Source organism: Lissotriton helveticus, chromosome 8 (assembly GCF_964261635.1).
Source record: "Lissotriton helveticus chromosome 8, aLisHel1.1, whole genome shotgun sequence".
Lineage (NCBI taxonomy): Eukaryota > Metazoa > Chordata > Amphibia > Caudata > Salamandridae > Lissotriton > Lissotriton helveticus.
The window spans coordinates 252,518,978-252,663,156 of NC_136069.1; the positions used below are offsets into that span (position 1 = coordinate 252,518,978).

The 144,179-nt window shown below is 44.7% G+C and overlaps 1 protein-coding gene across 1 annotated transcript; it reads left to right on the forward strand.

Moving 5' to 3' along the window:
- The first annotated feature begins 18,740 nt into the window (after positions 1-18,740).
- On the forward strand, positions 18,741-110,980 carry LOC144772576 (inhibitor of apoptosis protein-like). Its single transcript, XM_078657004.1, has 9 exons — positions 18,741-18,880; positions 45,409-47,872; positions 47,986-48,085; positions 81,455-81,533; positions 97,378-97,423; positions 97,841-98,083; positions 99,683-99,937; positions 109,798-109,839; positions 110,614-110,980. Exons 2-9 carry the CDS (start codon positions 47,002-47,004, stop codon positions 110,805-110,807), a joined length of 1,830 nt encoding a protein of 609 aa, XP_078513130.1. The 5' UTR covers positions 18,741-18,880; positions 45,409-47,001; the 3' UTR covers positions 110,808-110,980.
- The last annotated feature ends 33,199 nt before the right edge of the window (positions 110,981-144,179 follow it).

Genomic DNA, 144,179 nt, shown 5'->3' on the forward strand with positions numbered 1-144,179 from the left:
TAGTGGACAGGCTCTTTTGCATAACTGCTAAAATCTGTCTCAGCTCCCCCTTCAGTTCCTCTGAAGTTGCCTGGTCAACTCTCTTGCGACCCTACCAGACTTTACTTTCACCCAATACCCTGTCTCAATGCTCCTCTCCATCACAATCTCCTCAAAGGATGCACCCTGATCCAATATCCCCACTTTCAATCATCCTGGAACCAGTTTGTCTCCAGGAACACGTCCTCTCATAACTTCAAAAGGGGATTTGCCCAAATAGTCTTGCACAGTGGTGCAATACGCCCAAACCATATCATCAACTGCTTCCTTCACGTTAAGAATGGAAACACAAGCCATTGGAATGACGCCCTTGACCAATCTATTTGCCCTTTCCACTATGCCATTTTCTTGCGGATTATACAAGGAAGTATGTTGGTGTTTGATACCATTGCTGCACAAAAACGTCTGCATGTGCCTAGAAGTGAATTGAGTACCATTATGCGTCACAAGGACAGAAGGAACAGCTTCCTCAAAAAACAAATCCTTTAAAGCCTGAATGGTGGTACTAGTGGTAATCTCCCACATGAACCTTACACACAACCACTTAGAATAAGAATCCACACAAACCATGGCAAACCTGAGATTACTGGAAACCTCAGACATCGAACCAATGAAATCCAAACACACAGAGTGCCAAAGCAAGCCCAGGTTAGCAATGTGATCAAAGGCAGAATGGTTAGCAAGCTGGAGACGTTTCTCACTTTCTTTACAAGCACTATACCTGACAACCCAATTCACCAACTGGGCGTCCATACCCGGCCACCAAAACTGGACTTTGAGGAGCCGCTGAGTGAGACTTTGACCTAAATGTCCTGCATGTGCCATCCCCAAAAGCCTCTGCCTAAGATTTACGGGTGGCACGAACCTTTCACCCCTCATCAAAATAGGAGCACAGCAAGTTGTCAACCAACACCTTGACAAATGGACGGACAGAACTGGCAAGACAGCTCTCCCTCCTTTTGCCCAACACAACCAAATGCATGACCTTCTTAAGGGTGAAGTCCCCATCCATGGCTGGACGCCAATCTTGTTTAGAGAAAACACCTGCGCACTCTAACACAACATATTGCATAGAAGCAACTGCAACCTCATCCCCATGATCCTCCACAGCAGGACCTCGTACTACTTGCCACTGTAAAGGCAATCAAGAAGGACAATCCGCTTGAACATTCCTCTAACCCTGAATGTGCTCTAAGACATAACAAAACTCTGAAGCCTGGCAGTAAACCGCACCAACTGGCTGAACCATTACCAGAAGCACCAGGGAGAAGGATTTTGATCAGAGGCTTGTGGTCAGATCTCAAGGTAAATTGAGTTCCCCACAAATATGTGCGATAGTATTCGACCCACCCCATACAGCGGCTAAGGCTTCCTTTTTGATAACTGAACAGTTCCTTTCAGTTAAGTCGAGGGATGCAAAGGCCACCACTCTCTCACCATCCATATGCTTCTGGGAAAGAATGGTGCCCAGACTTGTAGCACTAACATCCACCGTCACCACTAATTTGATTTTAATATTGAAAGGCACCAAAATACCAGTCTCGCAGATTTCTTTCTTAATGTTTGAAAAACATTCCTCTTGCACACATGTGCATTCAAAACTCTTGCCTTTCTTTAAGGGAGACCTCAGAGACTCTGTCTTGTCAGAAAAATTGTAAACAAACTTCGAATAATATTCAACAATGACCATGAAAGACCTAAGATGGTCCTAGTCCTGAGGGAATGGAGCCAAACATATGGCTTCCAATAAGTCTTTTTTGGGACTGACAGACAAAGTGTATCCCAGATATTCAATTTGCTCTTTCAAAAAGCAACACTTCTCCTTCTCAAAGTAAGTCCCACCTCAGCAATTCTCTATAAAGCAAGTTTTAACATTGCATTGTGTTCTTGAATCGACTTTCCAAAAATTAGTATGTCGTCCTGAAAGTAGATGACGTTCTCCAACTCTTCAAAAACATCAGAGTTCATCCTTTGGAAAACATCCTTTGCTGCTGACGAGAGACTGAAGGGCATTCTAGTAAATTTGTAGGTACCCTCCATTGTGATAAAGGCAGTAAGGGCTTTAGGGTCTTAGTGGAGCTTTATCTGGTGGTAGGCGCTCTTCAATTATTATTATTTTTTTTTAAACCCTTTATTGAGAGACACGTATAAGTACAAGCGCAGGCCTACAACCACAGGGGCCGGCCGCAAAATCAGGAGATTCAAAAAGGAGCAACATCAATGTGTACGGTAAAATGAATACAGGATAGACGTGGAATAAAGTCGTTACACAGTCAGCGCCAGGATAAGAAAGGTTTCATTTTATGATTTATAGAGGAGGCAGCAACCATATCTACCAGGGCGTCATGCAACATATACAGAAAAAGAGGGGGGGGGCGGGAGGGATACAGCCCCCCACGCAATCAAATAACCACAGTAGGGCGAGGCCCAGAGACATCCCACGCCCATAAAAGGTTCAAAAATAAAGGACAAATCATAGCAAACAAGTAAATTGGACGCTACATAGACAGCCCTCCAGCCCCGAAAAAGGAGAAAGTGCAGACACTTACGAAACGAAGGAGTAAAAACAAAGGGACATAGCCCATCCCCTGGAAAAAGGCAAAAAGGGACCATAGAATAAAACAAACTAAAATAACAAACACCCCCCCCCACCCTACATCACTGTAATGGCTATGGCCTACCCCACTAAACAGCGTGCCTGTCGCCCAGAATCACCCGAAATATAGAAGAAAGAGAAAGGGAATAATAACGAGGAAAGAGAAAGGAAAAAGAGAGAGAAGGAGAGGAAAAAGAAGGAAGAGAGAGGAGAGGAGCCGGCGATTGAAATACAGAACACCACCCCACCCGCAACAACGGATCACTAATCGAGGTCAAAAGAATATTGAGAAAAGCCTACACAAGGATGGAGACAGGAACTGTCCAAATAATGAGGCCCGGAGATGCCATTTAACAAAACAAAGGTCCCGCAGGCACCCAGGCACGATCACCCCTGTCCACTTCTATGAAGAGCCGAGCCGCCAGACCCCGCCACGGCCAAGAAACAGCATGATACAGTGGGTCCATACCAGTCAGGGAAAGCAAGTGGGCTCTCCGCGGAACACCGTCCCGGCCAACAAGAAGCAACCAGGAAAACTCGGCAGCAGTCAGAATGCAAAAGTACCTCAAAGATCCACGTGGCCAAGCACAATATCTGGGCTGTCCAGCACGAAGCAAAGAAATCAGGATGTAGGAAACACTGCAGCATCGGCACCGGGTCCACTTGATCCCATAGAATCGAACACCCAGCCGGAGATCCCAGCACAGCAGCTGGAGAAGTTTCAACCATAACAACTCGGGGAGACGACACCGCGTCACAAAATGGCGGAGCAACCATGGCGGCGATCCGCAACTCCAAGTCCCGGCAGTGCAAGGACAGGTCGATCCGCAGAGCAGCCAGGGCAAACAAGACAGCACTCCGAGTAGGGGCCGCCCGAATCAAACGAGGTTTGGAGAGAGCAAATGCAGCAACGTCCCTGTCTCCAGGAGAAAGACACTCCGAGGGGCCATCCGCCATCTTGAGCACATCGCCCGCCGCCATTGTCGCAGCCGCCTCCAAGTCCACCAGGAGCACCGGAGGCCCCAGGACACACAGCCGATCCGCGGCGGATGGCGCTCGGCGGAGAAAGGAGAGTCACCAGAAGAACGGGCGTGCTCCCCACAACACTCGGGGGAGCCCTGCACCGGATCCCAGGCGGGACTATCAACAGGAGTGGGCTTCTCACTCGAGGGGTGCCGGACAGCGCGGCTTCTCTTCTTCGGGCCGGCAGGCAATCGGGCATGCGGGGTGGCCCACCATCGGGGGTGGGTCCGCTCCGGCGCCTCCGGCTCGCTGCTCTCAGGCTCCCACCATCGGGTCTCTCCACCGGTTCCGGACCGCCGGCACTCCGAACACCTCCGGGCAGACACAGCACTCGAGGCCCCGGCGTCAGGGCCGGGAAGGCCAGCAAGGCGACAAGGGCACAACGCAGAAACCACTGCACGCCAGAGCCCCGGAAAAGGACGGTAAGTGAAGGCTCTTCCTTGGTAACCGAATTCGGAACACCCCGAACAGGATTAAAGACAGGATAGGTGGCGGGGAGGAAGGGATCTCGGAGCGAGGCGTTTATGCGACTGTTCCGATCGCCATCTTGGCTCCTCCCCGGCGCTCTTCAATTCTAACTTGGAAAAGTACCTCCCTCGAGCAACAACACCATTTCATTAATGTTTAGTAGAGGGTAAGTATCTGCCACAATGTTTTGATTAAGCGATCTCAAGTCCGCGCAAAATCTAAGCCGCCCATCAGACGTACATGTGATGACCACAGGAGAGACACAGCTAATGCCTCCACAGGTTCTATTACACCTTGCTGCAACATATCTTGGATCAACCCTTTCACTTCCTCATGCACCATCAAAGGAACCCTCCTAGGTTTATGTTGGACTGGGACGGCCCCTTCTTTTAAAATAATCTTGTGCGAGTAACCTTTCAACAAACCTATGTCCTCCTTGAAAACCCTTGCATTTGCAAGCAGAATGTCTTCAACAGACTCTAGATTGACAACCATAACATGTGAAGGTGCCCTGGGATTGACAATGATGTGCAAATTGTATTGATGGAGCCATCCAAGAATTGGTGGTCCACTGTCAGCAACATACACCTTACCCTCAATGCAACGTCCCTCGAACTCGATTTTAGCTTCCATAAATCCCAACATGTTAATGGACTCCCCTTGAAAACCTACAGGAGAGATGTCTTTGGGTTTCAAGATACCAAGAGACCACCACTATTCAGAGACTGACTTTGGTATGAAAGTGTACAATGACTGTGTCTACCATAAATTCCACCTCACAACCATTTATAGTAAAGAATGCTTTGGGTCTTATTCTCCTTTGAATATCTTCTCCTTTATCTCTCACTTCATACACATCACCCACCATAAGGACTCTGTTGCAAGACTCTCCCTGACACACACCCCCATTAGAGACCAAGGACACTTTGTTGTGGTTGCTCACCCTGCCCATTTTAGCAAAGTGTCCCAAACGACCACATTGTCTGCATTCCTTATTGTTAGCAAAACAATATTTAGACTCTGATGAATGATTAGTGGTACCACACCGGTTGTATACTCTGGTGTTTTGTCTAGTAAACCCTCTGTATCTATTAAATATGCTGTTGTCATTGGGAGTGGCAGGGGAATCAACTTGTCTGGTAACAACATGTATACCTACTTCAGAAACATCTCCCTCTTGTGTCTTTTTCTCTAACTCTTGCACACAAGATGCTGATAGCTCTAAACCCTTACCATATCAGGCGCTCTTGAATTTTTTAACTCTGCATTGGACAATCAACTGATCCCTTATCAATTTGTCAGTCATAACACCAAACTTGCCTTTCATGGATAGCTCACGCAATCTCGCCACAAACTCAATAATCGATTCATCCACTCTCTGAGGTTGTGTATAAAACATATAACGCATCAAAACTAGGTTCTCTTCTTTAGAGAATCTGACACTCAACCTGCATTTGGCTTCAGCAAACACGTCTACTACAGGTTGGCCATTGTGCTCAGTGACTTCAGGGAGAAACCAAAACACCCTTTGACCCTCATTGCCCAATACACTTAAAAATAACGCTTTTTTTCTGGACGGGCGAAACTCTTGCCCATACAACGATTCAATGTAATTGTCGAACATAATGATCCAATCCTCCCATGGATCTGGAGGAGAGCCTGATTGGGATAAAACGTAGGGATTGAGTGCTACAGATACATGGACCATGGTAATACCAGATAAACATGCACTAAGTGAGCTCTCAGAAGCTTCACCCATGATCAGAGTTCAAGAACGACAATTGCAAGATCAAAATTGAAACGTAGTACACAACACACAAACCACCACAATTTGAGGGAATTAATGTGATAGCCAAACGTTTGAGAGTGAGCAAAAAATGAAGAAATTGGTGTGCGTGTCACCAAAACTTGATATGACACGCGGCAGGTGTGTGAGACACGGTTATGCCAAGCATAGAGTGTGCCTGCCACTGAAGAAATAGACAAAAGTACTCACAATTGATGTGGTAGGCACTATAAGATTGGATGAGGCCGATTGAGCAGAAAGGTGTGCGCGTCACTGAAATAGGGATGACACGCAAGAGGTGTGCATGTCACCGCGCTGGTGGTCAACTAAAAGGCGGATATTGTAATAATCTGCACTTTATCCCAAAGCAGAATGCCGTTTCCTCCAGCGCAGAATGCAGTCAGATCGTTCTGGATCCTCAGGCACGATGCAAACGAGCATGCGTTGCTCCTTACAAGATTGAGGCACATACAGATAAGTTAGATGGACCGCTAACCTCTGCTTTGCATACCGTAGCCAATGAGTGTGGCGGGAGCTCCGGGTGCGGTGCACCTTCTTCCTGCAGCACGTCTTCCTGCGGTGCAACTCTCCACGGAAGACTTCAAACCAGAGATCGCAGGCTTGCCGGGGCTGAACAGAAGGGCAAGAGCAGGCTCAGGTTTCTCCCATGACTTGGGAAAATGTGCGGGTCCGCTGCGGGTAGGAATACCGACGGAGATGACTGGCCAGATCATTGCCAAAATGAAGTAAAAGACCAGGGCAAAACAGGTTCCTTAAAGGAAGGCCTTTATTCAGTTCCGTTGGTAACAACCCGAACCCATCTTGTGTAGCGGTCAACTGACCAGAATAGAATCCCACTTGAATTACAAAGGTATGCGGAACCTGATGTCAGTCAGATTTCACAAAAAGAACATAACAAGCACAAGTAAGTACAAATTACAACAGACTTCCTTGATTGCTGCATGCATTTTCTATATTAGTGATATTTGCCCGGGAGATATGTTCTACTCCTTTATTGAATTATAGAGTCAATTCCATCTTTCCCAACATGATCATTAAAAATATGAGATACTAAGTAACTCCACTCTTATTGCTATTCTAACTAAATACTGTTAGCTAAAGTGTCTGATATGGAATTATGCATTAATGTTTTTAATAAGAAACCCGTCAGCTAAAATGTCTGGTATGGAATTGTGCATGAATGTTTTTAATAAGAAACCTGTTACCAGCATTCCCACTGTGTTTCCTCTGATGACTAAATGGAACACTTCTGGAGACTCTGCTAATACCTTATCAATAGAATATTATGGATGTCATCGGTTGTGAGTGTTGGGAGGGAGGGCGAGGGGGGGGGTTAAAGCAGACCAAAAAGAATGTGGAAAAGGCTGCTTTATTAGGAACAGGTGCACATTACAAATAATAAACCTTGGCAAAGCATTCCAAAACTAATCCTCACTAAATAAATAAATAAACCTACACCCCGCCCCCACCCCCTCCCCTAAAATTTCATGGCCCCTCCCCACCCATACAATACAACAATTCAAACATTACAACAACATTATAAAACATTACATCATCATATAAACATAACGTCATCATTATAAAACATGTCGTCATCATTATAAAATAAGTCATCATTATAAAACATTACGTCATCAACAACCCCAATAACATTATGAATACCAGGCCCTCCCTAAACCAATCACCTGCCTGACCCTTCACCCCTGTCAACCCCCCCCAAAACGACTAAACGGTCAACCAATGACCAACTCATCGTTTCCTGACGATAAACAACCCTGACCATTAATCACCAAAAACTGACACAAACAGCCCTGAAACAACTCGACCCTGCACCACACCTGTTCCAAGCGACAATTACAAAACATTAAAAAAAACCTGCACACCTGCTCCAACGAAAAAATGGCCATTCAAATGAAGAGAAAAAAGGGGAAAAATATACAGAAAAAGGAAGGGGATGACCAAAATATACAGGAAGCGGAAAAGGGAAAATCTACACTTAAGAAAAAAGATTGGGAGGGAGGGAGGGAAACAATTTTTTACTATCTAACCTCCCAGCCACCAGGTCACCAAACCTAAAATGGTGGCTGGGAGGAGGAGCCAGGGAGCTATATAGCCAGGGCTACCAAAACTACTAAAAAATAGCCCAAATCTTTCTAGAATGTTCTGGGCTATAACCCTGCCCTCCCCCCGCAGCCCTCCCAAATCGCCCGGGGGGGGGGACCTCCCTGCGGTCGGCTGCCCCCAACCCCCCCTTGGGAGGGAGGGCGAGGGGGGGTTAAAGCAGACCAAAAAGGCTTGAATGTGGAAAAGGCTGCTTTATTAGGAACCTGTGCACATTACAAATAATAAACCTTGGCAAAGCCGTCCAAAACTAATCCTCACTAAATAAATAAATAAACCTACACCCCGCCCCCACTCCCTCCCCTAAAATGTCATGGCCCCTCCCCCACCCATACAATACAACAATTCAAACATTACAACAACATTATAAAACATTACATCATCCTATAAACATAACGTCATCATTATAAAACATGTCGTCATCATTATAAAATACGTCATCATTATAAAACATTACGTCATCAACAACTCCAATAACAATATGAATACCAGGCCCTCCCTAAACCAATCGCCTGCCTGACCCTTCACCCCTGTCAAACCCCCCCAAAACGACAAAACGGTCAACCAATGACCAACTCATCGTTTCCTGACGATAAACAAACCTGACCATTAATCACCAAAAACTGACACAAACAGCCCTGAAACAACTAGACCCCGCCACCCAGAAAGGTGGGGGGGGGTGGAGGACTACCCCCCCTCCTTTCTGCCCCCCAGTAGGAAAAGAAAAAGAGGAAAGGCCTGTGAAAATCACCGCTGCATCGTCAAAGACCTTGCCAAAACTTCTCGTAACTCCAACAAATACAAATCCATACCAACTCTGGAAAGGTGGACCCCATAATCCCAGAAAACTCTACCGACTCAAAATTTATCTCTCTATGGGAAACTCTCCCAAAACCAAGCTGTCGGCAAAATCTAGAAACCTCGGCATTCACCTTCTTCCTGGCTCGATCAACCGCTCTAGGATTCACTGCTCCCCTCTAAATCCTACGTGGGATCAATTCCGTCCAAAAAACATGGCAACCAGCCCAATGCTCTTTAATAAGCGCCAAATCCTTCTTGATGGCCCGCAACAGCACCACACGCTTAGTTGCGCAAAGATCGTTCTTACCCAAATGTATCACTAAAATGTCCGGGCAGCAACCCCCAACCAAACCATTATTAAGGCATGTAACCAGTTCCCTCCAAAGCCTCCCACCTTTGCCTTTCCAAATAATATTAAACATTCTGACATTAAAACCCAATGATTCTCCAAAATAACTTTGGGCCGCTTGAACCCGGGCCCATTTCACAAACGAGTGCCCCACAATCCAAACAGTCACCGCTAGAGATCTGGGCCCAGCAACTGAACCTGAAAAAGAAAAAACAGTAAATACTCATGCAAAGGAAGATGACGCATGCGCATCCTCCGCTTCACCCCTCACGTATCGCTGAAAGCATTTGGATGACCACCGCCCCAACTTCATGATGTCCCCTTGTGACCAACCTCTATTAAACGCTTCAGTCGCAGCGCCAATGATAAAAGAGTGCGTACCGTAATGCTCCCCATCCAGACCAATGCGCTGCAAAGCCTTACGCAAAACCATGCAAAATTGATAAGCTGTAACAGGAGATTTATTAATGTGCTAAAACACAAGAACATCATCACCACCCCCTGATAAAGAGCGCCAACGGCGAGCCAACAACAATGGGCATGTCACTCTAGGGGAACTCGCCTCCAACCACTCTCTTTTACCCAACTTCTTCTGATCAGTTTTAGAGCTAGCCAGCCACACATGAACACCCTCCTCTGCGCAAAAACATCTCGCCAAAAAATTCCTCCCTTGGATTTAGAACCCAACAACTCAGATACCCGAAAAGCACCAAAGAACATAAAGGCCGTTAACATGGCGAACAAACAAGCCTCGAAATCATCTGTACAAACAGAGGGCAAAATTGCTAATAAACGCGCCAGAGTCTGCCAAGAGCCCTCAGCCTTCTATTACTTCCTTGCTCTCTGGCCCAACCCTCAAGCATTCTCCTGCCAATCTCACCCGCAGTGGGGGAATAACCCCAAAACAATTTACCCATGAAGGAAATGCCTGCCAACTTTCCTGAAATAGTTACTCTAGACAGACCATTGTCCATGAGGTCCAAGATGAATTTAACTACATCCTCCGAATGACGCCAAACCTCTACACGTCTAGAAGCTCCAGATTCCAAAAACTCCATCCATGCCAAAGAATAAGCAGAACGCGTAGACACAGATAAAGAACCTACCACCAGTTGTAAGACCCGACGTTGCCTACTTGCCACAGATGTAACGGCATCGGGGTCGGTGATCTGTCCGCCTCCCTGGCCAGTCCACGGAATCTCTCCCACTGCGAACGAGACAAAGCATCCGCTATGTCATTGTCCACACCAGGGATGTGCAAAGCGCGAAAGTTAATGTCATGTCTCAAGCAGCCCAGCACAAAGACTCTCATGAGTTTCAATACCTGTTCATCTCTGGCAGATTGCCGATTCACAATTTCCACCACAGCCATGTTGTCAATGTGGAAAAGGACTTTTTTGTGCGCCAAATCCTCCCCCCAAAGAGTCAGGGCCACCAACAAAGGAAAAAGTTCTAGAAAAGTTATACTCCGACCACCATTCAACCAATCCTCAGGCCAATGTTCCGCGCACCATTTCCCATCACAGTACAGTCCAAAACCCTCACTGCCTGCAGCATCAGAAAACATTTGCACATCCCACTGGAAATCAACGTCTCTCACCATAGGCACACCATTAAAGGAAGTGAGAAAAAATTCCCACATACGCAAATCTTCTTTGACACCTGCTGACAGGCGTACACGGTGGTGAGGCAAGTGCTGTCCTGCCAGAGCCCTGCCTAATCTACGACAAAAAGTCCTCCCTGCTCTCACCACCCTGCACGCAAAATTGAGGTGTCCCAGTAGCACTTGAACTTCTTTCACAAACACCTTCCGTTTTGTCAACATAACACCCAGCAACTCCAACATCTTCACTTTTTTGTCATCTGGCAAGCGAGCCCGCATTGCCACTGAATCGAGTTCGATTCTCAAAAATGTCAAGACTGTGGCAGGACCCATTGTTTTCTCAGGAGCTAAAGGCACCCCCAAATCCTCCATGAGCCCTTGGAAAGTTTCCAAAGCTGTCTGGCACTCCGCGGAGCCCGGGGACCCAACAAAGAAGAAATCATCTAGATAGTGTGTTACCAGTGAATGACCAGACTGGTGTGTAAAATGCCACTGCAAAAATGTGCTGAAACATTAAAAAAGAGCACGACATGGAGCAACCCATCGGCAATGCTTTGTCCACGTACCATTTTCCATTAAAATGGATTCCCAGAAGACTCCAATCATCCGGATGGACTGGAAGCAGCCAGAAAGCAGACTTAATGTCACACTTAGCCATCTCAGCAGCTGCGCCCGCGGTCACAACAAGTGACATGGCCACGTCAACTGAGGAATATGAAACCGAAGCAGCATCCGTATCAATAAAATCATTAACAGATGACCCCTCCGGCCATGATAAATGTTGAATAAGTCTGAATTGCCCCGCCTCTTTTTTGGGGACCACTCCAATAGGTGAAATTATCAAGTCACGGATCGGCCAGTCATGAAAAGGGCCTGCCATCCTTCCTTCATGTACCTCTTTATTCAATTTTTCTTGCACAACTGCACTATGTTCAGATGCCGACTTCAAGTTGTCAGCCCAACGTCTCTGCCTTGGTCTTAAATAGCCCAAATGAAAACCAAATTGAAAACCCTCCAGCAGTCTCTGTTTAACACCTACATCCTCATATTCCTGAAGGGCAAGCTGTAGCTGCGCCAGCTTAACTGGCGTATGCGCCCTTGGGCCCAGTACCCTGTGCACCTCTATCTCCCTGACCCCCTTGAAACTGCCGGGACGTCCCAGAACCTCCTGCACCTGACCGATGCCCTTGCTGGCCACCCGCTGGTTTGTGTTCCCAACATTTAACCAAGGAATGTCGCTTACCACAGCCGGAGCATTCATGCCTATACATGCAATATTCTCTACTACACGACCCTTTATTAAATTCCCAGCATGTGCCATTTCCTGACTGTGTATTGGACTCGCTCCCCACCCCACCACGGGTGGGCTTGCCTTGAAAGGGCCGGTAAATCAAGGGTAGACCACTGGCTGTAAAAATTGTCTTACCCCCTGAGGCAGCCCCCATCGTATGTTGCCATAAATCTGTATCCAGCGCCCCCCATTTAGCCTCTGGATCCCATGCCATCCTAGCCCTAAACTCCTCATCATATTGGGCCCAAGCATATACCCTCCAGTTAATTGCGCCTTCCGAATGACATCCATGTATTTAAAAATAGATACGCTGCGCTCTGGAAACTTTTCACAGTACACACTTGCATACATAAGAAATGCTGCCGTCCAATTCTCAATAGTTAACGGAACTCTTCGACGCTTTGCCAACTCATATTACTCTTCCTTAGAACCCTCCTTAGATCGTACTTCACGATGGAGGAGTTTCAATATTTCAACATACTCACCCTTCCAAATGCGCTCCTTTGTAGACAACATTAAGTGAGCGCCCAAAGGTTTAGTAACACCCATGTAGGGCAACTTCTTAATCTTCAACTCCTTGCTGTCAAGAGGCCCCTTAACGCCTCCTGCAGCCTCAGTATTTGTACCACTTTCAACTTTGCCTGCAGATTCAATAACTGCATCCGTGCCCACAGCAATATATTTCACATACCTCCCTTTCGATAACCTCCCTTCACCAACCCCAGCAAAACCAACCACTGCAGTCCCCACAGACACCATCGTAGGTTTGGCCTGTGGAACTGGCTTCTCACCTGGCAACAGAGAAGTGGCTCGTACAGATTCCGCCCGTGTTGTTGAAATATCAAACGTAGGCCGCCCACGAGGAGCCCTAACTGGCGGGCCGCGCTCTCGTCTCTCCTGAACCGGCCTTGATACTTCCTGATTCTGAAAAACACTACGAGACACATTAGAGGGCTCCCCCCATCCACCTCACGAAGTTCATAATCCAACACCACCTCCTCCATATCAGGAGGGAAAGTAACACTTCGGGTCTTACCTAACCCTTTATCAACAGCATTACTCTTGAACTGATTAGAAGAAGATCCTCCTGGAGGGGGAGCAGACTGTACTCGCCTGTATCTCCCCATGCGTTGACTCTGTAGCTCCATAGCCGATGGTAAGGTAGACCACCTAGACCTGCTATTCGGCGGGGCCAGCGAGATCGCGCCAGACCTACATGTGCTGACCGCGACGGGCTCCCTCGGTGGAACAGAAAGGGCAGCGCTAGGCGCTCTCCTCACTTCACCTCAGCGATGCTGGGCTGGACCACGCCCTACCGAGTCTGGACCGCCGCACTGAACCCCCTCCTGCAAAGAAAATGTTTGGACTAGTGTGCTGGGTTCCCTATTCACAACACCTAACCCAAACTCTGGCCGCTGCAATACCACACTACCAACTGACCTCTCCTGCAACCTATCCAATGACAATCCCCTACCAAAATGTGTCAGAGACACCTCCCTTACAGGAGAAACATCTACCACATCCTCTTCATCACTCCAATCCAAATTAGTATCATAAACCGCAGCAGAATCACCTACACGCAACAACCCCTCCGACCTTGCCTGTCCCTCATCCTGCCTACGTGTCCCACTATGATTCACACGCCCATGACCAACACTGTCCAAACCGGAGTGATGTGCCCCAAATTGGGGGCCACCCATACCCCCCGACCAATAAGGAACAGTCCTGGAAGGCCCCTTGAATGAAAAACAACTTACCTGGCCAAAACCACCACTATACTGAGAAAAAGTACCAGGCACCACATCTCGAAAAGCAACCTCGGGCACATTCTGCCAAGTTCCAGAAAACCTAGAAACTGCTGGCCCTTCTTTCCCAACCCTACCCCCGCCTGGGAAAGAAAAACATGATTTGCTGGCAACCCTTGTTCCCATGAAATCCCCATCCCCTTCTGCACTGGTAGCGTGCAGCCCTTGAGCCCGAAAACTCGGAACCTGTCCCACACCACCATGCAAAGAAGAACCAGTAAACAATTGCTGTGCATCAACGGGAACATTTTGTAAATCAGTATGAGCACCTAAAATTGCACCACAAGCCCCAACTGATGTACCTTCTGCTTCAAAATGTGCCCCAGAACCAGGGTCCCCTACTCCCATTTGAGCCCACTCCCCCTCACCCCTGGAACTCCCCAACACAGATAAGGAAACTCCCTGAGAAGCAGGAGTTGAAAACAGCAAAGGGCTACCCACATTCCCTTCTTCATTGTAGAGCGCGATCCTTGAATCAGGGACAGAGAAAACCTGACCGCTTTGAAGAACACACTCCCCATGGCCCCCAGCCCCACCTGTCTCCTGACCGCTCCTACTCCTCACTTCCACAAACTGAGTATCGGCTACAAATTGCCCAACAGTACTCGGCTCAACAAGCTCCAACATCCCCTGGCATGAGACCTGCCCATCGCCCAGCTGCAATGACCCTCTGCGTGCCCCACGCTTAGACAAACCTGAAACCGGCACAGACAAACGCTCAGTTACAGGGTCAGAGGAGGAGCGTTTCTTGGAACCTCTCCGCCCTCCCCGCTTGGAGCCCGGCTTCAAACACAGACTTTCAACGCCCCCCACATGCGGGCGAGACGCGAAAGCCGACTGCTTGTCTACCGGCACTTCAAAAGGCCCCCCCGCCTCTACATTTACCGGCGGATGCACGCCGGGCATGACAAAACCCTCCCCACCCCCCGAAACAGCGCGCGCTGCCTCAGAAGGGGCCGGCTTCCTCGTGCGAGACCGGCCCCTTTCACTCACCTGACCCGCCCGGCGTTTCTTCGGTGAGGAGCACGCCGCAACCACCGCAGCCACCCCAGCAGAGGCCTGACGTTGGGGGCGCGCCGGCCCCCCGCCAACCACTAAATCCATTCTGCCAGCCTCAGAGAGCAAGCGCAAGGCTTCCAATACACGAAAATCTTCCATAATAAACGGTAAGAAAACGCTAATTTGAAAGGCTAAAAATTACTGAAACAATTTTTTACTATCTACCCTCCCAGCCACCAGGTCACCAAACCTAAAATGGAGGCTGGGAAGAGGAGTCAGGGAGCTATATAGCCAGGGCTACCAAAACTACTAAAAAATAGCCCAAATCTTTCTAGAATGTTCTGGGCTATAACCCTGCCCCCCGCCCCCCCCTCCCACCCCCGCACCCCCCGCAGCCCTCCCAAATCGCCCGGGGGGGACACCTCCCTACGGTCGGCTGCCCCCCCCCCCAAGCCCTCCTTCTGGAGTTTACCTAGCATTTACAGCAGAGACGTCCTAGGGAGTGGTCGTGGGTCTTCTTAGTGAATAAACGTCGAAGTTTGGATTTCGTGGCTTTGAGTCTCTTCTGTTCCCAAAAGTGCACACCAAACTCCGCAAAATGTAAGAAATATTTGCCATACATAGCAACATCAATAGTATTAGTAATGACGTTAAATAATTCACAGGCTATGGCTGGTCTTCAAATACGCACTAGATCAGTGTTTCCCAAACTGTGGTCCGCGGACCCCCAGGGGTCCGTGACACATTCCCAGGGGGTCCGCAGGCAACAGTTTTAAAAGCACTGAAACATTTCTTGTATAATTAGCAGCTTTCCAGCAGCAATAAAAGTGTCAAGATAAAGTCAGTGATTAATGTACCTGCTGGAGCGTGAGGAGAGTTTTGTTTAGTGGCAGCTTTGACTTAACTAATGTAGCACAGAGGGTTAATGTGCCTACTGCAAAGAACGTGTAACATGCATTTTGAAAAGCAGCATTTTATGTGCATAGGTTCGTGGTTACTGCTTTTGTCACAGAGATTCTTTTGTTACTGTACACTTCATAAGTGACAATCGTAATGTAGCAGAGGGACCTATAAACTGTCATGCAAACTGCATGGTACCAGTTAGTAACTTTTGTTTTTCCCAGTTATTCATTATCCCGACGCTGCTAAAAAGATTTATTTGGGTGGAAATACATTTTTTATGTTAAAGTCAGTGATAGCCACTGTGTTATGTTCTGAAACCTGAGTTAGTGCTTTTCCAGACCAAGCACTCTTTAAACATTTTATATACACACTGATTTACATGTACAATTCAATGTCTCTATATGTGTGTGATGTAAAGTGCTCTGACATCCTACAATGGTATGAGAGATGCTATAAAACAAATGAAATACATGCGACAGAGGGGCTATTACTTCAATATAAAATACTAAGGGCCAGATGTACGATCCGTTTTTATATGCGTGAACGGGTTCGTGAACCCGCTTTCACATGCAAAAACGTATTGGGCCATGTACATTGCCTATTTCGGGAGTCGCAATTTGTTTGCGACTCGCTAAAATAGGTTTTGCAACTTGCTATTTGGAGGGGCATTCCCTTCCAAATAGTGAGTCTTAAAACCATGTACAAATGTTTTGCGGTCGCAAAACACTCGCAATTACCACTTACTTCAAGTAGATGGTAATGCATTTGCAAATGGAAAGGGGTCCCCAGGGACCCCTTACCCTTTGCAAATGCATGCAAAATTATTTTTTAAGGGCAGGCAGTGGTCCCAGGGACCTCTGCCTGCCCTTAGAAAATGAAACGAAAACGTTTAATTTTCTTTTTTTTTTTAAATGCATGGTAAATGGGCTGCATTTTTTTTTAAACTGCTTTATTTAAAAGCAGTCCCAGACATGGTGGCCTGCAGAGCCCAGCAGGCACCATACCTAGGAGGGCTGGCATTCCCAATAGGCTCGTAAATTGCGAAAGGCTCATTAATATTAATGAACCTCGCAATTTGCGACCCCATTGGGAATCCGAAACAGTGTTAAACACACTGTTGTACATTTCATTTAGCGACTCGCAATTTGCCACTCGCAATGTGTCGCCAATTGCGAGGCGCTAAATGAAATGGTCGTACATCTGGCCCCAAAATCCTTAGGGGCAGATTTACAAGCCCCTTGCTCCTCTTTTACGCCACTGTTGCGTCACTTTCGTAATGCAGCGGTGACGCAAAAGATGCGCCACGGTGCAGGGTATTTACAACGAGACGCATCTGAGAGATACGTCACGTTGTAAAGTCCTGCGCCAGAAGGAGGCGTTCCGGCACAGGAACGCCTCCTAAAAGTGGCTGAGTGAAATCTACAAGATTTCACTCAGTCACTTTGGAGCCCATGCTGCGTCAAAACCCTGCGCCTGCTTGAAGCAGGCGTAAGGATTGACGCAGCATTAACAAGATTCAGCCCCCCAGAGCATTGCTGGATATGTGTCGCTCTTGCAACGCAACTCCAGCAATGCGCCACCTTTACGGCACAGATGCGTCATGAATCTGTGCTTTTTTGCCCCATGAGGCGCAGCATTGTAAATGCGGCGCATCAATGGTGGTGGAGGCATGGCGCACAATAAGTGGCGCATCTCTGCTGATATGCATGGATGCGTCACTTATTGTAAATCTGCCCCTAAGTACTTTGAGTATTTGTTTTGTGTGCACACGTGTGTATTTTTTTCGAATTACTGTTTTAATATTTGAAATTTAACTCATACAAATTGCTTGGGGGTCCCCGGCTTCCAGTGGTGACTCAATGGGGGTCCTCAGGAGTCAAAAGTTTGGGAACCACTGCACTAGATGGTTAAATTACATAAGCATATAATAAAGCACTGTGAATCAGGGTTTTTTCTTTGCTGTAATACAATGCTTAATCTTCTAAATCATCATTAGTAAGTGTCACGTGCTTGTCTTGCTGCTCTGTCATTCAACATGTGCCCAAGATTGAGACTACGAATGCAAAAGAGGGACGTCTGAGTCATTGTGCAGGAAATGCCTGAAATCCCCGAGTGTCACTGACTGTACACACCTTGATTAATTTCCACTCCTCCCGCAAGTGACTTTTGCTAATGAATGAGGGGTTTAAAGGGTGGAATTTCCCTTTGTATAACACTTTGAAACAGTGCCTGCACGTATTTTTTCGGACTCCCCTAGTTTTGTTTTTCACTCGCAATACTGTGTCCCCAACCGCGCACCGAGATCGTACAAATTACCAAGAGGATTGTTATGACTTGAGAAGTTTTTGATAGGTTTAGAGGAATTTTCTGGATCACACATTCTACGTTTAAATTGGGGTCTACAATCAATCCTTCCGTTGGCTCACAGTTCGGAGTGGGCGGGATCTATTGGGAAAAACGTCCTAAGGCTTTAAAAATGTTATCAATACAGATACCATATTTTTAGTTACAAATAACCGTTCCTTGAGTTGCTTTAGGTTGCAAGCAAAGCAGGTACAACTCCCGATAGGCATATATAAATGTAGCAAATCCCCACGGTGCCGCTCTAGGATTTAAGTGATGTAATTCATGTGGATGCTGAGAACTCGGTGGTTTCCACTGAATTGCGCGTGATCACGGCTTTGTTTAACCCGGTCACTTTCATTCCGAGCTAAAGAAACGAAACGGGATCTCTATTACGCCACACTGTACATTTCAAGACCCTTCTCGGAAACTCGGAAGTGGAAACTTTTCACAGAAAGTGGGTGTCTAAACACTAGACTGCTCGGTATATCTGCATTGCTTCCGGGTCTTTTTATATGTTTGAGCGCCCAGTCATCATAGGGTTAAATCGCTGCGCGCAGTTGCTGTCAGTTTGTTCCGGAAGCCGAGAGTCACGTGGGGTTCTGGGCCACGCCCTCTTCTGATATGGTGACAGGGGGAATTCCGACGATGGGCTGACAGTGGGATGCGCTGTCTGTTCAGCAGGAGTCGAAAATGTGACCTGTACCTCGAGGGACGTGCGACTCCGTACAGGTGAGGGGACGGGGGTGTGAGGGGACGGGGGTGTGAGGGGGACGCGGGTCACTAGGAAGGCCTCACCTGGAGGAAAGGAACACGGCAACACTTAAGCGGCCCTGGACTATAGATCTCATTATTATTATTTATTACCATGGCTTACCTTGCGAGAGAGACTTGTACATACGCTCTTTTATGCCGCCATTACCAAAATAGTTCACGTAGCTGACATCTTCTGTTGGTCCTACCTTTTTAAGCTGCAGAGTTTTGAGTACTGGATTTTCAGTGTGTTTGCTTTTCTCTCCTTCGCCCTTGAAAAATATTGTATTGTAATTGCATTTATATAGCGCTTACTACCCCTGACGCGGTGTCAAAGCGCTTTGTTGGCGGGTAGCACGCTACTCCTGGACCCATAGAGGATTAGTGTTGAATTAGTATAGTGAAACATGCAAATACATTTTAAGTGGTGGATAGGTTAGTCAGTTATTTGGATTTGGAATGATAGCAGAAGGATAGAGGAGGAAAAAAGGTTTGTATTTATATAGCGCTTGTTACCCCTGATGGGGTGTTGAAGCACACTATTCAGGAAGCCCATAAAGGATTAGTGGTGAATTAATATGGTGAAATATGAAAGTAATTTCAGTAGTGGATATTAGTCAGTTATTTGGAGGTGAGAAGGATAGCGGAGGGATAAAAGGGGAAGAAAGGTTTTCATTCATATAGAACTTGTTACCCCTGATGGATGTTGAATCGCTTTTCTGGCGAGTAGCACGCCACTCGGAAACCCATGAAGGATTAGTGTTGATAATTAGTATAGTAAAATATGAAGTAATTTGAGTAGTGGAAATGTTATTCAGTTATTTGGGTAGAGAAGGGTGGGTGGCGGGATAGCGAAGGGAAAGAGGTGTGTATTTATATAGCGCTTGCTACCCCTGATGGGGTTTTGAAGCGCAAGTAGCACGCTACTCTGGAACCCATCTGGATTAGTGTTGCAGTATGGTGAAACATGAAAGTAATTTTAGTGGTGGATATGTTAGTCAGTTATTTGGATTGAGAAGGGTTGGGGAGGGGTAGAAAAGAGGGAAGAGTTTAGAAAGGTTTGTTTTGGGGGATCGGTATAGTAAAGGAGGTGTCAGATGATGCAAGGAGGGGTAGAGTAGGAGAGAGTCTAGAAAGGGTTATTTTGAGGATCATAGTAGTGGTATGGGGTTAAATGAGAGAGTGGATGTAGAGGATATATTGTGCGAAGTATAGGCTGAGAAATAGGGTAGTGCATTGGAAATGCTAAATTAGAAGACCGTGATACTTGTATAGATCCATAAGTACATTGATTGTATATAAATGCATAAAGGAGGTATGTATATTGGGCAGCATTTCTGTCCCTGGCCAGTCTCGAAAAAGCTCAAACCTGCAACTCTCCCTTGTCCTCTCCGCCCTTAACCGGCTCAAACAGGCAACTGCCCTTGTCCTCTCCACCCTTAGCTGAGATGCTCCAACACTGACCTTTTATAGCCCTAGTAATCAGGTGACCCCATCAGCCAATGGGAACCCTAACACTGTCCAATCACAACACTAGCCCTAAAAATCTAGAACCAGTAGGAGACCAGGACCTTACAGCCAATCTTAGCCCTAGTCCAAGCATCCAATCAGTTTGAAAACCCTGATCTCTATGTCCAATAGAGGCTCTAGCCCTACCAGTAGTCCCACCCCAAGCCCAAGCAACGAATGGCACAGGAAGCCCTTGTCCCTACTTCCAATTGAAAACCTAACCCTACTCTTAGTCCCACAACCAGTCCAGCAACTAATCACTCCAGAAGCCCTAATCGCTACTTCCAATTAAAGGTCTAACCCCAGCCCTAGTCCCACTCTACTCCCAACAACCAATAACATAGGAATCCCTAGTCCCTACTTCCAGTAGAAATCCTAGCCCCAACCCTACATTGATTGAATCACAGACCCAGAAACCAATCAGAACACTCAAATAACCATCAATGAGGACACTAAGCCTAATCCAATAGAAACATCAGATACAACCCCCAATCAGTTTATACATGTAACAACCACTAGCAAACCATATAAGGTCCCAGCGACCTCAGACAAGGTTTGCTACCCAGGGAGTTGGAAGCTGCTTTTCCTGTTCAGAATCTCCTAGGAAACAGACAGGCTCAATCCACACTTTGGACTTCTGCAGGTAAAGGCCTCACTAACTTGAAATCTAACAATACTGTTAGAATAAAACTTTACTCTCTCTCCTGGCCAAAAAACGAAGTGCACAGTCCCTAGTAATGATTTTATTACTTGAACATACCTGGTAAGAACCCTGTTCAGAGGGCAACGGGGCAAAGAGGAGCTCCTGGGCCTAACTGTGGGGGTTGAGACCTTTTACTCGGGGCAAGATCTACAGTGGATCTTGAGCAACTGGGGCAAGTACCCAGTGTTTTAAGGGGGTGTCTCTCAAAGGGGCGTGGCCAATGTAATTAGGGGCGTGGCTTAAAATACGTACGCTAAAAACCTGTGCCGCCTGACTTGTATTTTGCTGTTTCTGTCATTGCATCCAGATGTATGATACAACAGTTAACATCACACCTACAAGAAGTCAGGACTATTGGCTTTGTCAATGGTTGTTGGATGCATACGATAAATAAGCAGCAACTATGACTTGTTATATATAATATTGAAAAAGCTTCTACTTAAAGCCCTGGTGAATGTTGCTGCTTCTGAGTTTCAAAAAGAGAAGGGGAAAACCAGAGAGAAAATGACTCTCTTTAAAGGATTTACCTTCCCTTACAACGGTCCCTTGGCTTGACGTCATGCTGTAACTTCTCCACTAGTGAGAAGTGTGAGCACGCGCACATCAATGTGTCTGCTGTCACTGCAGTCCGGGAAAAAATGGACGACCTGTGCCAGGGCACAAAACAGAGCCCAATAGAGACCCGTTTCGAGTCTTCCTTTAAAATTACATTCATTATGTAATTGTATTACATACGTTCTGGTATATTACTAAAATCTCCATTTTGGAAGCACCATATAAAATTACATTCATTATGTAATTGTATTACATACGCTCTGGTATATTACTAAAATCCACATTTTGGAAGCACCATTTCATCCTAAAACTATTTGCATATTTTGTATCAGTCTAACTTATACTGTGTGTAATGCAAGTTTTTAATTTACACTGACTATTATTTTATATGTAGGTACCTGATGGTGAAAGACATAAAAAACACACTGAATATATTGGGGCTTATTTATGGGAGTATTGTGCTTCCGGAGCATCGCTTTATTTGACACTTCGGAAGCGCAAACGTCTCAACCATACCTAGGAGGTGGCGCAAAGTCACCCTGCATGGCTTTGCATGGCCTCATAGATATGGAGTAAGACAAAGCAGCGCAAGTCACTGCGCTGCCTTACTCTGCGTCGTGGAGGTGTTCCCTGGGCGTTGCGTGGGGTTCCCACGCAACATACATGGATTTTGATGCTGCCCCATATTTGCAAAATTACATAAACCTGGGACAGCGCCAAAAACTTATGCCTCCATGGCAGGGGTGTATCGAGGAGAAATTTACATTTTCCTCATTTTTTTTCCTCTTTACATGTTTGCTGCGTTCTGCAGCTCACATAGTGGAAAACTCCTCTCAGTTTTGTTTTTATGAAGGAAAATGCGCCTTCCTGCTCGAAAATAATCCTGCCTGTGTTGGTACTAGGCAGCAAGTTATGCGCTAACGCAAGGGGAAAGGACCAGCATGCACTGTATTTCATAAATACGGTGCATACAATCAATCAGCTTTATAGAGCGTGGCTAATATCCGAGAGTATCAAAGCATTGGGGGGCGGGGTGGTAAGGAGTGGCCTTCTGATGGCGCTGGGGTCAGTCAAATGCATTTCTGCCATTTCACATTGGCGTAGGGCAGCACAACAAGAAGACTTGCGGCGCTGCCCTATGCCAGTTCTAAAATGAGGCTATTTGTTTTTAGCTACACCTTTTGACCGCTTCCGAGAATTGGGGATGTTTATTGTTGTCGATAGCTGTCCATGATGAGCAATACCAGGTTTTCAACATTTATGTCAGGAGGAAGTCCTTACACCTACAAAGTTTTGACAAGGGGGTCTTGGCATCAAAACGTTTGAAAACCTCTGCTCTAGTGTTTGTCCCACCCTGCTCACAGGAATGCAGCAATCCTAAAGGTCTAGTGGGATGCCTCTACCTTCTCATGCTCTTCCAGTCAGCCCTGGGTCTTTCAAAATGGAACCCAGAATCTTCACTGTATTGTACCTTCCTTAGGATCACTTAAACTTAGTATATGCATACATCCAGCGCACACAGCACAGAACTACGTACTAACTTGATGTAGGCCAAGTGTGGCTTAAGCACGCAGTAGCTGAACTTTACATGAGTGAGTGCAGGGGTGTGGAATTTATTAAAATATCTACTTCTCCATGGGGCAGGTTGCTTCATAAATCTACTTGTTCTGTAACAAAATCCACTTGTCCCTTTGGTGCCATGTAGTGCTGCCACAAATGATGGCAGCAATCTCATTATATAACAGCTCTTATATAGCCTCTCTGATTATGCCACGGCATATACCATAGTAGTGTTTGAATACTAGTAATCATTTTATGTTGCCACATTTCCGCAGATCTACATACTCTGACTGATGATGGTGGTAAGCAGTAGTTCCAGGGTTGGAATGCCCTTTTGAGTCTGTGCAAACCTACTAACTTGCATGTTTTAAGGGTTTTCAACAAATCTTCTCTAATCTTTCTCATACTGAAAAATGTTGGAAATTTACTCCTGAGAGTGGCAGACGTAAACCTTCTTTCAGAGTTGGGAAAAAAGTAGTTGGAGGGAAATGAACTTTCAAACATCCAGGTTTTCACGTGAGCAAATATACACATGCATATTTGCTCATGCTAAAATGCAGTTCACAAATATTTTGTAGAAGTACAATTCCTTGCCCTAATAATGTAAATTCTTGTGCATTCACGAAAGCCATATACCAAAGGTGCACTTTTGAGACTTTCTTTATTTATTGGGCCCCTAATTTGGTCTGGCGTTAACTATGACCTTTTGTGTTTATTAAAATTCTCTCTCTCTCAGAATCGGCTGGCTTTACTGTGAGTGACAGCATTCTGTCCTTTCGCAGGGAGCATATCGGTACACAAAGTAGTTTTGTTCAGTGCCAGTAACTAATGTGGCAGTGTGTGCTTTTTTGAGACCAACATTTTTTTTGCGTTTGCCAATGTTTGTTATAATGGTGAGGGCCCAGCAGCTCTCACATCAATAAGGTTTTACAAAAGTCATACCAAAACAAGTCATGCATTGCCAAAACTAAAAAGCTGAGCACCAATGTCAGACCTACTGGTTTTGCCAAGGCTTGTTTATTTTTGTTTCTCATAATATTATGAAACTGGTTACACAAATTTTCCAATATGAATATTTTTGAGAAATACTAACATGCATCAACACATTTTACTAAATGATGCTGCAATGAAATGGTACCTGAAATTTCACAGTAGTTTAGCAAAATGTTTTTTCCCCACTTTCATTTTTTAGGAACATTTTATATTGAAAGCAAAGAAACATTATTCTTGATTTCAAGCTTCTGCAAATATTTGCATCTAACAAGAGAGCAATCTGTGAGCATCATGCATAGCCTCATGTTGCTAAACTTTGAAACCGTGTGTACACATTTTCATACTGGAACCACTGTCAGTAGTGCAGTCAGAACGTACATTTACTTAGAGCGCTCACCCTAATAATAAAGGCTTTCAATTAATGAACCATAAATACAAATTTGAACAGCATTAACACATGTACACAAATATTAAAACAGTACCCTTCCCTGATCCTTAATGTGGTACTGCAAACTGGCAGCCAAAGGGTTTGTGCTGCAGGGGGTTGGGCCTACTTGTCCCAAGGACAAAATACACATTAAAACTTGTTGCCCTTGACCCCGAACAATATGTCGTGGGCGTCGGGCTATAGGAATTCCACATCCCTGCAGTGAGCCTGTAGGCCTCACTGTAGTGACATAACAAAAGGGCTTGCTCACTTCTACTGATCCCAACACCATATGCTGCCACCAATGCACTCGTGTTGCTTTAACTCCTGGGAAAGGCAGCAGCCTTTCACCACTGGGAAGGTAGCGCTTTAGGCGCCCCTCCCAGTCCAAAAAGACCACAGTCCGCCTATGAGTGCGACAAGCATGATCCGTGTTCGCCCATGACAACAAAAATCAGCACCAGAGATTTATGACACCGTTGAAACTAGAGCACTCTGAGTAGGGGTGCACGTCAGTCACCTTTTGAGGGACTTTTCTGTCTCAACAGACCTGCACTTCATTCCTGCAGGCTGTTTAGGGCAGCCTGCATTCCTTTCCAAATTTAATGAAGAAAGTAGGAACGTGGACCCCTAAGCACTGTCTCTGTAAACGGGCAGTTTACTTTACAAGCTGCTGTTGGCATACAGGCGGTATTTGGGCTCATGCACACCAACTTCTTTCACCCTGTGGGAAGGCCTCTGTACTACTTGAGCAATCTGACATCACAAGTCACTTGTAATTACTTATTACAAGTGACACAGTGCTTTATTTTCTTATCGTAGATGTGTTCTGACGTCAAAAGAAACCTTTATTAAAAAAAAATACAGTTTATTATAGGGAGTTTAAATAATCCCACATATTATGTGTATATATCCGCTTGCAGCTAAACTACCCATGTACAATTTTGACAAACATTGTTTAGGTGCTGCCACAGTCCATATACGGTAGACTTTATGTTGCCGATATACACTGTACAATGGTCTGAAACCCAGTTGGGTGGAGTTTACTTAAGGATTTGTAAAAAAAAAAAAAAAGGAATTATGCTGTACGAGGACGAAAGCTTAATATGTTGCTAAATCCTAGGCCACCATCTGGAAGCTTGTTTACCATTCTAGTGAACCACATATGTAGGTGTGAGAGCTATAGCTTCTTCTGTCCCTCAGAGCTGATTCACTCCTCGAACAGCTTGTTGGCAGTGTGCTCCCTCGCCACAAGTCTGCACAGTTCCCTATATAAATCCATTGTATTCTATGTTGCTGACAGACTAAATACATTACTCTACCAACCATGCATCACTTAACAGCGTAGCCTGCTACCCTCCTTAACACTTTTACAGCAGCGGCAATTCCGCCGCGGTGCGGTGGCTTTGATGAGTGGGTGGGGTCAAGTTGGCCAACAGACGTGTGCAGCACTACAGAGGAAGTGCGTGCGACGGCCGTTGGCCGACAGACGCACGCAACGGGGTAAATGAGCTACAGCAACCCTCGTAGGGAAATGAAGTCCTGTATAAATATTACAATTGTACAGAATACTGACACCCTGTGCGCTCTCTTTGACTGACTGGTGCCTCTTATTGATGGACTCTTTGTTTGCTGTCCCTGGCAGATTATGCATACTCATTAGCAGAATGTTCACCGTCACATCTTTTTCACTCTTCTGCTGTCTCTGTCATCTTTCTTGTAGATTTTCCTAGCGTTAGTGAAGGAAGTCTTGATTTTATTTAAGACGGAGACAAGTATTATTTAGTCATTCACACAGTGGCCAAGACACTACAAACTACGTTTACCAGGAACCACTTTGAAAAGAACTACAAAATGAAGTCTAATGGATGCTGGCCAATAGGCAGGCAGCCGATCAATGAGTACTCTTCACTGGGAGAAGCAAGCCATCCTCTTTTCTTGTGGGAGCAGGAGCCAAGTATATTGAAATAGGAACATTGGCCAAAACTATAGTCAGAACCATTAAGAAGGTAAACCGTTCCGAAGTAAGTTAAATCACAACCGTGCATTGGCATGGATTTCTGAAAGAAAGAAACTCATATTGTCTGAGTTTGCCGTTCTTGAAAGAGCCCTGTGCTTTAGAAGATATTATCTGCTTTGAACTGTTTCCTGGTTGAAGTCCAGCAATAAGATGATGAGTTGTTCTGGAAGGCACTAGAAGAAGAACTGGGATAATAATGAGCACATATAGCGGTGAGATAATACTCACCTCCATGCTTTCAATAAAATCATGACTTTCCTTCACTAAAGTGGGAAAATCTAAATTTTATTGCTAGACAAGTGGCTTCTATCTCCTTTTTAAAAGCATATCCACAATAGAATTAGTCACTCTACAAAACTGTATACAATAAAAGGTTCTAAAAGTTGAGGCATTGGAACAATTCTCCGATCTAAGATTGTGATCCAAGCTCACTCACACCCAAAATACTTTAAAAGCCATAGCTTCTCTAGTAGAAAGAGCTCCAAAATTAGATATGTTTATCCCAGCTAAATCGATGATTCATCAAATCCAGCAAGCCAAAGTAAGGCATGACTCTGGTTCATGGGGCTTCCTGAAAAAAATTAGACGCAGTAAGGAAGAGGACATTTTCACATATTTGTTTTCTGAATATAAACCATCGAGCAATAACCCACAAAAATCTTCAATTGGAAAGCAAAGTATGGCTTATTGATAGTAGTTACATTTGTGGTTGTTCATATGCAACTTTAAAACATGTCTGACGGTGTATATTGTGCCAATAAAGCATCAAACACTCTGACATCAGAAAATAGTTTCAGAGAAATTAAGCATAGTAGAAAGCAAGTGTTAATTCGATTTAATCTTTAAGGTTTTTAGCAGTATCATTATCAGATCAGGAAATATATTCAAAATGAAATTAACATCCCATATCTGATTGTATTTCTGGAGGATTAGAAAACCTTACTCTCTTCAAAAATCAAGAAAGAAGTGGATGCTTGCCAACAGGTCTTCTATCCACTGGCACATACTCGGCAGAAATAGCTAAATTGTAGATATTTATAGTACTGCATGCTTTCCCTTGGGAACCTAAGAGGTTAGAACGTTGACTACCAAAACTACATTTGCTGAATATGGCTCTGAATCACAGTTCAGGTACTAGCATTTCCATACCCTCGATGTGGATCTGTAGGTTCTAGTGGTAGCCAAGGCCTGAATTGACGCATGAGCAGAGCGGCCTCTGTCGAAACGCCTGGGGTTCTCCAAGCTGACCCAAAATCCTCCAAGCGAATGGAGATAGTATAGAGTTGTGAATCCTCTCTTGACAGTAGCCCTGCTGGTCCAGAAGCAAATCTCGAAAAAGAAGGACTTACTATTGAGCAATCTGTTGACCATTCCAGAATAGTAGGTAACCAAGTCTGAGAGTGCCAGAAAAAAATGGTCAGAAGGATTAAAAACGCTTTTGGTGCTAGACTTGAGTCAGAACTCAAGGTATCAAAAAAAGGTGTAATTGTGAACAGACATATCCTGGATAGACGCATCTGCAGCCAAGTTCTGTGGATTTTGTCTCCATCTGTAAAAGGAAGGGATTGGAGTATTGAAGCAAAAAGGTCTCCTGAAAAGGGACTCTACTTTGAAGAAAATCCAGACTATTTTAGGGTGAAGATACCAGTTCATTGAATCTTGAAGGTGCCTGGAGCACTAGTACATCTTGTTTATACTGCCTGGAGGAATCTGCTTGAACAGAAAAACTTCTTTGTGGACAAAATTCCCAGAAACCTTCGTCTAGATCCACCAGCGCTTTTGATTTCTCCCTCCTCCACCCCCCCAAGTGATTGATATACCTCACTGCGGTCAACCTGTCCATTCAATGAAGTACGGAACATCTTATTCTGTCCTTTGCAAAGCTGCATATTGCAAACCAGTCTAGAAGTATCTCCAAACAATTTATATGCAGAGCTGACTTCTGGTCCGAATGTGTGCTGCCAGTTGAGATGTGGGCAGATTCTACGCCCCAAACCATCAGACTGGCATTAGATTCTAATACTAGGTCTGGGTGGAAGAAAAAATTGCTTTCCCGTTCAATGGTCCAGATGATCTAACCACCATTTGAGCTCTGAACGAGAGTCTGAATCTTAATTTAATGTATCTGACTAGTAGAGACCTTAGCAAAGAAGATGGATTTTTAGCCTCTGTAGAGCTTGATAGTGAAGGGGACATGTAAAAATAGCTTTTAAGGAAGGCATCAACAGGTCTACCAGCCAAGCAAGTAGTTTGAGAGATACTGTGGCTATTTTCAAAACTTGGTGTATTTCTCCTTTTTACTGTTTCCGCCTTGGCCTGAGGATATTTCTTTCTGGATTTGTCTCAATATGATAGGAGCCCCAAGAATTCCATTTGTTTTGAAGGTACCAGAAAATACTTTCCCGATAAAGCCTAGTTCCCAGAAAAGAGGAGGAGGAAGTTGTCCAAATAGACAATCAGTCTATAATACTGAGCTGTTAAGTGAGCTACCACCGTTCTCGTGCCCTTAGTAAAACACCCGTGGGCCAAAGAAGGACCAAATGAAAGATTTGAAGAAGTAAAATGTGTCTTTCCACTGGAACTTCAAAACTTCCTGTAGGATTTGTCAATGGGAAACATAAGGTCTGTGTCTTGGAGATCTTCTCACCTTTGAGAACCATAGTCCTCAGATGGATGATGTCTCCATCTTGAAAAGACTGTAAATTACGAAATTGTTGAATAATTTGAAATTTGTCACTGGGCAAATTTTTTTTGTACCCAATAAATTGTTCTTAAGAAACCCAAAGAATCTAAAGAGCTGAACTCTGTAGCTCTTTTATTATAGGAGAGATTCTACTTTTTGAGAAACAAGTCACTTTTGATCCTTTTGGAATAGGAGAGGAAAAGAAAGAGCAATTTGAAAAGGTGGCTTGGAAATCTATGTAGTTCCCCTGTATCATTTGTAAAAACCCACATGTCTACAGTCAGATCTTACTAAGGGGGAAAGAAAAAAGCTAGATGACCCTCTCCTGGAGGTTGACCGTTAATTGAAGGACTTTCCTGTGACGTGACCTATTCTCTGGTGATAAATCCAGTTTCTGAAACCTTTGACTGTTTGGGGAAAAAACCCTGCTTAAAGTTTTGTTGGTATCCGTAGGAGCCTCTAAGTGAGTGTTCCTCATAAGTGGTATCTGGCCGGTAAAGGGGCTCATGCATTTGCTGCCCCTGCAAAAAACCTGCACTCCGTAGATTTTCCACAATGGAACTGGACTTTATCGAATGTGACAAAAGCAAAGAATTATTCGCTCATCTCCTTAATCAAGGAGTCACCAAAGTGAAGTCCATTCACCTCTGGACCTGCTTCATTTGATGCCAGATTTCCCAGCTTTGGATCTATTTTTACCAGGAGACTTTTACATCTCTCCTAAGCTATTGCTTCATTGACATTGGCCTTTTGAGCCCAAATTGATGTTGTTCACAGACTAATCTTTGTGCCCTCCAGCAGAGCATTGTCTCCTATATCAAGAGTCCTGGGCTAATGCCCAGGCGTGACGGATAACACATGATCCTGGCCCAATCAGATGTCACTAGGATGACTTGGGCCTGGTTGTTCCTGATATTCTTCAGAACTCTGAGCAGGAAAACAGGCCCTGAGCCCCACTCTCTGATAAAGAGACATCATTGGAACTCCAATGAGCAAAAGTGATGACATTGTGTGTTCTTCGCAGTGGTGGAAAGATTGAGCCACTTTTCTCTGCATTGATGGAAGACTACCTCTAGATGTAACTGTCAATCGTGGACCGCGAAGCCTTGTGTCCAAGTTTGTGTACCCTGGGGTTTATAGAAATTCCGCCAGGTAGGTAATCGGCAGAGAAATTACCTGGCAGTCCTGCCTCTTTCAGAGGCATACAGCCTTCTGGCACAGGACCCAAGACCCCACCTGCCCTGTTTGCTGATTTACTGTTTCATATGAGCACCTGACCAAGCCTTTCTCTGATGGTAGACAGGAAGGCTTTCAACGCCAAGTGAATCACAGACCATTCTAACAAATTTAAGTGAAGTAGAACTTTTGTGAGAGGCCTCTGATCTCCACCTCTCCCAGACATCCTCCCTGTAGTGATGCATCCATCACCATTGTTCTATTTGGTTAGGAGAAGCAGCCTACCACTAACCTTTCTTGGTTCAGCAGTCACTTCTACAGTCTCCTTTGAAATCTGGATGCAACCCAACAGATTCCGCTGGTGCTGTACCCACTGGGACTTCAAGTCCCACTAAAGAGCTTGAATGTGCCATCTGGCATGTTTCACCAACAGGTTGTCAGAGGCCAACAATCCAAGCAGCCTCCGTCATCCACACTGAGATCCAGGGCAGAGGTTGAAACATCGAGATTATAGCCCAAATGTCTTGTACTCTCTGCTGTGGGGGGAAAAAACACGAAGCCATACCAAATTCAGAATGGCTTCTATGAAAGAGCAACTGTGAAGGAGTCATGTGTGACTTAAGAAAGTTGATAGCGAACCCCGATTGGATGTTCACCGGCGTCTGCAGATTGTTGTTGCCTCCCTGCACAATGATGATATATAGGAAAAACAGTGGTTCCTGTGGAATGATATACTATGAAGTCATAATACATAAGCACAATCGTAATATAGAGGGTTAGATAATACCAGAGCGCGAAGGAACTACTAACACACTGATTCCAGTGTAGTATATTTTATGGATTATATGCAAGGTTTGACAAACAGAAGAAGCGAACCATTTTCCCAGCACATACCATTGTATATAGCTGCTGTTCACATGGAATTATTTTGATAATAGTCGACTTGTACAAACTGTGGAAACCTTGTATATAATATTCACATTGTCACTTAGGTTTAGGTTCCCTTTGTCGCTTGGGACACTATGCACAAATGTTGTTTTGATGTGTAATGTTTACTCCTAACTTTGTTTAAAAAATCCATAAAATATACTACACTGGAATCGGTGTGTTAGTAGTTCCTTCGCGCTCTGCCATTATCTAACCCTCTATATTACGATTGTGCTTATGTATCATAACCTCATAGTATATCATTCCACAGGAACCACTGTTTTTCCTATATAACTATTACCCTGGTTCCTTAGCGATTAGTGTTCCTCTGTTTCTCTTGAAATCCCTGTACAATGAAGCGCTGTAATGTGAGACAGTACTTTCACCCATACCCCCAATATCTGCGGACAAGTCCAGATCATATAAAGGAAATCAGCCAAGGACAGACCGCATCTTCTACACATCGCGCGGCCCTTGTTAGTTTAGGAGGTGTAAGAACTGATTTATGTAAAAAAAAAAAAAAAAAAGAATAATTAAACACATTCAGGCCCCAAAGCGGCATATGCTGTGAAAAGGCAGGCATGATTTCTCCTACTTAGGCCCCTCATTAAGCCAGCTGGTGACATGCTGCAGTTTCGTTACTGCATAATACAAAAACAAAGCAGGCAGTCCCAGCCCTCTCTCCAGCCAGAGGGATTTTAGCGTGCCTTAATTTCACCTGGCTTCGTTTTCTGCCCACACTATAGTTCAGGATGCTATCAATCCTGAAGCGGAAATTAGACACATTTAGTTCTGCAGAAAACATACAGGGGAGAACACCATTAAGTGCCCCATTACGGAGAGCAACAGTTTAATCCAAAAGGCAACCGAGCAGTCCAAACCCTTTATCAGTGTGCCCACATTAGGGTCCTACTGTGTCCGTGTCCCCCATATCCCCAGGTATCGGAACTTGTCCTTTTCTCACTGTAGCCCTGCCTCTCATCAAAGAACTACACCTGGTTGGCCCAGTCCTCCCAGAGGAAACAATAGGGTCTTGGTCTTATTAGTATGTAGCCCAAACACCGTTGCAAACTCCTCAGTTCCTCTTATATTAGTAGCACTGACTTGTCTGGGTCTTTAAGATATACCAGGGCATTGTCTGATTGTCCACATACAAATACACAAAAGTCTCTGTAGTGAGTTGATAACCCCACGGGTTCAGTACCGCCTGCAACTTGCAGGCCAGCAGCTCCACTGATGTTACAAACCATACAAGGGACGGGGGCGCCCCTGCCCAGTCCCACTGCTCAAAGTCCTTGTGGCTGAGACAATGTCTTCACTGTGCACTCTGGCCACGGGATCCGTGTACAATAGGTGCACCCCTTTATTGTAATTAGGACCAAATCCCAAACTCTGTAAGACTGCCCACATGTACTGCCATCCCACTGTATCAAAAGCCTTTTCCAAATCCTGGGTTACCAGAGTAAAAAACTACTCCGATGTCTCCAATGAGTGCAATACATGATTCAGCCTACTATTATTCTGTGTTGTGCTTCTGCCTACCAGAAACCCAACTTGATCTGGGTGTATCAGCAATTCGATCACCCCAAGCAGTCTGTTGCTAACATTTTGAAGCGCAGGTTCATGTCCGTATTCAGCATGGACATAGGCCTATAAGAGTCCAGACAGGCAGGGTCCCTCCTTGTGGAAAGCACACCTCTGCGCTCTGGAAAATTCCACTCTTGTCCACTTAAATCCAAAGGAGTACAGGTAGTCCGAGGTAAAACAGAGCAGTTTATTCATGCTTAAGCGGATGTAAAACCAATAAGGAAAAAACCTGTTCCATCAAGGTAATGGACAACTGAAAGAATTCTCTTTTCATATTTATACTATATTTCATACAAGTCTGCGTACAGACTCTAGTCCCCTCCCCTAATCCATTGGAAATTTCCTTCCAGTTATCGATACAAAAAGAATAGCTAACCACACTATATTTTCAAGGTAAGTAATGTATGAAAGAATCCCAGACCTTGACTGATTGCTAATTGAATGGAAAAGAAATGTGGCTTTACATTTCAGAGATGCACAAGTGATTAACAAGGTGTAATTATTCTAGCAACCATTCAGTACTTTTTCAAAGGCATGGAAAGAAAAGAATGCACAATGTTGGCACGTACATGGAAAATTTCTCAGACAACGTTTTGCAAAGTCTGGTGGATTTAAAAAAATGCCTCCCCTCATGTTGATATTATATAACCTTTTCCTCATCCCCTCTTCGGAGTACAGCACCATCAGCGCTACCCTCATGATCCGAAGGACTCCTTTTTCTTGAGCCTCCAGGAAGAATCTCAGCAGCCACTTTAACATTTGAGACTGCATCAGCAAGTACAGTTCCACTGGGGTGGGGGAATTTGATTTTAGGCCTAAACCACCTCCAGAGCACCATAATAAGTAACAGAGAATGGTTCGAAAGGCAACGGTTGAGGTAAACTGCTGATTGTTCCTACACAGGGTGTCTTCACTACAGCCTATTACATAATTCAGCTAGGTATATGTCCCAGGCACATGTGAATAGGAGAATTATGTCTGGCCCGTTGGGTAGTGATGCCACCAGTTTTCTAATAAGTTAAGATCCTCCACAACCCTCTTCAACAGCATTTTCATATTTAACTTAAGGCCTGGTTTGGGGGTGGGAGGATTGTCAAGTTAGCAGTCTAATAAACAATTAAAATCTCTTGCCCGCATGATTCTGCTGTGCATTTACAGGACTGTAAGCCTCGTTATTTCAGAAAATCGTTCACATTCCGGTTGTAGATTTTTCACTAAGCAAGTATTAAATCTGACCAAAGCCCCAGTTACTATCATGCATTTACCTCCCAGATCCTGGAGTGCCACCCTCTCTATAAAAGAGACATTTAGGAGTTTCCACATCATCCGCGCCCCCTCCAGTATAATGTATGATGCTGCAAACACTAAACCCATCCATTTTTTCTCTGTTTAAGAAGATGTTTTTCCTGCAGCAATGCAATTTGCACATTGTATCTGCAAAGATATGAGTGCACCCTGTATCTCTTGGAACAATTATCTAGTCCCAGAACATTCCAAGTTATAAGTGCCCTTTTGTTTACTGTACCTTCTAGGTTAAAATAGCCATGCAGCAGGTCTTCCCACAGTGGCATACATTCTTAGAACCTCCCTGGTATCCCAGAGGAGATGACCACACTCCAGTCAATCCACTACAAACAGCTTGGCTGCAGCCTATATTGATAACTCTGCATTCTATTCCTCCCTTACCTCTCCAAAGTATGGCAATTACTCTCTCCTCTCCCCCAATACACACCCTAAGGGCATACTCAACCTTTCACCAGCCTGTGGTCTTCCGAAGTGTATCTCTAGTTCTCTTAAGATACAAGACAACTGTTTACTAATTCTACCCCGCCCTCAACTCTCTACCTTGATGTCTGTGTACCCACCACACCTATACAGTAACAAAAAAAACAGAAACGCGGACAGTTTACGATCAGCCAGAGGTCCAACCAAAGAGAGGACTACCCCCCCTCCCCTTCCACCCCAAGCAGGCAGATTCCGCCAACACCCCAATAGAGTATGTGAGACCTGTGATCATTCCCCCTTTGAATAAGATGGGGAAACCAATGTTAAGTCTGGTTCTTCAGCCAGCCCCAATCACACTTGCAAATGCACGCTCCCCCTCATTGCTTCCCTATGTCCTATAGGCTGGGCCACTGGAATTATGCAGCAGGAGAGGGCTAAATTATGTGACAGGGTTGAGTAAATTATGCAACAAAAAAGCCAAATTATGTGGCATAATGCTGCACATTTTGTAATAGTATTACTTCATTATTTTGTCATTCTAAACTTGATACCACCATCTGGGCATTGGCTGCACCTCACTAGTGCCAGTTTAACACCCAAACATAGCAATAACCAACAGAAAGGTGACCAGTCCAGCTTTGCAAAGGGCCTTCCACTGCATGGCAACACGTGTTGCTGTATTTTTAGCCACATTTGAACCGTTTCAGCTTGAAACAACTTTAAATCTGCAGAATATGCTGCAGATAATGGATTATGTATGAAATGTGGCAGATCTATAATTATGGGGAAAATCTCTGCAGCCACAGAATTGCATAATTCCAGTGGCCATGCTTATAGGCTATCATCTCACACAGAGTTGGTTAGAACAATATCGTACCTTTTGTTCAAGTCATCTAGGGCACAATGGCAACTACATCCAAGAGTAATGGAGAGGTAGTTTCCTCCTCCATGGCGTCAGCACCCTCGCCCATCGTTTATGCTGGACAGCCCGTAGGAGGTCCTGGTCCCTCAAGGAGGACTCCTCTGCCCTCAGCAAAACTGCCCCCACTATCGTTCCATCCTTACCAGTTTTTACTCGCTGGCCTGTCTGTTGGTCTGTGCCTGCGGCCACACTCCTGCTACCACCTGTGCCGTTGCACAACACTTCATGAGGGCTCTCTCTTTGGTCCCGAGGGCCCCCACAGGGCAATCTTGCACCACGTTTCCACCCACCATGTCCACACTTAAGGGGTGTTTAAAAAAAAAACAAAAAAAAAACGTGCCCTTTACCCTGAACAACAACTCAGTCATGCAGGAAAGAGCCATACATATTGTATTTCTAACGCCCTGAGTTTTTGCTTGACCTCTATAAATAATTTCCACTTCTCCTACACCTTCTGAGTGTAATCCTTGTAAGCAATGATGGTGTGATTCTCAAATACTGTCTGCATAACCAGCAAGGCTGCCTTTAGGCTACAGTCCCTGTTTCTATAATTCAAGATTGTGTACTATCTGGGCTCGCGGCTGAGCCCTAGGATGAGGGTGGGCCACCTGGTCCTGATGTGCTCTCTCCGCAAACTGGCCAGTGGCTATCCGGTCTCGACGGATCCTGTCCTCCAGAAAAACCTCTGCATTAACCCCCTCCACTTGTTCCAGAAGCCAAAGGATCATCCACCATGATCGATTTTTCAGTGCCTTCAGCCCTTTGGTTCAGAGTGTTAGTTGCAGTCATCAATTTCGCAGTTTGCGCCTTCAGTGCTGTCACCTTGGCTTGCAGCCCAATCCTTGTGCCCTCACCCTTTTATACACGGTCAAACACCTTGTTCAGGTCAGGACGTAGTAGATTGACATCCAACAAGACTTTCTATTTTACCCTCCAGGGACTTGCAATATCCCTATATGGTTGTCAAGAGTTCTGTCCTAGACTGTGCTTGAAATGGAAAAATTGAAGTGCAGGTACTCTGTACCAGAATACCATTCCATTCAACAAACTTTATTTCGGTCATAAAAAGTAGAAGTTCATATACAATATAACATTGACGAGCAAGATTTAACAGTTCATAGTTTAAATATTTCAATGCATCTCGGAAAAACATTTTGATATCAACATGGTCTTTACGCCATTTAAAAGGACGAATATTTAAAACCAGATAAAAACTATTAAAATTAGGGTCTAAAAAGGACATAAAATGCGGAGAATATTTTTTTACAGTTACTGGGAAGTGTTAGAAAAGGTCCTACGCCTGTGCCATATGGAATTAAGGAAGCGAGACACAGCAAAAACGATGGGGGGTGCGTATCCGGTCTTAACATTCTATACGCATGCAAACACTGTGTACATCCCAGGTTTCTGCATAATGGGATAAGCCAACGTCGTCTGGCAGATTTGTAGCCTGGGCAGAAATATAGGACGTGCTTGTCGGTCTCATCAGGGCTGTTGCAGGCGGGCCAACCTACAGAGGAATCATTTGACCATTTGTTCACAAAAGCGTTGACCGGAAGGGTCCCTATTCTGAACTGGACATACAGCTTCCTTGCCATAGGAGGCTGTATGTCGCCTAGAAAAGACTCAAAGAGGTACTCGGTTTTTATATTGAGAAAATCAACTGTTAGGTGACCGAGTTTGGAGTTCACCTGCAGGTCGGCTAATTTATGTTCCCTATAGGCTCTGACAAGTTGTAGTCGTGAGGTTGTTAGGGACACTACTTCCGGGTTGGTCCACAGGTTGGGCATCCCTATTCTGGCACAGGTTTCTTTGATGTGCTTAAACCAGGACAGTTTTCCCACCCTCGGTAAACACAAGAACCCCTTAAGTTCATTTCGGTAAAATACTAGTTTGGGAGTTGCCCATAGTCTGCGCCAAAAAGTCAGTGGTCTTAGACCCAACTCTTCTGCAATTGGTTTGACTCCTAGGTCCAGCCGCAGAGGAATAAGGGGAGTGCTAGGAGGTAGGTTCAGGAGCTTTCCCAAAAATTGTTTTTCTGTTGTGGCCAATCTTCCAGAAGGGCGGTGGCCCCATAATTCCACCCCATACAATGCAGCACTTCTCACTTGCACTTTGTATATTTCAACTGCAGGACTTGGCGATTTGTATGATGAGTTCCTATAGGATTTTGTAATTTCTTCCCCGCCAGCTGTGCTAGCCTCAGACCTGCCTTGGCTAATTGTGGGCCCCAATCAAATGTTTCGGACAATGTGACGCCAAGGTAGTCAAATACAGTCACCCGCTCTAGGGAAGTACCATTAAGGGAGGGGTTGTGGCGAGATGTTTTGGTTGGATTAAAAACCATGAATTTAGTCTTCGTGGTATTGATCTCTAGCCCTCGATTTTTACAGAATCGAGAAAAGCTGTCTAGGATCCTTTGGATGCCCACGGGAGATTTGGACAAGAGCAAGGTGTCATCCGCAAACATGATTGCTGGCACACTGCCTTGCTCCAACTTCGGGCATCGTTGTCCACCACCTCTTTTTAATTAGGCCGCCAAGGCGTTGATAAAAAGACAAAACAAGGTAGGAGCCAGCACACACCCCTGACTCACCCCACTGTTAACAGGGAAACGGGGTGAGTTCTCCAGATTTCCTATGCCTGACTTGGGCAAAATTTCCTGTGTAAGCGGATGAACAGTGACCGCAAGTAGGGCGGGACACCCAGCTCCTCCAATACCTCCCACAGTTTGGCTCGAGGGACCAGGTCGAATGCCGATTTGAGGTCGACGAATATCAAATAGAGACTGCCACCCTCTATTGACACCGTCTTCTAAAATAGAAGTTGGATCCTAAAGAGTTGATCTATGGTGGAGGTGTTCTTCCTAAAGCCAGCCTGATACGGGCTCAAGACTTCATGATCTTCCATCCAAGAGTGTAGTCGCTTTAGGAAAATCCTAGCAAACAGTTTCTGAGTGACGTCTATGAGGCGTAATGGCCTGTAGTTGGAGGGCATTAGTGGTGAGCCTTTCTTAAAAACGGGGAAGATTTCGGCCCCTTGGCCATGTGTCCGGAATCTTCATGCCTAGCATTAAAGCGTTAAATCTTGCCCAGAGATAAGGTCTCCAAATGTAAGGTTCCTCCCTGAATAAGTCCCCAGAAATCTTATCTAGAACAGGGGCCTTACCTAGATGGAGCTTCCTGATTGCGTTTTTAACTTCTATTATGGTGAGCCACTGGGGTTCTTTGCTATGAATCCCTGGGATTGCTAAGACCGTTGTACATTTAGGTTCTATGGGTTCCTTGGTTGTATAGAGGGCTTGAAAATGGCGATTCCATGCTGCTGCAGAGATATTTGGCTCGATCGCTGGGTGCTCTGTGCTACCATCTGCGCTGACTAGAGACGAAAACCTCTTCACGTCCCTGTTATGAAGAGCTACCTTAATGTCTTCCCATCTTTCGAGCTCCCAGTCCTTGGCCAGCTTGGTACAGTCTCTGTACTGAGCCCTGCATAATTTGATTAAGGAGCTATCCTTCAGCTTGATGGCATCTATGGGGACACCCTTTGCCTTGCGGCAGGAGTTATTATACCAGATTGCTGCACCACCTTGGTGGGCTTGGGACGCATCATAGGATTGAAAACATTGGTCAGGCTAGTTGTCAGTTCGTTATGGAGTGCCTCTAGTCTGCTGATGGTGGAAGGTGTGGCAAGTGTTGCAGCAGCCAACTCCATTTCCATTAAGGGCGAGATGATTTTAGAATATAATTCGGCCTCCTTATCTGGGGACTGCTTGAACTTTCCCCATCTGATTTTCCTTCTGTTGTTGGCGAGTATTAGGTTTGTACTGGCAGAGGTGGCAGTGGACGTGGGATTGTAGATTTCTGGTGGCTCAAGATCCAATGTCAAAGCATTATGGTCGCTATTAAATCTTGGAGTGATGGCAAAGTCGACCACCCACCGCCACATGCTTGTTTCTACTAAAATATAATACAGTCGGGAGGATTGGCCTGTTCTATTGAAGGTTAACTTCCCTGGCTGATCGGACTTGGTGTGGCCATTACAGGCCCTCAAGGAGTGGGTTAAGATTGCTGCGTTGATCTACAGCACCAAAGGGGTCCAGGCCTTTACCGATGAAACTTGGGGATCAGGGATTGACCAGAGGCTATGCTCTTTGCTATAGGGGGCATTCGTAGGGGCAGCCAGGTGCTCGAATTGGCAGTTGAAATCCCCCCCAAGAATTAATCTGGTATTCGGGGACTATTTCTATAAAGGAGTTGAGTAGTTCTATGGTTGGGGATTCCTGAGTTATGTTTATGGGACTGGAGTAGATGTTAATAAATGTGAGTTTAAGACTGGAGGGGCAAGTGAGTATGATACACTGTAGAACGTTGTATGCGGTACTCAGCTGGGCTGCCGTGCAATCCAGATGGGTAGCGACCCAAGTACATAGGCCCCCCGAGAGTCTATCCCTTCCCCTGAGGTGGCCTGCACATTAATGGTTGCAAAACCTCCTCTCTCAATGTCCTCTCTTGCCCAGGTCTCCTGGAACATACAGACGTCATGGGAGTCCACAAACATTCCCCAGTCGGGGCAGTGGAGTTTGTTTTTGATTCCAGCGATGTTCCAGGATAAGATCCTTAGCTTATGGCCAGGGGAGGTATCACCGCTGTGGGTGTCCTGTATGATATGAGTGCAACTGCTCGTGGCGGCTGGCATCGCCAACTTGGTGGCTTTGGGTTTCTCCATTGAGAATGCTGGGCAGGTAGTTATATTGTCCATGGGAGTTGCAGCTAGATGGTTCGGCATAACTGGGCCTGACTCATGGTGATCAAGTGCTCCTCCAGGAAATAGGGGTGGCTGTACCCTTGGTTCAAGATCATCATTACTGGGGGTGTTCTGTAGCCGTGGCCCACTGACTTTCGCCCCTGCTGCCTGCTTAGGACCCCCCGACCCTGCATTGGGGTTGAGGCCCCCTTGCAGCCCCAGTCAACCCACTTGCTCAAGGGGTCCATATCTATTTGCTATTGGAATACTAAAGAGAGGTCAAAGGGGTTGGCCTGCGTTCTTATATGGCTGGAGTCTGTTAGTTGGAACCCTACATTGTAGAGTCCAGGCCATGCAGTGGGTGCCTGGGTAGAAGAAGTCCAAGGTATAGGCGCGGACCATAGTGTGTGGTGCATGGGTGCTAAGAAACTGGCCAACAATATTTTGTACAGTTAGGGGGTTGCTAAAATTGATAACTGTACAATCTCCCTGGATTGTTTATGGGTTGTTGCCCACCCATCCCACTCTACGAACCATTAAGATTTCCCCAGCCCTGTCGTAGGAGAACTGCTTGTGCGTGGTTAGCCAAAGAAGACACTTGTTCCTAAGCTCTAACTAAGATTCTTTCTGCCCATGGTTGGTCTTGGGAACCCCTGTTAGAATGATGACATAGGGAAGTGAGGCAGGGGGTAGATTTATAGTTGGAGTCATCGGTGTAGCTGGTCCTGTATCTTCAGCCTCTGCTGTGTATAACTGTTCCCTGCCTCCCCTCTGCACTGTATGGATAGGCCCTCTTCTATATGAGGCCTTCCCAGGTGGAGTGGGCCAACGGTTTGCCCTAGGTTCATGTGGGGGATAAATGCCAGATGTTTCGGGGTGCGTCAGGGAGTTAGCAGTCGGCAAGGCAGTAAGGGCCTCTGCCCTTCCATCGCTTGGTAGTACAGCAGAGGTTGGAGCCAACATAGGCCCCTTATTGGAAATGGAAGGGTTGCTATACTATCGGTCTGTGAGCTGCCGTCTTGCCTCTTCCCCAGGACAGTGGTAGTTGCACCAGGGTGGTTGCCCTTGCCGCTCGGCCCAGGCTGTTGCCCTACATCCAGATGCTTCAGTAAGAGAGCAAGCTCTTCCTTAACGATGACCCTCATCTGGTTCTCCAGATCCACTAACAAGTTCCTTGCCTACGGAGGGCAGTCATAGGCTATCAAGGAGTTGATGGGAGAATCGATCAAACTTGCACTACAAGCAATTCCCTCTAAACTGTTGAGACTGGATTTTTCCTTCTCTTGTTTCAAGTTGTGTGTCCAGTCTTGCGTTTGGTAACCTTAAGGGTGGAAGTGGTAGTACCACCTTTACGGGTGGTTGGCTTCACAGGGATGGACTGTGGTGAAGGTGAAGAAGCCTCAAGTGATCTAGGCAGGGAGTCTGTTAGTCTCAATGGGGAGCCGGGGCTGCTAGGTTGGGGATTAAGTGGTTCTAGCCCTGGTCTAAATAAATCTGGTATTAGAGACAGACGCCTCTCTGTCAGTTCTATTTCAGTTCAAACCACCCCGATGGCCCTCTGGAGCATTCTATCTATAGAGGCTTGGGGCAGTGGGGGCGGGATGGGGGCCTGAGGCCCTTTTTTTTGCTACACATATGCGTCTACCCATATTCAGTTAGATAAGGACAAAAAAGAAAGTATGAGGGAAAAACACAAAACGGTAGGCCACCTAAGGTGCTAAACCAATGTTTTGAGTTAAGACAAGTGGGTGTGGCTGCACACCCTATATGCCAGAGTGTAAGATATTAAAATACAGGGTAAAGATAACGAATAATCAAACTCTACATGTGAGTTATGTCACTATAAAAAACGTCCTACAGTGGATCAGTTCGAGCGGTTTGTGCTCAGGGGCACTAGGTTGCATGCGCGCTTTGTCTGCCACCAAGTCCTGCTAAGAGTACAAGGAGCAGACAACACAGCTGCAAAAAGAGTGTCTTGCGCCGGATAAAGATAGCTTCTTTCAAAGCCACGGGGAGCGCGGTGGTGGTGCCTCGCCATCGTGAGCGACGGCGGGAGATTGTGGCCGGTGCACCCTGGCACTTGCAGTCCCACCAGGGTGAGGTGCAGGGCAAAGGAAGCGTGAGGCAGCGAAGGAATCTTCCTGGGACAACGGTTCCACCAGGATGCTGCCCGATGTGTCCCCTGAATCGGCCCCAGTGCACTAGAGTCAAGAGCAACCGCTACAAATGTAGCTGTGCGTGCAGGGTGCTGTGAGTGTTAATAAGGTGCAGCTCATGCTGTATGTATTGGCACATTTATACACATGATGCATTGAAATGTGACGTGCATGCCCCTACGTTGTATTCACAACAGGTCGCGGTGCATTTATCCTCTGTTTCCAGACGCTGCTCACACCCATCCATGCCCGGGCGCCCTCTCCTGGTCCCTCCTCTGGGTCTCGCAGCTGCTTCCCGCGGGCAGCTGCAGCGCGTGCCCGGGTCACCCCTTCTCCGGTCCGAGTCCTCCATAGCTCTCCAGAGCGATCCCTGGCGGAGAGTGAGAGTCCGTCTCCGCTGCCCTCTGAGCTCAACCTCTCATGGGCTGCTCCCCGGTTTCGCGTGAGTAGCCCCGCACTTCTTGCTGCTGCTCGTTCGGGGAGTCCTTTGGGGCTGCTCCGATCCCCCTCGTTGGCTCTGAGGTCTCTGCTGCGCTCCGGCTCCCTCTTCACGGTGAGTCCGTGGCTGCAGCCGCCTGCTCTCTTCCCCTGAACTCGGACTCCCACGGCCTCTGGCTCGCACACCAGAATACCTGCTTGTTTCCGAGAAGTGCTGGTACTCTCCAATTAAAAGTATTGCATTTCTCTGGAGAAGGGACCGTACCCCCCCCCCCCATTTACATTTAAAGCACTGGTCCTAGAAGATTTATCCAGCTGCTCTCCCTGTTCTTGTGTTCTATGCGATTCTGTCTATTGGTAGTTCTTTACTGTAGGACATGCTACATAGTGTGGAGGAGTGTGGCTCAATGGTTGGAGCGGCAGACCCTGAAGCTGAGTTCTGGCCAGGGACCAGGGTTCGATTCCCGCCTCGGCGGGGTCTCGGGCTCCATTTCCTCGGACCTGTTAGTTCTCACCTCAGTGCCTATTCTAATCACGGGCCCCACGCTGCAACTCTGGGTAATAGCTTGCTTAGCCTCCACACCGGCCCCAACAGTGCTAAGGATGCCTGGCTTCACCCTGGGGGTGCCCAGGAGTGGACACTTCACAGGGAAAGCCAGGAGGGGTTCCACAGCGGTATGAGTATCAGCGCGAGGAAGCCGAATAGGCGACACCGCAAGGTGACTGTCTGGTGACAGTGCGCTCTATAAGTACCATGACATTTACATTTACATTTAGTGTACCGAGTAATGGTGTTCCCCTGTTGCTCCTTCAACATGTTTGCTGGTTTAGAGACCTTGCAGCATGTACTGTGCTTCACAGACGATGCACAATGCAACGGCATCTCCAACTATTGTCTTTTCAGCCATTACTCTCAGGTGTCCTCTCTCTGTGTATTTGACCACCAGCTCCTCATTTGGAGTCTCCTCAAAGGATCCTTCACTGAACTACTGTACAAACAGGCAGCATATTTAACTAAGGAGGGGGGTTGAGGGGGTCAGTAAGGGCTTTATCTTAGTGTTGCAAACTGAATGTCTTCTCCGTCTAGATGGCAACCTATCCAATCTCCAGTACGCGCTGCATCTCTTCACCCTAGGGGGCAAACCGCTCCATCAGGCAGCACCTCCAGCAGGCCCCGGCCAGGGCTGATGTCCCGTCTCACCTAGTTGCGACACCTACCACTCCCTACGGACCGCTGGTGACAGAAAAGGGGTATCCGGGTAGTATCAGGATTTTGAAAATCCTGTCCCCAGTTTACACCATGTCAAGCCATCTAGTCATTTTCATGCGCAATTCAGGGGTCTATCTCCTTAGCTCACACACTTACCTCGGCGCTTCTCACCACTCGGCTACGGGCAGATGCAATGCACATTTAGCCGTCCTGCCAGCAGAAGCCTTTCCACGCAGAGAAGCAGTGTCAGGACATCTCTGTTCCACCGTGGTCACAGGTCTCTGCCGCAGTCTCCACCCACCCAGCACCTTCTCGTTCCTCCACTTGCCAGTTCTAGTACGCACACCAATTCCCAGGTTGAAAATGGCCGTCTGTTCTTGCGCTCAGTAGGTCACAACCCAGCGGCTCTGGTTTCCGAGCCTCCGATTCTCCCCAGGGAGGTGGGATACATTAATTTCAAACAGGGAGGACCATTTTCCCAGCAGAATTCCGCAGGATTCAGATCAGGGCTCTTGGAGCACGCAGGTTCTACCTCTTGTCAGGCCAAGCCATCCATGTTCAGCTTTTAAAAAGGTACCAATATCTTAAAAGCACTCTAACGGAACTTCTTAATTGTTTTAGCTTCTCTTTTTGTTATGTTTACTTTTAGTTTTAGATTGTGCAATGTTGAAACAAACAAGCCAAAGCAGAACTAAAATTTGACCAGGGCGTGTGTAGATGGGCGGGAATAATACATAGTCTGAAAAGAATCGGAGCTGCATGTTTTGCTTAGGATCTAATAGTGTCTTGATTATTACTAGGCCTGGGTTTGAAATTCCGTTCCCCTTGCGGAATTTGGGTAATTTCGCGTTCCGCAGGGAACGCGAAATTGCCCAAAATTCTGCGTTCTGCGACTTCGCGAAAAAAGAAAAAAGCGATTCCGCGTGTCCCCGGAATTTCTGCGTGTTCGCGGAGATTTTTTACCGTTTCGCGGATATTTGCGTAAAGTGATTACGCAAATTCCGCCCACCCCTAATTATTACCCCCATCACCCCAACATGTGTTCTATTTAAACTGTGTAAGGGCCCAGATCTCTCAAACCGTTTTTTTTTTTTGTATGACTGTCAATTGTATGATCATTAATTTAATGTGGCTTTTGTTTCTAATGTGTGCTTTTATTTTCCTTTTCAGATTTCTGCAGCCAAAATACATCCTGGATTCATTTATTTTTTATCATTTCTTCTGTTGAGTCATACGCTTTAAAATGGAAGCCTAAACCCACTAAAGGGGATGTTGGTCTAAACTCTGGGAGGTAGTTTTGTGAACCAAAAAAGAAACTAGATAGTAAACCGAAATTGCTGATTATTATTTTGTTCTTGTATAAAGTAGCAGCCTCGCAAATAATGGTCTATAAAGAATCCGTGATGGAACCTCTCCCTTGGAGGGTTATAAAACATTTTTATAAAGCAGCGAATGATTGAGAAAAACAGAGACGAGGTATATGAAAAGGTGTTTCATTTTAAAATGCTGCTATGCTGACTAAGCAAGCGTTCTACATCGTGCTAAGGCATCGTCTACTGTATTTATTTCAGTGATTCTGCATTAGCTAGTAGAGAAGAGCTTTACATAAAGCAAGTAAAATAGCCTCGTGTGTGTTTAAAGTGACATGTGAATTAACATTCACTGGGGCCACTTGACCTACAGTTGGGTTATTGAACCGAACTGTAATAAATGGATTCTTATTGGTCATTATAAAGTTTCTTTTTTGGTGAGCTAGTTTCTGCCAAATTGTTCAGGATAAACCTTATTCTTGTGGATTTTGAAAACCCTGAGAAAACAACAGTTGAACATTTAATGCTTATAAAAGTACTGAATTAAAGTAGAAATTGTATTTTAGTTTTGGTTGAGTTTTGAGGGGACTGTACTGCTGCTTTAGATTTCGTCTTTAGACTTTACACCTAGAGGTGATGCAAAAATGCAAGATTTTAACTGTCACCTGAAACATTTTACAAGCCATCGTCATTGCTATCCCCATTCAGAGAAATTACCTCTATCTTTTGTCGTCCTATTCTCAGGGCACAGCAGACGCCCTTCTAATGGTGTTAGTGGATGGAACATGTCTAGATCTAGTCCGCTTTGGAAACCTTTTTTTTTTTTGGCACTGCACTGTTGTATTCTGAGGGTTTTCCAGATTACAAATAAAACATATTAAGACTTGCGGAAAAGATTTGGTTTGAATTAAAACTGATAACATTTTGCAAAAACTGCAAACGAATGTCTTAATATTTAATGCAGGGCTCATTATTTCACTTTTGCCGGTTACCAAGCATGTTTGGTGGTGTAACTGTTTTGTAAAATTAACTCCAATCCTTTATGAAACCACCTATTTGGAAATCTGTTTTGTTCTTCTCTTGATTGAGCCCTTTAAGAAGGTTCCAGCAAGTTAGGTAGGGATGTCTGGTGTCTTGGGGTTGTTTTTACTCCAACTGAACGTGAACTTATGTGCTTGAACTTAGGGTTCCTAAAAAAAAAGAAGTCCAAATTTCTACTTTTCGTGAAGCTCCTCGTTGTGCTAGTACATATAGCAAAGGAGTAGATAAGACAAGATTTAGGCTGAACTGTGGTAAAACCTGATTTCGTTTATGTAAAGGTAACCATCAATAAAAATAGACGGCTATTCTTGATTTGTGACTGAAAAGCGACAATAAAAGTGACAAAGTGAATTAATGCACAAAACTACCTCCCAGAGGGAGACCTTCCCCATTTTTTTTCATATTCTACATTATGAATCTTCTGCAGAACAGTCCATTCCTGACACATTTGATGAGCAACAGTACTGTGCACGAGCTCAAGTATGACTTCTCCTGTGAACTCTATCGACTTTCCACATTTTCCAATTTCCCTCCGAATGTGCCAGTGACCGAGCGGAGCCTAGCTCGGGCAGGCTTTTATTATACTGGCTTAAATGATAAAGTAAAATGCTTCAGTTGTGGCCTGATGCTGGATAACTGGAAAAAAGGAGACAATGCGCTGGAAAAACACAAACAACTCTATCCAAGCTGTAGCTTCCTTCAAGGTTTGCATTCAGTTAGCAATCTTGGGTCATCATCTCATTCAGCTTTCTCTCCTCCATCTACAAGTAGCCTCTTACAGTCTCCCCAGTCGACCTACTTAGCATCAACTTTAGATAGGAGTGGATATTTCAGTTCTTCCTATTCCAGTTTTCCTCAGGATCCGGTGACCACCCAAGGCATTGAAGACTTTTTAAGCATTCGGCCCAGCCAGCCCAGCTCTTTGCTGAGTACAGAAGAAGCCAGGTTGAGCACTTTTAAGGCATGGCCGCTCCCCTTTCTCTCCCCAACCGATCTCGCAAAGGCTGGCTTTTATTACACTGGACCTGGAGACAGAGTTACCTGTTTCACTTGTGGAGGGCAACTGAATAATTGGGAACCTAAAGATAACGCTTTATCGGAGCATCGCAGACATTTTCCGAGCTGTCCCTTTCTGGAAAGCCAAATGACAGAGCAGTCACGACTAAATGTTTCCAATGTCAGCATGCAAACCTATGCTGCCCGGGTTAAAACATTCATCAGTTGGCCTTCAAGAATCCCAGTACGACCAGACCAGCTGGCAAATGCTGGTTTCTATTATGTGGGTAAGTTTTGTTCATACAAGGACCTTGAATTATGTTGGTATTTGTTGATTTAAGTAATTATTTTTGGAAAACATGCATTGCATAAGATTTCCTTTTTGTTATAATATATTAAGGTCGCAATGATGATGTCAAGTGCTTTTGCTGTGATGGTGGACTGAGATGTTGGGAATCAGGCGATGACCCATGGATTGAGCATGCCAAATGGTTTCCAAGGTACAGTTATCGTTGTGACTTCAGTGGCTTTTGGGGCTTTGTTGCTGCTTGCTTGGGCAATACCCTCTTACAAATGTTATGGTCTGTAGAGCTGTTGCAAACTAAGGTTTCCCGTTTCACCATGTTTTAATTCCCTGTTCAATTGTTTGTAAACCTTACTTCCTTTCTAACACATGTTGTGAAACAGAGGTATTACTTGACCTGTTGAAGTGGTTGAATTTACTACATTGCTAAATATTTTTCCATATAAGCGTTAGTTACGAAGCAAGCCAACTGATGATGGAAGATGATACCCTTTCCAATGTCTTTTGAAGTGAGGTGCTTTCTAAGTTGGTAAAATACATTTTTTTTACAATTTTATTTTGGCTACTGCAGTTAGCAAAGTGTAGAGATCCCATTTGGAAACGCTTTTACATGTATTTATAGCAGGAGTTTTCAAACTGGAGAGCAGGCCCCCCTAGGGGGGTCTTAAGGGATCCCAGGGGGGGCACCAGGCTCTAGCCAAAAGAACCATTATGCTGATAGCAGTGCTTTGTTTTCAGCAGAAAGATAATGAGCGGCAGTAAGGCCATCACTAACATATGTTATAATTTATATCCTGGTTAGTAGAAGGTGCCAAAAGGGAAGGAATTGGGAGGAGATGTCCAAGTTGACCTCGAATATGGGGAACCAGGTTGAGTCTCTGCAATGACGCTGAACCTCCTGTGATTCTGGGCAAATCACTTAATCACCCCGCGCCTAATAAAAATGAATGTGTCCTCATGTATCGCAACTGGTGCTATGTAAAGCGCTCTGATACCCGATACCGGGTCAAGTTTGCGCTATATAAAACTAACAAAAAATTCTTCAAGACCAGAACTTACCTGCAATGTTTAAATAAGTCTCAACATATTTAAAGATTGCAAGTTAAATGGAATAAATGTGAACAATTTGGAGAGGAGGACCCTATGATTTATTTTTTTATCCACACAGTGGAGGTGAGAGGGGAGGCATTAAAACGTTTGAAGACCACTGATTGATAGTCTCATTATGATCTCCTTGTTGCAGTTATTTAATCACTTTCAAAGCGTATCCAAATTTAGTGCATGTTTCTCAGGCATGAAAATAATGCTCCTTATCAAAGCTTTATGAAATTCTGTAATTTTCTACCATTGCTACATTTCTGTCTTGAGTGATCTTGGATTAGAAGCAAAAATACCTGTAGACTTCGTATTGATTTTCTTGGCACCCACCTCTTCATCTGGTTCATAATGATGATGTCCACATAGTCAAAGGTCACTCGTACATCTTGTGACCTTTTCTCGTCAGGAAATGTAGAATTGCTTTGCAGGAGAGGATTCAATTCAGCCCCATGGTCCTCGACTTTTGGAGAAAAAATAACTCATTCTTTGTCTGACGCCTGCATCAAATGGAGTCATATTTTAACTTCATGCTTCCTGGGAAGAGGGTTCTCCCCTCTATAGTTAGTGGTGAAAACAAACTCTTTGGGTCCGTGATCAGGAGGTTTTCTTCCATCTTCAGTGATGTCATAGTGGATGCCCCATCTGGACATCTTTAGGAAGATGAGCTGTGTAGATGAGTGCTGCCCTCTGGTCAAACCTTCCTATCTCATGTGTTGTCTTGCATTTTGCGAGCTAAAGTTGCTTAGGTTGGAGGATGACCATGTAGGACGCAAACCAGGTTTGTGGATGCTGTAGGCACTATAGCAGGCCCATCCAACTTCCTCATTGATTCAAAATATTATAGTAAATCTGTGCTTGGGAGACTGTTCTCATTGGCAAAAACCAATTTCAGTCCACAGTCCAGCTGGAAGTGTTTTCGCATAGGGGCTTTCTTTCATGACTTTAAATCAGTCATTTAATCCCTTTAGATTGAAGAACTGCCTTGATACGAGTATCAGAAGCAAACTTTTGACTTTTTTGTAGAGGTGAGTGTATCATTAATCCCCTAAGCAACAGCCAATCTTTAAAATATTGACTCTGCCAAGAGAGTCATGGCCTTTGCTTGGAATTGGAAAGGCACGGTTTCATAGCTAAATGAGTTTGGAATTGTGCTGTGCAACCACTCTCCCTATTTTCATCTATTTTAATTGGGTCCTTATTCTGAATTTCCCTGTTGGTTTGGCCCTACTACTGTCAAATAAAATGTATGTATACCTCTCAAATAATTTATCTAAATCTTTGGAAGTGTTAATTCTCGGTCATAAATCTTCCATCCCAACCCTACATTGCCATGCCCTCCCCAAAGCATTTAGTGGTCACAATTATGATCAGTGTATCAGCCCTGCCTATTTTGTTGCATGCTTAATAGTTTCCCTTTTAGGACACCCTAATTCTCAAAATCTAATTTATGTATAATTGAATACATGCATGTTCTCTTTCTGTCATCACTAAATATAGTGGGAACATAACTTGACTTAATGCAGAGCTTTGGCATTCATCACATGTTCAACCTCAGTGGGCCATAGCAAATGCATCTTCCTTTTTTTTTGCAGAGTTTTATATAGCGCGAACTAGACCTGAACCGAATCTGGTATCAGAGCGCTTTACATAGTACCAGTTACGTTACATGAGGACACACATTCATTTTTGTTAGGCACGGGGAGATTAAGTGATTTGCCCAGAATCGCAGGATGTTTGGCGTCGTTACCGAGACTCGAACCCAGATCCCCAGGTCCGAGGAATGTCCCAGGAAAAAGAGGCTCCAGATCAGTATTGGGCAACATTACTTTGGTGTCTTTAACTTGTAGGATAAAGCTGAAGATCATTTCACATGCATTTTTGTACCATGTCATCATTGGTGATGCTCATGATTGAAATAAAGAAATGTGCTCACTTTGGCTTGGAGATTATCTTTGGAAATAGCCATTAGAAAATTAGATGTACAGCAGCACACTTTTGCTGGTTGGAGAGTATTTTATAGTTTAAACTAGCTAGGGAAAAAAAGATTGAGGTTTCCCACAAGTCTCTATTACAGTACTATTGATTGTTTTATATGGCAGAAGGCCAGTCTGCAATGCCATCTAGAACAATAAGTTATATGCTAACATAAAGACGGAAATACAAAACAGGGGTTTGTAGCGTCTACCTATTCAAACGATGGATGAGTTCTAATACAAATTAATTTTTGAATTGTACAGTAAAAACGATTGGCATAGCCTAGAATAAAATTAAAAGGCAAGGACCAAAGCTAAAAAAAACATTAAAAAAAACATGAACAAAAATTATTCAAATCGTAAGCAAATACGGAACGAGTTCGAAGTAGGCTATGCCACAAAAGAGCTTAACTTGAACGAAGGCATTGCTAATCCAGGAAATGACGGTCTCCTTTTATTGTATACCTGAAACATAAAGAGAATCTTTTTTATGGCAGTGGTCTTCAAAGTCTCCCTGAGCAAACTGATTGGCTTTTTCGGGAAGGTGTGGTTTACGTTTTTGGGAGGGCAGTTGATGTTTAGGGTGAGAAAGTTTATTCAATCGTATTGCACTTTCCACATTATTAAAATGGTATGAGGCATAAAGGATAAGCTATTCTCCTTGGCTTCCCACTCCTCACCTCTGCAGCACACACACTCCGTTAACTCCTGCATTGTTACCGCTCACTTGTGCAGTCTCCTTACTTTTCTTCTGAATTTGAATAGTGGCCTTCTCTACTTAGACCTGCAGCAGCCCATCCCTTCTAAGTGCTCCAGTTCTTGGCATTTGTTTAATCACTACCGTCTTTTATCTCACGGGATTCAACAGTATTTACTGCCTCCTGGCGCATGCAGCATTTCTGTACCTGCTTAGTTTCCCACAGCTACGTGAGCTTTACTGCTGCAGTCAGGTTGTTTTTCTTTGCATTCTGGGATTTGTAGTCCTGTTTCTCATAACACCTGCACTAGAAGCCTCGGAATTCAAGGCAGAAAACTGAACATAGAGCAGCTACTCGCATTTGGAGCTGGGAAACCTGGCATGGCTGTTTACCCATGGCTTCTTTTAGCTCCCCTCACTCCATGACCCTTCAGTGTCCCCTTCTTTCGAGATTTTCTGGTGCTCTCACTTGTTCCTGGCTTAAATACTTCTTGTTTCCTCTATAATTCAGTAGCACCCATCTCCACTGGGTTCTGCAGAGCCGCTTCCCTTCAGTTACTTACATTGCTCCTCCGTCGAGTCACCTACTGCACCCTCTTCCTGCAGTGTTCCCTCTCTCAAGATACAACTTCATCTCTCCTCCCAGTAGGCCTCTGCCCTGCTCCATTGCATTCTTCACATTTCAGACCTTGTCGCTGATGATTTTAATATTTTTATCATTACAACTGCCTATGAAACGGAGTCCAAAATAAGTCTAACCCTCACAATGATGCTGATAACGTTTTCACAACCACTGTGTGGTTTGCTTGTTTTAGGCTTGTTCCACATACATTTCTGCTAGTTTGCTTTTACATCCTCCCCTCGATTCTTTAAAAGATGAAAAAGTAGTGCGTTTCTTAGCTGTTGAGATGCCCCTCTCTCATAAGATAAAGCCACATCTCCCCAGAAGAGCATGACACACAATTTGAAAACCACTGTTTTATGGGCAAGATAAGTCGTTTTTCTGAAATTAATAGCTTTGCAGGCCAAATAGAAAGTATTGATCACATCCTTTGCAGAGTAGGCTAATGTAAGTGGTGCAGGAGAGGCAGTATTGAAATCTATCCTTGCCTAAAGACTGTGCTTGTGATCCAGCGCCCCTATAGAAAATATGTCATAAGCAACGCTACCCAACTCCACAATACTCCCCATTAATCATAAATCATTCACAAGGCCCATAAACTAACGTGACATATTTTGAGCAACTGAATCATGTGGCCTAATTAATTAAACCTGTTCACAAATTATATACACATTTATATACAACTGCAGTATAATGATTTCACCATGGTTTTTGTAAAATTTGTATTTAATTAAGCCACTTAGGCAAATGGATCTGCTGATGGTAACGACTTATGAAATAACAAGGCCTGCTTGTCTTTTTCCCAAAAATCTTTTTTATTAACTATTTATTCAAGGAAAGTGCATTTTATTAGAATCTTTTTATTCAAGCATCGTTATTTGAGGATTAGCAAAAAGAACCAACAGTTTCAAGCAAAATCAATTAGCATGTTTCAAAGAAGAATAAACAGTTTCTCATCACCTAAGCCCTAACGTCCCTGTCTAAAACTCTTTTCACCTAAAAGAATAAAGTAAAAAGTCATTTAGCCCTATTGATCCATACGTGCTCCAAGAAAGTCCGTCAGCACGTCACGCCCAACTGGTGTCAGGAGAAGATGAGCAGCAAGCGCGCCCTCCCTCTCAGGGGAACAGTTTTTATACCTTTGTAACTAACTAAAGTATCAGTATTGTATGTTTTTTTCTGTCAATCCAAACGTCTCATTGGTTAAGCCACGACAGTCCACTGTGAGGTCACACGCTTATGACCAAGTCCGGGGCTTCATCTTTGCCCTTATTGTTCTTAGTCTCACCATCCTCTTTGCTTCCTCAAAACGATACCTTTGACGGGGAAACTTTTACTTCCTAATCTTGGCAGACCTAACAGCATCCGTCCTGTCCTTGGAAATGTCACCAAGAACACATTTGACTCGACTAGAATTTCTTCTGCATAAACTTTGTCAGCTCAGAAAAACATTCTGCGCATGGGTGACAATTTTCTCTCTGGTCAAGTCTCGAAGGCTGCAGTGCTGGCAGCCATCTTCTTTAGGCCCACTCTCAAAACTAATATATAAACAAACACAAAACATCGATTAATGTGAGAAATAAAATCCGTTCTGTTACCCATCCACCTTTGCTAATTATTAACCCATGAATCTATGTTACCTAGCAGAAGTAGATGAAGCAACGAACAGATTTGTGCACATTTAAGACAGAAAAACAAAACATGAGCACACAGAAATAAGCACATGCAATTCTAAAACAGCCGCATTTAATTCTGACAAAGTCGATAGACAAAATTAATTTATTATTTTTCACAAACATGCATTTGCAACAAAAAGCACATGTATGAGCACATATATTAGTTTCCCGCGTGCAATGATCTGCAATTTTAATCTAAGTTGATTAATACTTTTCACTCCACACATGTTAATTTTATTATTTGTTATAGAAGTTTAACTTTGCGAGTTGAAATAAATTTATTTCCAAATCTCGCTCCATTAACTCCCTCATCTGGTGATTTCAAAATCACCAAACCACACCCAAAAATTTAGCAAAATTTTATCTTATAGATGAACATGTTTCGATTTCACTGTGTTAGTATTTTAAAGACTTGTCTCAGCTGTCTGTCTGCAACTCTCATATTGAGTTCTACGAAACTCTTCCAGTTCTATCTCTTTCTCCTATTCCTTTCTGATCTTGTAGAATCAGAATCAGAATCATCTTTATTTCGATAGTTAAAAACTATCATAAAAAGTACATACACAAAACATATAAAATCCGATTCAGCATATACAATTTCAGTAAAGATCAATTTGGTTAAAACTAATCACAGTAAAAAAATTTGTAGAAGAGAATAAGAATTACAGAGATTTAGAAGAGATGGTCCAGGGGGCCTATGTCAATTAAAAAACATTAATTCATTCGTAGTTTCAGCCCCATTGAGTTCAATCCCTCGTATTCCTCAGTTTAACAGCAATCTTCAAGAAACTGATAATACAACAAAGAGTCCTTGTGTCCATAGCTTTTTGGAGGAATAACAGAGCAGTTTTGGCTTGGGAGATTTTCGCCTCCTTTAAAATATTTACAAGAAATCCTCTGCGGGGTAAACTATAAAAAGGACATAATAATACAAAATGAAGGGTGTCCTGCGGAGACCTATTGTCGCAGCCGCAGGCACCCTTCTGCTCAATTGTCCGGGTAAAACCCGATGGGTAAGCTAGGATATTTGGCAACAAATTGAGCCTAAAACGGGAAATTAAAAATCTCTCTTGCTGATTGTGTATTAAAAACAAATAGGGTTCCATACCCCTCTCATTACAGACAAGAGAGTAGGCTAAAACTGATTTTTTAGCAGAGTTTTCTTGTATTCTGGCCTGCTCATATTTATCATATAACTGCTTTTCGATCTTAAACCTGCAAGAGCTATTAATTTTAGTGGGGTCAGAAAAAACCCATTCTAACCCAATGGATTTTAAGGCATCACTAACATATTTGAGCCAGTCAATTAGCAACCACCTATCTCTCTTTAAACAGTCTGTGATGATCAATCTAGAAAGACCTGCATTCGGGTTTTGCCAAATCCGGAGCCAAGACAGGATAGGTTTGAGCTTAATCAAGTCAGCTATAAACTGAAGTCCCAGTTCCTTATGTGTGATGAAAGCAGGAACGCTCTGTGGCAATCTTAACAGTTTTTTAAAAAACTTATCTTCCTCCACTTGGAGTAAGTGAGCATCCCTGAAACCCCACACCTCCGCCCCATACGTGGCCTTCGAAATACTGACTGCTCTATATAGTGTTACGACTTGTTCCGGAGACCAACGTCCCATCCTGCGGGCAAAATTAAGGATTGAGCCATTTACCGCAACCAGCTTCCTTGACCTTTCCTCCAATAGTTGATTAAACCCCAATTGACCATCAAAGAGTACACCCAGGTAGGAAAAGGAGTTTACAAAATCAAACACATGTGCTCCTAATGAGAAAACTTTTTCAGGGGCTTTTTCCCTGCCACCATGATGAAAGATTTACTGAGGTTCACGGAGAGATCCAAACTCTCCATGAAGCTACCGAACCCCTCAATGAGGCACTGAAGACCGACCGCGGTTCTAGCAAGCAGGACAGCGTCATCCGCGTACAAAAGTACAGGTATCTGACGCCGTCCTGCTCTCGGGCAGTCCGTTCCCAGAGTCAGTAGTGCACTCTCCAGTCCATTAATGTAGAGGGAAAATGAAAAGGGAGCCAGGATACACCCCTGCCTCACCCCGCTAGAGCACGGGAAGGGATCAGTACTCACCCCTCCCGCGCTGTAGCGGACCTTGGCCGTGGTGTTCCAATGGAGCTCCCTTAAGATGTCAATCAAGTCTGGTTCCATCCCTAACTCCTGCATCAAAGCCCACAGTTTGGATCTGTTCACATTATCAAAGGCTGCTGCTAAGTCCATGAACCCCATAAACAGGGTACCATTTTCGCTTTTAGTGTATTTAGCAGCCAGCAAGTATAAATTAAGACATTGGTCACTCGTTGACCTACCCGTTCTAAATCCATATTGAGTCTCCACCAGGGTGTTGTGGCGGTCAGTCCACTCAGATAGCCGGTTTAATATAACTCTCCCCAAAAGTTTTGCTGAGACGTCAATTAACGAAATTGGTCTGTAGCATTCTCTCCTTTTCTTTCTCTTGTGTAACATGCAACTGATCTTCAACAATAGTATCACAAAAACTATAACTAATAAAGGTGTCAGTATCTTGCCAAGAATTGAACCACCAATCTCTTGAAACCAGTTTTTGATTGCTGCAAATCTTTTGTATAAACGTTCTGAAAAATCATCTTCTTCCAAGGGTACAATTTCTGATTGCAATTCTGTGATATTCTTGATATACATCTCAATATTCCTACTCTCATCTGGAATATAGGTACAACAGTGTTGGACATGTAAAATGCCACAAACTCCTCCCTCTTTTGCTAGCAGAATTTCAAGGGCAAGACGATTCTGCATTATCATGGACCGTAGAGCCATGACCTCAGTATCCACTAATTGGAAACCACTAGCTGTGTCAGTTGACAATCTGTCAACAATTGTAGACAATTTTCTGATTCTACCCGCATTCAGGGTTATACCCACCAAAGGTATCACTGCTTCAAAGATGTCTCCCAAAATTTCTGAGACACTTTCTCTTTTAAACCTATTTACATGATTGCTGATTTCAAATGAACCTTCTACATTTGTGTCAACATGAAATATTTTCAAAAAAACAAGACCAACAAAACACGTCCCATACCAGTGATCTGGGAGGTTATAGTAGGCTTTGTCTCCACAAACAAAATAAATTCCAGGAAAAATTGGATCTTTGCCACCCTTGAATCCCCAACCCCCCATGATTTGATATGTATCCTCACAATGGCTTGCTCCAACAAAATAGTTATCAAATAACGTGTTATCTCTCCTAATACATAATTTACCACTAATTGGTTTGTCTATGTGTATTGCAACATTTTCGAACGATTTACCATTAAGCTATTTGTCCTCTAACTGCCAGAATTTGGATTTGGTCTGCTTGACCATCTCATTTCTTTTGTAAATTGCTCTTCTCTCCTCAACTAGATTCAGGAAAGACTTTTCCTCAGTTCTCAATTTGCATGTCAAATTATTTCTAAAAGCATACTCATAGGTGAGTTCATTTGTCTCAATAAAGAATTCCCTCATCTGTTTGGCTTGTTTGTGCTTGTTCAAGCTTTTTTCAATTTTCTAATTTGCAAAAATGTCATCATAATTAGAGTAATAATACTCTAACCGACCAGTCTGATCAAATAAGCTAGCTATTACACTACAGGTTATGCCATAAGTAAGAGGAAGCATATTGTATGTCACTCCCTCTGAAACAGAAGCAGGCAATTTCACACAGATGTAGCAATCCTTAACTTCCATGACCATCACATATTCAGCCAGGAGTCTTGAAAAAGTGTTGCTAGAAAAATCACCAACAGATCTATCCTGATGAATCTCTGGTCTGTGATCAATTACTTTGTTAGTTTTGCTTATTGCGCTATGTTTGTCTTGATTAACTGAAGCTTTGCTTGTCATGTTGACCTTAAACTTTTCTTTGTCAATTCCAAAAGGGAAAATGACAGCTAGAACTAACCAAAGCAAGATTATTAAGATCACACAAATTGAGGACATCTTACAACACCTCTTGAGAATAGAGCACCTTGAACTGTTATTAACAAAAACGTAAGGCATTTTCACAGAGCCTTGCAAAGAAAACAAAAACGAAAAATTAAAATTGTCTAAATTTCTAATACCCCCCTTTTAAATATATATATATATATATATATATATATATATATATATATATATATATATATATATATATATATATATATTAATTTTTTTTTTTTTTTTTTTTTTTTTAAACAAAACCCACCTTCTAACAACTTTTCTTCGACCTTGCGTCACAATTTATTTTCCAACTAACAAAGTTTCTTCGACCTTGTGTCACCTAACACAATTTCTTCAGCCTTACGCCAAAAACAAGAATCCTAAACTTTAACAGAAACATATTTCAATCATTGTCACTATTGTCTTCAATCTCTTCCTGACTACTACTATTGACCTCCATTACAGGTGGAATAATGATACAAGTCCATTCAGGGGACTTATATTTCTGGTTCGGCTTTACAACTCTCTTTGCCCTACTATTAATGACTTCTATTTTCTTTCCTGCTTCACTTTTCTTTTCAGGATCTTTTTGACTTGAAATCTCATTGACTTGCTCCTTTGATTTCTTTATCAATCTGAATTTCAGACTTTCATTCTCACTCGGCCAGTTATCACCTTTTCTTGGTAATTTTCTTTTTGGCTCAGTCACATTACACTCTGTTCTCCAAGCCCTTTTTCTGAAGTTTCCTATTTGTGATTCTTCATCACTATCTTCAGTTTCACTGTCAGAAATTTTGATTTTTGACTCAGGTACTTATTTACTCGGCCATTTAACTCCGTTAGGAACTCTATCTTTATAGCTGGTACTTGGTAATACTTCTTCTTCTTCTTCAATCACCTTCAACGTCCCAGTTTCAGATTTTCTGTTCCTGCTTTCAGAGCTTCTTTTCTGCTTTTCAATACTCTCCTGGTCTTGAATCACAACTTGATCAGACTCCTCCTCTGCTTCTTTTTCTAGCAGATCTTCATCATTTTCAGAGTCTACAATCACAATTTCCAAATCTTTTTCACTCAACTTTTCATTCACAGTTGAATTCTCCAGGTGTGGACCTGCTTGTCGATCTTCAGGATCTGGATTTCTCTCAGGTTCTTCTTCAGAATCTGAATCCACTGTGGTGTCACTTTCTTCATCAGAGTTTTCAGGTGTAGGCACACGAATAGTATGGCTTGCATGGATCCACCTCTTCAGACCCCTGCACTTCACTGCATTTGTTGTAACTAGAATAACTTGCCTTGCCTTCTGCCACCTTGGTACCAGACAATTTCTTCTTCGATGAATCTTTCTCCTTACCCAGTCACCTGGTAACAGATCATGTGCTTGCTCTTTTCCTCTCGTTTGCACTTCAGTTCCCACCTGATTGGACACAGAAGTCACGACGTCAGACAAGTTCCTGCAGTACTCCAAAACGACGCTATCATTAATAGTCATCAATTTTCCTACTGGTATGAATGCCTGTCTCATGACCCTGCCCATAAGAATATCATGTGGGCTTAAACCTGTCTTTTTATCAGGTGTACTTCTTAGAGACATCAAAACAAGTGGAAGTGCATCAGTCCACTTTATACCTGTAGCTAGACACATTTTTGCAAGTCTGTTCTTAATGGTTCCGTTTACTTGCTCAACAACACCTGATGCTTCTGGTCTGTATGCCCAATGTAACTTTTGTTCTATGTGTAAAGCTTCACAAATCAATTGTAACAATCTGTTTTCAAAATGTCTTCCACGATCACTTTCCAGAGTCACCGGGAAACCGTACCTTGGTATTATTTCCCTTAAAAGTAATTTTGCAACAGTAATTGCATCATTATGGCGCGTAGGAAACGCTTCAACCCATCTTGAAAACAAACAGACTATTACAAGGACATAACGCAATTTGTTATGTTGTCGCATTTCAATAAAATCCATTTGCAATCTGGTGAATGGACCACCCTCCCGTCCTATGGTTCCCAGTCCCACAACTGTCTTTCTGATTGGGTTCATTTGTTGGCAAGTCAGACACCTCTGGCAAAGAGATTCTGCAATAGTTCTGAATTTTGTATTGAACCAGGTCTGTCTAAAAAGCCTAATAATAGAATCTCTTCCTATATGTCCCAGACCATGATACATCCTGGCCATGTCAGCAATCATGCTATTTGGTAAAACTACTCTGCCATCTTTGTAAGTCCAAATTCCATCCTTATCTCGCTGTCTACATTCTGCTCTCGACCATGTGTTTTTCTACTCATCACTGGCTTCATCTTGTAAGTCTTTTAATCCCTGCTATGTTTCAACTACTGATGTTAGCATTAGTGAATTCATAACATGTTCATCATTTTTCCCCCGATTAATTGCACAATTGTTTTTCGCGCAATACCTAGCGACTTCATCCGCATAGGCATTTCCTTTTGTGATAAAATCTTCTCCCTTTTTGTATGCTGAACATTTCACAACAGCAATCTTTTCTGGTAATTGAATGCCATCAATCAATCTTTTAATTAACTTTGCATTTCTGATGGGTAAACCTGCAGAGGTCAAATAACCTCTCGGAGACCAGAGCTGTCCATAATCATGCACAACTCCGTATCCGTATTGGCTGTCAGTTATTATGGTGATTTTCAAATTTATTGCTCTCACATGCACGAATCAAAGCAATCAATTCTGCTACTTGAGCTGAACGAATTCCTTCGAGACATGATGCTTCAATAACATCAGCAACTGTGCAGACAGAATATGCTGCTCTCAAAAAGCCCTCCTCTGTTCTTAGGTAGGAACCATCAACAAAGTAAACAAAATCTGATTCAGGCAAAGGAACATCTTTAATGTCCTGCCTTGGCTTGGTGCAATATTCCAAAACATCCAAGCCCTCATGGTCAATGTCATTCTCATTTCTAATTTCAGTTACAGTACCATCAGGCAATAATGTGGAAGGATTTAAATTCACACATCTTGCTATCGAGACATTATCTGATCCCAGAATAACCTTTTCATATTTTGTAAGTCTGTTACTTGTTAGGTGCTGCGTCTTGCTTCTGGTAAGAAGAATTTCAACTGAATGGGGTACATAGACTTTTACAGGAAATCCCATTACAATTCCCTCACTCTGCTCAAGGCTCACACTTGTTGCAGCTACTGCTTTCAAGCAGCCTGGTAATGCTTTTGCAACTAGATCAAGCACTGCTGAGAAGTATGCAATTGGTTTTCTCAGTTTTCCATGTCTCTGTATTAACACAGACAATGCACATCCTTCCCTCTCACTGCAGTACAGCTCAAACTCCTTTTCATAGTCTGGCATACCTAAAGCAGGTGCTTCACATAAACTTCTTTTTAATTTTTCAAAAGCTTCCATTTCAAATTCTGTCAGAACAATTGGATCTTTTATATCTGATTTTGTTAATCTCAGTAATGGTTTTGCAAATACTGAAAATCCACTAATCCATTGGCGACAATAGGCAACCATCCCTAGAAACATTCTGACCTGTCTCTGTGTTTTCGGAGGTTGCATTCCGTGAATCATTTTAATTCTCTCAATTGTCACTTGTCTCATTCCCTTTGCAATTCTGTGACCAAGATATTTTACCTCTTGTTTGCAAAACTGTAATTTTGCAGGTGACACTTTATGTCCCTCATCTGCCAGGTGATTCAAAAGAGTAATTGTATCTGTGACACAGTTATCTTGTGTTTTCGCTGCCACAAGCAAGTCATCAATATATTGGACTAATGTTGATCTTCCAGGTAAATTTAGATTCTCCAATGATTTCTTTAACAACTGATTAAAGATAGATGGACTCTCTGTATACCCTTGAGGAATACGACACCATGCTAATGTGCGACCTTGGAACCTGAACGCAAAAATTTGCTGGCTATCTGGATGCAATGGAACAGTAAAGAACGCATTGCAAAGATCAATGACTGTATACCATTCTGCATCATGCGGAATTTGGTAAAGAATCACTGCTGGGTTTGGAACAACTGGGCAACAAGGAGCAACTATCTGGTTAACCTTTCTCAGGTCTTGAACAATTCTGTACGTTCCGTTTGGCTTTTTGATCCCCATGATCGGTGAATTACAAGGACTACTCTCAATTTCTTTTAAAACACCTTGCTTTATGAATTTTTCAATTACAGGAATTACACCTTCAATTGTTTCTGCTTTCATCTTGTACTGTGGAATGTTTGGAAAATCAATTCCCTGCTTTACTGTAACTTTAACTGGGTCAACATTTTTCATCAAGCCCATCTCACTTCCTGATAAATCCCAAATTTCAGCTTTGACTGACTTTTTCAATTCTTCAGGTAAATTGTTTTTATCAAATACAGGAAATAATTTGCTTTCCTCGGCCTCAACCATTAGCATTGTCAATCTGTAAAGTCCATCTTCTTCTAGTGTCTGAAGCTCAATACCCTCCAGTGAGCAATATATTTTGCAATTCATCTTGCAAAGGATGTCCCTCCCTAGCAAGTTTACAGGACTGCTGTTACAGACTACAAATCTGTGTTTATCTTTGAACTTGCCAATCTCAATTTTTACAGGCTCCGTCAAACTCGTTTTAATCTGCTGATTTGCTACACCAACTACTTGGATCGACTCACCAGAGAGAGGGAGGTTTTCTATTTCCACTGATCTAACAGTAGAACGGGTAGCACCAGTGTCCACAAGAAAAGTGATTTCTACATCATTCACTTTGCCATTTACAAATGGACCTGACTGGTCAACCTCAAGAGTGGCTCCAAGCACACACTCTTCCCCCTCTCTCAGGCACCGTCATAAGTAATCCTCAGAATCACTTCCACCACTTTCTGTCATCAGAAATTGTCGAGAAACATTTGACACATTCACTCTTTGTGTTCTTATTACCTGATCACCTCCGCTGAATCCTGTCTCCGTATTATACCTCTGACCACTTCCACAGTTAGGAAGAGGAGGCTGTGGAATCTGACTGTGCTGATTTGCTATCTGTCGCTGTAGCTGTTGCTGAAGATTCAGCTCGTTTAATTGTCGCTCTAGCTGTTGCTGCAGATTTACATAATTCTGCATCTGTGGATTTAATGATGCATTTTTAAAATTTCTGGGCTGATTTTTACACTCGCGCTTCTAGTGTCCAATTTCCCCGCAATTAAAACAAGGCAATTTTAGTTTCAGCTCTTCAATATTAACATTAAATTTTGGCTTGTTAAAATTTCCCTTAAATTTTCCTTGATTCTGATTGAAATTCACATTTTTATTCTCCAAATTTGCAATCTGCTGTTCGGCTACTTTCACTTGTGCCCACATTGCCTTCTGCTTTAATTTTTTCTGCCTGGCATCTATCTCATCACTGCAGTATTTTGCCTTTCTTAATATGTCATCAACTGAGAGTGCTTGCCATCCAACAATAGCGTTCTTAATCATATCACCAATTTCAGGTCTCAGGCCATAAACAAATCTGTATATAAAATGGCTCATGTCCTTTTCACTTAATTTTTCATAGCCACTGTACTGTTTAAAAACCAACAGTAGTCTTTCATAGAATGAATGAACTGATTCTTTTGGCTCCTGATTCGTTCTGTCCATTTTAACCCAATCTACTTCTTTTGGGGCAATTTTTCCTTTCAACCAATAAATCACTTTGTCATACAGTCCCATGACTTCTGATGATGGAGCACCTGTCACTGTATCTCGAGCTGGTTCTACTTTTGGCCAACTTACAGCAATTTTACATTCTGTCCAAAGATCTGATGGGACAACAATGTCAAAGAATCCATCAAGATCAATCCACAAAACTTTCAACACTTTTATAAATCTGATTATAATCTGATTATAAATCTGACTGGTTTTAGAGCCAACAACAGTACCGAGTCAACGTTGCTGGCAGTATCGGACAGTATCAGATCCTTCACCGATCAAGGTGGAGCGGTGGCGCTGATACTGCTCGACCTGTCAGCGGCGTTTGACACGGTATCCCACGACTACCTGCTAAACATACTCCGGAGTAAGGGAGTTCAATCCATAGCATTTTACTGGATACACTCTTTCCTGAGTAATCATACCCAGGCAGTACACATGGGCCAGTTCCACTCAAGACCTAACCCTATCGGCTGCGGGGTGCCACAGGGCGCCTCTCTGAGCCCCACCCTTTTCAATGTCTACATTTCATCTCTGGCCGACATTGGAAGGAAGTGGGGCATTGGCATCTGCTCCTACGCAGACGATACGCAGCTGATGGTGGCCATGGACGAAGGACATGATGTAACGAAAACCAAGCTACACAACTGCCTGTCCGAAATGGCACAATGGATGCACAAGCATTGCCTGAAACTGAATGCAGGCAAATCGTAGATTCTTCTGTTTGGTGGAGCCAAACGTGTGTGGGACGCCACATGGTGGCCACCTTCACTGGGAGTGGCCCCCACCCCTAAACAACATGCCAGGAATTTGGGAATCATCATGGATGACGCCCTGTCCATGAAGGACCACGTCCGATCTCTTTGTGGAAAGGGCTTTGCCATACTAAAACTTCTCGCCAAAATATTCCCCTGGATGCCCCTGGACTGCAGTCGATCTGTCACACAGGCCCTATTGGTCAGTCGCCTAGACTATGGCAATGCACTATTTGAAGGGATGAACGAGCAGTTATTCTCCCGCTTACAGATTCTGCAAAACCAGGCGGACAAACTCATCCTCAACAAAGGTAAACAAGACTCGGCATCGGAGTGCTTAAGGAAACTTCACTGGCTCCCGATGCGCCAGAGGGCTGCCTTCAAACTGCTTAGCCATGCCCACAGAACCTTACATAGAACTGGCCCCACGATACTCCAAGGGAAGATTGAATTTTACGTGCCCAATAGGAACTTGCGCTCAGGCCAATCAGCTCTGGCCAAAACCAAACGCATCTACAAAGCCAGAACAGGCGGCCGCTCCTTTTCCTACCTTGCAGCAAAAAGGTGGAATGAGCTCCCTTTTGACCTGAGACATACCACAAATTATCTCCAGTTCCGAAGAAAATTAAAAACGCATCTCTTCCCCAATCCTTAATTTCCCAGCACATGCCTCAGCAGTCCTCTTGGTATATAGCACCGTGATATCCCATGGGATGAGTGTTGCGCTTTACAAAAACCGCAAATAAAATAAATAAATAAATCTGTACACCTGTCGATACCATTCTACAGGCTTTTCTCTCAGCTGAGGAAAATCATTTGTGAACAACAAAATGTCCTGTCTAGACCAGGGAACATGCACATAACCACCTCCTGTAATTTCTCTCATTGGGTATTGATTAGCCAACCTTTCTCTTTTTTCTTCCTCTTTTCTTGGTCCACTTCACTCTCCATTTACTCAAGTCGCCCAATTTTTTAATGTACACAATCAAATCTTTTATATGCACAATTCTTCCCATAGTATTACAATTTTCAATGTCTTTTTCAGTAAAATCCAATCTGTAATGTTTTCCCAAATTTTTCTGCCTGCTCAAATCAATCTCTAATTCTGCAGCCAATTCTTCTAATTGATCATATTTATTTTTCGTTTTCCACTGTACACTTTTACAAATGAATAACCATTCATCATCTTGATAATGCTTCAAACTGTCAGGACCAATTGGGCCAATGATTAATTCCTCCAAATCTGCTTTAAGTTTTGCGACATCAAGTTTTAAAGATGAATCTGTTTTCTCAATACTCTTTTCTGGAGACTCAGTATCTGACTCTGCACCCATTGGTGTTCTGCATAATGAACCTGGATTAAAAGTTAAATCAGGCATCATTATTTTTTCTCGATGTATTTCAGTTAATTCTGAGTAAAATTTTTCAGCCACTTTCTGAATTTCTGCATTTAATGGAATAGTCAAACCTGGATGTTTAATTTCTCCCTGATCGAAAACAGGCTGAACAGGACCAATCGTTACTAGAACTGTTACTGCTTCCATGCCTTTAGTCAATTGTCGAATTAATTCTTCTTTTGATCGTAAATATTCTGAAGTACTGGGAGTTTCCTCATCTCCGGTACCCATTAGACCTCTGGAGAGAGTCTCATTTCTTGAAACTGGAGTTTCAGGGAAAATTCTGCTTTCACCATATGCACTAGAATTAGTTCTTGTTTCTAATCTTTCAGGAGTTTCTGTATTATTCTGGTAAAATCGGGGCGATTCTTCATTAAGTGGAGGTGCACTCGGTGTGGTTCCTGTAGAAACCATCGGGGTAGACCATGAACAAGCTGGTTTTAAAGGAGTCTGTTTTTTGTTTGTAAGGTATATTTCTTCTAGAACTGGATCTTCCAAATCACTTTCTCCAATATTATTTCTCTTTTGGGTATTCTTTTGACCTGGTATTTCAGTAATCATTACTCTCACCGGATAGAGACCATCGCACATGTCTGCCTGTCTCCATCGACGCATTCTATCCTCATGAGTTTCTCTTTTGAAATTTGATTTTGGAGGTCTTATTATACCACATGCTTCTCGTTGTAGTTGAATCATCTCATCCTCCCATTCAACTAAAGCCTCAAATTGTGTTGGTCTAGGCTTCGGCACAAGAGCCGTCATTTTTTCTCAAGTTTTTCAAAATTCTCATATTCAATGAGCCATCCTCCGGCCAAGCCAACACACCATCGTCCCTAGTATAATCCATCCAAACATCAAACCAAAGACAAGTATGATAACCATATTCACCTTCCATATAGGCTGCAGGTGTTTTGTACTTATGGAGTAATTTTCCACCTCGCGTCTCAATTTTCTTATCGGGTGAAAGTACATTTTTTAATTTCTGAAACCATGTAGGCTTTTTCTCCTCTTTTTTATAATAATAACTCGTGTTTAAATCAAATCCTCCTAATTTAAAATAATCGTAAATGTTTTCTGGTTGTTCCGCAAAACCAGCCAATCCGTGCGCGAAACACGCCAACAAGCCAATCAGGTTAATTTATTTTATTTTTATTTATTTTCATGATTTCTTAAGCGCGGCGAATACCCGTGGGCGTCTCGGCGCTGAGTGATTCCGTTATTTCCCTTGTGGCTCATAGAAAATGTCTTAGATTACTGATCAAACAACCAGGTTTTTAATAGTTTACGGAACTGCAAAAGTGAAGGTGACGTCCTGATGCAGTGTGGCAAGGTATTCTATAACTTAGGTGCCGCAACCAGAAAGCGACGATCTCCCCAAGAGACTGTCTTAGATCGAGGGACCACTAGTTGGTTCAAAGTGGTCGATCGGAGAAGTCTAGTTGGTTTATAAGGTGTCAACTGTTCCTTAAAGAAGTGGGGAGCCTGGTCATGCAGTGCTTTGTACACTATGCATAAAGATTTAAATTTTATTCGGTTGCGTATCGTTAGCCAATGATATTTCTTGATGGTGTCAGAAATTGGAAAGAATTTGGGTGTTCCTGAAAGAAGCCGTGCTGCTGCATTCTGCAATGACTGAAGCTTGTTTATTATCCTGGCTTGGGCATTTAGAAATAGCCCATTGCAGTAGTCAAGAGATGTTAAAACCAGGGAGCTGATCAGGGTTTTTGCGGCTGTATCAGGAAGAAATGGAAGAATTTTCCTGATCAGTTTTAATTTATGATGGGCTGTTGCCGCTACCTTATTCGCGTGTGCCATAAAATTTAGGTCCACATCGAATGTTACTCCCAGGTTCCTAACCTTAAGTGCTGGCCTAGGCGGCTCTCCCATGGATAGTGGCCACCAGGTTGACGACCAATCAGGTCGAAGGGGTCCGAAAATAAGTACCTCCGTCTTATCGGAGTTTAGCTTAAGGCAGTTAGATGCCATCCACTCACTGATTGCAAGCATTCCCTGTTGAAATCGTTCTGCCACCTCTGGTCCATTGTCTTTAATGGCCAACACCAGTTGGGTATCATCAGCGTAGGAGGTTAAGCTCATCCCATATGCTTTGATGACATTAGCAAGGTCCGACACATAGATATTGAATAGTGTCGGACTTAGGGATGAGCCTTGAGGAACCCCACATGGTAGTGACAGTTTGGCGGATTGATATGGGCCCAGAGTGACTGCCTGTGATCTGTTGGCTAGAAAGGATGCAATCGGGTTACTCGCTAAAAGATGAATGCCCATCTTTTCGACACGGTCGACCAGAGTCTTATGGTGACCGTGTCGAAGGCCGCCGATAGATCTAACAGAACTAGGACTGCTGTCCCACCTTGATCTCGAATTGTCCTGATATCGTCCGCAGCCTTGATTAAGGCGGTTTCGGTGCCCTGGTGTCTTCGAAAACCAAATTGTGATTCGTCTAGTAGGTGGTGTGTCTCCAGGAATTCAACCAACTGTTGGTTCATGGCCTTTTCGATCACTTTGGCTAGAAATGGTAGGCTCGCAATAGGTCTGTAGTTCTTTGGATCTGTCTTGTCCAAGCTTGCTTTCTTCAGCAGAGGCTTCACGACCGTATTCTTTAAGGAATCGGGAAAAATTCCAGAGCCTAGTATAGAGTTACAGACTAAGGTGATAACCGGGATAAGTGTGCCCATCACGGGTGGAAGAACAGAGAAAGGGCACGGATCCAATATTGATCCGGTCTTGATAGAGGATACTATATTTTTAATTTGGTCTATAGTCAGTGGTTTAAAACTAGCCAGATTTTTTTCAGGCGCCAGATTGGGGGGGCTGAGTTTATTAGGTTTGAGGAAAACGCCTGATAGATATCGTTAACTTTGGAGAAAAAGAATTTAGCCAGTGCGTCACAAAAGGATTGGGAAGCAGGTGGAGTAAGATCAGGTGCATTACCTGACAATGTTCTCGTGATATCGTACAATTGCCTACTTGAATTTTTGGCTTTGTCGATTTTTTTCCGAGAAAAAAGTTTTTTTTGCTTCCGTGATCATCACTTTGTATACAGAGAGAGACTCTTTGTATTTCGCCTTCTCCTCTGGGGCTTAATTTCTCCGCCACTGCCTTTCCCAGCGTCTATTAAGCTGTTTTTGTCTCCTTAGCTCCTCGGTGTACCAAGGGGCTGAAGGGGTGATTCTATTCTTGGAAACTTTTTTTATTGGTACGAAGGTATTAGTGGCGTGTCTTAGCCAGTCATGAAATTGTTGAGTGGCGATGTTGGGGTCGGAGGAAAGCAATGGACAAGTGCTGTCCAATAAGGTAGTTAGTTCAGTCTGGTTTATGTTTTTCCAGATTTTGAAAGTGGTTGGCTTCGGCGTGGTGTCCTTTATCTTTGAGGTTTCAGTTAATATCAATTTACTAAATATCACATAATGACCCGTCCAGGGCATAGGCAGGATGTTAAGTATCTGTAGGCCCTCCACATTTGAGAAGATGCCGTCGAGAATGTGTCCGGCTTGATGGGTCGGGGACGTAATCATTTGTCTAAGCCCCAACATGTCTAGATCCATGATAAGGGCCTGAGTATCCTTGTCCTCCTCCAGATCCAAATGAAAGTTCATATCCCCCAGAACTGAGAGAGATTCCTCCATTACTAGCGATTCCATTATTATACTAAGGTTATTTAAAAAGGGCGTCCTGGTTCCTGGAGGTCGATATAACAGTAGTCCCTTAAAACTATAAAGGGCGGTGAACAAAATGCTAAACTGTAGCGCTTCGCATGTTGTAGCTGGAATAGATGTTATTTTAATAGGAAACCTTTCTCTGGCAATAATTGCCAATCCCCCCCCCTCGTTTTCGTATTCTGTCCTGTCGGTAAATTGTATAACCTTGTGGCACAGCAATAACCAGGTCTGGATCGGATACGTCATCCAGCCATGTCTCAGTGACAAATAAAACATCTAAATTGTTATCTATGATGAGATCTGCTATTTCCTGTCTGTGCTTGCATACTGATCGCGCGTTGATCAGAGCCATGTGAAATTCGGTTTCTGTAACGACCGATAATGACTTAGGTTGGATTTTATGATTGTTTATAAAAAGCCTGGTGTTGCAGTTAGAACATTTAATAAAGGTATTATATGTAAGACTTCTTGGATCATGAACCATGCATCGGGGGTTACAAGGAGCGCACAGCTTAGTAGGGAGGATCAGGGGTAGGATATCCTGCAGTCTAATAATACCTGGCCAGGGGTCGTGGCCCTGGGCCCGGACTCGGCGCATACGGGCTTGCCTTTGGCGCGCCACCGGCGCGCCCGCTGCGCGGACGAGGTGACATATTATATTTATACGTGAGTATCGTTAGTTCTGAGGAGGGTGGGAGGCGTCCAACAACTGGAACGCGACCCGTTCCTCACAGCAAGATGGCGCGTAATGTGGGTGAAAACCCGGTGTCAGCCCGAAAATCGGCTGCACCGTGCCTGATGAGTGTTCGTTTCGGCTTCAGCGCAATGCTAATCTCGCGCTGAAGTCATGAGCAGTGCAAGTTAAAAAAGTGCTATTAAGATATTTACAGTTTTAAAATATCACAGATACAACATGAACAATTTCATCAGCGCAAGAACAATGCTATGAGCCCCCGGCTTCCGCCTCAGGAGTAGATTTTAAAGAAATCACCGTGATGCTGACAGCCCGCCTTTAAGTAGGCTGGGAGGGCAGGAGGCGTCCAACAACTGGAACACGACCCATTCCTCACAGCAAGATGGCGCGTAATGTGGGTGAAAACCCGGTGTCAGCCCGAAAATCGGCTGCATTTCGGGCTGACACCGGGTTTTCACCCACATTACGCTACGTCACCACCCACATTACGCTACCTCACCACCTTAAGCTACGTCACCACCTTGCTCAACCAATAGAATTGCTGCTTTCCAATCAGCTAACCGCTCATCAGTCACGTGAGCCAATCAGTGCGCTAGCTGTGACGTATGCTAGCCAATCACAGCGCGGACCCTGTGACGTACACAGCCGCTGCAGCTTCACGTCTCTCCCTCCAAGGGCTCACCCCTCCTTCACAAAAACTTTTCACAGCGCCATTTTAAGAACACTTTTTTCAATGGATTTCAATTATTAATAACAAATACACTAACCATTTGTCTGTTTCGCTAAAATAAAGTGATAGTTTTTACAAACATTCAAATATTCTTTGCGTGGAATAGACAACGCTACTCTCACAGAATATACAATCGTTGATAAAGTAAACTTTTACTCTACCCTTCTATCAGGTAATAACAAGCTTGTTTCCCTCTGAATGCACATAAAGTAGCAATTCATAGTTTGACTCGAACGATTTTACAAAATCATTTACGCACTTTCAAGCGGAAAGTTTCCCTAACCATACATACATGAAATCCTGGCAGGACTTTAACCAGCCATAAAAATCCACATTTGTCAGTAAAATAGACGACGCTACCTTACCCTTCACACAAGCTTGAATTAAATTCTACTACTCTTTTCGCAGTGAGTTTTAAAACGGGCTCCAAGTCCCTATACTCGAAAGCTACGATTTCATAGACAATCCTCACTATACATTCTACCTAGCACACCTAGAATCCCTAAATTCGTGTTGTACGACCACAGCACTAGTGATACCAATACCACTACTTTGAAACCGAACAAATGCACTGTGCAACTTCACTTTGTCACACCACTCATATGCCAGCAAAACTAGGATTTTTCACAGTACAGGAAAAACCTTTCGACTACATGTAACAAGTGAACAAACTCAACATATGTTAAACATCGATCCTATGTAATTACCATGTAGCATGTCAGTTACCATAGCAACCATCCTCTGCTACCAGAGAATTGATCCAGCGCCCCTATAGAAAATGTCATAAGCAACGCTACCCAACTCCACAATACTCCCCATTAATCATAAATCATTCACAAGGCCCATAAACTAACGTGACATATTTTGAGCAACTGAATCATGTGGCCTAATTAATTAAACCTGTTCACAAATTATATACACATTTATATACAACTGCAGTATAATGAGTTCACCATGGTTTTTGTAAAATTTATATTTAATTAAGCCACTTAGGCAAATGGATCTGCTGATGGTAACGACTTATGAAATAACAAGGCCAGCTTGTCTTTTCCAAAAAATCTTTTTTATTAACTATTTATTCAAGGAAAGTGCATTTTATTAGAATCTTTTTTTTCAAGCATCATTATTTGAGGATTAGCAAAAAGAACCAACAGTTTCAAGCAAAATCAATTAGCATGTTTCAAAGAAGAATAAACAGTTTCTCATCACCTAAGCCCTAACGTCCCTGTCTAAAACTCTTTTCACCTAAAAGAATAAAGTAAAAAGTCATTTAGCCCTATTGATCCTTACGTGCTCCAAGAAAGTCCGTCAGCACGTCACGCCCAACTGGTGTCAGGAGAAGATGAGCAGCAAGTGCGCCCTCCCTCTCAGGGGAACAGTTTTTATACCTTTGTAACTAACTAAAGTATCAGTATTGTATGTTTTTTTCTGTCAATCCAAACGTCTCATTGGTTAAGCCACGACAGTCCACTGTGAGGTCACAAGCTTATGACCAAGTCCGGGGCTTCATCTTTGCCCTTATTGTTCTTAGTCTCACCATCCTCTTTGCTTCCTCAAAACGATACCTTTGACGGGGAAACTTTTACTTCCTAATCTTGGCAGACCTAACAGCATCCGTCCTGTCCTTGGAAATGTCACCAAGAACACATTCGACTCGACTAGAATTTCTTCTGCATAAACTTTGTCAGCTCAGCAAAACATTCTGCGCATGGGTGACAATTTTCACTCTGGTCAAGTCTCGAAGGCTGCAGTGCTGGCAGCCATCTTCTTTAGGCCCACTGTCAAAACTAATATATAAACAAACACAGAACCTCGATTAATGTGAGAAATAAAGTTCGTTCTGTTACCCACCCTCCTTTGCTAATTATTAACCCATTAATCTATGTTACCTAGCAGAAGTAGATGAAGCAACAAACAGATTTGTGCACATTTAAGATAAGAAAAACAAAACATGAGCACACAGAAATAAGCACATGCAATTATAAAACAGCCGCATTTAATTCTGACAGTCGATAGACAAAATTAATTTATTATTTTTCACAAACATGCATTTGCAACAAAAAGCACATGTATGAGCACATATATTAGTTTCCCGCGTGCAATGATCTGCAATTTTAATCTAAGTTGATTAATACTTTTCACTCCACACATGTTAATTTTATTATTTGTTATAGAAGTTTAACTTTGCGAGTTGAAATAAATTTATTTCCAAATCTCGCTCCATCAACTCCCTCATCTGGTCATTTCAAAATCACCAAACCACACCCAAAAATTAAGGAAAATTTTATCTTATAGATGAACATGTTTCGATTTCACTGTGTTAGTATTTTAAAGACTTGTCTCAGCTGTCTGTCTGCAACTCTCATATTGAGTTCTACGAAACTCTTCCAGTTCTATCTCTTTCTCCTGTTCCTTTCTGATCTTGTAAATTCTCTTCTTTTCCCTCAGATATTTCTTTCTCTTGTGTAACATGCAACTGATCTTCAACAATAGTATTACAAAAACTATAACTAATAAAGGTGTCAGTATCTTGCCAAGAATTGAACCACCAATCTCTTGAAACCAGGTTTTGATTGCTGCAAATCTTTTGGATAAACGTCCTGAAAAATCATCTTCTTCCAAGGGTACAATTTCTGATTGCAATTCTGTGATATTCTTGATATACATCTCAATATTCCTACTCTCATCTGGAATATAGGTACAGCAGTGTTGGACATGTAAAATGCCACAAACTCCTCCCTCTTTTGCTAGCAGAATGTCAAGGGCAAGACGGTTCTGCATTACCATGGACCGTATAGCAATGACCTCAGTATCCACTAATTGGAAACAACTAGATGTGTCAGTTGACAATCTGTCAACAATTGTAGGCAATTTTCTGATTCTACCCGCATTCAGGGTTATACCCACCAAAGGTATCACTGCTTCAAAGATGTCTCCCAGAATTTCTGAGACACTTTCTCTTTTAAACCTATTTACATTATTGCTAATTTCAAATGAACCTTCTGCATTTCTGTCAACATTAAATATTTTCGGAAAAACAAGACCAACAAAACACGTCCCATACCAGTGATCTGGGAGGTTATAGTAGGCTTTGTCTCCACAAACAAAATAAATTCCAGGAAAAATTGGATCTTTGCCACCCTTGAATCCCCAACCCCCCATGATTTGATATGTATTCTCACAATGGCTTGCTCCAACAAAATAGTTATCAAATAACGTGTTATCTCTCCTAATACATAATTTACCACTAATTGGTTTGTCTATGTGTATTGCAACATTTTCGAACGATTTACCATTAAGCTATTTGTCCTCTAACTGCCAAAATTTGGATTTGGTCTGCTTGACCATCTCATTTCTTTTGTAAATTGCTCTTCTCTCCTCAACTAGATTCAGGAAAGACTTTTCCTCAGTTCTCAATTTGCATGTCAAATTATTTCTAAAAGCATACTCATAGGTGAGTTCATTTGTCACAATAAAGAATTCCCTCATCGGTTTGGCTTGTTTGTGGTTGTTCAAGCTTTTTTCAATTTTCAAATTTGCAAAAATGTCATCATAATTAGAGTAATAATACTCTAAACGACCAGTCTGATAAAATAAGCTAGCTATTACACTACAGGTTATGCCATAAGTAAGAGGAAGCATATTGTATGTCACTTGAAATAGAATTACAGAGGTGCAGGGGCTCTATATCGGAGTACCTACTTACTTAGAAGTGCCAGCACTCCAATTAAAGTGTTGTATCTCGGCTTCGAAATGCAGGTACCGTCCCTCTTTGAATAAAAAGACAGGTACTCGGTACCACCCATTTGAAGCACTGCCTAAAGAGGAAGCCAATGTAAGCACACACTGTGGGACAGTTGTACTATGATCCCAACCCTGGGCAACAGCATGTAGGTAAACATGGGTAAGCCGAGTAGGGCAGCATTTCTTGGGTCCTAGAGAGAGGGGGATCACGGTTTACCCATTAAATATGAGTTAGTCTGGGAGAGCAATTAGCAAATTCAGAAGCTATACTATGCTAATAGCATGGAAGATAACCTACACACTGTAGTACTGCGTAGATGAATGTTTATTAGTACACTTTTTCCAAATAACTAATGTTAAATATGTCCTGTTTATTTTCACTGGTTAAGCATAAATATACATTTATACACTTATCCGAAACCCAAGTCAGTCTTTTTCTGATATTAATAACTTAGAATGAAAACTTTCCTAGCTTTCGTAACGGAAAGTTTCAATTCTATTAAGGACACGAAGGAGAGGATTAGGCTGTTCTTTCTTCTTTATTTTAACCAGCAGCCCTTCAAAACCAACAGTAAACACCAACAAAGACTTCATTTCCCATGAAGCTTAGAGACCAAACTATCAAGTCTGTGTTAGTCTATCAACCAATCGGGCACCTCCTGGTACGACAACTGCCAACGATCCCTGCTGGACTTCCATTTTATTCCTGCGACAAAGCCGACTGCGGAGGATCCTTATTCCTGCTTCAAGGACTCTGCCACTACGGGCAGAAAAGAGTTAAAAAATACCTTGCGTGCGAAATGTTTATCGTACACCGCGTTATAGCAAACCCATGACTGGCCAGGAAAATGCTTTACTTACGTCTGACGCATGTCTGATCAACCTGGGCGGGTCCAGTTTCTTCCGGAGGCAAGGATTAGGTTAGTTCAAAGCTTATCTACTATTAGGGTCGCAATGGAGGAGACTGGCTTAAAGTAAAACCTCTTGAAGGTTGAGTCAGACGACCAGTCTGCAGCATTGAAAATGTCCTCCAAACAAGCACCTAGCATGAAAGCCTTGGATACCCTGGCACCTCTCGCTGAGTGTGCTCCGAAAACCTTTGTATCGATGCCGGCCTCCAGCATCACCGAGTGGACCCATCGTGCAATGGTTGGGGATGAGACCGCTCGAAACGGTTTCCTCAAGGCAATTAGGAGTTGCCGTTCTCCATGTGGACGCACATCCGCAGTCATGGCCTCATAGGACTTGATACATCTGACTACACAGAGTATGGGAGACCCAGGGAAGGCCAGGTAGGAAATTATCCGTGACTGGCATTTGTTACGACAGGAACTGTGACCCTGTCCGCTGTTCACGATCTCCCAGAAATGTCCAGGGCCCTGACATCCGAGACCCGTCTACAGGACACCAATCACTTGGGGAAAGGAGTACAAAGCACAATATCTTCAACCAATAGAGATGGGGAGAGGAGTTGGCCTAACGGCTAGGGCGGTCGACCTCGAATCTTGGGAACTGGATTTGAGTCTCGGCAATGACACTGAACATCCTGTGATTCTGGGCAAATCACGTTATCTCCCCGTGCCTAACAAAAAATGGTGTCCTCGTGTAATGCAACTTGTGTTATGTAAAGCGCTCTGATACCCGGTTCGGGTCAAGTTTGCGTTCTATAAAACTCAGTAAAATATAAAAAATAAAATACAGTAACATGGCCAATTGGACCATAGCTGCTTGCGCGACAAGTACTTATTGCTAGACCATCCAGATAGTAGATGCAAAACCTTGTTGACATCCCAGAGGACTGAATATCGCGCCTCTGGGGGGAGAGAAAGTTGGTATAACGCGAAGTTTCTTCACCAGCGAGTGGTCACCTACCAGATGATCTGCCACCACGGCATGCCCGGCTGAGATTGCGGAGCGGAAGGTATTAATTGTCCTGTACCCCAGGCCCTCTAAAGCTAAATGGGCCAAAAAGTTCAGGATGTGGACAACATTTGTCCCATGGGATCTAGACCCTGCTGCAGACACCAACCCATCCACCAAGACCAGGCTGACCGGTAGTGATTAACCATACCATCTGCCCAGGCCTAGGAGAGGAGCTCCGCAGTGTCTCCCAAAAGTCCCCGGACCTTCCATCGAGCCCGGTAATCCTCCATGCCATCTGGGGTAGGGAGTCGCTCACTATCAGGGGATGTGGGTTGCCCGCTGAATCGATCAGGAGATGAGGGAGCGGGAGTAGACGGATTGGAGAAGCCCAAGAAAGTTCCATCAGAACTGTAAACAATGCTTGCGCTCTCCAGACCGGGGTGATCACCATCCGCTCTGCCTTCTGCTGACAGACCGGAGTTGTCAATCACATTATCATGGCGAAGAGGGAAGGTATATTCCTGTTCCAGGGACTAATCTTGAAGGAACGCTTCGGTGGCCGTTGTCCCCGGGTCCGGTCTCCAGCTCTACCTGGGAAGCTGGTGGTCGAGGCGAGACACAAATAGGTCGACAGAGAAGGGTCTCCACCGATTCTGAATTGGTTGGAACATCGGAGGAAAACGTTTCCACAGACTGGAGTCTCGAAGATGTCTAGACTGCCAGTCTGCCACCTGGTTGGCTACTCCCGGGAGGTGCTCTGCTATCACCGAAACCTGATGGGACAGGCAATACTCCCAGAAGTCTTTGGCTATGTCCGCCAGAGCCTTGGAGCGAGTCCCACCCAGGTGGTTTATGTAGCGACAGCTGCCACAATGTCTATTTTTAGAAGAACGCAGGTATGAGCCATGTCCCTGGTCCAACAACGGACCGCGAAGGAGCCCGTCATGAGCTTGAGGCAGTTGATGTGGAGTGATTGCTGTGCGGCGACCAACCTCCTCCTGTGGTGAACTCCCCACAACGTGCCCCCCAGCCTGAATCGCTGGCGTCCGACTCGTTCACTAGGTCCGGAAGCGAACTGAAGATGGTCTGACTGGTCCATGCCTCGATGTGCGAAAGCCACCACTGGAGCTCCTTCTTCGCCTCCTCGGACAGAGGGACCCGCTGGGCATAGGACAAACCCCTGCGCAGGTGAGACGCCTTAAGTCTCTGAAGGGCCCGAAAGTGAACCAGACCCGGGAAGATGGCCTGGATCGAGGCTGACAACAGCCCGACCTCCCTGGCAATGCTTTGCAGAGAAGCCTGTGGCTTCCGTAGAATATGTTGTATCTTATGACTAATCTTCGCCATCTTCCTGTAAGGGAGGCTTAAGGTCGCCTCCATGGAATTGATCATAAACCCTAGGAAGGTGATAGAGCGAGAGGGAAGGAGGCAGGACTTTGCTTGGTTGATCACGATCCCAATGACTGAAGAAGAAGCACTGCTGACTGGAGCTGTTGCAACAAAATTCGCGGACACTGATGCATGAACAGCATGTCGTCCAGATAAACGATCATCCTGACGCCCTGCGACCTCAACGTCTCCACTACCGGGTGCAAGACCTTGGTGAAGCACCACAGTGCCGACAACAGGCAGAAGGGAAGTGAGGTGAATTCAAAAGTTTGGCCCTGCCACTGGAACTGAAGGAAACGACGATGAGGAGGGAAAATGGGGACCATCAGGTAAGCTTCCTTGAGGTCCAAGCGGACCATCCAGTCGTTGGGACGCAACAGATCCTGGACAAGGTGAATACCCTTCATCTTGAAGTGGCAGTAAACCAACCACTCGTTGAACTCTGAGGTTTATCACCGGACGCTGCTCCCGTCCGATTTCTGTACCAGGAAAAGATTGCTTAAGAAGGCCCTTAGGTGGAGAGATGCGTGGCAGATTGCCCGTTTGTCCAGGAGTTCCTGGACCTCTTGTTGTATCAGTACCTCCTCTCTGCCAGAAGAGCACATTTGCGTCGGCAGGGAAACCTGAACCGGGGAGCCATAAAACTCTATGTGGAAGCCCTGCACCTTTAGGAGCACCCAAGCGTCGGTCGTGAGGGCCCGTCAGCTGCCTATAAAGTGAGCTACTGCAAAAAACACAGTTGATGGACAGAATGTAGAACAATGTCATACATTCACCCCAGTACAAGGATCTGGGCCTAAATCCATCGTTTTTTTGCACTCCACACCACCCTGGGGCAGACACTGGCTATATGCAAATCAGCTCTGACCCTGTGCCTCATGGGAACAGTCCAGTCCGAACTACCAAGCCATGTCTTTCCCAGACCGGAATCAAGCAACCAAAGTGGTGCTCGTCTGCCACCCTAGCATAGACATGAGATAATAGAAGAACCCACAGCTAGAGGGGTGGAGCACCTCCACTGCCTGCTCCGTTGCATAGGCCTCTGCCGCAGGATCGACCCCTGGTGGGATAGTAATCACGAAGCGCAAGGAGTCCTGGTATTGTCCTCTCTGCGACTGTTGTCGTCTGCCGGAGACTGTCTGTGAGGAGTGGCCAGCCGAGCGCCCCCTATCACGGCCAGCCCCGCCAAAAACCTGCGCATTAAAAATGTGTTTCACAGTGGATTGCGCTTTGTCTAAGGAATTGAACGTAGAGACACATTTCTCAGCTCCTTCACAAACGGGTCCCCAAAGAGGCCTCCCTGAGCCACTTGACCTGCCTCTGAGGCGGACAGTACGCCGATCTTCGGGTCCAGTTTGATGAGAAGCGACCGGCGCCTCTCTGTGGAGATGGCACAGTTGCATTCCCTATGAAAATGATAGCCCATTGGGCCCAACTAGAGGGGACATCTGGTGGGATTAAGGCCCCCTCCGCCATGTCAAAGATCTTGACCAATGGCACTCTGATGTCCAACAATTTGTCCTGGCATGCACCCCAGGACCTGTTGATGCTCTTCTTCGGATCCTTAATGTATTTAGTAAGGAAGGTCGCCATTTTTGCGTGTATTTGAGGGATCACGGCCACCTTGCCGTCAAGAGATGTGCGAGGACATTCTGCTCTAAGGCGGGAGTGGACCTCCTGGTCTACAGGTTTTCGCAACTGACTCTCCACATACATGGCCACCTTTTGAAGGGTACCCACTCCGAAGAACGGGGGTGTAGGAGGTCCTCCGGATCCAGGAGGTCTGACTGGGCATCGCCCCATGGTTCTGTGGGCGGGGGAGGGTCGTGGGGGAGGGGTGCCATGCCCTCTTGTGATCTGAAGTCCCGTCAGATCCGACCTGGGAATAGCGGAGGCTGCGGGGAGGCTGCTGCACCCTGACCCTCTGCAGGCATCAGATCCGGTGGGGCTGAACCTGTTGGCATAATGGGGGTTTTGGTGTCCTAGAACACCTGCTTTAGCCATTCAATGCATCCAAGTCTATCCCCTCAGGGTGAGGGCGTTTGCGCAGTTTCTCAGGGGGAAGAGTGGAGGCCAGCTCTGGAGGTTTGGGGCGGAAGGTCCCGGAATAACTTCCCTCGCAGGGAGGGGTTGAAGGCACTACTGTGCCAGGTCCATTAACCTCTTCTCTAAAGGGGCCACCGCCTCTGAGGCGGCCCTTACAAAAGTCGTCAGTGAGCGTGAAATATTGATATTCCTCCTCATAGTAGTTGTCGAACTCCTCCATATTCTCAATCCGGAAGAGCGGAGGACCAGAGGTAGGTATCGGGTAAGTAGGGTAGATAACGTGGTGGCCACCCACCAGGTGAGAGGACTTGTAAGGCTGGGATGGGGCCCAAGAATGAAGTCCTTAGAGAGGGAGGCGAACCCAGGTGAAGGCAAGGGTCTGGTTGAAGTACAGGCGCAGGCCCCAAAACACGAAGACCTACTCTGCTAAACCTGAACCCAGAAGGAGGCTCCAGACACCCTTGCACCATTAGTGCTGCACCCGGAAATGCGGGGGAGGAGGGTATTCAGACCCTGCCCACACTGGTGAAAAAGGTAGTAAGTTCAACCGTGCAGACTAAACAAACGCACTTCTGTAACACTGGCTGGGAAAAAAAAAACCTGGGCTTGTCTGCAACTGATTGGCTGAAAGAGCAATTCCAGTTTGGGCCGGCGAGTCCGTGCGAGACAGCAGACGTGGACGGAGGCGCTCGGCGATGGCCGCAACTGCTGCAACCTCCAACCGCGTCTTGCTGAAGAGAAAGTGCCTGACAGGAAAGGAGGGAGGCACGCCCTCTGGTGGTCGGCAGACCGCCGCACACTCCCCATCAGCAATCAATCGTGGCCGCGTTGGTGCGACGGAGCGCTCCCGCGGCCATTTAGGAAGAGCAGAAGCTCTAATCAATCACACCGCAGCCATAAAGACTAAATGTACATCAAATACAATTTACAGCTACTGATCAGAACAATCCCAAGCAGCAAATACTGAGGGAAGCGCACTTAACTGACGAAGGCTGCCAGCAGCGAAGAAAGAGGAAGTCCAGCAGGGATTGTTGGCAGTTATCGTACCATGAGGCGCCTGATTGGTCGATAGACTCTAACACGAACTTGATTGATTTGTCTCTAAGCTTCATGGGAAAGGAAGTCTTTGTTGGTGTTTACTATTGGTTTTGAAGGGCTGCTGGTTAAAATAAAGAAGAAAGAACAGCCTAATCCTTGCCTCCAGGTCCTGACATAGAATTGGGAATTCACCGAAACTACAGGTTAGAGTAATGAATCCCACTTTTCACCCTTGCAGTGAGCATACACATCCAAAACATTTTGTTTTCTAAATTTGACATCATAAAAAATAACTTCTGGCCAAGGAACTAAACATGAACGCTGCCCAGCTGAGCCAAAGTGGTAGCGCATTTAGCTAACCCTAGTCATGAACACAATGTTGTTAGTTTGTAGGGAGTGTCCTGTAATGGCTCGATCGGTGGGAAGAGCTAACATTCCCACACTCTAATCTGAGTTTGGTTCAAGGTTACCCATTCTGTTTATCCACTGGTCATTGTCTGACATTCTTTGTAAAGTACATTTTACATGGATTAATACATATTTTAATTAAATTACTATTTCAGGTGTGAGTATTTGTTACTCATAAAGAAACAGGAGTTTGTCGATCAAATACAAGCAAGATTTCCTCATCTTCTTGAGCAGGTAAGATGATTTTATGCAGGGCTGTACACAAATAATAAAGCTGATATTCTGTTTTGCCTTCACTTTAAATGCATTGGTTACTATATTTAAAGGCATTGTTTGAAGTAAAAGCTCATGCTGTTCGAGGCATGTGGGCTGCTAAATTCATATCTTAGCATTAGATCGCCGCCTAGTGTTGGGTCCGGATGATCGCACATTGTTGTCCTGGAAGAGTCTTCGAAGTATCCTGAGATAGGTGGCTCCTCCCCTGGACTACAGTGCGCATGGGCATCGGCTCCATCCCCAGATTGTTTTTTTCCGCCATTGGGTTCGGATGCGGTCTCGACGTCTCTCTGTCGGAACCGAGAAAAACTAACTTTTTAAGGCCAAAAGGCCTTGTTTTCATAGCGTCGGTATTGTTTGCGTACGGTCTCGAGCTCTTCCGTCTCTTGGAGTCGGAATCGGCGGAGTGCTTACGCTCTTCGGACATCGAGGCCTTCTCATCGCGACACGACTGCAACTTTACAGCATGGAGCGGAGTCCATTTCAGCTCTGTCCGCTCTGTGGGTCCAAATACCCACATATAGATCTGCACCCGGTCTGTAACAAATGCCTTTCGCCAGACCATGACGACGGCAACTGCAGGGCCTGCGCGAAGTTCAGGTCCAAGAAAACACTCAAGATTCGGCGCGTGGTGCGCCTTGAAGCCAGACAAGCGGCCCCGGATCCAGAAAACATCTTCGGCGACCAAGAAGACGAAGACCAGAGTCATCATCTTCAAATCTCCCCGCCCGAGACGGAGGTCGAGGCAGATCCGGAAGACGGCGACCGAGTCGCGGGTCGAGGCCTTGAATACGTCGAAGAGGTAGGGGACGTCGAAGAGGTTTATGGGGCCGCGGAAGATAGCTCAGGGGACGAGCTATGCCCCGAAGGTTACGAAGATCAAGATCGGGTCACGGGATCGCCTGTCGGCCTTACCCTAGACCCCGTACCGCAAGCCACGGCCCCGCCTTCCGGCCCGGCCACGGACACACTTGCTGGGCAGGCCGTATCGAAACCGAAACCTACGGTATCGACTACACCTAAAATGGCCGACCCGAAATCGAAACCGAAACTTATGGATTCGAGCACACCTAAGATGGCGGCCGTATCACAGAAAACGACCAAACCCGCTGCTTCGTCGACTCCGTCGACCTCCGGTCCACAGAAGTCGAAGAAATCTGTCGATTCCACTGTGTCAAAATCGACGCCGGAGGAGGGATCCTCTAAGAAGGGTGGTCGGCACGGGTCAACCGCTGCGGCGCCGTCAAAGCCCGCAAAAGCCAGCGAAACGGCTCCGGTTCCGACTGGGACTCCGTTAGTCGGACGCGTGGTGGAGACAAAGTCACACGGATCGAAGGCTGGTACATCTGCGCATCGGTCCAAGGACTCTGGGTCGGCGGCTGCGGCATCATCGTCAAAGACTCAGAAGGGACACCAGGACGTCGGATCCGAGGGCAAGGTCAAGACCTCCTCGTCGGCGCCAAAGGCCACTGCAAGTGACACGTCCCCCATCGCCTCTTCACTGCAGAGAATCAGGGAGAAGGCCTCGGCTACGTCGGCTCCGATGCCATCGCCACAGAAGCCGATGGACATTCCGGTGAAGCCTGCGGGTAAACTTCTCTTCCTTCTGCCGCCAAAAGAGGCGCCGAAGGCCTTTTCAACGAAATCGACGCCAAAGAAGTCGGATTCTTCAACGGCAGGGGCACTTTCAAGTCGGGTACTCGACTCGGAAGAGGATTCGGAGCGTTTTATCGACGCAGACACGGGCAAATTGACCCTTTACAAGAGGAGGATCACTTCACAGCCAGTGGACTCCTATGTCATCCCCCTCAAGAAGAAAAGGTTTCCTCAGGACGCTTCAGGCCTCATGGAACCCATCCAGCCTCCTCCAAGAAGGAGCCCAACTCCTTCCCCAGAACAATCTGAGGGTGAGGGATATAATGAAGATGACCAGTACACTTTCCCTATCAATGAACCAGATGCACAGCCGGATTCATATGATGACATTGGTGACCAAGGCACCCAGGATGTGGGGCAAGACCCACAACCTGACCCACAGCCTTTCAGTGCACGTGCATCCCCAACTGAAGATTCAGCAGGTTTTCATGCACTCCTTGAAAGGGCAGCTGCTAATCATGATGTGGACATGCATGCTGACCCAGTAGAAGAAGACTTTCTATTTGACACTTTTTCAGTCTCTGAAAGGACAGTAAAGACACTGCCTATGCTCAAAGGGGTCCTCAAGCACGCTGCGGACATCTTTAAGGAACCTACCAGGGCGAGAGTGGTCAATCCACGTATCGAAAAGAAGTACAGACCAGCACCTGCAGACCCTGCATACATTCGGGGACAGTTGCCGCTTGACTCCCTTGTGGTCGCAAATGCCCGCAAAAGGGCCAACTCCCAAACAACGGGTGAAGCTCCTCCCCCGGATAAGGAGTCAAAAGTGCTAGAGGCAGGGGGTAAAAGAGTAGCTGCGCAGGCTGCCAATTTCTGGCGTATTGCAAATACACAGGCACTCTTGGCACGTTATGATAGGGCGCATTACGACACCCTAGAGCAAGTTTTACAACACCTGCCTCCGCAGTTCCAAGAAGGTACCAAACTGCTTCTAGAGGAGGGCAAACTAATCTCCAATGCAGCCATAAAGTGTGCACTTGATGCAGCAGACACAGCAGCTAGGGCCATTAACACTAGCGTCATGCTGAGACGACAGGCGTGGCTCCGCATATCGGGGTTTAAACCTGACATACAAACAACCATACTTAATCAGCCAGTCAATCCTGATAGACTGTTTGGTCCAGATGTTGACACCACCCTTGAAAAGATTAAAAAGGACACCGAAACTGCTAAGTCTATGGGGGCACTACAATCACAACAGTTTCGGGGCAATAATTTTCGTCGCTCAGGTGCACGTGGAGTCACCAGAGGACAGATGGGTCAACAGTCACAATTCTCTAGAGGTGGAGCACAATCCTCGTACCCCAAACAGAACAAGGGGGGTTACCGAGGAAACAGCACCAGAGGACGCGGCAGAGGGAACAACAACTCCCGCTCCTCTGCCCCAAGCAAACAGTGACTCTCTGTCACTGCCCCCCGACCACTTAACACCTGTCGGGGGGAGACTGCAGCAGTTCCTGCCCGTCTGGAGAAACATCACCACAGACAGGTGGGTGCTACAACTTGTACAGTACGGTTATTGTCTAGAGTTAAGATCCACTCCACCCAACATTCCACCAAGGCAACGGCCTATGTCCGCAGAGCACTTGCACTTATTGCAGCAAGAGGTAGTGGTGATGCTGCAAAAAGGCGCAATCGAGCTCGTGCCAGTGGAGGAGGAAGGCACAGGGGTGTATTCCCTGTACTTCCTTATTCCAAAGAAGGACGGATCTCTCAGACCCATTCTAGATCTACGTCCCCTCAACCTGTATATACTGTCAGAACATTTCCATATGCTCACGCTGCAACAGATTCTTCCCTTGTTAAACCAGGGGGACTTCTTAGCAACCTTAGACCTCAAGGATGCTTATTTCCACATACCACTACACCCGTCCCACAGAAAATACCTCAGGTTCACTATCCAAGGCAAACCTTATCAGTTCAAGGTCCTACCCTTCGGAGTCACCACAGCCCCAAGAGTGTTTACCAAGTGTCTGGCGACAGTAGCGGCGCACCTCAGGAGGCAGGGCATCCATGTCTACCCCTACCTGGACGACTGGCTCGTTCAAGCCAAGTCGGAACAACAGTGCGCCGCGGACATGTCGGCTACCATTCACCTCCTTCACGATCTGGGGTTCTCGTTGAACTACCCAAAGTCGCACCTTCAGCCGGCACATGTCCGGCAGTTTCTAGGCGCGACGATCAATACCCTGACGGCCGTGGCTCAACCAAACCAAGTCAGGATAGACAGCATGCAGTCTCTAATCCAGAAATTCAGACCACAACACTCACTTCCAGCAAGAGTGTTCATGCAGTTGATAGGCATGATGGCCTCCTGCATCTTCATAGTCCCTCACGCACGGCTACATATGCGCCCGCTCCAGGAGTGCTTAGCAAATCAGTGGACACAGGCTCAAGGACAATTAACAGACCTAGTGTTGGTTACCAGTCGGGCATACGACTCTCTGCATTGGTGGACTCCACACAACCTTTGCAAGGGCCGACTGTTCCAGGAGCCAGTGCCGCAGATTACCCTGACAACGGACGCATCTCTCCAGGGATGGGGAGCTCATCTGCTCACTTACACAGTGCAGGGACTATGGACGACGCAGCAACAGAAGATGCACATCAACTATCTGGAACTGATGGCAATCTTCATGGCGCTCAAGTCCTTCATTGTACATCTGTGCAACAAGGTAGTGTTAGTCCGGACGGACAACATGACCGCGATGTACTACATTCAAAAGCAGGGGGGCACCCACTCGCCACAGCTGTCTCATCTGGCTCAGGGCATGTGGCGGTGGGCCATTCAGAGGAACATCTTCCTCATGGCAGAACACCTCCCGGGCAAGGACAATCCGATGGCGGATCTGCTCAGCAGACACAGCCATCAAATGCACGAGTGGGAGTTACACCCATCTGTACTCCACCCGTACTTCCAGCAGTGGGGTCATCCGGAGATAGACCTGTTTGCAACAAAGGAAAACGCAAAATGCCAACACTTTGCCGCCAGGTTCCCTCACCCACAGTCGCAGGGGAATGCGATATGGATGAACTGGTCAGGCAAATTTGCGTACGCTTTTCCGCCAGCCCCTCTGATACCGCTGGTGGCAAGAAAGCTAAGGCAGCACGCGATGACTCTCATCCTGGTTGCTCCAACGTGGGCGCGCCAAGCATGGTACACCACGTTCCTCGAACTCTCAGTAGTGCCGCATCAAAGACTGCGCCTCACGCCCAGACTTGTGACGCAGAACCATGGAGAAATTCAGCATCCAGATCCGCAACAGCTCAACCTGGCGATCTGGCTCCTGAAGTCCTAGAGTTCGGATACCTTAACCTACCTCCAGAATGCATGAACATCATCAAGGAGGCAAGGAAGCCTACTACCAGAGCATGCTATGCTGCAAAATGGAAGCGTTTTGTCATTTACTGTACAGCCAATGACATCAACCCGCTAGATGCATCTATCCCTAACATCATTTGTTATCTGCTACATCTGTACAAGTGCAATCTGGCGTTCACTTCTATTCGGATACATCTATCCGCCATCGCAGCATATCTTCAGAATAGGCAGCATCTCTCTGTCTTCAGGGTGCCTGCCATTAAAGCTTTCCTTGAAGGTCTGAAACAAGTCATTCCCCCAAGAACACCGCCAGCTCCGGTGTGGAACCTCAATGTGGTCCTCACCAGGCTGATGGGACCACCGTTTGAACCACTGCACTCGTGTGAACTCCAGTTCCTAACGTGGAAAGTGGCTTTCCTAATTGCTATTACGTCACTGAGGCGTGTTAGTGAGCTGCAAGCGCTCACAATCCAAGAGCCATTCATTCAGATTCATCCAAATAGGGTAGTGCTACGTACTAACCCCAAATTCCTTCCGAAGGTGGTGTCACAGTTTCATCTCAACCAAACTATTGACTTACCGGCATTCTTCCAAAACCCACAAACGGTGGCGGAGAGAATGCTCCATACGTTAGACGTACGGAGGGCGTTGATGTACTACATAGACAGAACACAACACTTTAGGAAAACAAAACAACTTTTTGTTGCCTTCTCACCACAGCACAAAGGCAACCCTATTTCCAAAGCAGGAATAGCCAGGTGGATTGTTAAGTGCATCCAAATATGTTATCAAAAGGCCAAGCGCACTTTAACGATACCCCCAAGGGCGCACTCCACACGCAAATTGGGGGCATCCATGGCTTTCCTAGGGAACATTCCTTTAGAGGATATTTGCAGAGCAGCCACGTGGGTTACGCCACATACCTTTACAAAACACTACTGTGTTGATGTGCATTCCAAGCAGCAAGCTGCTGTAGGACAGGCTGTTCTCAAGACACTTTTTCAGGTTTCTGCAGCTGGCACGGGCAACCGCCGCTGATGGAGGGACTGCTATGTATTCTATGCTAAGATATGAATTTAGCAGCCCACATGCCTCGAACTGAATATGCTACTTACCAGTATGCATCTGTTCTTGGCATGTAGGGCTGCTAACATTCATATCGCCCACCCTCCTCCCCGGTGCCTGTCGCAGCTGCAGATATACTATTGTATTCAATCATTAGCATGGACATCCTTTACACTTTTCACTCCATCTTCTGCCACAATGGCGAAAAACAATCTGGGGATGGAGCCGATGCCCATGCGCACTGTAGTCCAGGGGAGGAGCCACCTATCTCAGGATACTTCGAAGACTCTTCCAGGACAACAATGTGCGATCATCCGGACCCAACACTAGGCGGCGATCTAATGCTAAGATATGAATGTTAGCAGCCCTACATGCCAAGAACAGATGCATACTGGTAAGTAGCATATTCATTTCATTTGCCAAATGTCAACTTTCACCCCTGTATATTTGTCGCTACCTCTCCAATTGGTAAAAGAAATAATTTGTATTTGGAATGGGGAATTGGACTAAAAAGTGCTTTAAGTTACTTACAATTCAATGAGATGGAGCTTGGCATCCCTTCTTATTTGTAGTTCTTTGTTGACTTTTTCTCATTGGGCACGGTCTTCTGTTTCAACTGCCCTATCCAATGGACAAGCAGAGGGTGTCTTGAACAGTGAATCTATCTTTCTAGCCCTTTAGATTCTAGAAGTATGGTGATCACCACTTTTTTTTCTCCAATTAAACAGTGGCTATTGGTGCCACCATAACTCGCGGTAGGTGCTCCTAGTAACTATAGATGACTCCTCACTGGAATCGTTTTATTGCAACTGAGCTATTTTATTTCACAAGTCCCTGCTTGGATGATCTAGTTGGAAGTAGCCCACTATTTTGCCATTAATTACCAGAAAAAAAGGGACCGTTGTGGTACTGACTGTGACCCTAGTAGTTAACAAGGAATACCAGGGAAAACTTAATAAGTCACCACAGGTTCCAGAGAATAGGAATTCTGTTATTTTATGCGATAGGTTTATGGGATTGACAATTTTGAAAACTATAGCTCTGGACTATTTTAGGGGTGCCTACTTTTATTCTAGCGGTAACTGCAAACACAACAATGATGGACAGAATGTGGATCAATGTCACACATTCACCCCAGTCCAAAGATCTGGGCCCAAATCCATCGTTTTTCCACTCCACACCACCCTGGGTTAGACAATGGCGATATGCAAATCAGCGCTGACCCTGTGCCCCATGGGAACAGTCCAGTCCGAACTACAAAAGCCATGTCCTTCCCAGAACGGAAACAAGCATCCGAGGACCGGCCCGGTTTCGAGGTAACACCTCTCTTCAGCCCGGCTAGCTTGATTCCAGTGGTGTGGAGTGCCTGGGACTCACGTCTGAGCATCCCCAGTACACTTAGAGCGGTAACTGCAAACACAACAATGATGGACAGAATGTGGATCAATGTCACACATTCACCCCAGTCCAAAGATCTGGGCCCAAATCCATCGTTTTTCCACTCCACACCACCCTGGGTTAGACAATGGCGATATGCAAATCAGCGCTGACCCTGTGCCCCACGGGCCGGTCCTCGGATGCTTGTTTCCGTTCTGGGAAGGACATGGCTTTTGTAGTTCGGACTGGACTGTTCCCATGGGGCACAGGGTCAGCGCTGATTTGCATATCGCCATTGTCTAACCCAGGGTGGCGTGGAGTGGAAAAACGATGAATTTGGGCCCAGATCTTTGGACTGGGGTGAATGTGTGACATTGATCCACATTCTGTCCATCATTGTTGTGTTTGCAGTTACCGCTCTAAGTGTACTGGGGATGCTCAGACGTGAGTCCCAGGCACTCCACACCACTGGAATCAAGCTAGCCGGGCTGAAGAGAGGTGTTACCTCGAAACCGGGCCGGTCCTCGGATGCTTGTTTCCGTTCTGGGAAGGACATGGCTTTTGTAGTTCGGACTGGACTGTTCCCATGGGGCACAGGGTCAGCGCTGATTTGCATATCGCCATTGTCTAACCCAGGGTGGTGTGGAGTGGAAAAACGATGGATTTGGGCCCAGATCTTTGGACTGGGGTGAATGTGTGACATTGATCCACATTCTGTCCATCATTGTTGTGTTTGCAGTTACTTTTATTCTAGAGCATCCTCGGATACCACAGATGGGTAGAACAAAGTAAAGCCAGGGTGCAAGTGTAACTGTAACTTAAAAGTTTATTTTTAGTTGTGAGACCTGAGTGCTCCCTTACATTGTAGAACTGGCTGGACGCTTTTCCCATAGACTAACGTTGGCAGTATAAGGCTCATTGGTGAACAGAGTTCTAGCAACTACCTCAATGGTGCCAATGCACATTTAAGGTTAAATTACAGGCTGAAAAGATGCTAGGCCCTTCTGCTTTTCTTTTGTTTCATAGTTTATACACACTTTTTGCTTATCGGTCATTAAAGTTCCTTTTTTTTCATAAAGTAAAACGCTGACTAGACGTTGAGTTTATTATGTATTATTTAAGGTGTATAACTATATTTTGGGTTTCCAAGCCCCTTCACCAACGATCAATAGAGTCTGATAAAGTTTTAGTTATGTGATCGAAATTAAATTTTAGCTTGTCTGGAATGTTTGAAGAGAACCACAAGCCTAAGTATTTTATCTTTGAAGGTTGCCTGGAAAAAACGGTAGAATTGAAATCTTGTTTAAGGCAAAGTATATTTAGAGGGAGAACTTCACATTTGTCTGAATTAAGGTGATAGCTAGATAACTGAGAGAAAATATCAACCTGTTTCATAAAAGATGGAATGGAAGAAGGATTAGAACAATATAAAAGGATGTCATCCGCATAGACAGACATTTTAACATGGGCGGTAGCGAGCTGAAAAACGGTGATCTTAGTATCTTGCCTAATTTTGGCTAAGAAAGGTTCTAAAGCAATTATAAATAAAAGTGGAGATAGGGGGCACCCTTGACTTACACCTCTAAGGAGAGGGAAATAATCAGAGACTTTACCATTAACAAAGATAGAGGCTGTAGGACCAGAGTACAGTAGCGAGATAAGGGATATGAATTTAGGAGGAAGCCCTATCCATTTGAGAGTTCGAAACATAAAATCCCATCCAATCCTATCAAATGCTTTCTCAGCATCTAACGCTATGGCTGCAAAAGGGTAATCAAGAGAAGATGCTTTGCTAAGGATAATAAAAAAGGCTCTGGAATTATCAAAGGAAAAACAACCTTTTACAAACCCCAATTGTTCAGGGCCAATGAGATTAGGTAAAATAGGGTAGATTCGGAGAGCAAGAATTTTCGCAAATATTTTATATTCGATATTGACTAAGGAAATCGGATGGTAATTTGTGCAAAAAGACGGATCTTTGTTATCTTTAGGGATTAAACAGATCATGGCTTCCTGAAAAGTACCAGAAGAAGCGCCAACAGTAAGAAAAGAATTGAAAAGAATTACAAGACGTGGGAGGATTAGATTAGCGAATTGTGCATAGAATTCAATAGAAAATTCATCCGGACTTGGAGCTTTTCCCCTTTTTAATACAGAAACTACATGAGTAATTTTGGAAAGAGTGATCTCTTTGTATAATGAGGAAAAATCAACACTGGGAGGTGACGGATGATCAATAGAATGAAAATAGAAATCCAGGTCAATTGAGGACGGATGACGTTCAGGGGTGTATAAAGTTTTGTAGAAGGAAACAAACTCGTTTAAGATGTCATTGTCCTTAACTAAGGAGATACCAGCATTATTCCGTATGGATTTGATTCTAGTACGTTCACGTCTTACTTTTAAATAATTTGCCAATAACTTCCCCATTTTATTTTGACCTCCATGGTAACGCGCGCTACTCTTTAAAAGATATAAAGAAGCGGCTTTCATAGAAATCTTATTAAATTTAGCTTCAATAAGTTTTTTTAGAGAAGATTCAGAATTTGAATGATAGTAAGAATACTCAAGTTGTTTAATCTCAGCAAGCATTTGGGTCATTTTAGCTTCAAAGTATTTCTTTTTACAAGAAACAAAGTTTATAACAAAGCCTCTGGCAGCCGCTTTAACCCCTTCAGTGCTGCGCGAATTTCGCTGCAGTGCTGAAGGGTCATAAATCACATTGACTCATGACGGAAATGTTCCGTCATCAGCACCGGAGCACCGACGCTGATGACGGAACCGTTCCGTCATGAGCATGGAAGGGGTTAAAAGAATCCTAAATCATAACAGGAGAAGAGTTTGGAGTAGAATTTATTGAAAAGAATTCGGAAGCAAATGAGGTGAATTGGGTTGTAAAAGTAGGATCAGCTAGTAAGGTATTATTAAATCGCCATCTACGGGCATGTGGAGTGAAGGGTAACAAATCAAAATCTTCAAAAACTGGAGCGTGGTCCGAAATTAAAATAGATCCTATTTCGGAATGGGAAACCTGTTGAGATAGGGACTTACTAAAAAAGAGGTAATCTATTCGGGATTGTGAGTGATGTGAAGGGGAGTAAAAGGTATATTCTCGAGTGTCAGGGTTACAAAGCCTCCAAACGTCAACTAGGGACTTGCGTCGTATGGTGGAGGCAAATTGGGAATCCATCTTAGTGTTGGAAAATCTAACAGAAGAGTGTCTATCCAATATAGGGTCAAAAACCTGATTACAATCGCCTCCAAAAATAATATATGTATCATTCATCAAAAGAAGCTTCTCAGATATAAGAGTCCAGAAAGCAGTATCAACATTAACTGGTGCATAAGTGTTAAACAGAACTAAAGGAATCTGATCTATGAGAAGCTTGACTATTACCCATCAACCTTCCGAGTCACATCGAGATGGATACCTGATATTTTTTATGACATAAAGTAGAAACTCAATTTTTCTTGTCTAAGGCTTGAGAAGAGAAAACATTACCAACCCAACCTCGCTTTAATTTAGATGCTTCAGCATCGGATAAATGTGACTCCTGAATTAGCGCTATGTCATCATTTAGTTTAGATAAATGGGTTAATACCCGTTGTCTTTTTATGGGATTATTTATACCCTTAACGTTCCATTTAACGACTCTGAATGTAATTAATCAAAATTAACTTGAACAATTATTATGTAAGTAATAAAGAGTAAGCTTTTTTCTGAGAAAATTGTATGAACTTGAAACAAAAATATAAAGTTAAATTTAACTTGAACAGTTGTTATGCAGGAAATGGAAAAACTAAAGGTAATTATGAAAGAAAGAATAAGGTGATAAGAAATGAAACATGAGTTCCAGATTAGACAAAAAAGAGAAATAGAAATAAAGATTTCATCCAAGGGAAAAGGAACAGAGGAAGAAGGAGAGGAGAAAAAGCAATGAAAAGGGAGAGAGAGGACAGGAGAGAAGAAATCATGAAATAAAAACAAACAATATAACAAACAACATATGAGAATGCATACGAAAGTCTAAAAGACATACCACAAAAGGACAATGAAAGTGGGGATGGAGGAACCATATTGGGGAAAACAGCACAATGGACAGAATACTCCAAGAGGACACAGCAAAGGGAGAACAACCTCCAGGTATAAGATGGAAAGTTCATACATCAAGGGGATCACAGAACCGCACCTGATAAAAAGAAAAAGAAGACATTAGGAGGGTATCTTAGGGGAAAACAGACTACATCAGAAATTAGGCTGAAAACAAATAACAGCAGACAGAGGTGGGATAATCAAAAAACATTAAACAATTATAACCGAGGAGCCTCCATGGAATCATCCCTGCAGGAGTTGAGGAATTATTGAAGAAGTGCAGGATCTTCATAGTTTGTCGTTTTGTTATTATAAGTCACTTTGAAGAGACACGGATGAAATAATCCATAACGTGCATTCAGGGAATGAAGAGCAGGTCCCATGTCCAGAAACTGTTTGCGACGATCTGCGGTAGCTTTAGCGTAGTCTTGGGCGAAGAAGAGATTGGCGCCATTCCAGGTAAGCTTCCCCTTCTGTTTAGCCGTCTGAATAACCTTAATCAAATCTGTATACTCTAGATGAATAACCTTAATCAAATCTGTATACTCTAGAAAGTATAAAATAACACCTCTAGGTTTCGTTGAAGAGGATGCTAAATTGGCAGAACGAGAGGGTGGACCTAATCTGGTTCACCGGTGGATCCCTGTCCACCAAGGATTTTCAAACTAGCTTGGCCAGGGATAGAGGACGATGTACTCTCCCTTCTTAATAGCTCCTTGGCAAAAGGGCAGGTCCCCACCAATTTTAAGGAGGCTCGCCTGATTCCGCTTCTAAAGCAGCCTGGGGCTGATGCCAAGGTTTTGAAAAACTTTAGGCCCATCTCACAGTTGCCGTTTTTAGCTAAGGTAATTGAACAACATGTACTGCCTGTACTCTCCTGTCATCTTGAAAACAATCCTCTCTTAGAACCTAATCAAGCCGGCTTCAGGGCTCATCACAGCACGGAATTGGTCATGGTTTCCGTGCTGGATGACCTGAGACTTAGGGCAGACAATAAAAACCCATGTGCCCTGGTGCTGTTAGACCTCTCCGCGGCATTTGATACAGTCAACCATGATCAATTATTGTCGCGGTTGAAGGATCTCGGTATTCAGGGCACCGCACATGCCTGGTTGGCTTAATTTCTTGATAACCGCTCTCAGAGAGTCCAACTAGCAAACCTGGTCTCTAACCCAGCAGGTCTTACATGTGGAGTTCCCCAGGGCTCAGCTCTTTCACCCCTCCTGTTTAACGCTTATCTGCAGCCCCTGATCTCTGCACTGAATCAGATGGAGTGCCGGATTTACAACTATACTGATGATACCCAGATCATCATTCAAATTGACAACTCATCTGAGATTGCAAAACATATTAAAATTCACAGTCAATTGGATGACAGCCAACTCGCTAAAGATAAATCCAGATAAAACAGAGGTGCTGGCGATTACCACAGCGTCCAGCCCCTGGAATGATCTTCTTTGGCCTAATGAATTGGGGTCTTCTCCGGAACCAGTGGTGGCTGTGAAACGTCTCGGCATTCACATAGATGTCAAACTCTCTGTCTAAATAAGTTTCGGCAGTCGTCGGCACTTGCGTGGGCTTACTAGGACAATTGCGCATACTATCTCCTCTTTGGACCTCGGACATGCTCAGACGGGTGGTGTCAGCAATGATTCTGGCGCGGCTGGATTATGGCAATTCTCTGTATGCCGGCCTCCCTCAACAACTGCTGGCCAGACTACAAACAGTCATGAACGATGCAGCCAGATACATTTTTTAAAAACCTAGAAGGACACACGCCAATCCACTGCTACGCGAGCTTCATTGGCTCCCAATTAGGCAGAGAGTCAAGTTTAAGGGCCTCTGTATCACGCATAAAGCCCTGTATGGACAAGCCCCAAGTTACATCAGGGAGCGTTTAGTTCCCTATGCTCCCATAAGGACCTTGCGATCGGCAGATGCCGCATTCCTGGTTTGCCCAAGCTTCAAACTCCTCACTAGGAGGGCGAGCCTTTTCCAATGCAATTCCTATAGCCTGAAACAACTTACCAGCGAGCCTGCGCAAGGAAACAAGTCTACTACCCTTTAGAAAAAAGCTTAAAACCATGCTTTTTCAGGAGGCGTGGGGTATGTCCTAGCGGCCCTTCCTCCATCTTTCCATCCTGCTCGTGTGTATCCTCTGACAAGCGCTTAGAGACCCCTGGGTGATAAGGCGCATTATAAATCCAAATTAATAATAATAATAATAATAATAATAATGGATGTGCACGTTGAATGTTCAATGGAGGAGAAGTTGGAAGACCGAGAAGAGTTGGCAGGAAGGATTGAAAGAAGGATATAGGATTAGGACCTTCAGTATGTCGATTGTTACGTCTGTTGCGGTTTTCCAAATTTTCAATCTGTTGTTTGAGTGATTGTATTTCTTTGTGCATTCCTGGAACCTGGTCAGAGATTGCCTGCACTGAGGACCGTTTCTTCTGAAGATCTGCCTCTTGTTGCTCAGTATGGGACCAATTATCCTCAAGACTCTGAAGTCGAACATTCGTTTCGGCCATGTACGGTTTAAGTGAGCGTATTTCTTCAAGAAGAAGTTCCATAGAAATAGAAGAGGGCGTGTTGGTGGGAGAAGGAGAATTTGTTTTCACTCGTTTTCCTGATACCGAAGGTACTTTAGAGTTGGGTTTAGCGCCTGGTCGAGAAATAGCAGGAGAGGAGCCCTTGAGACCAGTAGGTTCAGTAGATGCGTCATCCATAGTTTCCTGTAGCACACTGAAAGGATTATTGTCCTCTACAAGCACGCAGGTAGTGCTAATAAGTTGAGTGTTATTTTGGTTAGAGCGGGCCATTGTCCTCGTAAAAAGATTGGAGAAAAATATCAGGAGAAGCTCACAAGACCCTGGAATGGCGTGCCAAAATTTAATGGAAAGGTTTGAGAAAAAGGCAAAAATTCAGGTAATATATGTTAAGTGAAGCCTTCAATCACCCAAGCGCATATAAATTCGTAAGTCATGAAAAAGCAAAGAACCACATTGTTGTAATCCAGTGAAACCAGTGGAAAAACGAAAAAAAAATTAAATCTAAAATGGTGGCCAGGGAGATGACATTCATTGCTGAGGAAAGAAGAAAAACTGCCAAAGACGCCAAAATTAGACCAAATGCCGTATAAATCAGGAGGCAACGTGAAGAAAAGGAGATTGGTTACTTAAAGTCCTCAAAAAACGTTGAGTCATTTTAGGGCGAGATACATGGGTAAATAGGTGCGGGAAGCCCAGAGAGCCTCAAATGCTCAAAGTGGCGGCCGCGACTTCGGGACGAGCTGCAGTCGTAATACAATGCCAGGAAAACATATTGCGAGCACACCCCGCTTCTCCTCGTTGATGCCAGGTCATACAGGAGGAATTCCGGTTTCGGAATATGCGGCTCCGCGACCTTCAAAACAGCAGTATGCACCCAGAGGAGTCTCGGCTTCCTACGCCGACTTGGAGCCTCTGAGAGCAGCGGCCATTCCCCTCAGCGTCTATACTACGCCCACCCCCCATTATGGATATCTTCACTCCATTTATAAACAGCCCTCCTGCCACCTGGAAACACTCGAGAGAATCAGAATTAAGGTTATTTCTCTTAATTTGGCATCAGAAATGGTCGAGCATAGGGTGGTGTCTACCTGCTTCAGTCCAGACAACTCTTTGACCTGCAAATGAAAACCCAAGCTAAAAAAAACGTTTCTTTTCCTCCCATAAAAATTCTACATTTCTATACTGACCTGTATGCACCTTACAGTTCATACATTATATGGAACTACAGAATGACAAGTGAGAGACTAGGTAAAAAAAAATATAGTGTATTTCCTATTAATACACCCTCGTTAACCCTTTGCCTGCTCATGACGGAACCACGCCGTCATGAGCCACGGGCGCCATGTGCTCGTGACGGCATGGTTCCGTCATGAGCAGGCTGCTCCGCCCACGCGGCATTGATTCCCAGCCTGTGCGAGCGAATTAGTGAGCAGGCGGGGCCGTGACGGAACCACGCAGTCATGAGCACTCGCCGCCCGTGGCTTATGACGGCGGGGTTCCGTCGCGAGCGTGGAAGCACCACGCTCACGCCAAGCGCCGCGGCGGAATCCGTGCCACAGCCAAGGGGTTAATTTTATGAGTTTATGCCTTATGTAAATAATGGTCATGAATTAAAATATGAGTTGATGATTAATAAAGTGTGTTTTTGGGGCTTAAGCTTGGTAGCAGAACTGCATGCAATTTGTTTTTAAAAACCGAATAACTTTTTTACCTTGCCTTTTTTGTTTTCAGTTGTATTCGACTTCTGACACCCCTGTCGATGAAACAGAGAGGCCAAGTACGTACATTTGGTTACTTGTTTTAAGTTCATTCTATTTTAGGAACTGTGATTTAGTTAGTGAGATTTGCTAAAGAAATTCAATCCCTTTTGTACATTAAAAAATCTTCGTATTAAGCCTCTGCAACTGTACTTTGGTGGAACTTACAAGTCTTGTATCCGATCATGAGAATGATCTTCTGCATCTTATCTAGCCTTTGAGGGAGTTCCAGTGTCTGCCATTTTTAATGAGAGTAACAAACGAAAAAAAGTGGTTAAACAAAAGTCGTACATTGTGCAGCATTCTCGGAAGCTCACTATTTCGGACTTCATGAATATTTAGTGATAAGTATTTAAGTTCACAGCAAAGAATATAATGGATGGTTTTGTCTCTATAATTGGGAAGACCTTTGTAATAATTATTTTAACCCTAAACAGTTTTTCATTTGGATCCTGGGGAAAACAACACAGAGGATGCTATAATGATGAACACACCTGTTGTTCAAGCTGCATTGGAGATGGGCTTTAGCAGAAGACTTGTGAGGCAGACTGTGCAGAGTAAAATCCTGGCAACCGATGAAAATTATAAGACCGTGAATGAACTTGTGTCTGATCTGCTAACTGCAGAAGATGAGAAAGTTGAAGAAGAGCGTGAGAGGAAAGCAGAGGAAATTATATACGGTAATTTAATAATGATTTTTCTATTTCATAAGGGAGCATGAGAGATTTAAAATATTAAGGGGTGGAGAAATTATGTCAAAGCCAGAACGGGGAACTAAAAAGTTATATCTTAAAAGGAACATTTAACGAAATAAAAATAATGCATTTCCAATAGAACGTCTATAGAGGAGCACTTAGTTACACTGACGTGTTTCAGGTCTGTGTATAGACTTTCGTGGTCTTTAACAAACATGATTCTTGAATTCTGTCTTGGCCAGCCAACGCATCTAAGTTGATTGAAAAGTGGAAGCCCGATGCTGTCTTGCAACAAGCATTGAGGAAACAGAAATAAGGTAGTAGTTTTGTTGTTGGCAGCGACCTGTGGATTTTCTTAGAGAACAAGTAATTTCCTAACCAATGTTTGGTGCATCATAGCACCATCTTACTGGGAACAAATATATCGAAAAGCTGCTGTAGACACAACAAACTGTTCAAACGTGCATTAGGACTGTTTTTCAGATGCCCTGTATTTGATCTAATGCAAAAAAACATGGTGATGGATGGAAAGCTTGAATCAATCTCAGTCATGGGCAGTCACTCGGGCCACATTCCATTCTATCATTTTCACCCTCCATGCCACCTCACTTTGGACCCAGCCATGTGCAAGTCAGTCTTGGGAACAGTCCAGTCCAAACTGCCAGGCCAGGTCCTCCTTAACCGGAACAAAAACATCCTAGGACCAGTTCTGCCCTAGTTAGTGCTCTTCAGCAAGGCATTGCTTGGATGCAGTAGCACAGTGAGCACGGAACCCAGGTTTGTGTGTACTCGGAGCACTTAGGGTGTCCAATGCGAAAACCGCATGTTGATGGATGGTAGGCTAGAATTAATCTCAGCCACTGGCAATCACTCGGGCCTCATTCCAATACATCAATTTTCACCCTCCATGCCAACTCACTTTGGACCCAGCCATGTGCAAACCAGTCTTGACCCTGCTCCTCAGGGGAACAGTTCAGCCTGAACTGCCAGGCAAGGTCCTCCCTGAACCTGAGCACAAGCAACCTAGGACTAGTTTCGCCCTAGTTAGCCAGGCATAGCTTGGTTCCAGTATCACAGTGAGCCCAGGACCCACGTCTGTGCAAAATACTGATAGATTGGAATGCTGCCTGAGTAATTACCACTGGCTGAGATTAATTCAAGTATTCCATCCATCACTTTTTTGTGTACTTTGTGTCGCCTTAAGTGTAATGGGTTTGCCCATATGTGGGTCCTGTGCACACTGGCACTAGAACCAAGCTGTACCCGGCTGATGAGCCTATAACTAGGGCAGAACCGGTCCTGAGTGGCTTGTGTTCCGGTTCAGGGAGGACCTGGCTTGTCCGTTCAGGCTGGACTGTTCCGATTGGAGTAGGACAAGACTGATTTGCATATAGCTTGGTCCAAACTGAGGTGACATAGTGTACAAAAGAACAATGGATTGGGATGCGGCCTGGGTAATTAACAGTGGCTGGGACTAATTCCAGCATTACATCCATCACTTTATTGTATACCGAATTTGAACTAAGCCGCTGGCAAAATGATTTAAATGATCTTTCACAGCAAATTTTCTTTCTGCTTTTGTAGATGACTTGTCTTTGATCCGGAAGAATCGAATGGCTTTATTTCAGCGTCTAACCAGTGTACTTCCCATTCTGAAAAGCTTGTTATCAGCACGTGTTATAAATGAGTTTGAGCATGATATCATCAAACAGAAGACTCAGACTGTTCTTCAAGCACGAGAACTTATAGATATGATTCTAGTCAAAGGTGATGCAGCAGCCACTATTTTCCGAAATTGTTTGAAGGAATGTGATCCACTGTTGTACAGAGATCTCTTTGGTGAGTTTAATGTGCTTCTTTAACAGAAAACTATTCTTACTGTTTTCAATGTTGGGGGAGGGGGGGGAAAGTCAGCTATGCAATATATAATACATGTGGGGCACCATTTTAAAGGACCAATACCAGCTACAGAATTGCTCATGAAAGTGGGTTGAAAATATTGCTTTATGGTGTTGCTTAGTGAGCGAGAATGAGAATAAATATGTTATTCATTCTCTCTCACTAAGCAACATAAATTATTTATAAATTAAATATATATATATATATACATTCTCATCAAATAGACTTGTAGCAGTTAAGAAAATGAACTCTTTGATGTATTTTAGTGTCCTACAATATTGGACGCTGGCATTACCCAATTGTTTATTTGATTTCAGGATGGGGACCCTTTGCCTTTTCTTAGGCTTTTAACTCACCTGTTAGGAACTGGGCTTCATGCGATGATCTTAGTGAACACAAGTAGAACAGAAAACGTTTTAACAACATGATGAGTTACATTTGAAGCTCAAGAGCGCACTTGGCCCTGCACGGGCCATCTTCTGGGACACCCTCCCCTTTACTTGCTCATGTCCGCTCAAAGAGTTTGGACTTTTTATAAAGTAGATGGAGTATTGTGCTTCCTTTTTAATTTTGGGTAACTCCCTGCGTCAATGGAATCTGGAACCCCGCTGATATTTGGCTTACTGACTCAGTGTCACATCTGTTGAAGATTGTAAACTTAATGTAACATTAAAGGTGCAGTACTTGGTTAACCAGCAGCTTGTGTGCACTTGTGCTCATTTTGATTCTGTTTCAGTTTGAGCTCTGAAGAACAGGAGTGATCAAATTTCTTTATTTGCCTCTTTCCTGAGGCAAAACTTTTCAACCACAGTAAATAGACCTTATTCAGTGTTGGAACTTTCATTGATTCACATGCTTGAATCGTTCCCTGGCGTCAAAGTGGGAGTCCAACAGTACCATAATATCTAGTGCCATAATACCCGGTGCCGGCGGGGGCAGTCCTTCCGCCATCATACAGAAAATTCCCACCTCCAAATTAGGATTGCGGTGGGAATCCCAATGTTACCGCGTGGACGGAAAGTCCATCCGCCATGGTTCCTCAAGGCAATCCTTTTCCGCCCGCCTTGCAGAACCCGGAGCCAGGGCAACATTGCGGCGGTGCCGTGCAGGCACCGCCGTAGGGATTACGCTATCCCTTTCGAGCTGTCTTTTTGCGGCAGATATCCTGCCGCAAAAAAACAGGCGGAGACAGGCTTTGGGGGCCTGTTGCTGTCCCCCTCTGTGTGTGGGGGGGGAGTGCACTGGGGGGTACCATGCAGTTCCATGCACCAAGTGGCAGGCACCACGTGGTGCAGGAAAATGCTGTGCATGCTCTTTTGATATTGCAGATGGTGTTGCAGCCAGGATGTGCCCGCCATAGTGGCGGGCGCATCTTAATTGCACTGGTGAGACCGCCCGCCAACATAATGAGCTCCTAAGTTTGGTCCCATTGGTGTGCCTCAACATGTGCGCCATTACAAGAGTAACTGCAACTCCTATGGATATAGTCAGAAAGGTCCTTTGAGGACTTAACCTCATTAGTCCGCAGATCATACACACACTGGCATGGCAGTCCCACAAACCACATCTTTGTCAAGGCCTCACTTTCCTACCACTGGTCTCAGATTTCATCATCTCCATGGATGCTTCTATGGCGGGCTGGGGAGGCCACTTACAGAACCTTCAGATCCAAGGAAAGTGGTCCACAAGTCCAAGGTCTCTCAACGCAAACCGCTTGAAGCTTAAGGTCATTTTTCTCACACTGCAGGTTTTCCTCCTAAGGACCGCAAATTCCTCTGAGCTGGTCCATAATAACAATAGGTCACACATGTATTATATCAACAAACAGAGAGGAACTCTAAATCTAATACTAACTCCAGATGCTCACGAGCTATGAGGTTGGCTCACAGCCCACGGAATCTCCTTGAAAGCCGAGCACGTTTCCGGAGTGTACATCACGCTCTCAGCAGAACCAAGGACAGTTGCCATAAGTGGGAACTGGACCACCATCAGCTGAACAAGATATTCTCTTTGTGGGGGAAACCAGCGCTAGATCTCTTCTCAACGCACAGCAATGCCAATTCTTCACCAGTGAATTCCCTCTCCTAGGGTTGCAGGGGCATGTCCTTTAAATACACTGGTCCAGGATCTATATTTATTCTCCCCTCCCTCCCCCCCCTCCCACTTCCTACTGAATCCGAAGGTCATACCCAAAATTAAGATGGAGCACTTCCGTCTCCTATTAATCGTTCCCAAGTGGCCCAGGCAAAACTGTTTTTTGGAGCTTCTCCAGTGGCATCTCTCCTGACACTGAAACAGAGTCAAATATGCCACCCGGAGCCAGCCTCTCTCCTCTTGCATGCATGGCTCCTGATTTCTATGAGTTTCGGAAGTTAGATATCACTCGGGGGTGAAGGGATATCCTCTCAAGTCTGGAGTGGAAGTCACGACTAAAACCTTCAGCGTAAAGTGGAAAATATTCAGTCACTGGTGTCAACAAAACAACTTACTCCCGTTTCATGCTTCTCTGGAACAGATCTTACCTTATCTTCTTTCTCTGGCCAAGTCGGACCTAGTTTACTCATTAGTCAAAGTCACCTTACTGCAATTTCAAGGTGCAGGCGCTCGGTACAATATCTATCTCTCTGTTCTACAAGACTTTTCAGAGCTTTCCCACCGGTGCGAGTTTCTCCTCAAGAATGGCATCTCAATGTGGTCCTCTTGCAACTAATGAAGCAGCCTTTCAAACCTATTGATAAGGCTGAATTTGTTTTTCATATGGAAGGTTGCCCTTCTCCTCGCCCTCACATCTATTAAAAGGGTTAGTGAGATACAGGCCTTTACCACTGAGAAATATTTTCTTCATTTGTCAGATGATTCTATACTTCTCAGGACAAACCCGAAGTTCATCCCAAAGGTCCCTTCTCAATTCCACCTCAATGAGCCTGTCATACTTCGAACTTTTTCCCAAACCCAGCCATACTGGCTGAGCAGCTCTCATACTTTGGACATCCAGCATTGTCTAAAATTTTACCTTCACAGAACTAAACTAATTTGCAAGACTGGCCAGTTAGTTGTAGCTTATGGCCAAGGTCGTCAAGGCACAGCAGTGACTAAGCCTATGATCACAACTCAGTTCTGCCATTCCAAAGCGGCAAACCCTTAACAACAAGAGCAATGGACACTTCTGGTGCTCGGTTTGCAGGCATCCTGCTGCACAAACTATGCCGTGCTGCGACGTGGAAGAGCACCCACTCATTCATGCATTACTACTGCTTGGAATTGGCGCAAGGAAGCGATGCAGCCGTAGGCCAGGCGGTGTTGCGCCATTTATTACAATAAGGCGAGTCTCTTTAAATAAAGGAGTTTATTTATTTTCAAATCAAATGTTTTAAGTTATGGTACACTACAGTTCTTTGTTCTATTTGCATTATTTTCTAAACGTCTTAAATGCTTATGTTCTCAACATAAGCATTCTGTATATGTTCATATGATCTGTTTAACCGGTCATATTAACCGCTACAAAGTGTAATTTTATACCCACCATCCTCTAAGAGTATTTTCATTATCTACAATACTGCTGGCTTCTCTGATTCGAGCATGTGAATTTATGAAAGATCCAACACTGGATAAGAAAACAAGTTACTTACCTGTAACTGCAGTTATCCAGTATTGGTATCATTCATAAATGTAAATGCGACCCACCCGCCTCCCCTGAGAGGCGCCCCTTATCACTAGGGATATTATTCGCACCTGTGCTTGAAAATCTGAGGAAATCAGCATCTCTTGGGAGTGTTCTAGAGGGGGTCATAGTTAAAGTTTGGTCCTTTTTAGGGCTCAGCCTACGCCCCCCCAGCGTCAGCAGGGGGCGGAGCTCCGAGCTCCTTTTGTTAAGGGCTTTTGAATCTTGCAGGAAAAATTCCTCAGTGCGCGAGCTTTTTCACTCCTTTTTTTTGCCATCTGCATAGTGATTCGTCTTCGGTGTGCTGTCTTTCTAGTAGCCTTCACGCAATAGGCCATGTGTAAATCATTCTGGGCACTTCCGCCATAATCTGTGTGGTTACGCGCGCAGGGGAGTGTTATAAATTTCAATTAGGAGCTGTCAGGGTGCCGCCGTAATAGAATCCAGATGGTCGGGGCGCGTTCACCAGTCTGCAGTGAGTGGCGCGCGTTCGTGCTTGTTCTGTGTCTCGCGTTTCCTCTTTTAATGCAGATCTGGTTTTCTTTACTGACTACAGCTGTGTTTATATAGACGGTGGCTTCAGTTGTGCAGCAGGTGCAGTGGCACCAGTGTGGTGTAGGTATCATTAGTGGAGCAGGGGCAGTGGCACCAGTGTGGTGTAGCTATCATTGGTGCTGCATGTGCAGTGGTACCGGTGAGTGGTAGCTACCATTGGTGGAGGAGGTGCAGTGGTAGTGTTGCTTAGCTATGATTGTGCAGCAGGTGCAGTGGCACCAGTGTAGCGTAGCTATCATTGGTGCAGCATGTGCAGTGGTACCGGTGAGTGGTAGCTACCATTGGTGGAGCAGGTGCAGTGGTAGTGTTGCTTAGCTATGATTGTGCAGCAGGTGCAGTGGCACCGGTGTGGTGTAGCTATCATTAGTGGAGCAGGGGCAGTGGCACCAGTGTGGTGTAGCTATTATGAGTGCAGCAGGTGCAGTGGTACCAGTGTGTGGTAGCTACCATTGTGCAGCAGGTTCAGTGGCACCAGTGTGGTGTAGATATCATTGGTGCTGCATGTGCAGTGGTACCGGTGAGTGGTAGCTACCATTGGTGGAGGAGTTGCAGTGGTAGTGTTGCTTAGCTATGATTGTGCAGCAGGTGCAGTTGCACCAGTGTAGCGTAGCTATCATTGGTGCAGCATGTGCAGTGGTACCGGTGAGTGGTAGCTACCATTGGTGGAGCAGGTGCAGTGGTAGTGTTGCTTAGCTAGGATTGTGCAGCAGGTGCAGTGGCACCAGTGTGTGGCAGATGGCGTTGTGTAGCAGGTGCAGTATTATCAGTGTTACTTAGCTAGGATTGTGCAGCAGGTGCAGTGACACCAGTGTGGCGTAGCTATCATTGGTGCAGCATGTGCAGTGGTACCGGTGTGGTGTACGTATATTTGGTGGAGCAGGTGCAGTGTTACCAGTGTGGCGTAGGCGTAGCTACCATTGGTGGAGCAGGTGCTGTGGTACCAGTTTAGTGCAGCAGGTGCAGTGGTACCAGTTTCGTGCAGCAGGTGCAGTGGTACCAGTGTGTGGTAGCTACCATAGGTGGAGCAGTTGCAGTGGTAGTGTTGCTTAGCTATTATTGTGCAGCAGGTGCAGTGGCACCAGTGTGTGGTAGATGGCGTTGTGTAGCAGGTGCAGTATTATCAGTGTTACTTAGCTATGATTGTGCAGCAGGTGCAGTGGCACCAGTGTGGCGTAGCTATCATTGGTGCAGCATGTGCAGTGGTACCGGTATGGTGTAAGTATATTTGGTGGAGCAAGTGCAGTGGTACCAGTGTGGCGTAGGCGTAGCTACCATTGGTGGAGCAGGTGCAGTGGCACCAGTGCGCCACATTGGTGTAACACACTCGCTACCACACACTCACCCCCTCTGACTCACCACCACACACTCACCACTACACACACAACCACACACACAACACACCACCAGCCGTCAGTGCACAATTAACTATTGTAGCAATGTCAGTATGGTACACTTTACTTTTAAACATATTCATGTAAAGCACAGCATGCCACCATTGCTACAATTCCAATCTAACTCACATAATTCCACTACACACCACATGCACACACTCCATAACACATGGCGAAAACACATTGCCATTTATAATGCCATTAGCTCCAACTCAAATAAATCCGAGCCCGATTGCATTTCCAATGCTTGTTTTAAAAAGGACACGTATATAGGCTAAATTTCCTGGCCTAGTGCCATTTTAGCCTATGCTAAGTTAAAGCATACGCTATAATATGGTACCATGGGACTTCGACTTTGACAACTGGGAATGATTCAAGCATGGGAATCTATGAAAGAGACCTATACTGGATAACTGCAGTTACAGGTAAGTGACCTATTTTTTTCTTTCCCAGAAGCCCCCTTGGCCTAATAACCATATTGAAAGAGGAATAACTAGATCTCTGTATGCCGGTCTTTTCTGGCCTCAAAGCTTGCTTAGAGAGGACTAGACGCCCTCATATAAGTACCAATGCAGTCAGTATTAAGTGCCCACTCATTCTAAGGCATGCCCTTACATGCTTATATAGCATGGCAAGAGTAGCTGTGTGACCCAACGGCACATCCTATATTGTCTTCACAGTGTAAAAGTGCAACTGGTTGGAGTTCACTGTGACACAGACCAACACCCACAACTCTTGTAACTGATATTCTGCTTGGAACAGACATCATTACCTAAGAGGCGAAGTGCCCACCATATCCTCGCCCCTTTCCAAAACCTCTTCACGCTCATCAACATACCTTACGAGTATGGGTTGTTAAGGCTACCAAGAGAGTTGGGCCTTCGCTTTTGTATCCAATAAAGGGCAACCAAAGAAGCATTTGTTTTGTTAATGCCAGTGGCTGCACTGGCTTTCACAGATCGGATTTTACACCTGAGACACTGTAGCTTCTCTTGAGGTAACTTGGTAGATCAAGCAGATGGCGCTTTTTGGACCTCTTTCAAAACCTGGTTGAGTTTTTCTGGTCGGGCAGAGAATTTTATGCATCTGGCTCAACTGAAAACTTGCAGAGGTGTCCATGAGCCAATTGTATTCAAGATTTAGAAGTGAAACATATGGAACCCAAAAGGTTTTCTGCCCTTTCTGGCATTAGACTGTACTCATTCTCAGCAACCTGTTTGTTCCTGCTGTTTCTGACATTACCTTGGTCCCACTGCATCCCTATTGCACTCGCAGAGTCTAGATTTAAGGTACCTCATGGGATATGCGTAGCCTCCGGCCCCTGGGACACCACTTCTGATAGTCTGATTCATGACACCATGTATCCCTTGGTCACTATCTTTTATCCTAAAATTCACACTGGACTGTGCATTGAAAGCAATACAAAAACCTTTGAAGCAAATTTTCAGTTCTCTTTCTTGAGATGTTTTTCACGTTTTAATTGTTAGGATAGTTCGTCGATGTCCGTTTAGATCCTGGAATGCTTTTAAAGCCAAGATTTCAGAAAGGTTGTATTTTTAAAAGTCAAAAATCACCAGGGAAATAGTTACTGACTTTAAAACTGAGACTGTACGTGCAATTGAGCAGTGCCCCCTAAGGAGACCACCCCTAAAGTATCCTTACCATACTGCACATTCCAAATTTAACAACACTTCTTTGATGCTGTTTTCTAAGCAATGAGGGAGGAATGTGGTCTCGATCTCTTTGTGGACTGGCTATTAACTACAAATAAAGGAAACGTAGCTTGGGGGCTAGGAAGATGAACCATACCACTGAGTGGTATACCCGATTCCTACTATACTTCTGCCCAGATCTTCGATATTATATTCTCTTTTTTTGATAATACTACAAAGTATTCAGCAGCAGTTTTATCAGAGCAATCAAGGATATCAACAGTGTATCTAGCACTCAGGTTTACAGTACTGGCATATCCACCACTCAAATTACTTTCATATTTCACTATACTAATTAACCACTAATCCTTTATGGGTTACGGATGCGCTATATAAATGCAATTACAATCCAATAAAATACTGCAGTTAGTACGAAGTCCATCCCTGATCCCATTAGCCCCTTCATCATAGGCATTATATCTCAAACTTGTTATACCACTTGGCCTCACAGAGGGGGGCCTCACACTGACTTCCACGATAGATGTTCCATTTGCCCCAAATGTGTTCCCATTTCGTTGGACAATCCCGTATTTCAAATACAGCTTACTCTGCCACCATGCACCAGTCCATATGTTTTTCCCAGTCTCAGAGTTGGTGCAGTTGGCTTCCCCACAAGCGGGCGATATAACGTTTCGCAATTGTTGTCCACCAAGTGAACCCAGGCGTCGTCTTTGCTGGTTAGGCTGATAGCTTCCCATATGTTTAAAAGACACCTTTAGGCGATGGTACCAATTACACCCCACACACCTCTTGCATACAGTGAAGGATTGCCTCCCGGAAAGCTGTCACCTCTAGGCATTCCCGTAGTATGTGATAGAAAGTACCCTCTCTGCCACACTGTCTGCGACAGCCGGTGTCCGTGCCCCTGCCCATCCTAACTAGGGTATTGCAGGAGAAATGGGATCTGTGGATTATCAATCTGCAGCAGTCTAAATCTCGCCGATAAGGCCATAGCCTCCATCCAGTCCTCATCCGCTATTTCCCCCAAATCTGGGTGCCACTGTTCACGGAAACGAAGGAAAGGGTCCGGGGAGTTGTTGATTAGCTTCTGGTAGGTCAGGGAGATTGCTCTACCGTTCATATGGTCTATTAAAAGCCTATCTTCTAGTGGGGTTGCTTCCGGAAGCTCCTCCTCTCTTGGGATGACTGCCTGAAGAGCATGTCTAACTTGCAGGTTTCTAAATGTTTCCGTAGCTGCCGGATGATGATCCTGCCTTGAATGGAACCACCCCTCCCCTCGACCACAGGTCACCCACTCTGGAAATACCTATGAGTTCCCACTTGTCGAATCCGGACATCCCATAACTGTGTAGCATGTGTTATTTTATTTGTCCACCTTAAAATGCTATGCACCTCGTGCTAAACTTAACTGTGCGATCCAATGGACCCGTAGGATGGAGGTGTTTAGGGACAGTATATAACACTCCCACATATCCTTCAGGGCGTAGGACATATCTGTCTCTCCGATATGCGGGTTCTTCTTGAGGTCGATGCGCCCATTGGTTGATGACTGCCAGTTTTCGTACGTTCGGTAACGCTATCGCTCCGTCATACCCCTGTATCAATTTATTTGTGGCTATCCGCAGGGGTTTCCTTCACACAGTAGGGCTCTAACCTCCCCCTCTATTGCCCTAAAATAGGACTCCGAAACTGGGAAAGGTGTATTCTGAAAAGCGTATATAAACCGGGGAAGCAACATCATTTTAAATGTTGCTGCCTGTCCCAGTAAGTAGAGCGAAAGTGATCTCCAGTGGCAAACATCTTCCCGCAATCGTGTCTGTGGGGCATGGAGATTGTGAGTATAGCAATATCATAATCTTGAAATAGGACAGAACAGGGGCATTCTTTAATGCTTCATGCTCAGTTAGTTTCTAGATTTTGGTTTTATATGATTTATTAATTTGGTGAGAAGCTTCAATGATTCTGAACATTGTGCCTTTTTTTTTTTTAACCCTTCGAGCCTTTAACATATTCTCACGTGTGCTTTGCAGATTTTCTATCTGCTGATGTAGTTTTGCTCTGACTTCTCAACCGAGTTTTCGTTTTTAAGTTGAACAGGAGCCTGTTATTAAAGATTCAGGAAAGGGTTGATTACATCTGTAGGTTTAGTTGAGGAGCATGAAATAATGACAGGTGAAGACTTCCAGTTAGAATGTTTATTGGTTTGTATTGGTTGTATGTTGTTTTTGAGCTTTGAATATTTGCATTCAGATTTGTGTTAAAAGTAATTAGGCAGTGATCAGTTAAAGAATTTGGTTTAACTTGTATCGGCGGTGTAGATGCTGTACTTGAAAACCAGATACAGTCTTATGACACCTGCATGCGGGAATGAAGTGTTTCCTGATGGCTTACTTACAATGCTTCTTTGTAACATGAAATATTTGTTTTTATATAACATTTTTATTCACCACATTAGCAGAGTTTAAGCACAATGTTAAGTGTTCAAAAATAAAATATTCCGCATTTTCTTTTTTGTTGTAGTTGAAAATTCGCTAAAGTACACACCAAGTGAAGATGTTTCAGGTAAAATGTTTATATTTTCTTATTCTTTTAGTAATGCCTTCACCTAAAAGATAACTGTTAAAACAAATTAAGAGTAGTGTTTTAGCTTGCACCTTTGATATATTGTTGTAGGCCTCTCCAGGTTTATGCAAGCAAATTAAATAATATTCTTTCATGTGAAGAGAAGATAAGTTAGCATGTAGCTATAATTTTGGTATCTGCAGCGAACATCGTAGATGGTAGTTTCCTAAAGGATTTTTTTTTCAGTTTGCAAAAGCAGGTGGAAATACTACATTGTATTTATTTCAAAAGTTTTTCAACTGTGTAAGGTTAGCTTGTGGACCTAAGAAATCTAAAATTACAATCCAAACTGATCGTAATATCAATGTCCACCATTAATATTATGTGGTATAATCACCCCGTTTGCCGTTTTTACCCTCTACATTTTCTCATCAATTATTTATTTCATAAGCATTTCACTATAAGGTGAGACGAAAGTCTAACAAGAATAATGTCATTTGCCGACTGTAAACTGAAACGGTCCATCCACAGAGTTCAACATTTTATAAATCAGTCCGGAAGAAAAGAAAACAATTGGAATGTTCGTTTAGTGCCACACCACTTTGTGTCAAAGAAGAATCCCGCATTACAACATTCTAATAAAACTAATATTTAAGCATTTCTTACCACAACTCAGTGTGAAATCTCTACAAAAACATTGTTTTTCTTGATTTCATCATCTCTTATCAGCCAGTTTTGTGTTCTGTGGGATTTATTCCTGTCATTTGTGTTTAGGTTTACCTATGGAAGAACAACTGCGACGGTTGCAAGAAGAAAGAACATGCAAAGTCTGCATGGATAAAGAAGTTTCAATTGTTTTCATTCCATGTGGCCATTTGGTAGTATGCAAGGATTGTGCACCTTCCCTTAGGAAGTGCCCTATTTGTAGAGGCACAATTAAAGGCACAGTTCGCACTTTCCTTTCTTGAGGAAAGGTAAACCTTGTTGTTTCTTTAAACTGTGCAAATGCATACAATTTTAAAACTAATCTGTCTTTGGATGCAGATGCAGCCACTTTAAGAATTATCATAATGTGAAATAGTATATTTATTTTCATTGTATTGCAAGATGTCTACAATAAAAAAGATTTTGCAACTGTAAAGTTGACGGTGTTTAATGTCTTGCATAACCAGAGGCATATAAAATATACATGTGCATATAATTGCCTTGGCCAGAAGACCTCTCTTACTAAAATCATTCTTGCATTTGTCATAAGTGTTGTTTCATGAAACTTACTAATGGAAATGGGGACAAAGTGTAGTTCTTTCTAAAAATGTTGGATGAAGAAGATGCTGAAAAGGTATGGTGAATTGGGCATTTGGTATTAACCCCTTCCGTGCGGCGCACGTTCAGCGGACGTCGTGTGCACTACCTCGGTAGTACTACACACGTCCGCTGAACGTTCCGGCCCCGCCAGTGCAATAGAACGTTCCGCACCAGCGCGGAACGTTCGACGCAGTGGAGGGGTTAATATACTTTTAGCTACTTTTACTGGTGCTACTATTGTGGTCGAAGGCAACATGGAGCTGCATTGCGCCACTTACTGCCCCACAGGAGTAATGCTGTTTAAATCTTCCAGATCTAGTCTTGCGGCTGGGGATATTCTAAACAAGCATTTACAATGCAACGGTCTCACCTTTGCAAAAGTCAGAGCTATTGGCATTGTAAATGTTAAACTTTTTATTTATGTGTTGGTTTTGAAAACAGATAAATAAATGGCATTGTTATTTACAATGCCAATAGCTTAATGTCTCGCAAATGCGAGACCTATTGCATTGCGCTGCCTGTGCAAGAAAAGTGTGGGGTGCAGGAAGAGATACAACAGGATGCATGCATATTCCTCTAATAAGAAAAGCAATAGTGCTGGGGTTTGACTTCACTAAGTGTGAGTGGTTAGAAGAAGAGGTGCGGGTATCCTCAAAAGTTATCCGTATGTGGACTCTCTCACACAACACTCATTCTCTCAGTAGTAATCACTGATAACATTGTACAGCTAGACATCTATCGGTTAAATGACGTGCAAATATACTAGTTTCATCTTAATGTTTTCACAAAACTCAAAACAAATATGGATAAATAGAGATAAAATTAACCAAAAATAACAGCTGTGTTGTAGTTTAAGGGACCCAAAAATATGCTGATTGTAGATAAACCCGTGGTCTAAAAATGACAACCTGGCCTGCCTTTTAACGATTACTTTCTATTTTAAAATCTATATATTGGTCTGTTTGAATAGAAACTCAGATCCCCACAGTCGCCTTTCATTAAAGTTGACCTTGTCCTAAAAGTACACTTAGTGTTCCACCTGTGGATATTGACCTAAATCATGGTTATGCATGGTCACCTACAGTCCTAGGTAGATACAACATCTAATGTCATTCTAAGGGTATAGTTACAACGGTGGTTTATTTAAACTAGTTTCTGGGGTGTGCACATCTATTAAGTGAAGCAATTGAGTTAGTAAGGCCCTCATTTCCATGGGTTTGGCCTTGGGGAAGGGCTATCGTACTCCGGCCCAGCAAATCCTGACTGTCATGGCAGCATTCAAAAATAATACCTACATACCAGTGTGAGGGCTTTCATTATACGGGATTTGTTTTGGCTAAGGTTAAATGTTCAGCTAAGGAGAACGAGTTTTATTTGGAGAAGCTACTGATGTCTGCAGGGCACTTTAGGTGAAGGAAAAAAAGTTGGTGCTTCAACTTTAGTAGCGCCTCTGTGAAATCCCGGAGTCTCAACAGTTCAAAACAATCTTGGCTGGTAGGGCTCTGGGCGACCCTTGTGCTAAAATCCTGCAACTGTTCCTCCTATGAAGTCCATATGAAATGCATTCCTCCGTTTTAGCTCATTCCTGTCCCATACACTAGGCCTACCCACAAGTGGACAACCGTTTTCAAAGTGCAAAGTGTGTAAATGAAAGATGCTAACACTTTTACCACTGGAGACTAGAATTCCAGGCTTTTACAACATGTAAATGTGAGCAAATTGTTAGGGTTCCCTTGTGTCAAATACTGCAGCCTACCTCCAGTGGCGAACTTCTAGAAAATTTGACCCATGAAAATGTCATTTGACCTAGTTATGGTTTGTCATAACTTTCTCCTACAGTATTCCTACCGTTACATAAAGTGGTGCTCTTTTTTTCAGTAGTAGTGTGGGAATGCCAAATGGTACTTTATCTGTTGCCAGTTAAAGAGAAGAATTAACTGTATGCAACGTGATATGAGATTATGCTGGAATGAAACTCCACACATTGACATTTAAGTACCTTTTTTGTCATACACGTAATAATGTGGAGTAACTACATTTATCCCAGTATACATTCTGTTTAGAATCAACACAATCCTTTTAAATTTAAAGCATGTTTGTAGCTTGTGTTGCTGTAGATACATATGCTCTGCATACTCCTGCCTCGGCCCGATCTTTGAAATAGAATCATACCTCCTCTGACATACTATTCATTGGTGTTAAGACTTCTGTAGTGTGTGTACACCTTGAGCCTAATTGACTGCTAATGTCACTTTTGTGCCCATAGCCTTTACCCCAAATAAGCTAGCCATTGATGCATTCTTTGAAATTGAGAAAAAACTGACATCGTTGACTCCTGGTCCAGGGTCGTACTGACCTATTTATTGAGCAATCAGGCAGTGCCCTTTGGGCTGGTCTAACAGCTCCGTGTGTGGCATGGTATTCTGGCTGTGTTTGGGACCCGATTTATCGTTCTGTGGGCCAGTTTCTACTGTTGATCTCCTTGATATTAAAACAAACCTTGCATGCAGCAAGCTCAAATCTTTGCAGTCTTCCATAAATTGCAAAACACCTACACAGCATTTCTTAACAAGTGCAAACCTCCTCAACTTTGCAAACATCTGACACTTTTATAGTTATCCAATTCACTAATGGGGGGGCGCTTTTCTGTCCTAGTCGAACCCTGTGACCTCTTGCTCCAACTCACAATTTTCCACATGCCGCAGCGATGCTTAAAAAACAATCCTGCTCCAGAAAGAACAAAAAGCCACAGATCATGCTCGCAGGACACTCGATTGAAGCTCCGCCCAGGAGAGATGCTTGGAGGTGATCTGCTTCTCCCAAAAGGCATCCGTCGGAGCAGGGTAGTCCTTTGGAGGTGAAAGTAAATCCGGCAGGTGAAATTTCAGTACCGCCTCATGAACAGATGTACATACTGTCGATTTAAATGAAATTGTTTTTTAAAAATATATATATTTATATTAACCTTTTATGCAATACGACTCATTTATTCATCCAAATGGGTATGTGCAATGTATTCAATCCACAATAGAGTAGAAACAAAACTCGAGACATTTTATCACCATAATAGTTGCAGTTATTTGCAGGGTTACACCCTCCTTATTGGTTAAGGCTAATATGCGTAATAAACATGCGGTAGGTCATCATAAAAGGCGTTTGCAAATAGAGAATAGTTTTAGGCGAAGGTCGGGGCGTATTAAGTTCACAGTTTGAACATACTTCCGTTTTGATATTTGTATTGGCAAATATAGCTACACTTCCGCTGTAAAACGCATTCACATACACCTCTTAGGTTTGATCTCAGCAATTTAAATGAGGCAGTGTGTGAATGTGATGTCCCACAAATTATTTTTATTCAAGGTTGTCTATTTTCATGTTTCTGCTAGTTGTAGGACTATTGTGTCCCAACAAAGTTTCCTCACTTGACAGTACTGAATTCTATGCCCAGTTAAGAAGTTCCAACAGCCATTTTGTTACCTGACACATTTTACGGATTCACAAATGTATATTCTATTTTGGTAGTTTTAGTTCGTCATTAGACCAAGCAGGCATACTGTGGGGCTTCTAATTGTTGTTTTACCTGCCCGTCATATTGGTGATTGTACCCAGCAAGGGAGTAGCCAGAAAATGTAAATACCCCCACTTTGAACCTAAGCTCTGATAGGACCAAGCAAGCGACGCATGTGAGACTGAACCTCCCTAGCAGAGCTCCCTTGTCTCTTCCATTCAAGAATCAAGCTATTTATTCTTTGACCCGTCCAATCACCTGTTCATAGCCACAATTTCACCTTTACGTTCTCTCTCTTCTATTTACTCTTTCATCCATTATTCAATCTCTCACCATTCCATCCATCCATTTTTCATTCCATCATACAGACGTTAGTCTGCTTGCTTCCATCTGTATACATCGATCTAAATGTCCATCATTTGTCTTACCCATCCATGAATAAAGCCTTTGATCCTTTTGCCCATCTATTTTCTCTGGTTTTCGTTTATTTTGCCATCCATCCTCTCGGATTACCATTCACTCTGCCATACTTTCACCCACCATCCTCTCAGTTTTCCATTTACTCTGCAATCTTTTTACCCATCTCATATTTCCATTTACTTATCCATCCATCCTCTCAGATCCCAATTTACTCTGCCATCCTTTCAATCCACTCAGTCATCCTCCGAGTTCAGTTTACTCTGCCATCCTTTCTTCCATCCATCTAGTCATCATCTTGTCCACTCATCCATCCTTCTGCTTTTCACCTGCACATCCAAACTTTCAGCCTTTCAGCCTTTCACTCGCACATCCATCTTTTTACCCACACATTCTTCCAGGCACGCACCCTTTCGCCTACTCATCCTTCCATCTACCCATCCTGTCACCACACATACATCCATCCTTTCACCCAGTCATCCTTTTATCCACCCACCCTTTCACCCAATAAGCCATCCTTTCACTTACGCTTGCATCCACGCGTCCTTACTCCTTTTTCTATCAGGCTAGCTTTCTTTTAACGATTAATTATAAGCTTTCATCAGTCAAGCTGAGAGAAACGTAGCCCATAAAGAACCCCATCCCCACTGTAGCTGATAAATCAGGGGGTTCACAACGCCCCTGGTGTCCAGTTCTCCGATATAGCAGTGCAAACCCAAAACATACTTGCCAAATCTTCATTATTGGAGTAGCATTTTGGGCATTCATTCATGCCGATGGGAACATTTTGTGTTTGCCGACTGGTAGGTGTGATGTAGTTATAATGAACCAATACGAATTTTGCATTTGTGGATAACATTTTAAAATTATATTTTACATATTGCCAGACTGTAAGGTCACTGCTTAAGTCCGCAGTTCACACTTCTAGTAACGTCTGATTACAGGTAAGTCCATCGGCATTGAGCATAGATGGGACAGAACAAACATAATGACTGTGTAAGGGAAATCATCTGCTTCGGGGCCCATATGCCACTCTCCGGATTCTGCAGATCTGGCATGCCACCATATCAATACCTGCATCTCTTTGCTTTGCCTTGCCTGATTAGGTGTTTCTTGGTTCTACTTGGAGGTACAGCAGTATCTGTTAGACCTTTCGTTCGACGGTAGCCATTTATGAGACCCTTGAAAACATTAAAAATAACATTGATGAAGCCATGGGCACACTTAAGTTACAAAAGCTCTTTCAGGCGCTATTTGGCATGTACAACAGTGTGTTTAACACTGTTTGCGATTCCCAATGGGGTCGCAAATTGCGTGGCTCATGAATATTAAGGAGCCTCTCGCAATTTGCAAGCCCATTGGGAACGGCAGGCCCTCCCAGGGATGGCGACCTGCTGGGCTCTGCAGACCACCATGTCTGGGACTGCTTTTAAATAAAGCAGTTTAAAAAAAAATGCAGCCAGTTTTCCTTAAAGGAAAACTGGATGCATTTAAAAAAAACAAAAAAGGGAACTTTTTCATTTTTTAAGGGCAGTTAGTGGTCCTGAGACCACTGCCTGCCCTTAAAAAATATTTTTAGAGACAGTCACAAAGTGGAAGGGGTTCCCTGGGGACCCCGTCCAAATTGCGACTGCATTACCACCCTCTTGAAGAGGGTGATAATTTGCGAGTGTTTAGCAACCGCAATTGCGGTCACAAAACATTCATACATTGCTTTGCGGACACTATTAGGAATAGCGAGTAGCAATTCCTGAATAGCGAGTCGCAAATAAATTGCGACCCACAATTTAGGAATTGTACATGGTCCTGGGCCATTTTGCATGTACAAACAGGCTGCAAACCCGTTTGCACATGCAATTTAGGGTCGTACATCTGGCCCTTAATGTCCTTAACATACTTGAGTCATACCTCCAAAGACACAGAAGTTTTTCAACAAGCACAACATACCCCACAAAACAAATCCTTTCAAAGAGGATGTTTTCCACGGAACACTAGAGGCCACAGAATAGGCTCTCATTTTCTGGGCACTTTCACTGCTTAGAAGCAATGACTCAGTGTACATCCTCCCAGACCCAAAGCATTGGGTAGCAGAAGAATGAGGACCTATCCTCAGGAGTGGGAGATGGTCATGTTGCTAGAGGTCACAATACAAAAAAAAAAAAACGAAGACTACAGGCGTTTGGCAAAGCAGGAACAGTTTAATTAAACATTGCGGCGGGGCGAAAAGTTACAGGCACATGGTCTGAGGACTGTCAATTTACGATCAGCAAGTATTCTTTTATACACAACAAGATGGGTTGTAAAAATTTCTAGTATACGACATATGGTGAGGAATGTTCAACTCCCTCGCATCCTCCGTAAGACCTTCAAGTGGATCCCCCCACGAATGCAGACAGACCGTCACCCAGGCACTCCTAACCAGCAGACTGGACTACGGTAACGCCCTCTATGCAGGAATCAACAAAACCCTGCTACACAAGCTCCAAACTATCCAGAGCACTGCAGCCAGACACATCCTTGGAACCCCACAACACGAGCACATGACCCAGCACCTACGAGACCTCCACTGGCTCCCCATCGAGAAGAGTGTAATATTCAAGATTCTCACCCATGCCTACAATCCCTCCACAACATCTGACCCAAATACCTCAACAAAAGAGTCTCCTTCCACGTACCCAAAAGGAACCTCCACTTTGCCGACCTCGCCCTGGCAGAGACCCCCTCACATCCGCAGAACCAGTGCAGGCGGAAGAGCTTTCTCCTACGTTGCAGGAAAAACCTGGACCAAGCTCCCAGTCCACATCAGACATTCAGCCCCCCCCCCCTGCACAACTTCAGGAGGAGCCTCAAGATCTGGCTATTCGAATGATCCGGAGCTGCAGCCTCCCGCGCCTTGAGACACTCACCGGTGAGTAGCACGCTTTATAATCCCCCTGATTGATTTGATCTTTTTGCCGCACAGCACATCTCTTACCTGTCGGTATAGAGCTTATTACTGCCCTTAAATATGCTTTAAATGCATCCCAGACAATTTTTAATCTTGTAGAGTCCCTATTAAGATGGAAAAAGTTAGCTGTCTTATCCACTAAATCGAGTACCACCCCCTCGTCTAACAAGATAGTCCTATCCACGGTCCACCTTCTTTGCCCCATTTGTTGATGATGTATTAAAGACAAGACAACCGGAGAGTGATCAGAGAGGACTGAGGATTCAGTTCCTGGTCCACCAGAATATTATCATTGCCGGAATGATGACCATACGTTTTGCTATAGAATGTGAACCCCCCTGACTGCCTCATCCTTCTACGCCAAATATCTACCAAATTATGTTCAGTCATCATATTTTTCAATCTGGAAAATGTCTTAGGGGAGCCAACATGTTTTACTTTTGATGTTCTATCCAACTATTTATTTGGAACTATATTAAAGTCACTATTCTTCAGGTGTCCTGTCACCTGAGTTAGCTTCTTCTTAGACCTCAGACCATTAACATTCCAGGATATAAACTGTACTGTATTTAACTTATTATTGCTTAAATCTCCACACCCTGTACCATTGTCAGGATCAAGAAAACTCTGTAGAACTGGACTGCACAGGAACAGAGATGCCGATTCCCAAATCCACCCTGAATAATAACCCAGAGCCCACTTAACACATGGGTCTCTAGACCATCATCCTGGGGGAAGGGGGATTGGATAAAATAATAAATAGAGAGAGAGAGAAGAGACTGTCTGGTAGATTCTTATCTTCAGATCCGGTTAGCAGATCTTGTCGTGACTAATGCAAACAGGGAAGAGAGAAACATGACATTAATTCCTAACACCTTTCCCTACTCTGCTCTACTACCTCTCTCTCTGTTTTCTAACCTACCAAGAAACTCTCCAGAACTAGCTTCTCTTCTGTATCATCAGCGTGTCTTTTTGTCGTGTATGCTGATTTGCTCCTTCTCTCTGTGTATTTTCGTTTTAATGTTCTTTGTATTTCCTTCAAGGAATTCTGACAGGGTTCCTTTGCGTAATGGTGTCTTCGTGTTGCCTTCCAGGAGAATTCTGCCTGGCAGAAGGTGAGGGAACGATTCACTTTCTATAGATAACGAACTCTGTTACTTATTTCGCTGTTCTTTCCTCCTCATGAATTCTTTTGACTCACTGCACAATTCAATAGTTCATATAGATATCGTAACTCTCTTCACAGCTGTCTTTTCTCCTAACTAACAATAGTGCTTCCAAATTACTGTTCACAGATTACGATTTAACATCAAGACTTATCTCTGTAGTATTCCGTTCACTCTCTTCACAGAGGAACGGAGCGCTGACACACGCCTCCTCAGTTTCTCGTCAGCGGGAAAAACGCATTCGAATATGCGTCACCGAAACAAACTGATTTTCGAGTAGACTGATACTCGGAATGATCTTCTCTTGACTGGGGAAGGGGGAGTTGAACAAACCTGAAGGGAAACTCTGAGAAAGGGGGGGGCTTAGACTACTCTCCACACGAACTCCTAAATTAGCTTCTACCTTGGGTCAGACTCTTGGTGAAGTGCGCAGCTCTCTGGTTGACAGCGCCTCACCTCAGCTGCGATGACGATGAGGCTGGAAGACTAGAATGCTAACTCCATGCGACTCTGGCGGCCATCTTGGAGTGCCGGAGTCGCATGCATGCTGACCAGAAACCTCTTCCTTGTCGTGCATTTTCTTTCGAAGCATGTTCCATAGTAATCGTGTTCAAACGAGGGGTAAGGGTTCTGACAGTACCCCCCAACAAGGCAGATTCCTTCCCTCGTGGCTTGGTAGGGAAGCGTTGATGGAACAATTTAATCAACCTGGGAGCATGCACATCTTCTTCTTTTTCCCATGACCTCTCTTCTGGACCATATCCTTTCCAGTCTACCAAATAATACAGTTGATTCCTAGATTCCTTTGAGTCAAGAATTTCCTTCACCTCAAACTCTTCACCGTCTTCCAACTGTATTGGCTCGGGGAGTAAAGTTCTTCGTAGACTAACTGGAGCCTTTTTAAGTAAAGAAACGTGAAAGACAGGATGAATTTTTAGGGTGGGCGGTAGAGTGAGCCGATAAGTTACTTGGCCAATCTTTTCTTCCACAGGATATGGGCCAATGAATCTTGGCTGGAATTTCCTGTTTCCTCGTAGTCTCAGATTTTTTGCATTTAACCACACAAGATCTCCAATTTCAATGGAAGGTCCTGCTCGTCTTTTCTTGTCTGCGTATGCCTTATATTTAGTCTTAAGTTCAAGTTCAAGTTCAGGTATTTATAAAGCGCACTACTCACCCAGAGGGTCTCAAGGCGCTGGAGGGAGGGGTTTATTTTTTATCGAATAGCCATGTTTTCAGTTCTTTTCTGAAGGAGATGTGATTCTGAGTAAGGCGGAGGTGGGTGGGGAGTGAGTTCCAGGTCTTGGCAGCCAGGAAGGAGAAGGATCTGCCACCCATGGTGGTTTTTCGGATGCGCGGGACTGCGGCGAGGGCTTGATTGGATGATCTTAGTTGGCGGGTGGGATAGTAGAAGCACAGTCGGGTGTTGAGGCATTCGGGTCCTAGATTATAAAGGGCCTTGTGTGCGTGGGTAAGAAGGCGGAAAGTAATTCTTTTGTTGACGGGAAGCCAGTGGAGGTTTTTTAAGTGACCGGTGATGTGCTCTTGGCGCGGGATGTCTAGTATGAGTCTCGCTGATGCGTTTTGGATGCGCTGGAGTTTTTTCTGCAATTTTGTAGTAATTCCGGCGTAGAGTGTGTTGCCATAGTCCAGTCGACTCGTGACCAGTGCATGGGTGACAGTCTTTCTTGTTTCGAGGGGGATCCAGCGGAAGATCTTTTTTAGAATGCGAAGGACGTTGAAGCAGGAGGACGATACGGCGTTGACTTGTCTGGACATTGAGAGGGAGGAGTCTAGAATGAAGCCAAGGTTACGTGCATGGTCTGTGGGTGTGGGCGCAGATCCCAAAGCGGAAGGCCACCAGGAGTCGTCCCAAGCTGAGGGGGAGGATCCTAGGATGAGCACCTCCGTCTTGTCTGAGTTGAGTTTTAAGCGGCTCTGTTTCATCCATTCGGCTACTTCTTTCAAACCTTCGTGAAGGTTGTTTTTGGCGGTGTTGGGGTCTTTGGTGAGGGAAAGGATTAGCTGGGTGTCGTCGGCGTAGGAGATGATGTTGAGGTTGTGTTGACGTGCGATGGAGGCGAGGGGACTCATGTAGACGTTGAAGAGGGTGGGACTGAGTGAGGAGCCTTGAGGTACGCCGCAGATGACTTCGGTGGGTTCTGAGTAGAATGGGGGGAGTCGGACTCTCTGTGTTCTCCCGGCTAGGAATGAGATGATACAGTCCAAGGCTTTTCCTTGTATGCCGATGTTGTTGAGGCGTTGTATGAGGGTGTTGTGACAGACCGTGTCGAAGGCGGCGGAGAGGTCGAGTAGAATGAGGGCCACTGTTTCACCGTTGTCCAGGAGTGCTCGGATGTCGTCGGTCGCCGCAATGAGGGCGGTTTTGGTGCTGTGTTTGGCTCGAAAGCCGTTCTGTGAGGGATCCAGGGAGTTGTTGGATTCAAGGAAGGCTGCTAGTTGGCTATTGACGGCTTTCTCGATGACTTTGGCCGGGAAAGGGAGTAGGGAAATGGGTCGATAGTTTTTCAGATCTGAGGGGTCTGCTGTTGGTTTTTTCAGAAGGGCGCTGAGTTCGGCGTGTTTCCATATTTCTGGAAAGGTGGCGGAGTCGAAGGAGCAGTTGATGACATCGCGGAGTTGGGGAGCGATGATGGAGTCAGCTTTGTTGAAGATGAAGTGGGGGCAGGGGTCAGAAGGTGAGCCAGAGTGGATTGAGTTCATGAGGCGAATGGTGTCTTCAATGGTGATTGGGTTCCAGGAGTTGAGGTAGTTAGTTGGAGGGGTGGGATCTGAAGTGGGTGGGGAGAGTTGGTCATTGGGAGTATTCTTGAAGCTGTTGTGGATGTCGGCAATTTTGTTGTCTTTTTAGTCTTAGCTAGGGTCAGATTGTCTATTGCACTCTGATGTACTTGCTCTAAATGAGAGACAATCTCAGCTACTGCTGGAACTGATATATCTGTTTGCCTGATGGTTGAATTCGGGTGTCTGCCGTAGTTCATATAGAACGGGGAGTACCCGGTAGACACATTCTTGGCATTGTTACGGGCAAATTCTGCTGCCCATAAATATTCTGGCCAGTTTCCTTCCTGCTTTAAAAGATACAACCTTAAGTATTGCTCTACCTCTTGGTTTACCCTTTCCGTTTGACCATCGGTCTCGGGATGGTAACTGGTGGAGTACCTCACCTCTGTTCCCAAACTCTCCATGAAAGATTTCCAAAAGTGGGAAAGAAACTGGGACCCCCTGTCTGAGATAATAACCTTTGGTATCCCATGTATCTTAACAATCTGAGTACTAAAGTGGGTGGCTAACTGCTTGGCACTAGGGACCCCCTTTAAGGCAGTGAAATGAGTCATTTTGGTAAATGAATCCACTACCACTAGTATTGTACTATAACCTTGGCTTAAGGGCAAATCTGTGATGAGATCTAAGGTGACGGTATGCCAGGGATAGGGTGGAGTGGGTAAAGGTTGAAGGAGACCTTTCGGAGCCTGCCGTTCAGATTTTCCCAACGCACAAGTCTCGCATGTCTTAACATACTCTTCGATATCTTTTGACATCTCGGGCCACCAATAATGTCTCTTGATTAGTTCTTTTGTTTTCGCTTCTCCTTTGTGTCCGGCTAACTTAGCATCGTGACATTCACGTAGAACTTGTTGCTGCAATTCTTTTGTGGGAATGTATAAGGCGTCTTGATAATACGGCAATTGACGGATGATTCTCCGATCATTCCCCTCCTTCACCCAACTCTGCATGGTCGCCTCGTCCATCACCTTGGGAATATCCTGTTCAAGACTGACAGACGACGACGTGACTCCAATGATCCTTTCCGCTGGGATGATTGCTTGGCTTTCGAGGGGGGTTTTGTGATCTTCGGTATCTATTCTTGACAAGGCGTCGGCCTTGCCATTTTGAGCGCCGGGTCTATAGGTGATCACGAAGTCGTAATCCGCAAAATATAATGACCACCACAATTGCCTAGGTGTAAGGGTTCTGGCGGTCTTCAGGAATTTCAGATTACGGTGGTCAGTGAATACTGTCACTTGATGCCGAGCCCCCATGAGGTAATGGCGCCATTCTTTAAAGGCATCTTTGATGGCTAAAAGTTCCTTCTCCGTGATGGTATAATTTATCTCTGCTGGGGACAGTTTTCTCGAACGATACGCCACTGGGTGTAATTGTCCTGTCATCTTATTCCTCTGAGACAACACCCCCCCAACCGCTTGGTCGGAAGCATCAGTTTCCACATAGAAGGGTTCCTTGGGATCTGGATGTTGTAGGATGGGTGCTGAGGTAAAATCCTGCTTCAAGGTCTTAAAGGCTTCTTCGGCTTCTCTTGACCATTCAAATCTTGCTCCTTTTTTCAGTAACTGGGTGAGTGGCAAAAATGTTCTCGAGAATTCACTGATGAAGCGTCAATAGAAGTTCGCGAAACCTATGAAGCTCTGGACTTCCTTGACACTCGTGGGGGACTTCCACTCGACCACAGCCTCGATCTTCTTTTTATCCATAAGGATTCCACTTGGAGAGATAACAAATCCTAAGAATTCCACTTGAGTTACGCTGAATGCGTATTTCTCCAGTTTCACAAAGAGGCTATTGTCTTTAAGTTTCTGTAGTACTCCATTTACGTGTCTTTGGTGTTCCTCTGTGTTCATGGAGTAAATAAGGATATCGTCAATGTAGACGATACCGCATTGGTCGAGGAAGCCTTTCAGGGCATCGTTTATGAAATATTGAAAGGCTGCTGGAGCGTTGCACAGGCCATAGGGCATAACCTGGTACTCGAAGAGTCCAAACTTAGTCCGGAACGCTGTCTTCCACTCGTCGCCCTCTTTCATTCTAACTAGGTGGTAAGCCCCCCGTTGATCGAGTTTGGTGAAGATCTTGGCTCCCTTTATCTGGTCTAACAAAACCGAAATGAGGGGCAGGGGATACCTATTCTTTTTGCTGATCTTGTTGATGGCACGGTAGTCTATACACGTTCTCAGATCCCCTTCTTTCTTCAGCATGAAGAACAATGGCGTGGATACTGGGGACTGCGAAGGTCGAATGAACCCGTTAGCAAGGTACTTGTCCAAATATTCTCTCAGGTGCTGATGTTCTTTCTCAGTCAGAGCGTACACTCTGCTACATGGTAGGTTGGCCCCAGGTTCCAGTTCGATTTCACAGTCGTACACTCGATGAGGAGGGAGCTGTTCTGCCTCCATTTCATTGAAAACTTCTTTGAAGTCTTTATATTCCTCTGGTACTTCTTGGGCATCGATAATACATATGGATTGTTCTATTTGACACAAGGAATAGGCAGGATTCACTTCCCGCATTCCTTTATGTTCCACAAAACAATTTTCCAAACAGTAATCTGAAATCATTTGGATGGATCTGGTGCTCCAATTAATCGTTGGTTGCAAACACAACAATGATGGACAGAATGTGGATCAATGTCACACATTCACCCCAGTCCAAAGATCTGGGCCCAAATCCATCGTTTTTCCACTCCACACCACCCTGGGTTAGACAATGGCGATATGCAAATCAGCGCTGACCCTGTGCCCCATGGGTAAAGTCCAGTCCGAACTTCCACAAGGAGTGGAAAAACGATGGATTTGGGCCCAGATCTTTGGACTGGGGTGAATGTGTGACATTGATCCACATTCTGTCCATCATTGTTGTGTTTGCAGTTACCGCTCTATGGGGTATATTATCAAGGGGTTTTATCTCCGCTTTTTTGGCTTTAAAAGCCAAGAAAGCGGAGATAAAATTATCTCCCTATTACCAAGCTGTCGCTAACACCAGTTAGCGACAGCTAATAGGAGATAGCGACCATCATGGGCCCCACTTTGCATGTCAGTGATATTTATCACTAATGATATGCAAAGTGGGCGTGCCAAGATGTTAGCGACTGGAAACAGTCGCTAACATCGCTATCTCCTATTACCAACTTTTGGAGATATTTGCGCTAAGGGCGAATATCTCCAAAAGCTAACACCTGCCCTGAGCAGTTCTTAGCCATGTTATCCAATGGGAGGTGGATAACATGGCTAAGAGCATTTGCTCGATAATGCATGAATATCGCTGACTTTTCAGCGATATTGATGCATTGCGGGCGTTTTTTATCGCATTTGCGATAAACCTTGCTAATAGCAAGGTTTATCTGCGATAAAAATCGCCGATGTGCGGCGATAATTTTTGTCTCTAAACAAGTTAGAGACAAAAATTATCGCTAGTTGTTGATAATATACCCCTAAGTGTACTGGGGATGCTCAGACGTGAGTCCCAGGCACTCCACACCACTGGAATAAAGCTAGCCGGGCTGAAGAGAGGTGTTACCTCGAAACCGGGCCGGTCCTCGGATGCTTGTTTCCGTTCTGGGAAGGACATGGCTTTTGTAGTTCGGACTGGACTGTTCCCATGGGGCACAGGGTCAGCGCTGATTTGCATATCGCCATTGTCTAACCCAGGGTGGTGTGGAGTGGAAGAACGATGGATTTGGGCCCAGATCTTTGGACTGGGGTGAATGTGTGACATTGATCCACATTCTGTCCATCATTGTTGTGTTTGCAGTTACCGCTCTAAGTGTACTGGGGATGCTCAGACGTGAGTCCCAGGCACTCCACACCACTGGAATCAAGCTAGCCGGGCTGAAGAGAGGTGTTACCTCGAAACCGGGCCGGTCCTCGGATGCTTGTTTCCGTTCTGGGAAGGACATGGCTTTTGTAGTTCGGACTGGACTGTTCCCATGGGGCACAGGGTCAGCGCTGATTTGCATATCGCCATTGTCTAACCCAGGGTGGTGTGGAGTGGAAAGACTATGGATTTGGGCCCAGATCTTTGGACTGGGGTGAATGTGTGACATTGATCCACATTCTGTCCATCATTGTTGTGTTTGCAGTTACCGCTCTAAGTGTACTGGGGATGCTCAGACGTGAGTCCCAGGCACTCCACACCACTGGAATCAAGCTAGCCGGGCTGAAGAGAGGTGTTACCTCGAAACCGGGCCGGTCCTCGGATGCTTGTTTCCGTTCTGGGAAGGACATGGCTTTTGTAGTTCGGACTGGACTGTTCCCATGGGGCACAGGGTCAGCGCTGATTTGCATATCGCCATTGTCTAACCCAGGGTGGTGTGGAGTGGAAAAACGATGGATTTGGGCCCAGATCTTTGGACTGGGGTGAATGTGTGACATTGATCCACATTCTGTCCATCATTGTTGTGTTTGCAGTTAGCGCTCTAAGTGTACTGGGGATGCTCAGACGTGAGTCCCAGGCACTCCACACCACTGGAATCAAGCTAGCCGGGCTGAAGAGAGGTGTTACCTCGAAACCGGGCCGGTCCTCGGATGCTTGTTTCCGTTCTGGGAAGGACATGGCTTTTGTAGTTCGGACTGGACTGTTCCCATGGGGCACAGGGTCAGCGCTGATTTGCATATCGCCATTGTCTAACCCAGGGTGGTGTGGAGTGGAAAAACGATGGATTTGGGCCCAGATCTTTGGACTGGGGTGAATGTGTGACATTGATCCACATTCTGTCCATCATTGTTGTGTTTCCAATTAATCGTTGGGTCGTGCTCGGTGAGCCACGGAAGCCCTAAAATCAATTCGAACTGAGGGGCGTCTATAAGATTGAACTGAATCTTCTCTTCATGCCCATCGCTCGAAATAAGTCAAACGATTTCGGTATGACTTACTATGGGGCCTGAGGATAGATTCGTGCCATCCACTGCTCGGACAGGTTCACTCTTAGATTTCTTGATGGCTAATAGGCCCACTCTATCGGCAAACTTCAGATCACAGAAGTTTCCGGTCGCACCCGAATCTATCATCACCGAGACTTCGGTCAGAATGATGTCTCAAAATTTTACTTTCATAGACAGAATCAAATGAGGTGTCGCTGATTGTAACGTGTTGGCCACCCTGTGCTCCTCTGGAGTTTTCTTAGTTAACGCATCCACCTGTTCAACTCCTCCAACAGGTGGTGCCTCTAGTTTTCCTTCGGCTTGAAGGTTGTCTTAGGTTTCTTGGGGCAAAATTTCACAAAATGGCCACCAGTACCACAGGACATACATAGATTATTTGTCCTTCTTTTCTCTTTCTCTTCTCTGGTTAATGGACCACGAATAGTTCCTATTTGCATTGGTTCCGTTCCCGTATCTCCATCCAGACTCCGATGATTCTCTGATCGAATTCTGTCGAATCTGGGGACGGCCGGCCTGAAGTCTCTCCTTTTCTCGCCCTTTCTCTCTCCTTGCCGAAAATCTAATTCTAGCGCGAGATCCACTAGCGCCGAAATCTCAGTTGGCCTATTTGGTATCGCCGCCAGTCCGTCTTTTAGCTCATCCTTCAGGCCTCTGTAGAACACTGCCGCCCTCTTGCTCTCCGGCCAGTCTGTCTCCACTACAAGTTTGTTGAACTGTGCTAGATAGGACACCAAGTCTCTATTACCTTGTTTTAAGTCTAACAGTTCATTATCGACCGCTTGGGATATTCTTCTCCTATCGAAGATTTGCAAAAATTCCTGTTTGAATTCTTCATAATTTCGCAGAATGGGGTCATTCTTGGTAATTAATGGCAAAGACCATGCAGCGGCGTCCCCGCTTAAATATGAGAGTATAAAGGCAACCCTAGACTGTGCGTCTGGAAAAATCGAAGGGCGGCACAGGAAATGCAAAGAGCACTGCGTAATGAATATCTGTGCCTTTTGTGGGTCCCCGCCAAATCTCTCTGGGGCCGCTAGCGGGATAACCGGGGATAGGGAATGAATTACTTGGGTAGTCATTCTATTGGAACTCTCAGACATAGACCCCGTTAATTCCTGCTCAGGACCAAAAGGCTGTCTAAATTTTTGTGCCAACTCTGCAGTTTCTTTTTTAGAACTTATTAACTCTGACCTAAGATTTCGATTTTCCTCCCTCAAGTCCCTCAGCTCTTTTTGTATGGTGTCTAGAATTGCACCTAAGTTTTGCATATTTATCCCCTCAACCATCTCTGTTCGGGTGCTATTTGCAACTTTGGCACTTCACTCTGTCAGGATCAAGAACACTCTGTAGAACTGGACTGCACAGGAACAGAGATGCCGATTCCCAAATCCACCCTGAATAATAACCCAGAGCCCACTTAACACATGGGTCTCTAGACCATCATCCTGGGGGAAGGGGGATTGGATAAAATAATAAATAGAGAGAGAGAGAAGAGACTGTCTGGTAGATTCTTGTCTTCAGATCCGGTTAGCAGATCTTGTCGTGACTAATGCAAACAGGGAAGAGAGAAACATGACATGAATTCCTAACACCTTTCCCTACTCTGCTCTACTACCTCTCTCTCTGTTTTCTAACCTACCAAGAAACTCTCCAGAACTAGCTTCTCTTCTGTATCATCAGCGTGTCTTTTTGTCGTGTATGCTGATTTGCTCCTTCTCTCTGTGTATTTTCGTTTTAATGTTCTTTGTATTTCCTTCAAGGAATTCTGACAGGGTTCCTTTGCGTAATGGTGTCTTTGCCTTCCAGGAGAATTCTGCCTGGCATAAGGTGAGGGAACGATTCACTTGCTATAGATAACGAACTCTGTTACTTATTTCGCTGTTCTTTCCTTCTCATGAATTCTTTTGACTCACTGCACAATTCAATAGTTCATATAGATATCGTAACTCTCTTCACAGCTGTCTTTCCTCCTAACTAACAATAGTGCTTCCAAATTACTGTTCACAGATTACGATTTAACATCAAGACTTATCTCTGTAGTATTCCGTTCACTCTCTTCACAGAGGAACGGAGCGCTGACACCTCAGTTTCTCGTCAGCGGGAAAAACGCATTCGAATATGCGTCACCGAAAGAAACTGATTTTCGAGTAGACTGATACTCGGAATGATCTTCTCTTGACTGGGGAAGGGGGAGTTGAACAAACCTGAAGGGAAACTCTGAGAAAGGGGGGGGGCTTAGACTACTCTCCACACGAACTCCTAAATTAGCTTCTACCTTGGGTCAGACTCTCGGTGAAGTGCGCAGCTCTCTGGTTGGCAGCGCCTCACCTCAGCTGCGATGACGATGAGGCTGGAAGACTAGAATGCTAACTCCATGCGACTCTGGCAGCCATCTTGGAGTGCCGGAGTCGCATGCATGCTGACCAGAAACCTCTTCCTTGTCGTGCATTTTCTTTCTAAGCATGTTCCATAGTAATCGTGTTCAAACGAGGGGTAAGGGTTCTGACAGTACCCCCCAACAAGGCAGATTCCTTCCCTCGTGGCTTGGTAGGGAAGCGTTGATGGAACAATTTAATCAACCTGGGAGCATGCACATCTTCTTCTTTTTCCCATGACCTCTCTTCTGGACCATATCCTTTCCAGTCTACCAAATAATACAGTTGATTCCTAGATTCCTTTGAGTCAAGAATTTCCTTCACCTCAAACTCTTCACCGTCTTCCAACTGTATTGGCTCGGGGAGTAAAGTTCTTCGTAGACTAACTGGAGCCTTTTTAAGTAAAGAAACGTGAAAGACAGGATGAATTTTTAGGGTGGGCGGTAGAGTGAGCCGATAAGTTACTTGGCCAATCTTTTCTTCCACAGGATATGGGCCAATGAATCTTGGCTGGAATTTCCTGTTTCTCGTAGTCTCAGATTTTTTGCATTTAACCACACAAGATCTCCAATTTCAATGGAAGGTCCTGCTCGTCTTTTCTTGTCTGCGTATGCCTTATATTTAGTCTTAGCTAGGGTCAGATTGTCTTTTGCACTCTGATGTACTTGCTCTAAATGAGAGACAATCTCAGCTACTGCTGGAACTGATATATCTGTCTGCCTGATGGTTGAATTCGGGTGTCTGCCGTTGTTCATATAGAACGGGGAGTACCCGTTAGACACATTCTTGGCATTGTTATGGGCAAATTCTGCTGCCCATAAATATTCTTGCCAGTTTCCTTCCTGCTTTAAAAGATACAACCTTAAGTATTGCTCTACCTCTTGGTTTACCCTTTCCGTTTGACCATCGGTCTCGGGATGGTAACTGGTGGAGTACCTCACCTCTGTTCCCAAACTCTCCATGAAAGATTTCCAAAAGTGGGAAAGAAACTGGGACCCCCTGTCTGAGATAATAACCTTTGGTATCCCATGTATCTTAACAATCTGAGTACTAAAGTGGGTGGCTAACTGCTTGGCACTAGGGACCCCCTTTAAGGCAGTGAAATGAGTCATTTTGGTAAATGAATCCACTACCACTAGTATTGTACTATAACCTTGGCTTAAGGGCAAATCTGTGATGAGATCTAAGGTGACGGTATGCCAGGGATAGGGTGGAGTGGGTAAAGGTTGAAGGAGACCTTTCGGAGCCTGCCGTTCAGATTTTCCCAACGCACAAGTCTCGCATGTCTTAACATACTCTTCGATATCTTTTGACATCTCGGGCCACCAATAATGTCTCTTGATTAGTTCTTTTGTTTTCGCTTCTCCTTTGTGTCCGGCTAACTTAGCATCGTGACATTCACGTAGAACTTGTTGCTGCAATTCTTTTGTGGGAATGTATAAGGCGTCTTGATAATACGGCAATTGACGGATGATTCTCCGATCATTCCCCTCCTTCACCCAACTCTGCATGGTTGCCTCGTCCATCACCTTGGGAATATCCTGTTCAAGACTGACAGACGACGACGTGACTCCAATGATCCTTTCCACTGGGATGATTGCTTGGCTTTCTAGGGGGGTTTTGTGATCTTCGGTATCTATTCTTGACAAGGCGTCGGCCTTGCCATTTTGAGCGCCGGGTCTATAGGTGATCACGAAGTCGTAATCTGCAAAATATAATGACCACCTCAATTGCCTAGGTGTAAGGGTTCTGGCGGTCTTCAGGAATTTCAGATTACGGTGGTCAGTGAATACTGTCACTTGATGCCGAGCTCCCATGAGGTAATGGCACCATTCTTTAAAGGCATCTTTGATGGCTAAAAGTTCCTTCTCCGTGATGGTATAATTTATCTCTGCTGGGGACAGTTTTCTCGAACGATACGCCACTGGGTGTAATTGTCCTGTCATCTTATTCCTCTGAGACAACACCCCCCCAACCGCTTGGTCGGAAGCATCAGTTTCCACATAGAAGGGTTCCTTGGGATCTGGATGTTGTAGGATGGGTGCTGAGGTAAAATCCTGCTTCAAGGTCTTAAAGGCTTCTTCGGCTTCTCTTGACCATTCAAATCTTGCTCCTTTTTTCAGTAACTGGGTGAGTGGCAAAAATGTTCTCGAGAACTCACTGATGAAGCGTCGATAGAAGTTCGCGAAACCTATGAAGCTCTGGACTTCCTTGACACTCGTGGGGGACTTCCACTCGACCACAGCCTCGATCTTCTTTTTATCCATAAGGATTCCACTTGGAGAGATAACAAATCCTAAGAATTCCTCTTGAGTTACGCTGAATGCGCATTTCTCCAGTTTCACAAAGAGGCTATTGTCTTTAAGTTTCTGTAGTACTCCTTTTACGTGTCTTTGGTGTTCCTCTGTGTTCATGGAGTAAATAAGGATATCGTCAATGTAGACGATAGCGCATTGGTCGAGGAAGTCTTTCAGGGCATTGTTTATGAAATATTGAAAGGCTGCTGGAGCGTTGCACAGGCCATAGGGCATAACCTGGTACTCGAAGAGTCCAAACTTAGTCCGGAACGCTGTCTTCCACTCGTCGCCCTCTTTCATTCTAACTAGGTGGTAAGCCCCCCGTAGATCGAGTTTGGTGAAGATCTTGGCTCCCTTTATCTGGTCTAACAAAACCGAAATGAGGGGCAGGGGATACCTATTCTTTTTGCTGATCTTGTTGATGGCACGGTAGTCTATACACGTTCTCAGATCCCCTTCTTTCTTCGGCACGAAGAACAATGGCGAGGATACTGGGGACTGCGAAGGTCGAATGAACCCGTTAGCAAGGTACTTGTCCAAATATTCTCTCAGGTGCTGATGTTCTTTCTCAGTCAGAGCGTACACTCTGCTACATGGTAGGTTGGCCCCAGGTTCCAGTTCGATTTCACAGTCGTACACTCGATGAGGAGGGAGCTGTTCTGCCTCCATTTCATTGAAAACTTCTTTGAAGTCTTTATATTCCTCTGGTACTTCTTGGGCATCGATAATACATATGGATTGTTCTATTTGACACAAGGAATAGGCAGGATTCACTTCCCGCATTCCTTTATGTTCCCCAAAACAATTTTCCAAACAGTAATCTGAAATCATTTGGATGGATCTAGTGCTCCAATTAATCGTTGGGTCGTGCTCGGTGAGCCACGGAAGCCCTAAAATCAATTCGAACTGAGGGGCGTCTATAAGATTGAACTGAATCTTCTCTTCATGCCCATCGCTCGAAATAAGTCGAACGATTTCGGTATGACTTACTATGGGGCCTGAGGATAGATTTGTGCCATCCACTGCTCGGACAGGTTCACTCTTAGATTTCTTGATGGCTAATAGGACCACTCTATTGGCAAACTTCAGATCACAGAAGTTTCCGGTCGCACCCGAATCTATCATCACCGAGACTTCGGTCAGAATGATGTCTCGAAATTTTACTTTCATAGACCGAATCAAATGAGGTGTCGCTGATTGTAACGTGTTGACCACCCTGTGCTCCTCTGGAGTTTTCTTAGTTAACGCATCCACCTGTTCAACTCCTCCAACAGGTGGTGCCTCTAGTTTTCCTTCGGCTTGAAGGTTGTCTTAGGTTTCTTGGGGCAAAATTTCACGAAATGGCCACCAGTACCACAGTACATACATAGATTATTTGATTTCTTTTCTCTTTCTCTTCTCTGGTTAATGGACCACGAATAGTTCCTATTTGCATTGGTTCCGTTCCCGTATCTCCATCCAGACTCCGATGATTCTCTGATCGAATTCTGTCGAATCTGGGGACGGCCGGCCTGAAGTCTCTCCTTTTCTCGCCCTTTCTCTCTCCTTGCCGAAAATCTAATTCTAGCGTGAGATCCACTAGCGCCGAAATCTCAGTTGGCCTATTTGGTATCGCCGCCAGTCCGTCTTTTAGCTCATCCTTCAGGCCTCTGTAGAACACTGCCGCCTTCTTGCTCTCCGGCCAGTCTGTCTCCACTACAAGTTTGTTGAACTGTGCTAGATAGGACACCAAGTCTCTATTACCTTGTTTTAAGTCTAACAGTTCATTATCGACCGCTTGGGATATTCTTCTCCTATCGAAGATTCACAAAAATTCCTGTTTGAATTCTTCATAATTTCGCAGAATGGGGTCATTCTTGGTAATTAATGGCAAAGACCATGCAGCGGCGTCCCCGCTTAAATATGAGAGTATAAAGGCAACCCTAGACTGTGCGTCTGGAAAAATCGAAGGGCGGCACAGGAAATGCAAAGAGTACTGCGTAATGAATATCTGTGCCTTTTGTGGGTCCCCGCCAAATCTCTCTGGGGCCACTAGCGGGATAACCGGGGATAGGGAATGAATTACTTGGGTAGTCATTCTATTGGAACTCTCAGACATAGACCCCGTTAATTCCTGCTCAGGACCAAAAGGCTGTCTAAATTTTTGTGCCAACTCTGCAGTTTCTTTTTTAGAACTTATTAACTCTGACCTAAGATTTCGATTTTCCTCCCTCAAGTCCCTCAGCTCTTTTTGTATGGTGTCTAGAATTGCACCTAAGTTTTGCATATTTATCCCCTCAACCATCTCTGTTCGGGTGCTATTTGCAACTTGGGCACTTCACTCTGTCCGGATCAAGAAAACTCTGTAGAACTGGACTGCACAGGAACAGAGATGCCGATTCCCAAATCCACCCTGAATAATAACCCAGAGCCCACTTAACACATGGGTCTCTAGACCATCATCCTGGGGGAAGGGGGATTGGATAAAATAATAAATAGAGAGAGAGAGAAGAGACTGTCTGGTAGATTCTTGTCTTCAGATCCGGTTAGCAGATCTTGTCGTGACTAATGCAAACAGGGAAGAGAGAAACATGACATGAATTCCTAACACCTTTCCCTACTCTGCTCTACTACCTCTCTCTCTGTTTTCTAACCTACCAAGAAACTCTCCAGAACTAGCTTCTCTTCTGTATCATCAGCGTGTCTTTTTGTCGTGTATGCTGATTTGCTCCTTCTCTCTGTGTATTTTCGTTTTAATGTTCTTTGTATTTCCTTCAAGGAATTCTGACAGGGTTCCTTTGCGTAATGGTGTCTTCGTGTTGCCTTCCAGGAGAATTCTGCCTGGCAGAAGGTGAGGGAACGATTCACTTTCTATAGATAACAAACTCTGTTACTTATTTCGCTGTTCTTTCCTCCTCATGAATTCTTTTGACTCACTGCACAATTCAATAGTTCATATAGATATCGTAACTCTCTTCACAGCTGTCTTTTCTCCTAACTAACAATAGTGCTTCCAAATTACTGTTCACAGATTACGATTTAACATCAAGACTTATCTCTGTAGTATTCCGTTCACTCTCTTCACAGAGGAACGGAGCGCTGACACACGCCTCCTCAGTTTCTAGTCAGCAGGAAAAACGCATTCGAATATGCGTCACCGAAACAAACTGATTTTCGAGTAGACTGATACTCGGAATGATCTTCTCTTGACTGGGGAAGGGGGAGTTGAACAAACCTGAAGGGAAACTGAGAAAGGGGGGGGGCTTAGACTACTCTCCACACGAACTCCTAAATTAGCTTCTACCTTGGGTCAGACTCTCGGTGAAGTGCGCAGCTCTCTGGTTGACAGCGCCTCACCTCAGCTGCGATGACGAAACCTCTTCCTTGTCGTGCATTTTCTTTCGAAGCATGTTCCATAGTAATAGTGTTCAAACGAGGGGTAAGGGTTCTGACAACCATTTTAGCTTTCTCTGTAGGGGCTACTGTTTAGACATCCTAGGCTGATAAGACCCTGAAGTAACATTGAATTGACTAGAAATTGGTGAGACAAGGACAAATGTTTCCTTTTTTCCCATGTCCCACCACCCTGTGTACCTCTTCACCAATACCCCCTCCCCAACCCCCCCCCCCGGACATCCCACTGCCTAGCCCTAGGCGAAAGTGTCCGCCCTTCCCGACCCCCCCTTCCCGAAGAGAGATAAAGTGCACTAAACAAATACAAATCAGACTGGCTACTCTATATAACCTTCGTTTGATACATACTATTGCTAAACTACCACGTCTAGTGGGGACCATTACAAGCCAGAGCTAGAAGTGGCGGCTGCGGTTCCCTCCATCTGAGCTATGAAGGTATCCACCTCCTCAGAGTTGCTAATATTGTGTATCTTGTTTCTACACATGATTTTTAGCATAGCTGGAAACTTCATCTGGGCCTGGGCGCCTTTACCACGCAGGTCATTCATCCTGGTACCCAACACCCATTGCCTCTGTGCAGTTCTCTTCCCTATGTCTGATCTCACTTGTTAATTGAAGTCCTCGAATTTCAGTGATCACTCCTTCAGAGCGTGTCCCAAAACCAGCTCTTTAACTGCATAAGTGAGAAAGTTAATCAGAATTTTCCTGGGAGAATTCCTGTTAGGATCCCTGTGCACTCTTTGAATTTCATTCTCAAGATCGAGATCTGACCTGTCTTGCAATATCCCTTCTCTTAATAGTTTACAAATAAAGCCTTTTATAGATCGCCTTTTTCTGTGTCTTCCGGAATACTGAGAACTCTCAAATTGTTATGCCTAGATTGAGTTTCAAGCTGTTCCAAGTCATCTTGCAAGTTTTTGTTTTGAGATTTCAAGACCTCTATATACTGGGAATTCTGAGTCATTCCTGCTGACAGAACCTTCACCTCACCTTCAAGGGTTGCAGTGCGTTGTACAATACTGTCCAGCTTTTACTCTAGCACCACAGATTTTTCTTGGATACCCTTTTGGTTGACCTCTGAAATCTCCAATTGTTTGAAAATGTCCTGCCTCACATTCAGAATAATGATTTCCAACTGGTTTTCAGCCTCCCCCCCCCCCCCTCGACAAGGGGACTTGCCGCCCCCTGACTTGGGCTTCCTACCGTAGGTATCCCTGTGGTATCTTGGGTTTGTCTTGGGCCACCCCCATCTTGTCCACCATCCACTAAATTATCTAATAGAGAAAAGCGGTTACTAAGAGGGACTGCTGATATTCTCTCATCCTGTGATGAGTACTGTATTTAACTTACCCCACCACCTCCCCCCTGAACGGGTACAGAAGCCTTTGTATGAGCGAGGGGGAGAGTTTAGGAAGTGAGCGCACCTCTTTCAACTCACACCGCTTTGGTCTCTCCGCGGCTTTCCCCGATTTCTTGATGGGCGACACAGTGATCCCCTCATAAGCCGTCTGCTCCCTTGCTCTCACACCTTTAGCTTTTTTCTCAGGGTCAGACCTTAGCTGATATCTATTCCTTACTTGCGATACTTATGGTGTATCTGCTGGGGTATTTCTCTCACCAATACCCCTAAGTCCAGTACTTACACTTTCTGCTTCCACCTGCCCCTTCGAAGTGAAAAGTACCTCTCGGGGAGGGTTCCTTTCCATCAGTACCAGCTGTACCTGCTGAGAATGCTGAGGTTGCACACTAGTGTTGATGCCCTTCTCCACTACATTCTTCTGACTCCAAACGCCAGAACTCTCAACCTGCCGGAACCATTCATGGTTCCCTGTACCTCATGTGCCTCCTCCTCGAGGTGCTGCTGTTTCCCCATGGGTTGCTGCCTAGTGCTGTCTGCCAAGCCCCACCCGGGAGCCGGCAAGTGCTGCTGCCGCAAGGGATCACTTCCAGAGAAAAACCAAAGGGGATGATAGACGGAGTGTTGCACAATGCAAGCACTCACCCCCAGTGAACTGATCTGGGTTTAATCCATCATTATTCTTTAGCTCACTCCGCCACCCCAGTTCAGACATGGCCATATGCAAATCAGTCTGACCCTGTGCCTCATGGGAACAGTTCAGCCTGAACTGCCAAGCCATGCCTTCTCTGGACCGGAAACAAGCATCCTGGGACCGGTTTCTGGCTAATCGGCCATCATCAGCCAGGCTAGCTTGAATCCAGTGGCAAAGTGAGCAAGGGAACCACGTCTGGGCATACCCTGCCAACTTAGGGCGAACAAAGCAAAACCAAAGGGGATGATAGACGGAGTGTTGAACAATGCAAGCACTCACCCCCAGTCAACTGATCTGAGTTTAATTCATCATCATTATTTAGCTCACTCCGCCACCCCAGTTCAGACATGGCCATATGCAAATCAATCTGACCTTGTGCCTCACTTCCAGAGAGCCGCCGCCGCCCAGCACCAAACAACCAGATGTTGCCTTGCGTCGGGTCCCATGCACACCACAGTTTGGCAACAGGGCGGCGGGGGTAGACGAGAGTATCCCCAGCCGCCGCTCTCAGTACCCCCAAAACAAACGCCAACTTCGTGATAGCTACACGCAGTCTGGTAAGTTCCTCATTCTCTCATCCTGCACTACTCTCTTTGTTCCGGGAGCTCCCGTGGCTGGCTTCAGCCTGCCGCCATGTCCCCCTGAGGAGGGGTGCAACTTTCAATCACATCAAAACAAGAACTTAGGAAAATCCTGAGACAACTTAAATATCCAGATGTGATTGAAAGAGGTGCAACTATCAATCACATCTTGATATTTAAGTTGTCTCAGGATTTCCCTAACTTGTTGTTTTGCTTCATTTTTTAATAGGTATTGGCTTTGAGGTTGTGGAGTTGTTCTCAATGATATATCATGATATGGTGAACTGTCATCCCACCCCACCTGGTTACGGTATAACGCAGGAGCCAGTGTTAAAGCCCACTCCCTGGCGTATGAGTATTTATTTGATTCTGGAACAAGGCCAGAGACGTTTGGTAAGATCACAGTTTTCCCTCGCGGGCAATCCATTACAAGGTCAGGTGGCCAATCTTTTTCGGACAGTAAATTGTCATATCCTTGAGTGGTTTCCTCCTAAAAGAAGACATTTATAAATCTGGGCATGTCCACTTTCAACCGTAGTTGGACTTCTTCTAAACTTTGTGGAACACTTATTTTGGTACCCAGTATTTTCACCATGATACACTCACTCAGCGCTACTCCCACCAGACAATCCATCAGGTTATGACAAACTATTGTGATGACTTCTGCTGCATTGTCCAGCACTGTCAATGCTGATTCCTCGTTCATAAGCAGAGTCCTCAAAATCCCTGGCAATGCTAACCTTTAGTCCGGCTATTTTCTTTTTAAATTGAGGTTTTAATATTTTAGGCTTGTGTTCCTGTTATATTATGTATTCAGATAAGCTTCGTGAGTCCTTTCTTGATTTCATGAGTTCTTCGTTCTGCGCTGATTGACCTCCTTTCTCCGAACATTTATTGAATGAATCCTGAAAGGAACTTGTATCATTATCCTGATATCTATCAGGTGGTTTAACATTATCATGGTTATGTAAATTGTAACGTTTTTTGGTAGTTTCCCGAGTAGAAGACCCACCCTGTGATATTGCTTTTTCTTTGTTTTTCGTATTGTCCCACTTCTTCTCCGTTGAACAGTCAGGTGCTTGCTTAGACTTATCCTTTTCAGATTTACTTTTCAGTAGTGGTTTTCCTGGTCTGCATCCCAAATTATCTCTACCCAGTGTAGCATAGGTATCTTCAACAATTGTAGGTAATTTGCACTTTTACTGGGCAGGAGTCAAAACCCTTCGGTGTTGGCGTATAGCTTACGCTGCTGCTTCCCCTTTAATGCCAATCAACATTATGGCAGATACTGCTGCAAAGTTGCCCATCAGTTTCATCCCTAAGTTCAGGGCAAGTGCTGCCTCGTGCTCATTCTGTACCTGTTTTAATACCTCGGGTAGACCCGCCTATGAAGGGGTACCATGCGTCCTGGTATATACTGCAGCAAAGACTACCCCAAATTGCACAATACTCTACTGTAGCTGCCATAACCATTGGCAAGCAAATTGCTAGTATCCTGTGTTTTTCCTGTGGGCCCGTAAGGGGAAATATTGCTTTAAGCTGGTTTGTTTTTGTGTGATCCAAATCTGAATTCCTCCCTCTTGGTGGTAACTTTTCCCATTACTGCATTCAATGTTTGAGGACTAATGTCTGGTGTAGCTAATTGTGGTGCAATTAAAGATTGAATGGCTCTCTCTATTCCTTTGTGGGACTCGGCGCCATGCCAAAACTGTATTTTGAAATTTAAAGGACAACGAAAAATTGCGATCCACATGCAATGGGATAGTAAGGGAAGTTTATATAATAAGGGAAGTTTATATAGCACCTGGTTACGCACAAAAGGCGTGTCCCCGCGCTGTGGTAAGTGGAATCAGCAGAGTAACAGCCGCAAAGGACAGACCGGCTTACTGCATATAGAGGTGGGTTTTTAATTTCTTCCTGAAGCCAGGTTCAGATGGCTCCAGGCGAAGGTCCAGGGGGAGCGCATTCCAGCTTTTTGCGGCCAGATACCTGAAGGACCTGCCCCCCATGCGTGCCTTTTTTATCCTGGGGACCTTAAGTAGCCCTGCACAGGAGGAGCGCAGAGCACGCGTAGGTACATACCGCGTGATCAAGCTCTGTAATAGAGCGGGTGCTTTACCTCCCAAAATGCGGTGGCAAGTGCAGAGGGCCTTAAATTCGACCCTACTCTTTACAGGGAGCCAATGAAGGGCCTGGAGGGCTACCTTAGACGCCGATCTCTTAGGGAATTTCAAGATCAGGCGGGCCGCTGCATTCTGCAACACCTGGAGGCGATTAATGGCCTTGCCGGTGGCTCCTAGATAAAGCAAATTGCCACAATCCAGGCACGATGTGACGAGGGCATGCACCAGCGTCCTATCGTAGGGAGGAGATCTAAAACCTTCCGTAAGCTCTTCAGGACGCTGAAGCAGACCCCCACCACCCGGCCTATCTGAGGTCCAAAAAAGAGTTCTGCGTCGAACCACACTCCCAGGTTTCTTGCTTCTTGGCAGGGTGTAGGGACATCCCCCAGGCAGGGCGGCCACCAAGCCGATGACCAAGCAGTCGGACTCCTCCCCCCCCCCCCCCCCCCCCCCCCCCCCCCCACCACGAGCACCTTGGTCTTGCTGCCATTTAATTTGAGACAATTGGTGGACATCCAAGTGGCCGGTTCTTGCATGCAGGCCCTGAACATGTCTACCGCAAGACCGGGCGCGCGCGATAGGGAGATGACCAGCTGCGTGTCATCGGCATAGGACACTATGCGCAGGCCATGACCCTCAGCGATGCGCCCCACCGGGGAGAGATAGAGATTAAATAAGGTTGGGCTCAGGGACGAGCCCTGGGGCACGCCCTGTCCCAAACCGATCTCCCTGGAGTAGCAGTCTCCCTGACGAACCTGGAAGCCTCTCCCTGTCAAGAAAGACTGGATCCATTCAAGTGCAGCTCCTGTTATCCCTCCCTCATTCAGACAGACAGAAAAGACGGCCTGGCAAAGATCCACCACTGCGAACCATTCGGCATCACAGGGGATCTGAACCAATATTGTAGCTAGATTTGGATCCACGAAACAACATGGAATGACTATACTGTTAATTTTCGCACTTCCTAAACAATTTTGTATTTGCATTTCTGCTTTTGCGAGCCCATGATCGGCAAGTTACAAGGACTTCCAAATATCTGTCTCAAAATACCTTATTGTATCATTGATTCAGTCACCTGAGTGATTCCAGACATTGTCTCAGATGTGAGATTGTGAGGTGGCAGTCTTGGAAAAATCAGCCTTGGGTTTGATTGTTATTCGGACAGGTTCTACACATTTAATAAGTCCAATTTCCTTACCTGAATACTCACATACTTCGGGTTTCACAGTATCTCATAAATCGGGAGGTACGTCCTCTACCGTTTTCACAAGGGAACAGTCCAACTGCTGTCCTTTGTCCATTTTAAATTCAATAGCTTCACCATGTGTTCTAAACTCAACATCATCTGATGTACACTAAATTGTGTAATTTAATTTACCCTAACAGATTTATAGGACTCGAATCACAAATATCAAACTGATGATCCTTTTTAAATGAGCCTATTTTTACAGGGGCTTTCCTTGACACAGGGTTAATGATTTGTTTATTGTTAACACCTACATCTTGGATCTCCTTTCCTGAGAAAGGTAAGTCAGGGACTTCTGATGCTCCAACAGTGAAACGTGTAGCACCAGTGTTGATCAGAAATTACACTTGGTGGCCTTTTACCTCGCCTTCTACAAATGGAGCACTCTGGTCTCCCTCTAAGATTGCATCAAGTATGCAATCTTCCTGCCCCCTTAGGCACTGTCATTGTGAATTTTGGGAGTCAAAGTTCTCCTTCTCAAACATAGAGAATTGTTTAAATGGATTCTGATTTTGGAAGCCGTTTTGGGTTTGCTCTTGGAATTTTATTTGCATTAAATCTGAGATTACCCACGATCTGTGGAGCCATCAGAGCTTGCAGGACCTGAATCATTGAGACTTGTGGCTGATTTGGAGCTTGCATGTGCTGAACTGGTACATTCTGTATTTGTATTGATTTAACATTTTGCATTTGCCCATCAACACCTCCCCTATTAGAATTCTGTCTGCATTCCCTCTTTCAACGCCCAAGCGTGTTGCAATAATTACAAGGAGTCGATCTCTTCAATGTCGCAATAGGCACACCAAAATTTGGATCAATCGGAACACCTCGACCTCTGGCTTGTTAAACGCCAACTCCCCCTTGCATTATTTGACCTCCACTCTTACAACCAGCGTCTTGCATTCCACCACATTTCCTACATATGGCTAATTTAAAAACCTGAGCCAAATGCGTTTCTGTAAGCATGATCTTCTACTTAAGTATTTTCTGCTTCATCTACTAATCATTGCTACAGTACTTAGGGTAACTCAGGGTTTCATAAAATTATTTTGACTTTCAGCAAATCACATTCTGTTGTGTGTACATACTGATATCTAGGCGCAACCTAAGAACGAACTGTTACACAAAGAGTTTTGACTTGAATTGTTACTATGCATCCTTTCCATTAGTCACCTGATCCATGCTGGTCAACCAGTATGGATGTCATGTAGTGGAGTGCTGGAGTGCTTGGTGATGTAATAGAATGCTGGAGTGCCTAGTGTGGTTGAGAGTGTCCGCTGGAGAGTGTGGGCTGAGCAGCAAGGACGCTGCTACTGGTAGGGCTTACTTAATACTATCTTCTATACTTGAGTGTGCTTAACAGCTTACCTGTAATCTTAATAAGCCATCTTTTCCTACACCATGGCTACTGGACTTCTTTACATTACAACAATGCCAACGATTTAAGAAAGAAACTACACGTGTGGAACTAAGTTGAGAAACTAAGAGCACTACTGAAGCAACTTACAGTGAAGCCTGAATACAAATAATAAACCTGAAAGAAACAGAATGCCCCGAAGCCCCACTAGTGTCCTCTCCATTGGACAGCCCAGAGCCAGGGCGCTGGAATTTACATACACTGGTACTAGCATATAGTGTACAGCAGTGGATAGTGCTGTATTTGACTTACATTATTTACAACAAGGGGTGGTGATGGACAGAGTCTCTGAATTAAGCAGAGTACTCTCACCCAGTCAAGAGATCAGGGCTAGATCCAACACCGTTTTTTAGCTCATTGCACCATCCCAGTTTCAGAACCTGGCTGTATGCAAATTAGTCTGTCCCTGGCCCAGTGCATCATGGGAACATACAGCCAGGTTCTGAAACTGGGATGGTGCAGTGAGCTAAAAAACGGTGTTGGATCTAGCCCTGATCTCTTGACTGGGTGAGAGTATTCTGCTTAATTCAGAGACTCTGTCCCTCACCACCCCTTGTTGTAAATGTATTTGACTTACAAGCAGCGTTATAGGAGAGTTTAATTTTTAAATAACTGGCAGAATTGCTTTTGAAAGCTGTGACAAGATAAGGTGAGAACTGTATTCTGGCAACGCTTACTTTATTCAATCTCACAGTAAGGTCTCTATTGGAGGAATTATAACCATCCATGCTACCACCCCATTCTGATGGGGAATAGACACTGGGACAGCCGGTCCCTTTGAACTACGCATATAGAGAACTGATTAAAGGTAGAGGCAGACAATTGGTCTGATACTGAAACAGACCAGACTGAAGTTGGTTCTGAAAACATCCATATAAATAAGTATGGTTTTTATTTTTTTTATCACATTACTAGCAGAGTGACATGATGTTGGTCCTGAAGAATGCCATGAACCTTTGGTCATCCGGGTAGAAACATGTTGACCTGATTAGATAGGGTACATCCTTATCCCTGTCGTTAACACAGTTTTTTAACACTATCCTTTGGGATACTTATTAAACACATTTTTCCCTTTTGAAATAGTTTTAATTCACGTTTTGAGATAATTTTTGCACTCTGCCCCTCACTCACTTGAAACATTGGATGTAAAACACCTCACGCTCCTCTCCTGAGGGAGAATTGTAGCCCACACCTTACGGGCACTGTGTGCAAGAGGGAACCCAATGATGAAGCATGTCACCGAAGGGTGAGTGAGGGTTCTCGTCTTTAAAAAGCAATTGCCTTTTTAGTTCACTTTTTAACACATTCATATTCACAGCCTGGTTAGGACACCATCCGGTTACCTTTTGTGTGCACTAAAGTTTACTTTATTACAGGGACTTTGGCGGTGCCCTACTTGAGTCTGCATGTAGAGTTTGAGGTAAAGGATCTGTTCGTATTTTATCTGGCAGTGTCAAGGATCCTTTTGAACTGGCAGCGTCCTTGGTAAAGATTTTAGGGCCAGATTATCAAGAACGGCGTTAAAATTATCGCTGCTTTAGCGGCAGGAAACTGCCGCTAAAGTGGCTATAATGGGCTTGATATTATGCCCTTGTGAATTCCCATAGAAGCCCAGGTTCACACCAGAACCTGGGCTGCTATAGGAATTCACAAGGGCATATTATCAAGCCCATTATTGCCGCTTTAGCGCCAGTTTCCTGCCGCTAAAGCGGCTTTCATTTTAACGCCGTTCTTGATAATATGCCCCTTGGCATCATTTAAAGGAAACCGTCAGGATTATGGACCTACAGCATTGAGGTTTGGGAATCGGCTGTGCG

Excerpts from the sequence above, each read along its gene's own strand:
- LOC144772576 (XM_078657004.1), top strand. The coding sequence starts at position 47,002 with ATGAATCTTCTGCAGAACAGTCCATTCCTGACACATTTGATGAGCAAC. Across the intron at positions 47,873-47,985 it reads TGCTGGTTTCTATTATGTGG|GTCGCAATGATGATGTCAAG; the intron begins GTAAGTTTTGTT and ends TAATATATTAAG. Across the intron at positions 99,938-109,797 it reads GTTGTACAGAGATCTCTTTG|TTGAAAATTCGCTAAAGTAC; the intron begins GTGAGTTTAATG and ends TTTTTGTTGTAG.